This window comes from Phyllobates terribilis, unplaced genomic scaffold (assembly GCF_046119375.1).
Source record: "Phyllobates terribilis strain yellow unplaced genomic scaffold, ASM4611937v1 Scaffold_2__4_contigs__length_985480577, whole genome shotgun sequence".
Lineage (NCBI taxonomy): Eukaryota > Metazoa > Chordata > Amphibia > Anura > Dendrobatidae > Phyllobates > Phyllobates terribilis.
In genome coordinates this window covers 206,764,624-206,908,802 of record NW_027362762.1, presented here as the reverse complement: position 1 = coordinate 206,908,802, position 144,179 = coordinate 206,764,624, and the positions used below count along the sequence as shown (strand labels likewise).

Here is a 144,179-nt window from a genome sequence, read left to right as displayed (position 1 = left end):
GTAGGATTTGAGAAGCCGCTGAACCACGAGGTTAAGCACATGGTACATGTGTGAGCTCGCCTTGCCTCAGAGCCGCAACCAGGTTCCAGCCATTGTCACACACGACCATGCCTGGTTGTAGGTTCAGCGGTGTGAGCCACAGATCTGCCTGCTCTTTCAGAGCTGTCCACAACTCTTCAGCATTGTGCAGTTTGTCACCTAAGCATATTAGCTTCAGAACAGCCTGTTGCCGCTTGGACGAGGCAGTGCTTCTAGCTTGTGACTAATGTGGTCATTTCGGAGATGGAGGCTGAAGAGGAGGCTGAGGTGCAGGAGCTATAGACTGTGGAGGCAACCCTGATTAACCTAGGGCCCGCAATCCTTGGCGTCGGGAGGATATGTTCCATCCCAAGGTCCAACTGGGTCCCGACTTCCACTATGTTAACCCAGTGTGCCGTCAGCGAGATGTACCGTCCCTGCCCACAAGCACTTGTCCACGTGTCCGTGGTTAGGTGGACTTTCCCGGTAACTGCATTGTTGAGGACACGGCTAAAGTTTTGGGATACGTGCTTGTGTAATGTGGGGACGGCACACCAGGAGAAATAGTGGCGGCTGGGGACCAAGTACCGAGGAACGGCCGCCGCCATCAGGTTGCGGAATGCTTCCGTTTCCACGAGCCTAAAAGGCAACAATTTTAGCGCAAGCAGTCGTGAAATGTGGGAATTTAGTAGTGTGGCCTGTTGGGCATTGGCTGCGTATTTGCGCTTGCGTTCCAAGGACTGGGGTATGGACAACTGAATGCTGAGTTGGGACAAGGACATGCTTCCTGATGCTGCTATCTGAGAGTGTGCAATGACAGGTGCAAGGCAGGAGGCATCTTCGCATGCACCATGGACAGGGGATTGGCTTGCATGCACAACAGCGGAAGAAGCAGTGGTGCCACCCTCAGACACTGTTCCTGGACCCTGGGGTTCGGCCCACAAAGTCGAATGCTTTGCTGCCATGTGCCTGATCATGCTGGTGGTGGTCAGGCTGGTTGTTTTGCCACCCCTGCTGATGCTGGCCTGGCAGATGGTGCAAATGGCCTTTTTAGGGTTGTCTGCAAAGTCTTTAAAAACAACCAGACTCGGGAAGACCTAACAGTTGTACTGGCAACTTCCTTCGCGTTGGTGTTGCGGGGAACGGTTACCTGCCTTATTTCTGCGGCCACCACACTGCTTCTTCCTGCCTGATGTGGTGCTCTGCCTCCCTTCCCCTGTGTGCTGCTGTCCTCGCTCTGCATGTCCTCCTGCCAGGTTGGGTCAGTTACTATATCATCCACCACCTCATCTTCCACTTCCGCACTCTGGTCCTCCTCCTGACTTTCTGGCAATTGTGTCTAATCATCGTCCACCTCTTGTGACACTTTCCCACCGTCGCCTTCGTGTGACCGTGGCTGCTCAAATATTTGGGCATGCGATCTCCTCTTGCCCCGCTTCAAGTGGACCCGGTGAGAGGCTCGAATCTATAAATGGAAAAGTGGACAGCTCTTCGGAGTGTCCAAGTGTGGCATCAGTTGTCTCTGGGTACTCGGCATGGTGGGAGGTAGGAGGTTCAGGGTGAGGAATATGTGGTCCAGACTCACAGCTACTGAGACTTGACCATGTGGAAGACAATTTGGTAGTGGTGGTGGCTAAGTGACCGTAAGCATTATCTGCTATCCAACCAATAACCTTTTCACACTGCTCTGTGTTCAATAGTGGTGTTCTGCGAGAAGATGTGGGTGTTTGTTGTGGCACAATTTCAGCTTGCCCATGGCCTCGGCCTCTGCATGCACCATCATCACCATCACGTCCAGTTCCCCGTCCCTTGCCACGTGCCTTGCCCATTTTAAATGGAGGACAATATCTTCCACGCTCACTACAAATGACTGAATTTGGAGCGAACTTATATGTGATCCGTGTGACGGAGAAAGCACAGTTTTAAAAACCTGGCCTGTAGGTAAGTAGTTTGAACAGCAAACTGCTGTGAATTGCTTCACTGACACACTGACATTTTTTTTAATGGAGGTCAGAAATGGCAATATTTTCTGAAAACGTATATGTGATCCGTGTGACGGAGAAACCACAGTTGTAAATACCTGGCCTGTAGGTAACTATTTTGAACAGCAAACTGGTGTCAATTGCTTCACTGACACACTGAAACAAATTTTTAATGGAGGTCAGAAATGGCAGTATTTTCTGAAAACGTATATGTGATCCGTGTGACGGAGAAAACACAGTTTTAAATAGCTGGATTTTTTAATATGGAAAGGAACTGGCTGTATTCTGCGGTGCCAACAAGCAAATGGCGCAGAAAAACTGTGTTCTCTGGATTGCTTTTTAAGCAAATAATGAGGATTAAGATCCAAAAAAAAATTATTCCTGGCCCCTGACACCTGGGCCTATTTTTAGAAATATCTAACAGCAGCAGCAGACAGAACTGGAATGGAGCCTATTTTGCTATGTGCACTGCAGTCTGCTATATACACTGCCTGCCTGTCTATATACACTGCCTGCCTGATATCTCTGCACATAGATTAGTCCTCAGAAGGACTGTTTGTTGAGATGGATATGTGTCTCTAATATAGTTTGGTACACCTACACTAACTAGAAACAAGCAAATCTCTCCCTAGCTCAGCAGCAGCTCTCCCTACACTGTCTGATTCCGGAGTGACTGTGACGAGCATGGCGGCGCCAGGTCTGATATAGACCTGATGATGCTGTGCGGCCAGCCAATCACTGTAATGACACAACCAACATGGCTATGACATTACAGTGAGTGGCAGGCAATCCCTGCATGTTCATTGGCGCTCTAAAGAGCGGCAAACATGTAGAGAGGAGACCCGAACTCCCGCCGAGCAACCCCAGAAATACTCGGCGAGCGCCGAGCATCTCGAGCAGTGAGATGCTCGGGCGAGCACCGAGCAGTAGCGAGCATGCTCGCTCATCACTAGTCTGATGTTGTTTCACATAACAGATGCGTGGGCTGCCTCTATGTACGCCTGATTAAAGAGGCTGTCCAGGCTTGGGGTTCAAGTCTACAGTCACTCTAAGTGACTACAGACTTGCGGTTTCTCACAGCGCTCTCAGTGAGCATTGTCAGGACTCTCTGGCGCCAAGATTGAGGGATTTGCATACTTCCAGCCACATTCCAGTTAAACGTTTCCAGGCTTGTTCAATTCACTCTTGTTGAGTGTGGCTGCGCTCTTGCTGTCACGTGCCCACCTGCTCCCAGTACCAGAGAATCCTGACACTGTGCACACTGAACTCTGTGAGGATTCACAAGTCTGCAGTGAAATAGTGTGACTGCAGACTTGAGACCCAAGCCTTGACACCCCTTTAAACTAGTGGCATGTACATACAATTTCTAATGAAGGGGTAATAGTTTATGAACCCCAAAACACATTGTGTAGTATTTTAGCTTTAAAACCATGTTTTGTTTTTTGAAAAATATTGGCAACACAATATAAAATGTGACTTTTTATTTACTAGGGCACTCTCAACTTTAAACTTGTCTCCTGTGATCCCATTGGTGTGAGCATGGCCTCTCTAAGTTACAGTGGTGGCCAAAAGTATTGGCACCCCTGCAATTCTGTCAGATAATGCTCAGTTTCTTCCTGAAAATGATTGCAATCACAAATTCTTTGGTATTATCATCTTCATTTAATTTGCTTGCAAGAAAAAAAACACAAAAGAGAATGAAGCAAAAATCAAATCATTGATCATTTCACACAAAACTCCAAAAATGGGCCAGACAAAAGTATTGGCACCCTCAGCCTAATACTTGGCTGCACAACCTTTAGCCAAAATAACTGCGAACAACCGCTTCCGGTAACCATCAATGAGTGTCTTACAATGCTCTGCTGGAATTGTAGACCAAACTGCTCCAGGTCCCTGATATTTGAAGGGTGCCTTCTCCAAACTGCCATTTTGAGATCTCTCCACAGGTGTTCTATGGGATTCAGGTCTGGACTCATTGCTGGCCACCTTAGAAGTCTCCAGTGCTTTCTCTCAAACCATTTTATAGTGCTTTTGGAAGTGTGTTTTGGGTCATTGTCCTGCTGGAAGACCCATGACCTCTGAGGGAGACCCAGCTTTCTCACACTGGGCCCTAGATTAAGCTGCAAAATTTGTTGGTAGTCTTCAGACTTCATAATGCCATGCACACGGTCAAGCAGTCCAGTGCGAGAGGCAGCAAAGCAACCCCAAAACATCAGGGAACCTCCGCCATGTTTGACTGTAGGGACCGTGTTCTTTTCTTTGAATGCCTCTTTTTTTTTCCTGTACACTCTATGTTGATGCTTTTTCCCAAAAAGCTCAACTTTTGTCTCATCTGACCAGAGAACATTCTTCCAAAACGTTTTAGGCTTTCTCAGGTAAGTTTTGGCAAACTCCAGCCTGGCTTTTTTATGTCTCGGGGTATCCTACCATACAGTCCCTTTTCACTCAGACGCCGACGGATAGTACGGGTTGACACTGTTGTACCCTCGGACTGCAGGGCAGCTTGAACTTGTTTGGATGTTAGTCGAGGTTCTTTATCCACCATCTGCACAATCTTGCGTTGAAATCTCTCGTCAATTTTTCTTTTCCATCCACATCTAGGGAGGTTAGCCACAGTGCCATGGGCTTTAAACTTCTTGATGACACTGCGCACGGAAGACACAGGAACATTCAGGTCTTTGGAGATGGACTTGTAGCCTTGAGATTGCTCATGCTTCCTCACAATTTGGTTTCTCAAGTCCTCAGACAGTTCTTTGGTCTTCTTTCTTTTCTCCATGCTCAATGTGGTACACACAAGGACACAGGACAGAGGTTGAGTCAACTTTAATCCATGTTAACTGGCTGCAAGTGTGATTTAGTTATTGCCAACACCTGTTAGGTGCCACAGGTAAGTTACAGGTGCTGTTAATTACACGAATTAGAGAAGCATCACATGATTTTTCAAACAGTGCCAATACTTTTGTCTACCCCCTTTTTTAGGTTTGGTGTGGAATTGTATCCAATTTGGCTTTAGGACAATTCTTTTTTCATTGAAGACAAATTAAATGAAGATAATAATACCAAAGAATTTATGATTGCAATCATTTTCAGGAAGAACTGAGTATTATCTGACAGAATTGCAGTTGTGCCAATACTTTTGGCCACCACTGTATGTCAAAGAAGCGGAAGTCAGATAAGTTGTGGTTGTAGTTAGTTCCTAAAACTGAGATGGCTTGTTTCTAAATGAATTTATTGGATTATGATGGAATTCATGACAAAGCATAATTTGTACAAAATATACAAAATATTTATACTAAAAATAACAAATCCTGTGATTCACACTACTTTGTAATATCACACATCACACCATGCAAATCCTTGAAGAAAACCACTAACTGTTCATTTTCATATGTCGCACTCTGCACTTTTGCTTTACTGTCAACATCCTCCACAACATGCCCCTCATCATAAGTTTAAAGGAAATCTGTCACCACTTTGGAGTTATCAGACCTCTGCTATGGGCATACAGGGTGTTATGGATCTGGGTGGTAGAACCTCTGTGCTTCGGTGCAAGGAGGGACCAGAGGGGTGTGACTAAGTATCTACTCGGTCTGACCAAGGTCGCACGGCGGCTCAGTCTACTCTGAACCAGGGAGGGCCCGAGCAGAGGGCCCAGGTGCCACTCTGGGACCAACCTTGTATGAGAGCAGGTGACTACCACGGGTCAGATGGCAGTAACTGACCGGTACAGCGGAAGAGCACGGCAGGCAGGCTGACGGGTGGTCCGGGTAGACAAGCTGGCTGATTCGGCTGATAGCCAGACAGGTGCTCCGGGTAGGCAAGCTGGCGGGCACAACAGGTAACAGGCAGGTGCTTCCAGGTAAGCAGGCAAGCGGGCATGGCAGGTAACAGGCTGGTGCTTCCAGGTAAGCAGACGAGCAGAGCCCATAGACAGACTGGCGGACTGGACTGTAGGCAGACTGTCGGGCTGAAAAGTAGTCAGACTGGCGGAGTGGACTGAAGAACAGACTGGCGGACAGGACTGACTTGCAGAGGACCTGAGGGCTGAAGCAAAGTAAGTATAACAGAGCAACAACCTTGCACGGGCACTTCCATATTGGAGGAGGTGCCTTTTATAGAGAAAGACCTCCGGCCATTGGTCGGGGACTTTTTAGAACGGTGCGCGCGGCCCATTTAAGAGGGAGGGAGCGTGCGCCCTAAGCACAGTGCAGGGGAAGCTGCATGCACCAGCAGCAGCAGCAGAGAGGCCGGAAGACGCCGGAGCAGGACAGCAGCGGTAGGGGGGGAGGCGTCTCTGGCTGTATGGCCCATCGTAGAGGTCTGATTGCAGAGAAATCTGTTTATATAAACTCTGTTTTACACAGGCTTGGCGTCCAAGAAATCTCCCCCCTATCTGCTTATTATTCCCCCAAATCCCCACGTATATGCTTAATTATCATATTCCCCCCCTCCTCTGCACGTCACAGGACCCTGTGACGTGCATTGTGCTCCCTCTTGTGCTGGGCATGCGCAAAGTGCCGCTCCCATAGAGCGCGCTTTGCTTCATCCCGGCCCCGTCTGCCTGTGCGCTGCAGGGTTCTATGGCACAGGCGCCAGGAAGTGACAGTGACTCCCCGGTGCCTGCGCAACAGAACCCAGCGGCGCAGTGCACAGACAGACGGGGCCGGGATGAAGCGCAAAGCGCACTCTATGTGAGCGGTGCTTTGCGCATGCCCGGGAAGTCAGGAAGCACAGTGCACGTCATAGGGGAGGGGGGGGGAATATGACAATTAAGAATACAGGCCGGAATTTGGGGGAAAAATAAGCACATAGGCGGGGATTGCTTGGCGTCCCCTGGATGCCAAGCCTGTACAAAATAGAATTGATTAAAGCGCTTTTCTCTGCAATCAAACCTCTACTATGGGCCATACAGGTATGTATAGATTTACTTTTCTATACCCTGTATGCCCATAGTAGAGGCCTGATAACTCCAAAGTGGTGACAGATTCCCTTTAAGGCTTCACTTCAGTAACGGACAGAAATATTGCCGCCAAGTTGAAAACGAGTAAGAAATTCATGCACTAGCTCTCTTGGTGCCGTTCTGTACATCCTGTTTTGGTCCTATGGACATGTACCTGCCAATCACTGGCAACATCAGTGTCATGCTGGTCTTCACGGTGGCCCTATGATTAGCTGCAGCATATCCCACTGGAAAAAGAAGCCAGGAGACTGGCTGAGGCTGTGTTAGCAGAGAAACGGAGGGGAAATGGTAGTGAGTAGAAGTGAGCAAATTGATTCCCAAAACCTTGCTTCAGGGTGATGGAGAAACATATATGAAAAGTTTTAGGAGGAACTCAAGTCAGTTTTGATCAAATCAGGGAGTCGATAGATTGGAGACAAGAGAACACACAACCAATTCTGTCTGTGTCCCAGACTTGTCTGCCCTCAGATGCCTGGTTACAAGTTTTTATTACAAACCACAAAGATAAGGAAAGAGGGAGTGTCTTACATTACATTACTTAAAAAGGAAGATAAGTTGGGAAAAACAAAGTCGTAAATTATGTATTCTGCTGCAGTCCTTAGGATCTGGCTATATCTAGTTTACTATAAGTTCAGAAACAAAGGAAGGCTTTAATACATCTCTATATCAGAGACAACACCTTGTTATTTGTGAATAACACTTATAAAGCTAATATGAAAATACAAAATTATCAAAGATATATGAATTGTCCAAATAATAAAGCAAAGTATAAGTATTTACCATAACAAAGGCCACATGAGTATTGCGTGGTGGCTGAACGGGAGTCCTAAAAACTGCCTCCTACCTGCTCGCATCCCTGGCTCCAATTATGATTAATTAACCTGGTGTGATGCCATTTATGTGTCACTCCAGAACGATGATTTTGCGCCAGGCCAGCAAATCAAAAGAGAAGCCAGGAATGCCGGCAGGTAGGAGGTGATTTGCAGGGCTCCCATTTGGCATCCACGGACCACAGAATCTTGACGTGGGCGCGAAGCCAGCGTCCTATGAATCTATTTGCTCATCTCTGGTAGTGAGTGAACTTTTTTTAATAGGTATAGCATGCTTTGCTTATTTTACCAAAAATGTTTATGATAGACAGCGCATTTGGAAATTGTAATGGTCGGCATTGCTAACAACTTGTTCCCATTTATATGTTCCTGATGATAAATACAGAAACGTGTCTGTAACTTAAAGAGCTTGTCCACTACTTTCCCATTGATGACCTATTCTTAGCATAGGTCATCATTGTCTGATTGATAGGGGTTTGACACCTGTTATCGGTGTCGGCGGCAGCCACCGGCAGGAAGTACTCGCTTGCGGAGCTGCTCTATCTTCTGGAAGTGATCATTGCAGGGTACTACATATCCAAATCAATAGGAGGCAGATGTGTAGTACCCTACGACGGTAACTATCAGAAGTAGGGCGCATCCGCAAGCAAGTACTTCCGGCTGTAGGCCGCCGCCACCGATCAGACATTGATGACCTATCCTATGAATAGGTCATCAATGCTAAAGTAGTGGGAAACTCTTTAAAGGGAATCTGTTTATGCTGCGGAATTTACGCAGCGTAAACGCTTGGGAAACGCTTGGTAATCCGTCCCCCATGGTCCCCAATGACAAGCCGCAATGTCAATACCCATGCTGCGGATTTTTCCGCAGCATTTATGCTGCGCTCTAAAATCCGCAGCATGTCCATTAATTTTGCGGACACGCAGCGTAATTGCCGCCATTGACATGCATTGGACCGCGTGACATCCGCATCACTGCGAAGAGGAATCGCCGCACTACTGCTTTCTATAGGTGCACGAGTAGGGTCCAACACCAAGTCTATGAAAAATAACCTCGGCACTCAATTGTGAAAAATAGATGTGAAATTTATTACAGTCCAAACAAAAAACAGACGTTTCGGCCTCAATCTGCGGCCTTCATCAGTGTGGTCTAAAACCAAGAACAAGATAACAATCAAGTTACAAAGTACAAGTGTAGCGCCCCGAGGGTTCGGTTGCTACAGGGGTACTGCACCTCAACCAGAGGTGTGATATTTTACTGCCGGGTAAGGATGGAGTATGGACCGGGGCTCAGTAGCTGCATACACACACTCACCCCATTTCCGGGGGACAGCTCAACGGTGCTCCCATATAATTGCAGGCACAACTGACCATGTCCCTGGTTGGAGTGGGGAGGGGGGAGAGAACCCAGTGATGTAGGAGCAGAAGGGGACAGTTTCTGGAGCATAGGAAGGAGCTCATTGGGTGCTGGACACCTGAGCTCAGACACAGAGGCAGATAAAAGGTGGGAGCTATCTTTAGTCAGTGTTCAGAGGGTCAGTTGAGAGAAGTAGTTCAGCCAGAGAGGGCTGACAGGGAGCTGTGGCTCAGCCTGAGCTCAGCTCCACGAGGCAGGCCTGGGGAGAAGGCCGGAGCTAGAGCGGAGAAGAGAAGAAGGAGAAGGAAGGAAAGAGGAGAGACAGAGGAGTAGAAAGGCTCCAGAAACAAGAAGGCAGAAGGGACCCTAAGAGAGAGCAGAACGGACAGCAACCGTTGCAAACCCACGTTATATCGGGTGAAAGGACAGGCTATAGAAGGGTACCGGATTCCCAAGTTGGTGGAGGTAAATTATCCCTCAGCCAAGAACCGGAGGTCGTGATCATCTAATGGTGCGACCACCCGCCAAACCTGCTAGGAAAGCACCATATAGGATAGCGGGAAGTGGAGGCCAACGTTTGCCTGCAAAGGTCCGCGGTAGCTGGACAGAAGTTTGGTCACTGGTGGGGCACGAGAGGCCAGAGAAAGGACAGAAGGGAGTCCTGTGCCATACTCCTGAATTGCCTGGGGGTTGACCGAGCCCCTCACCTGGTGGACGCAGCACGGCTTGGGCAGTCATTGCTGACAGAAGTGACATGGATAACAACTGTGAGTAAAAACCCTGGACTGCATCATTGGACTCTGTGTGATTTCTGCTGCGCCTGCACCATCACCCCCAGCATCCACCTACACTGCCCTGAGGCTACACTCTTCCCGTGGGGAGTTATCCTATCCCTATGCTGCACACCAACACCAGCCTCAGCGGTCTGCCTTGCAGCGGCGGTCATCCCTGACCGCAATCCACGGGTGGCGTAGTCGGACATTTCATAGCTCAAAAAATTGACTGCCACAGCATTTGGTCTGACCACCCTGAGCCACGGGATCGGGTTGCCACTACTACCCCCATCACTGCACTGAAGCCCGGTTCCGGGTGCCCCACGGCCCAGGGGGCGAGTCACAAGTATAGGGATATAAGCAATTGAGCATATTAGAAAAAATGAAATAAAATAAAATAAAAATCAATGTCACATGTAGAATGCATTCAATACATATGGGAGAGGACTTCAGTAAAGGAAACCTACCAAGTTGTTTGGAGTCAGGTGTGAGGGGAGAGTGGGCAGATGCCTCTAGGAACATATGTCAATCCTGTGAAAGTACAGGGGACATTAGGTCAGGTGTCAAACCCCAAATATACTCAGGTACTGTCAGACAACCTAATTAGGGCATACCTGTTCATCTGTAAGGGAGGTCCTGATGTCCAAACGCGGTGTCCACCGTTGGTTTATGTGAGGTGACCCTGTGTAGTGGTCCATGACGCTATTTAAGTGCGCAAGGGGAGGGGGTGATTGGCTATTAGGCCAATACTAATATAGTCAGTGTGATTTTAGACCACACTGATGAAGGCCGCAGATTGAGGCCGAAACGTCTGTTTTTTGTTTGGACTGTAATAAATTTCACATCTATTTTTCACAATTGAATGCCGAGGTTATTTTTCATCCACATCACTGCATCTGCACAAGCGGATATCACACGGTTCAATGTGCGGATGGTACCCAGGTCTGGAGGAGAGGAGACTCTCATCCAGACCTGGGTACCATAGAAACTGTAAAAAAAAGAATTTAAAATAAAAAATAAAGATTACCTTCTGTTGTCCTCCCGGTGTTTTCTCCCCTCCGTCTGGTCTGCTCTATGGGTTGCGGTGTTGTGAAGTACCTGCCATGATGTCATTGAGTCATGTGACCTGTCACATGACTCAATGACGTCACCGCAGGTCCTTCCCACCACCGCGAGCAGTGCAAGAGACCGGACGCAGCAGAGAAAACACCGGGAGGACATCGGAAGGTAAGTATAATCTTTTTTTTTTTTTTTTTACCATTTTTATTCTCTTTTTTTTAACTAACTTGGTCACACTACTATAAATCCATGCCGGTTGCATGGATTTATATAGTGTGACCAAGTTGTCAAGCACTTTTCCAAGTGATGCTAAAATCGCTTGGAAAAGCGCTTGATAACCCGCATGCAGAAATGCATGCAAAAACGCTTGACAAAAGCTTCTACCTGGCGGGAAAAAAGCATGTAAAAACCGCATGTGTTTTTCCTGCCACGGAGAAGCGGAAAAATATGCAGCATTTCTGCATCGTGGGCACTGAGCCTTATACATGAGCTGAACACTTTTGCCTTGATGTTTTCAGAGATAAGTGGGGATCACAGGATTAGGATCCCCCTGATCAACAGTGCATTGGGGGGGGTACAACATATCAAACATTTTCATAGTTTAGTTATACTTTAAAAAAGCTAAATGATGCTGTTAAAATGTTTAAATTATTGGCTGCTTGTTACGCATAATTAGCCTCCCAACATTTATTGGATTGTGTGGGAAATAAGAATGAATGAATATCCTTTACACACTGTGCATATATTTTGATTTCAGATTTCATGGTGTGTCCTCTAAGTTGGCTAGCGTGACCCAAGAAACTGCTGACATATGGGATACACTGTGCGAGTGATATGTATGCAGCTAACTCTAAGCTTGTTTAGTTTGACAAACCATTGAAGCAAATGTGTTTAGGTTTGAGATTTTGATATCTACTGACAACAAACTTGCCTGCTGCATCCTAAGCAGTAAGTCTCCTTGCAGAACCAAAAAAAAAGGATTTTTACTTATTTTGCAGCTTGGAGCAAAGGGCTGAAAACAGTAAGGCTATATTCACATAGCGTTTTAGCCTACAGTCAGTGGCTTATGTCTGATGCCCTGGTATTCGGTTGTTTGTGCTGGCGGGTCCATTGACTGTAATGATGCAGATTGAGTCACTATATGCTCTGCTTGACATATTTTTCGTTCACATGTTAGTAACATGATTGATCTCTAGGTAACTATATTGTGTCCTATATTACCCATATGCAGGTCTGCGTACCGGTTACATAACGTTTGCGCTATGTATTTCCTATTCTGTGATTATATGTCTGTACTGTATACTGGTTTATATTGTGTCAATTTTGATCCGTGTTTTTTAGACCAATTCTGTTATACATTCTTGAATTGCTAATGAGAACATGTTGTTCTTGTTATTTTAGTGAATAATCTGAGGAAGGTCACATAGACCAAAACGTCAACATTTATACTATACGGTATTCTTCATTCGATAAAATAACACTTAATTGAGTGCTCGATTTCATAATATTTTGGACATTTTTATCGGTCATATATGCCTATTTGTGGTGTCGAGATGTGGTTGAACTCATCTTGGAACTCGCCTCAAAAAGGTGTATACTGCCAAAAATCATGTCCAACAGAGAACACAGTGCTTTATTAGTCAATGGCTCTGTATTTCATTTTCCAGGGTTTCAGATGCAAGGTCCACAAAGACTAAAACTCTATGTGAACATAGCCTTACTTGACAAAATTAACTCCTGGAGGGCCTCCCCAGTCCTGACCACAAGGGCTTTCATTTTTATTTTTTTGCATTTTTTAATTCCTGCAGTTCTTATTTTTTATACATATGTTTCATATTTTCAAGCATGGGACATGATGTAGACAGAAAATACAACATAAATAGGTACATATTTTATAAAATTATTAAAGAGCGAAGTTCAATGGACCACAAACATGTTTGAGTATGGATTATGGAGGATACTTCATATAAATATAGTAGTCTGTACTTTATCAAGTAAAAGCATCAAGCTTGGTGTATTGAACCATTTACCCCACAAGTCTTCAAATTTTTTAATGGTGGTACTGGTATATTTCTACTGAGCAATCAGCATTTGAAACAAATTATTCAATTGTTATAACAACTGTGAACACATCTGGTCAATCTCTTGAAAATATATAGCATTTGCCCAATTGCCAGTTTAGGGGGGGTCACCCAATAGTATATCTTTAAGGAAACCTACCACACATAGAAACAGGCTTAATGCATGAAATATACTATAAATCGAGTAAAAAGAAATCTAGCAGATTTCAGTGGTAAGTATTACATCTTTTATATAAGGATCCCTACTCCCTGTAAACGAAAAAAAAAAATAGCTTAAAACCCTCTTACCACACTACATGTTTGGCGAGGTGATGGTGCAGGCACAGGAGTGGCACCCATGATATCACCAGTGGATGTCATTTATTGCAGTGGCAAGGACCATTAAAAACTAAGGCATCTTCGTGGTTTTGAAACGTGGACGAGGCACGGCCACATGACGATGGGTACAGCAGCAATCAACAGACATGCACAAAGATTAGATAATATAATAGAAATATTTACTAACCAGCATAGGCGTAGATAGGGGTTCAGCTCAGGTGGGGGGGGGGGGGCCCTAACCAGGTAACCATGATTACAACTACGGTGGTGCCCCCTAATAGTGGGTAAAGGGGAACCTCATCAGATGAAAGTAAATCTATATACAAAGACCAGCACTGATATTACCGCCATATGGTGACCTTATAGTGGTAGATACCAGTCCTGCAGAACATAAAAGAGATTACAGTACAGTACAGTTACTGATAATGACTTACAGCTGACGTTCTTTCTTATGGAGTCGTTCACTTTTCCCATCTTTTCCATCTGGCCCAGACCGACATGACAACTTCTCCAGCTAGGACTCGTCTACAGAGATTACAACAAAAACACATTTGACTTCTCACATTTCCAACCTGACCCAACATCCTAATCCTACTGATACCCCAATTCTGAGCCGCTGCTGCTATATGTATTACTGCACCTACTGTGTGGTACAAAAAAAGGTCCTCTTACTGCCCCACATAATAATGCACCATTGTGACCCCACATAATAATGCCACCACTGTGCACCTTACATAGTAATAATGCCTCCTTTGTGCTCTTTAGGTGGTAAAATTGCCCTCTAGAAAATATTAATGCCCTGTGCTAGAGCCCTCCACATTTTGTCCCAAGAAAGTAATAATACCCCAAATGCAACTTTGATGGTCACAATACTCTGAGTGCCCCTATAACAATAATGCTTAAGTGCTCCCCTATAAACCATATGATGTCCCCACTGCTTCCCTATACACAGTATGATGAGCCCACAGCTCCCCTATACAACATATGATGTCCCCTTTGCTGACACCGTGCAGTGGGTGCACTGAGAGCCCCACTGCTGGGAGGAAATTAACTTTATTCCTCCCGGCAGCCTTGCTCTTTCAGTCATAAGGATGAAGCTGGCACGGTTTCAGTCACCGCTCAGTGTATAAAGAGCGGTGGCTGTAACTGCGTCCCGGCACTGACTGACAGCCGGCTCAGCAGCCTCTGAGCTACGCTACTGTTGCCCCCATAAACAATAATGCTTCTTAAGTACCCACTTAATATTAAATAATGTCTCCTGAATCCCCCCATGTACAGTAATAATGGCCCCAGCATCGCTGATGAGAGCAGGTGGTCATGTCACCACTAGACTCTTTCGGATTTTCTCAATTCTCTTCGATTGAGAGAAGCCAAACCTTTCTAGTCGGCACATGCAAATGGCAAACAGGATCGTATGACCGCCTGATAACACCAGTGATATTGGGGACTCATCACAGCAGGCGCACCCTGTCATGATTTGGCAGTTTGCAGCCATATAAGGTGACTGCAGACATTTATGACAAGCCTTTAATAACTTTATAATAATAAATCGCTTATTTTAAAATTATTAAAGCACCACTCCTAAACGTAAGTCCCCTGCTCCCAGTCATATACTTGCCCTCCGGCGTCCTCACCGTCTTTCGGCACCGGTCCGGTCCCGCAGCGCTATCTGGTGAGCGCAGCTTCTAAATGTCCGGAAGTCAGAAGCTACGTCACAAGAGCGCGATATGTAAGTCTCTGAGAGCCAGAACAAGACCAAAACAAGGCTCTCATAGACTTACACTGATTAGTGACCTCTAGCTCCATGAAATACTGGAACAGTGAAATAAAAAAAGAACACTGCAGTGATGTTTAAATACGATGAAGCTCATGGTTACTGTATAGGGGCTTGTCATACTAATGCTCATAAAAGACCCATCTCCCAAGTATAAAAAGCCCCTGTCATACCCATCTCTAGCCTCCCTAGACAGCAAATATTACATGTGCTGGATAGCAAAACATTATAAGGCTATGTGCCCACGATGCAGAAATGCTCAGGATTTTTTCCTGAGCGTTTCTGCATCTCTTGGCAGAAAAAAACGCATGCGGATTGTACATGCGTTTTTTTCTGCCAGGGACAAGCGGAAGTGAAGAGTTCTTCACATGCATTTACGCATGCGGGTTGACAAGCGCTTTCCAAGCGATTTTAGCATCACTTGGAAAGTGCTTGTCAACTTACACTATATAAATCCATGCAACCGGCATGGATTTATATAGTGTGACCATAAAGAATGTTAAAAAATAAAAAAATAAATCTATACTTCTGATGGCCCCCGCAGTCTTTATTCACTCCGTCCTGTGCCGTCACATGACTAAATGACGTCAGTGCAGGTCCTTCAGTCCACCGCGAGCTGCCGGCAAGCAGAGACAAGCACACCGGGGGCCATCAGAAGGCAAGTATAATATTTATTTTTTATTTTATTCTTTTTTTTACAGGTTCTATGGTATCCAGGTCCGGAGGAGAGTCTCCTGTCCTCCAGACCCGGGTACCATCCGCACATTGAAACGCATGGATTCCGCATGTACAGATGCAGTGATGCGGAATCCATGCGTTCCAATGCAAGTCAATGGCGGCGAAAACGCAGCGCTTCCGCAAAATAATTGGTAGTGCTGCGTTTTTTTTCCGCAATGATAATCCGCAGCGGAAATTTCCGCAGCATGTGCACAGCACATGCGGATTATCATTGGGGAACATGGCAGGCCTTCTACCTAGCGTTTTTTAAGCATTTCTGCAGCGGAATCGCCGCTGCAGAAACGCTTAAAAAACGCATCGTGGGCACACAGCCTAATAATCATCCCCTCCCGTGCCCTGTCCCCTCACCCCAGCTCCAACAATACCCCATCCTCTCACATTCACCCCACAGTTACTGTGACATGCCTAAATATAATCTTATAAATTCCATCACCACTTACCTATGAAATTTGAAGGCAGTGAGGCAGGACCAGGAAGTGTCTGAGTGAAATCCAAAGTGGGCACTAGGACCCAGAACTGAAGGGCTGCTGCTGAAGCTCCTTAGGTCAGAGATAGCTGACCTGCCCTGTACACTGCATGGGTTAACACTCTGCTACTGGCCACTGTGGTAGCCCATGTGCAGAGTCAGACAGGGAAGCAGGCATTTTGCAGCCTCTCTGTGACAGCTCAGAGTGCCAGTGCTCTGCCTCTTCACAGAAGTGTCCCTAGCTCCGGGTGGGCCCCTTCATGTGACGGGGTCTGGGGCGGCCGCCCCCTCTGCCCCCCTCCCCTCCCCAGTAGCTACACTACTGCTAACCAGGTTATAAAACAAAGGAAAGGATGGTAGGTAAACAGCAGGGGCGTACATAGGAATCATGGGACCCCATAGCAGAAGTTCTAATTGGGCCCCCCCTCCAAAAAAATTTAAATAATTGTCGGGGTCACACAAGAGCTGATCTCACAACTTTCTAGCCTTTACATAGTAATTTTCCTCCTGCTGAAGTCCTGGATTCCTCTTTCATTGCCCCCATAAAGTGTGATGCCAACAAAAGTGTCCCCCAAACACAGTATGATACCCCCATGGTGAATTCCACCACATGCACAGTATAATGACCCTACTGTACCCCACCTCAACTCCTAGGGCAAAGTATGGTGACCCCAATATAGTATGATCCCCCAACTGTGACCCCCTAGAGCGAGAGAGGATGGTAGGTAATAAGGGAGGGTGTTACACATAATAAAAGATGAAACTACACTGCTCAAAACAATAAAGGGAACACTTAAGCAACAGAATATAACTCCAAGTAAATCAAACTTCTGTGAAATCAAACTGTCCACTTAGGAAGCAACACTGATTGACAATCAATTTCACATGCTGTTGTGCAAATGGAATAGACAATAGATGGAAATTATTGGCAATAATCAAGACACCCTCAATAAAGGAGTGGTTCTGCAGTTGGGGACCACAGACCACATCTCAGTACCAATGCTTTCTGGCTGATGTTTTGATCACTTTTGAATGTTGGTTGTGCTTTCACACTCGTGGTAGCATGAGACGGATTCTACAACCCACAGAAGTTGCTCAGGTAGTGCAGCTCATCCAGGATGGCACATCAATGCGAGCTGTGGCAAGAAGGTTTGCTGTGTCTGTCAGCGTAGTGTCCAGAGGCTGGAGGCGCTACCAGGAGACAGGCCAGTACACCAGGAGACGTGGAGGGGGCCATAAGAGGGCAACAACCCAGCAGCAGGACCGCTACCTCCGCCTTTGTGCAAGGAGGAACAGGAGGAGCGCTGCCAGAGCCCTGCAAAATGCCCTCCAGCAGACCACAAATGTGCATGTGTCTGCACAAACGGTTAGAAACCGACTCCATGAGGGTGGTATGAGAGTCCGACGTCCACAGATGGGGGTTGTGCTCACAGCCCAACACCGTGCAGGACGCTTGGCATTTGCCACAGAACACCAGGATTGGCAAAGTCGCCATTGGCACCCTGTGCTCTTCACAGATGAAAGCAGGTTCACACTGAGCACATGTGACAGACGTGACAGAGTCTGGAGACGCCATGGAGAGTGATCTGCTGCCTGCAACATCCTTCAGCATTACTGGTTTGGCAGTGGGTCAGTAATGGTGTGGGGTGGCATTTCTTTGGAGGGCCGCACAGCCCTCCATGTGCTCGCCAGAGGTAGCCTGACTGCCATTAGGTACCGAGATGAGATCCTCAGACCCCTTGTGAGACCATATGCTGGTGTGGTTGGCCCTGGGTTCCTCCTAATGCAGGATAATGCCAGACCTCATGTGGCTGGAGTGTGTCAGCAGTTTCTGCAAGATGAAGGCATTGAAACTATGGACTGGCCCGCCCGTTCCCCAGACCTGAATTCGATTGAGCACATTTGGGACATCATGTCTCGCTCCATCCACCAACGTCACGTTGCACCACAGACTGTCCAGGAGGTGGCGGATGCTTTAGTCCAGGTCTGGGAGGAGATCCCACAGGAGACCATCTGCAACCTCATCAGGAGCATGCCCAGGCATTGTAGGGAGGTCATACAGGCACGTGGAGGCCACACACAATACTGAGCCTCATTTTGACTTGTTTTAAGGACATTACATCAAAGTTGGATCAGCCTGTAGTGTGTTTTTCACTTTCATTTTGGGGGTGACTCCAAATCCAGGCCTCCATTGGTTAATAAATTTGATTTCCATTGATGATTTTTGCACATTCAACTTTGTACAGAACAAAGTATTCAATTAGAATAGTTCATTCATTCAGATCTAGGAGGTGTTATTTGAGTGTTGCCTTTATTTTTTTGAGCAGTGTATATAACTAAGGACAGCGCTATACATAATAGGTGAGTACACTATATACAAAGGGACTGTGCTATATATAATAAGGCTACATTCCTGTATCTGTGTGCAGTGACGGTGTGCTGCCCTGTTTTACAGACACATTAAGCATGTCCTATTCTAATCCTTAAAATCGGATCAGAACAGGACATTCTCTGACCCTCTTAGATCTCATTCTCAGATCCGTGATTTTCACGGATGTGTGAATGGATCTATAAAACTCTACGAGTCCATGGACCATCCGATAAAAAAAATCTGATAGCACAAGGACATTTCACACAAATGTGAGAATACAGTCTAAGGGATTTTACATGTAACATTATCACTCCAAGTCACACAGTGCAGATACAGAATAATATTTACATCTAGGCACTTACCGCTCACGTCTCATATGATCAGAGTCGGTTTCTGCTGCTTCATCTCCATCTGGTCAGACCTTCATGTCGACATCTCCCAGCCACGACTCCTCTTGTCTAGAAAATAACAAGGTCACATACATTGTATACATACATGTGTCTCCCCCGCACTGCACCCTAAAATACAGATATGTACCTCCCCCCATTAACATACTTTTAGCCACTTAGTAATCAAAATATAAAGTGATAAGCAGCACTGTGCCCCTCATTAACTATAATCTTCATCAGCCAATAATATAAGTTATTCAGTCTCTGTGACTCTCCCCAATTAACTGTAAGGCTATATGCACACGGAAAATATACAAGCACCCCCATCATTGCTCTCTCCCAGCACCCGCATCATTGCTCTCTCCCAGCACCCGCATCATTGCTCTCTCCCAGCACCCCCTTCATTGCTCTCTCCCAGCACACCCGTTATTGCTCTCTCCCAGCACCTCCATCATTGCTGTCTCTCAGCACCCCCATCATTGATCTCTCCCAGCAACCCCGGTCATTGCTCTCCCAGCACCCCATCATTGCTCTCCCCAGCCCCACCATCCCCATCATTGCTCTCCCCAGCCCCATCATTGCTCTCCCCAGCCCCACCATCCCCATCATTGCTCTCCCCAGCTCTACCATCCCCATCATTGCTCTCCCCAGTTCCACCATCCCCATCATTGCTCTCCCCAGCCCCACCATCCCCATTATTGTTCTCCCCAGCCCCATCATTGCTCTCCCCAGCCCCATCATTGCTCTCCCCAGCCCCATCATTGCTCTCCCCAGCCCAATCAGCCCCATTATTGCTCTCCCCAGCCCCACCATTGCTCTCCCCAGCCCCACCATTGCTCTCCCCGGCCCCATCATTGCTCTCCCCAGCCCCACCATTGCTCTCCCCAGCCCCATCATTGCTCTCCCCAGCCCCATCATTGCTCTCCCCAGCCCCATCATTGCTCTCCCCAGCCCCATCATTGCTCTCACCAACCTCTCCTCCCAGCGTTTCAGTAAAAATAAAAAAAAACATCACGTACCTCTCTGCCCGTTCCCCCGCAGGCCGCAGCATCCTTGTTGTCTGCAACTTCCTCCCTCGCGCAGGCCCGCGCTGCTTGATGACGTCATCAAGCAGCGCGTGCCTGTGTGAGGGAGGAAGTTGCGGGCAGGAAGCAGAGGACCGATCTCTGCAGCTCCGCTGCCATTCTCTCCTGTCGGCAGCGGAACTGCAGGGATCGCTCACTGCCCAGCGCGAGCAGGGAGAAGCTGCACCGGTGGTGGTATGTCCGCCCCTGGACTGCTATGGGGTTCCCCTGGCTCATGGGCCCCATAGCAGTCGCGTGGCCTGCCGCCATTGGTGGTACGCCGCTGGTAAACAGTGTATAAATAACAAATACAATGACAGCAGTTCCTCTCAATAACAACAACTAAGAGTATACGCATGTAAACTTAACAGAATATGTGAGCAAAATACAATGCGATTAACCCTTTCTATGCATAAATCAATAAAATGACAGTGTTGTGCCTGTACTTTAGTAATCACCTATTAGGAACAGTCTTCGAAAGGTCTCTTACAAAAGAGGCCTTTTCTCATAACTAACTGGACCTCTAAATAAGGCTATTTATAGATAAATATGCTTATATATTCAGATGTGAGATGGTACCGGTGTAAAGGACATATTGATACTCATGCTAGAGCAACTCCATTTTGTCTGCTCGCTTTAAAATCATGTTATTATCACTCCTTGCATAACATACATTCTTTCTTTCTCATCCCATAGAACTTATCTCCCACTAACCTTTTCTCAAGAGAACATTTTGTCAGACACTCCGTTGTCTAACTTGTTTAGGCCAGGTTTGACCTTGTAAAATTTCCATAGTGCTTCAAACTAACAATGATAATATGACCATATATGTGTTTTCCGTAATAATTGTACTAACATCAGTTAGCCTATAGTATTGTAGTATGGCTGTAGAGTTGATTGGCTATTTGATATACTCAAAACAATATAAAATGCTAAGCAAAATAAACGGGATCAGAGATTCTTTGAATCCTCCCAATACAGAGCACGCATTGCCTCCGTTTGGTTTTCTGTGGATTGCGCAATCAACATAATAATTTGACACTCACTTGGTCAACCGTGAAGGGTTATTGCCCTCCCTTAACACCGGTACGTCCTGAGACTGAAGTAGAAGGATCCTTGCTGGGCTAAGTCCTGAATAATCAGAAAAGCCGTCTTGAATATTTTAGGGGATGCCGATGTCTCCAATGCAGGGCTTCTCCAAGTCCTTGGAGACAGAAACTCACGTGGCCTAGCTCAAGATGCTGTGTTCTTGGTGGTCCTCACCGAATCGGCTCATGTCAATCCAAACAACGCATCCCAGAGTTACCAACAACAGAACCAGAGTTGCACCGCTCTATCCAGACTTTCCCCAAGTCTCTTCTTTGCCTCACTCCAACCACCCACCAACTGCTAAAAAACCCATGCTCTTACTCAGGCCTTGCACCGCTGCCCTCTACTGACCAGATCACATATTACATCACAAATCTATAATAATACAGTAAACTATGATTAACCCTAACAGAGGCCTCCTTTAGTCACTCAGCACCCCTAAAATGTTATTTCTTGTACTGATAGGTTGCAATGGATGCCATGTCTTTTACTAGACCCATGGGTGTAGTGTGGCGCGGTGCAGTAGCCGCGGGTGAGGCACTTGTCTCCTTTTATGCCCCAGTGAAAGCGTGGGTCCTGGCTGGGTGTGTGGACTTGTGCTGTGAGGACCTTATGCCTGTGCAGGCCGCATGTAGCCAATGTTGTGGGTTAGCCTGGACCAGGTGTTTCACATTTTTCAATGAGAGAGACTTCCATTCCAAAACAAATTCTTTACTGAATAGAAACTTGGTAAAGCTTATATACAAGGGATAGTGGGTACAAAGTCTTTCCTTTACAGCATAAAGCATTTTCCACGTTAAGTATCCTTCCTCTGTAGTTTACTCCAGGGCTAGTAAGGTGTAACATCCCTGGCGGCGTGCTTGCATAGTGCACCACCTCCCACTATGCAAGACCGCAATCTTACCTGTCAGTCCATGCTGCACTCTTTGCTCCAGTACCTGCTCTGTCCATGTCTCTTGTCTGATTGCTTAGGGCGTCGTCGCGGCTTTCTGCTTGGTTGTTATAGCTACTGTGTGCACAGTCCTAATGTGTCCCCAGCCTATTGCTGTGAGTCACTGGATACTTAAACTCCCTCCACCCAGTGGGAGGTGCCTGAGCAACACTTTCTTACAGTCTGGGTTCTGTGCAACTGTTAGTTGCCAGGTCCTGTCCTGACTCTGTTTCTGCCACCCTGGGGGCCGAGTACTCAGGGCCACTACCTGTATCTCTGACTTCTAGTCTGTTTCCGCCACACTGGGGGCTGCGTTCCCAGGCTCGTTCCTGTATATTATTCCCGGTTCAGTTCCTGTCTGAACAGTGTCCTAGCCCATTACTTGTTTGTCTCTATGTCCGAATCTTCCCTTTTCCAGCAGTGTCTGAACCTGCACCCAAGTCCAACTCGTTGTCTCTGTACTTCTGTTTATGAGTTTTGTGTCCACTCGCTACTTCATTTTAAGTACCTTGTGTGTATCTGGTTCTGCTTGTCCCCTTTCCCTTCCACCGTATCTACCTCCTGTGTTCTAACCATCTTACTGTATTTTCCAGTCTGTTCCATGTGAACAAAGCCCTGTCCTGTCTGCCTTCACTTTCTGCTCCGTTCTGCTTGTTCACCGCTCCGGCGTGTCCGCTCTGCTCCGCTTGGTTACCGCACCGGCGGTTCTATTCTGCTTGGCTTGTTCACCGCTCCGGCGGTTTTGCTCTGCTCCGCTTATTTACCACGCCTGCGGTTTTGCTCCGCTCTGCTTGTTCTCCGCACCTGCGGTTTTGCTCCGCTCTGCTTGTCTACCGCATCTGCGGGTTTCGCTCTGCTCAGCTTGTCTACCGCATCTGCGGGTTTCGCTCTGCTCAGCTTGTCTACCGCATCTGCGGGTTTTGCTCTGCTCAGCTTGTCTACCGCATCTGCAGGTTTTGCTCTGCTCAGCTTGTCTACCGCATCGGCAGGTTTTGCTCTGCTCAGCTTGTCTACCGCATCTGCGGGTTTTGCTCTGCTCTGCTCGTCTACCGCACCTGCGGCCCCGTTCCTGTGTCCCAGTCTGTACAGGTCCCTATCCTGCCTTTCTACCTGCCAGTACCCGCCTCTCTGCATGTCAGTCGTACCTGCCTGTGCCCACCTGTCTGCATGCCAGCCGTGCCTGCCATTTCCACCTGTCTGCATACCAGCTGTGCCTGTCAATATCCACCTGTCTGCATACCAGCTGTGCCTGTCAATATCCACCTGTCTGCATACCAGCTGTGTTTGTCAGTACCCACCTGTCTACATGCCAGTCTAACCTGTCTGTTCCTGCATTCCCCGGTGTGAGTCAACATCTGTGACCGGGGTCTGACCTGGAGTAGCACCTGGTCCCTCTGCTCGGTTCCTCCTTGGTTCACGGAGTCGACTGAGCCGCCGTGCGACCTTGGTCGGATCGGTTTGATACTTAGTTACGCCCATCCAGGCACTCCTCGGTTCATGGTACAGTGGGATCACTAATCACGCTCACGCCAGTCAGTCCGGGCGCGAGCGTAACATAAGGCACACTGTTTTTCTCTACTCCGCCACAACCAAGCTTTAATGATACAGTCCTAATCAGCAAGTTTCCTTACTCGCTCAGCAGTTCCATATCCTATTTCTTCCACTACTGGCACCCTGGAACCTTTGCACATGGGCCCCCCACTAGTCAGTCGTACTCAGTCCTGCTTAGGTCAGTTGTCTTCTGCGTTACAAGCCCTGCGGTTCGTGACTCGGCGTCCTTCTCCGGCAGGCTACTCTGTCTCGTCAGTCACTTCTCTTCAAGAGCACACTGTCCCTCGTCCTTAGTCTCCTCTCGCTTAGGTTCACCTGTTCATGTAGCTCTGCTGACTTTACACGCCAGACCCTATCTAACCAACTAACAGGAACTCAGTGAATTTCCCTAACACTTAACCCTCCCACTGTGGGCTAGTCTCAACATTAACTCTATCCTAACTTACCCTATCGTCACTACCTATACTAGAGTCAACTGGAGTCAACTATCTGCATCTTACACTACCTATCCTACACTATGCATTATATTATCACATCCTATATTGTACATTAATAACATCACACGGGAACATATTACCTTTCACTTGGCACATGACATCACGATATAAATACAAAGACGCATGCAATTATTCACACTACACAATACACATGACGCGATTGGTGTCAGCACAGTCCGCCATCTTTAAACGGGCACAGGTAATCTTACAGAAATTATAATTATTATTATTTATATAGCACTTATATTCTGCAGTGCTTTACATTTCAGAGGGAAAATGTATGAAGAAATTCAGATATTACAGAGTAATCAACTCACTAAGAATTAAACAAGAGGAATTAGGGTGTAACATACCTGGCGGCGTCCTTGCATGGTGGTCCATCTCCCACTGTGCAAGAGGGCGCACTTGATCTCCTGTCCAGAATGTCTCTCTGGCTTCCCTCCATGCTGTCTGTTTGTGTCTGTTTCTGCTGCTTAAGGGCGGCGCCCGATCACTTCCTGCCTTTTGTACCTGCTGTGGGTCACACCCCTTGTGCGTCCTCAGCCTATTGCTGTCTGTCACTTGGTATATAGCTCAGCAGCTCCCTTCTATCCCTGCCTGAGCATAGTGTTTCCTTCAGTGTGTGCTTGCACTCTGAAGGTGCCAGGTCCCGTCTCTTGTCTCCTGCTTTTTGTATCAGTTCCCGTGTCTGAACTGAGTCCTGTATGTCTCCTGCTTTGCGGTATCAGCTCCCGTGTCTGAACTGAGTCCTGTATGTCTCCTGCTTTGCGGTATCAGCTCCCGTGTCTGAACTGACTCCTTTCTGTGTTCTCTTGTCTGTCCTGTCTGAACACGCTCCTAGCCTGTTCCTCTCGCCTTCTAGTGGCCGATTTCCTAGACCCGCTCCTGTGTCTGGTCTGTCCTGTCTGAACACGCTCCTTGCCTGTTCGTTCCGCCTCTCTGGGGGCCGTATTCCCAGACCCGCTCCTGTATCCCTCTGCAGTGTCGGTCTCCTCCGTACACTCAGTTCCAGTCTGAACTCTCTCCTGTCCTTTACCTGTTTTGCCTCTATGTCCGTTCCCTTCCTTTTTCTGCAGAGTCTGAACTCGTACCTAACTCCTGCTTGTTGTCTCCGCAAGTACTGTGTGAGTATCTGGCTCTGTCTTTCCCTTCCTGTCTGTTCCGTGTGAACAGAGCCCTGTCCTCCCTGCTCAGCCTTGTCTGCACTCTAGCTGTGCTTGCCTGTAACCCTCTGCCTGTATTGTTCCTGAGTCCCGGTGTGTACTGGGTCCTATCCCGCCTGTGTTCCTACCTGCTAGTGCCTCCCTGTCTGCACTCTAGCTGTGCTTGCCTTTACCCCCCTGCCTGCATACCCGCCTGCCTGCATACCAGTCGTGCCTGCCTATACCCTCCAGTCTGTGTGCCAGCCTACCAGCCTGTTCCTGTATTTCCCTGTGTGGGTCAACAGCCGTGTCCGGGGTCTGTCCTGGAGTAGCACCTGGTCCCTCTGCTCGGTTCCTCCTTGGTGCACTGGCGTCGTATGCCGTCGTGCGACCCTGGTCGGATCGGGTGAATACTTAGTCACGCCCCTCCAGGCATTCACTCTCCGGCACGGTCCAGTGGAATCACTACCAATCACACGCACACGCCGCTTAGCCCGGGCGTGTGCATAACAGCATGCTCAGGCCATGGTTCCCGTTGAGCCCCACGGCCTTCGCTCTTTGAGAAGTTTTTCCAGCGAATACATGCATTAAAATAAAATAAATAAATTTTTTTTTTCCCCCTTTAGCTGAGTTCCAGGCGAATTACGCACCCGTCCAGATGGATCTATCAGCCCTCGTTCCTGCGGATCCGCCACGTTACTATGGGGATCCAAGACAGTGTCGTGCATTTGTGGAGCAATGCATGCTACACTTTAAGGCCTACCCTCTCTATTTTCCTTCCGATTGGGCTAAAGTGGCCTTTATGATTGACTACCTAGCGGGTGATGCCTTGAAATGGGTCACCCCCCTATGGGAAGCATGGGATCCTGTCATCCTTGACCTGCAGGCCTTCCTGGTGGCCTTTCGTATGGTCTTCAAGGACCCTAACTCTGAAGCCCCTGCTGAAGCTTCACTTCCCAATATCCCGGAGCAGCCCCGACGGGTAATGTGTGTGGGTAGCGCAATAGTCCTCCAGCCCAATGAGACTACTGCCCACCCAGAATCCTCACAGGGTGACTACGCTTTCCGGAATACTTCTCTCAACCTCAAGAGGCAGTCCAGACGTGCTAGACTTAGAGGCAAGCCGTCACGCCAGGGTCTGTCCTCCCTGAGACCTCCTGACCCCAGCCTTGGAGTCCCTACTGAAGCTTCATCTCCCTGTATCCCGGAGAAACCCCAATGGGTAATGTGCGTGGGTAGTGCACCAGTTCTCCTGGCCGAAGAGACTTCTGCCCATCCAGACTCCACACAGGAGAACTTCCTGCACCCGGCATCAGATGCTTCTTTCTCTTTAACCGGTGTGCATGTCCAAGGATGCTAAAAAGCTGTGGTTACCTCAGAGTCTGTGCACCTCTACTACCTGGCGGAGGATCCCCTGTTGCCTCCTGAACCCTCCGGGATACCACTCGATGACAAATGGAGAGAGACTTCTCTACACCCGGTACTCAATACTTTGTCCGCTTCGTCCTGTGAGCCTGACAATGGGTACCCCAAAGTGGTAGTTACCTCCGAGTCTCTACACCCCTCCGACCAGGCGGAGGATCTCCAGTTGTCTCCTGAACCCTTCGGGGTGCTACCTGGTAGCGAAAGGACAGAGACTCTCCTATACTCTGTACCTGATATCTCGCTCGCTTCGTCCAGTGAGTCCAACTTAGTGTACTCCGAAGCAGAGGTTACTCCTGAGTCTCTACACCCCTCCGACCAGGCGGAGGACCTCCAGTTGTGTTCAGAATCCTTCGGGGTGCCACCTGGTGGTGAATGGACAGAGACTTTCCTATATCCTGGATCTGATACCTCGCTTGCTTCGTCCAGTGAGTCCGACCTAGTGTACTCTGAAGCAGTTGTTTTCTCTGAGCCTCTGCACTCTTCTGACCCGGCGGAGGACCTCCAGTTGTTTCCTGAATCCTCCGGGATACCACCAGATAACAAAGAGACAGTGACTTTTCCTCATTATGTACGTGATAACCCGTCTATTTCTTCCTGTGAGCTTGACAAGATGTACCTCGAAGCAGAGATTACCCTTAAGTCTCTGTCCCCCTCCAACCCAGTGAACGACTGGCCCTCGAATTCCCTGCGGAAGATTCTGGCAGGCCTGAAGAAGAGGGGGCGTAAGGGGGGAGGTACTGTAACATACCTGGCGGCGTCCTTGCATGGTGGTCCATCTCCCACTGTGCAAGAGGGCGCACTTGATCTCCTGTCCAGAATGTCTCTCTGGCTTCCCTCCATGCTGTCTGTTTGTGTCTGTTTCTGCTGCTTAAGGGCGGCGCCCGATCACTTCCTGCCTTTTGTACCTGCTGTGGGTCACACCCCTTGTGCGTCCTCAGCCTATTGCTGTCTGTCACTTGGTATATAGCTCAGCAGCTCCCTTCTATCCCTGCCTGAGCATAGTGTTTCCTTCAGTGTGTGCTTGCACTCTGAAGGTGCCAGGTCCCGTCTCTTGTCTCCTGCTTTTTGTATCAGTTCCCGTGTCTGAACTGAGTCCTGTATGTCTCCTGCTTTGCGGTATCAGCTCCCGTGTCTGAACTGAGTCCTGTATGTCTCCTGCTTTGCGGTATCAGCTCCCGTGTCTGAACTGACTCCTTTCTGTGTTCTCTTGTCTGTCCTGTCTGAACACGCTCCTAGCCTGTTCCTCTCGCCTTCTAGTGGCCGATTTCCTAGACCCGCTCCTGTGTCTGGTCTGTCCTGTCTGAACACGCTCCTTGCCTGTTCGTTCCGCCTCTCTGGGGGCCGTATTCCCAGACCCGCTCCTGTATCCCTCTGCAGTGTCAGTCTCCTCCGTACACTCAGTTCCAGTCTGAACTCTCTCCTGTCCTTTACCTGTTTTGCCTCTATGTCCGTTCCCTTCCTTTTTCTGCAGAGTCTGAACTCGTACCTAACTCCTGCTTGTTGTCTCCGCAAGTACTGTGTGAGTATCTGGCTCTGTCTTTCCCTTCCTGTCTGTTCCGTGTGAACAGAGCCCTGTCCTCCCTGCTCAGCCTTGTCTGCACTCTAGCTGTGCTTGCCTGTAACCCTCTGCCTGTATTGTTCCTGAGTCCCGGTGTGTACTGGGTCCTATCCCGCCTGTGTTCCTACCTGCTAGTGCCTCCCTGTCTGCACTCTAGCTGTGCTTGCCTTTACCCCCCTGCCTGCATACCGCCTGCCTGCATACCAGTCGTGCCTGCCTATACCCTCCAGTCTGTGTGCCAGCCTACCAGCCTGTTCCTGTATTTCCCTGTGTGGGTCAACAGCCGTGTCCGGGGTCTGTCCTGGAGTAGCACCTGGTCCCTCTGCTCGGTTCCTCCTTGGTGCACTGGCGTCGTATGCCGTCGTGCGACCCTGGTCGGATCGGGTGAATACTTAGTCACGCCCCTCCAGGCATTCACTCTCCGGCACGGTCCAGTGGAATCACTACCAATCACACGCACACGCCGCTTAGCCCGGGCGTGTGCATAACATAGGGTCTACAAGAAGATAATAGGTAAACAAGAGGTAAAATGTGAGTTTTGTTCAATTGTGCACCTATCTTTTATAACAAATGGGGTAGTATACAGTAATCAGTCAGTCATCCAGACAATGTCTGTGATATGAACTGCATCGGGTGTGAGAAGTGTGCGAGTTACTGCTCAATAAAGGGATGAGGTTCTGAGGAACAATGATGAAAGGGCAGGAATCAATTAATGAGATGTGATAGGCCTGCCTAAAATATGCCTTTTTAGGGATTCCCTGTGGTGCATTCAAAAGGGGGCTGTCGTAGATTTTCTGTGATCTCCGCCAGATCAGTTGGATGACAGCTGTGGATTAGTTCGTCCAAACTCACCCAAACAACTGTGATCAAATGTGTGTAGCCTAATTTGGTGCGATAGACTAAAGTCTTTAAAACACAAAAACATTGTGTGCCTTTATTATCAGATACACAATATTTCCGAAAAGCATTCCAATGATGCAAAGGGAAAATAAACAGGAGGTTTCAAAGACAAGGAGTTGTCCTAGTTGTCACAGGTTCATACAGCTTGACAGAGCTGAATACAGTAAACCCCACTGGATTAACATAAGCCTTGTAGCTTCCGTGAATACGCTATGGATACAGTCATACTAATGTACTGAGACACAAGGACAAATTTAGAAATATCGCACTGCATTGTCAGTAATCGTGCTCAAAAAGCCATCTGCAGGCAGTAGTAGTAGATGCGAAGGACCAGCTGCAGCAATGACAGACAGATATAGGGATTACTTAGGCATAAGTGAAGACTAGATGTTGGCAACTTTCCCGGCTTTAGGTGCTGCACACAATGTACAGTAATAACAGGGTCTTATTCAGTATTCATGTCATTTAACAGATTTAACTGCCAGCAAAATAACAGAGCCTTATTATATTGTATATGACACCTGCAAAAAATGGGTCAGAGCGACCTGGGTTGTGTCCCATGTAGGGGGAGTTTACATGTAGCAAACATGACACAGTCACAATGGAGTTGTACTTGAAATCGGATCCACTTTAAAACTGATTATCAACAACCATCGGGTAAATAATAACATCACTAACTTGCAGTAAAAACACATCAGCACAGTTCTCGCCCACATCATGATGATACTATGGCCACTGTGCTCCTACTCCACCTTAAACTAAAGGAGAACAAACTCATTAAATCAGAGGTGGGCAATTAAGTTTCCAGAGGGGCCATAGGAGAGACTTTGATTGTTGTGGAGGGCAGAACCCATAGGCTGAAATTAATTATGCTCAATATTAATATTAACATATTAATTATAATAATTATTTTATATTAATAATAATTGTATCACTTAATATTGAGCAGAATTAAGTATGCTGACATCCCCCTATATACTGTATGAGCTCACACACAGCCCCCACTATACACAGTATGATTTCATGCACAGTCCCCCAATATACAGCGTGAGAACTCCACAACCCCCCATATAGTGTGAGCCCCCACAGTCTCCCTACATACAGCATGAGCCCTCACATAGCCTCCCTATATTGACTATGAGACCCCACATAGCCCCTATATACAGTATGAGCCCCCATACAGGCCCCCTATATACAGCATGAGTATAAGCCCTCTTATATCCTCCCCATACACAGTGTGAACCCTTACATAGCCTGCCTATATACAGTATGAGCCCCACATAGCCTTCCTATATACAATATGAGCCCCACATAGCCTTCCTATATACAATATGAGCCCCACATAGCCTTCCTATATACGAGTCCCCACAGAACCTCCCTATATACAATATGAGCCTCCCTATATACAGTATGAGGTCCCACATAAACTCCTATATACTGTATGAGCCCCCACACAGCCCCCTATATGCAGCATCAATATGAACCCCCACATATCCCCTATATACAGTATTATATGAGCCCCCATATAGCCCTCCTATATACAGTATCAGTATTCAGCCCCTGTATAGCCCTCCAATATACAGTATCAGTATGAGCCCTCACATAGCCCCCCTTTATACAGACAGATCAGTTCCACACACATTAAAAAAAATACTCACCTCGCTCTCGTTGCCCCGGCGCTGTGCTCTGGTCTCTGCTGTGTGCACTGACGCTCCGCACAGCAGACACAACGTAGTGACATCATCGCATCTGCTGTCTCAGTCGTACATGCTGAATGATAGAAAAAGGAGCTGACTGCTCCCTCCTCCACCATTATATTCACTTGCTGCTATCTGCATCCTGAGGTTGTAGATAGTGGTGAAACCGGGATGCTGGGTGGGGAGGACGGCCTGTGGGTGACTGTTTTTAGCCCTTCGACTGTTTTGGTCCGATGGCCAGTGTGAAACAGCCAGGGGGTCGGATGTGGCATGTGGGCCACACTTTGCCCAGGTCTGCATTAGATCATTACGTTGATTTTGGTTGGAACGGATGACCACCTAATTTGTATGGGGGGGGGGGCTCCAAATTTTCCCCCATTAGATGATTTGAATTTAAATGCTCGGTTCTTTTGTTCCCAGGGAAAATAAGTCACCACTAAAGGTGTCTGTGAAAAAAGTAAACTTAGCCAAACCTGCTCCGATATCAGTGGGATTGGTTGACAGTCTACGTATGGGGACCTCCTAACACTTTCCCGACTGATGATTTTGGGGGAGATAACGGTCAGTCATTTTGAATTTTACACTCAAACCTTTTGTTATTCAGGGCATAAGCCAGACGAGCAGTCTGGCTGTGGCTTCTCCGCTTTCTTTGAAAACACATGAACGAGTGCTGTGCTGTCAAGCTATCGTGTGTGTATGGTCAGCTTTACTTGTCTTATCTGTATTTAGAACGGATCCATACCCAACCAAGCCAAGTGTTCATCTGTTTGTGCATAAACAGGGATCGGGAGAAATTTCAGTTGCCCTACAACAATCTAATATATTGCCATTTTTAGGATTTTCTATGAGGTTTTCTGTTCATACATTTCAAGCAGCAGATAAAAGTTTAAAGAGAACCTGTCATGTCCTGTGTAGTATCTAAACTGCCCCCATTGCGTTGTTAGTGATGCAATGTGCATCACTAACATGCCTTTTCCATTAAAATTGGCGCTAATATCAGGTGTAAAAAACACTTTATATGTTTATATCATACCTGCTCATTTAGTCACATGCGCTGTGACAATCGGCTCCGGCCGCACACAGTGAAGTTGGGAACTACACAGCTTCACTGCGCACGCGCGGGGAGCCGCTCGTCACAGTGCATGCGCGGCTCCCAAATCAACAAACGCGGCTGGCCAATAAACCAACCTCCTCTTGGGATGATCTCATAAAAGTAGAATTATGATTGTAGGATGCATACTGACCCCTGCAAGATGATTTGACATATGCCCTGCTGAGCCCAAAACAGCACCACTCTAATGGCTGTGAATTATTAGTGCAGAACAGACCACAGACCCCACCACAGTTTATTACAGTCCAAAGCAACTTAGCAATGGCATTGGTCTAGATCAGCTTTTAAATGACTCCAAATCAGGCCCGGATTGGCAATGTGCCAAAGCAGGCAGATGCCCAGTCGGCTGGCGGCTCAGTACTACAAAGTGGGCCGCCGGCCCTTTAAAATGTCTTACAGAAGGCCCTGTGTGTGCGCATTCTCTCATTAGCACGCGCTGACAAGGGCCGCCACGGCCCCTGTCAGTGTGTGCAAGTGAGAGAGCGCGCGCACACAGGGCCTTCATCCAAAAGTTTGAAAGGGCCACAGCAGCACACACAGGCTCTTCTGTCTGACGCTGGCCTGTACCAGTGTCAGAGCATCTCTTTATAGTTCCTGCTCCAATCACCAGCCCCAGCCAGGGATCCACTCCTCTGCACAACTGATGATGGACCCTCTTCAGCTCTTCATCCTCCCATCATCTCAGGGATCTGGGTGAGTCCCAATATGGAAACTTTTCTATGTATATACAGCACTCCGATTATTTGTAAAAAAAAAGCTGAGGACACTTTATTAGCCCATGTGGTAACGTTTCGGATCCATAACTCCATAACAGAACATTTCTCGGCTATGGAACTGAAATGTTGCCACATGGGCTAATGAAGAGTCCACTGCTTAAAGGGAATTTGTCACCCCCTAGGACGTTTTTTAGTTATTAATGCTGGCATACAGGTGATAGAATGGTTATAATAGTCCTACCTGTATGCCTCATATCTGTGGTCTTGTTGTGGAGAAATAATCTTTTATTTATTTATGGTAAGTATTGAGTGCATTTACTGAACATACATTTCAGTAGGCCAACATTTCGGATTTTAAAAACATTTTTCAGGCTGTTGTTATAAAGTATTCTAATTTACTGAGATAATGACTTTTGTGTTTTCACTGGCTGTAAGCCCCATCATCAATATTAACAGAAATAAACACTTGAAATACATCACTCTGTTTGTAATGACTCTATATAATATATGAGATTCACTTTTTGTATTGAAGAACTGAAATTAATTAACTTTTTGGATGATATTCTAATTTAGTGAGATGCACCTGTATACACTTCACAGTACCACTCCTCCCGTTCTGTTGTCGGAGAGGCGTCAATATTGGTTTAGTATTTTCAATATTACTATGGCCAAATAAGAATAAATATTGGAAAACCCGTTTAAATAGATTATCCTAAGTAATCCCCTCTACTCTGGATAGGGGATAACTGTCCAATCACTGGAGATCCGACTACTGGGACCCCCATGATCCTGAGAATCAGAGCTCTGTAGAGCACCATGTAAATGGAGCTGTGGCCGATCATACATACTGTGGTGCTATTCATCTCTGGCTCTTCAAATAACTCCTTTTAGGAGAGTGAGGGGCACAACAAAGTAAAGCAAAATTCCCTGATTGGGGGTAATGAGTGCTATAGTATGTTGGCTGGTGGGGTTTGTGTGGCAGGGCTGCTTTTTTGTCCCAGTCCCGCCCTGCTCCAAATGTTCCAAAGGCTGCTGACCTCCATATTAGTGGTAGTGACAAACATACCAGCTCAGTGTTGGCATCACAATGTCAGCTGGTGGTCAGTGGGTCACCCATCCATTGCCAGCCACCTATCCCCCTACCTTAGAACTGATCACAGTGTCCATAATATTAAAGGCATCCTTGTTCCTCTTCTTTTACCCAGGAATGGGCAGTCATCAGTTTGGGCAAACACAGTGCCATAATGACTGATCAGTAGTCTGACTAATTCAACAGTGACAGTAGAGCCCCTCACATTATGGAGCTACAGCCCACTCTTCTGGGACCTTGTAAGGTCTCCCAGCCAAACCTGTTTAAAGTATATGTGATACATTAAAACAGTGAGTACAAAATATAAAACCAGCTTGGACTGAAAGTAATATTACATGGAAGGAAAGAGGGAAGATGAGAACTGTGGCCAAATGAATGCAAATAACTCAGACACACAGTCTCGATATGAACGTGTCTCTTCATATTTACATATCACAGGCACAAAATAGTCACCTGCTTTATCCCAAGACGAGAAATGTCTACTGTGGTGAACACATGAGAAGATAAGCAGAAGCTGAGTAATGTCAGCTGTATAAATAAGGCTTGTAAATAAGCATCTAACCTTAGGGACTGTTCACATTGTGTTTGGTAGTGTGTTCATGTCACTGCTCTGGGCTTCAGTCTAAATCCCCAAATAAATGGGATTCATATGTGCCCCTAATGGAGCCATTGAGCAAAATAAGGCAGAGTCAAGTGTATGAAGCTTTCGGCTCCAGTTGCGCTCCTTTACAGAACAGTCTTGTGCCCATATAAACTAACAGGCACTACAGGAAAGTAGAAAAATAGAGGCCAAAGTTTTTCAGAGGCATGTCTCATTCCTGTTATTCAACGATTCAAACGAAAGCGCTGAATTTGTGAGGAGCAAAGTCTCATGGCCGGCTCCCACTACTACTGCTGAAGTTCTACACACAGGATTGCAGCTTGATGTATATGGGTTGGAATCCTATCAGAGTGATATGGATACAATAGTAGATGTCCAGGCATACAACAATGTTCAGGTCGGTGGTACATCTGCAAGAAAGCCCAGATCCAAGGATTCCCAACAGAACGTTGCCCAAATCATCACACTGCCTCTGCCAATTTGCCCTTCACATGATGTAAAAGAAAACAGGGTTCTTCACACTAGACCACCTTCTTCAATTTCTCCATGGTGACGTTCTGATGCTCACATGGCCACTATAGCTGCTTTTGGTGGTGGTCTAGAGTCAAAATGGGCACTCTGCCCCACGGGCTATGAAGAGGTGATGTACTGTGTTCTCACACCTTCCTATCATGGCCTGCATTATATTTTCAGCAATTTCATCTCTAGTAGCTTTCCTCTGGGATCAGAGCAGACAAGCTAGCCTTCGTCCGCTACAGACAACTATAAGTCTTGACCAGAGGGATAGCTAGAGGTTCGGTTCAGGGGAGGGGGGGGGGGCGAAATATTTTAGTGGGCCCCTAACAAGGTAACCGTGGGTACAACTACGGTGGCACCCCATGATTGTGGGTATAGAGGAACCTCAGCAAATGACCGTGCTGTTACTGAAAATAAATCTCTACATAAAGACCAACACTAATATTACCACCATATTGTGACCATATAGTGGTAGTTGCCAGACCTGCAGACCATAGAAGTAATTACAGCACAGTTATATATAGTAACCTACAGCTGACGTTCTCTCTGGTGCAGTAGTTCATTTTCCCGTCTTTTCCATCTGGCCCAGACCGACATGAAAACTTCTTCCAGTCACGACTCTTCTGCAGAGATTACAACAAAAAAAATTTCACTTATCACACATCCAGCCCAGTCCTCATCTATTCCCAACCTGCACAAACTCCTCATCCTGCTGATACCCCAATACTGAGCCGCTGCTGCCGTATGCAACCCTATTACTGCACCTGCTGTGTGGTACAATAACAGCATTCTTCTCACTGCTCCGGATAATAATGCGCCCCACTGTGCCCTTTACAAAGTAATAATGCCTCCTTTGTGCCCTCTAGTGGTAAAATTGCTCCCTTCAAAAGATTAATGCACTGTGCAAATGCCCTAGAAAAGTGTCCACATTTTGCCCCTTTGATGGTTACAATACTCTGAGTGCCCCTATAACAATAATGCTTCTTAAGTGCCCACTTAACATTTACAGTTAGGTCCATATATATTTGGACAGAGACAACATTTTTCTAATTTTGGTTCTAGACATTACCACTACAATTTTAAACAAAACAATTCAGATGCAATTGAAGTTCAGACTTTCAGCTTTCATTTGAGGGTATCCACATTAAAATTGGATGAAGGGTTTAGGAGTTTCAGCTCCTTTACATGTGACACCCTGTTTTTAAAGGGACCAAAAGTAATTGGACAGATTAAATAATTGTAAATAAAATGTTCATTTCTAGTACTTGGTTGAAAACCCTTTGTTGACAATGACTGCCTGAAGTCTTGAACTCATGGACATCACCAGACGCTGTGTTTCCTCCTTTTTGATGCTCTGCCAGGCCTTCACTGCGGTGGTTTTCAGTTGCTGTTTGTTTGTGGGCCTTTCTGTCTGAAGTTTAGTCTTTAACAAGTGAAATGCATGCTCAATTGGGTTGAGATCAGGTGATTGACTTGGCCATTCAAGAATATTCCACTTCTTTGCTTTAATAAACTCCTGGGTTGCTTTGGCTTTATGTTTTGGGTCATTGTCCATCTGTAGTATGAAACGACGACCAATCAGTTTGACTGCATTTGGCTGGATCTGAGCACACAGTATGGCTCTGAATACATCAGAATTCATTCGGCTGCTTCTGTCCTGTGTCACATCATCAATAAACACTAGTGACCCAGTGCCACTGGCAGCCATGCATGCCCAAGCCATCACACTGCCTCCGCCGTGTTTTACAAATGATGTGGTATGCTTTGGATCATGAGCTGTACCACGCCTTCGCCATACTTTTCTCTTTCCATCATTCTGGTAGAGGTTGATCTTGGTTTCATCTGTCCAAAGAATGTTCTTCCAGAACTGTGCTGGCTATTTTAGATGTTTTTTAGCAAAGTCCAGTCTAGCCTTTTTATTCTTGATGCTTATGAGTGGCTTGCACCGTGCAGTGAACCCTCTGTATTTACTTTCATGCAGTCTTCTCTTTATGGTAGATTTGGATATTGATACGCCTACCTCCTGGAGAGTGTTGTTCACTTAGTTGGCTGTTGTGAAGGGGTTTCTCTTCACCATGGAGATTATTTTGCAATCATCCACCACTGTTGTCTTCCCTGGGCGCCCAGATCTTTTTGCATTGATGAGTTCACCAGTGCTTTCTTTCTTTCTCAGGATGTACCAGACTGTAGATTTTGCCACTCCTAATATTGTAGCAATTTCTCAGATGGTTTTTTTCTGTTTTTGAAGCTTAAGGATGGCTTGTTTCACTTGCATGGAGAGCTCCTTTGACCGCATGTTTACTTCACAGCAAAACCTTCCAAATGCAAGCACCACACCTCAAATCAACTCCAGGCCTCTTATCTGCTTAATTGAGAATTACATAAAATAGCCTTGGAGTCAATTGTCCAATTACTTTTGGTCCCTTTAAAAACAGGGTGGCACATGTTAAGGAGCTGAAACTCCTAAACCCTTCATCCAATTTTAATGTGGATACCCTCAAATGAAAGCTGAAATTCTGAACTTCAACTGCATCTGAATTGTTTTGTTTAAAATTCATTGTGGTAATGTCTAGAACCAAAATTAGAAAAATGTTGTCTCTGTCCAAATATATATGGACCTAACTGTAATAATGTCCACTGGGTCCTCATATATACAGCTCCTCTATATACAGTATAGTGGACCCATAGCTCCCTTATACAGAGTATGATGTCCCCACAGCTCCCCTATATACAGTATGATGGGCCCATAGCTCCCCTATACACAATATAATACCCTACAGCTTCCTTATACACAGTATGGTGGGCCCACAGCTCCCATAAACACACAACCACCGTCAGAACATGAATGCAGCACCAGAACCACTATTGGTAAATTAATGCAGTGCCAGAACCACCGTCAGTAGATGGATATAGCACTAGAACCACACTTTTCCTCCTCGGCATACTGCCCACAAGATACTGTGCCTTCACATTAACATCCCTCATACACAATAACAGTCCATATAACCCTCGGCTCTATAAGGCACTTACCTTTACCACTTCGGCAGCAGGATAACGGTGGCAGCAGGGTGACAGCCACAGTAGGGAACCAGTGGCAGAAAGGTGACCGCCTCAGCCGGGTGACAACCTATGATTAGTTATGATTTGGTACATTTGTACACGATCAGAACAACGGTCAAATCCACTGTCATTACGTGAATCCAACTTCTTTATACTGTGCCCCCACTTCTCCATATTGTCCCCGAAGCTGTCACCTCTCCATACTGTCCTGCCACACTTCTATCTCTACATGCTGTGCCCCCACTTCTTCATGTTGTCCCCCACGCTCTCATCTGTCTATACGGTCCCCCCACGCACCCATCTCTAGATACTGTGCCTCCATATCTCCATATTGTCCCCAAAGCTCTCGTCTCTCCATACTGTCCTGCCATGCTCCCATCTTTACATGCTGTTCCCCCACTCCTCCGTACTGTGCCCTCATTTCTCCATATTGTCGCCCACGCTCTCACCTCTCCATACTGTCCCCCCAGGCTCTCATTTCTACATACTGTTCCCTTTTCTCTATACAATCCCCTGACACTCCCACTTTTCCATTTGGTCCCCACCAGCTCCAAATTCTCCATCCTGTTCCCCCATTTCTCCACATTGTCCCCTATGCTCCCACCTCTCCATACTGTCCCCCCACTTCTTGATATTGTACACCCACTTCTCCATACCTTCCACTCATGCTCCCATTTTCCCTTATGGTCCTCCCACCTTTCCATAATGTCCCCCACTTCTCCATATGGTACCCCAACTCCTCCATATTGTCCCACATTTTGCCATACAATCACCCCACAGTCCCCCTTCTCTAAATGATCCTCAGATGCTCCCAATTGTCCATCCTGTTCTCCTATATTGTCCCCTATGTTCCCACCTCTCCATACTGTCCGTCTACTTCTTCATATTGAACATCCATTTCTCCATATAGTCCCCCAACATTCCCATTTCTCCATACAGCCCCCCCATCTCTTCATAATGTCCTCCACTTCTCCCTCCTCTCCATACTGTCCCAACACTTCTCCATCTGGTGCACCCACCCCCACGCTGCTCCCTCTCAAAATATTCCACACTGCCCCATAATATTAAGGCAAGACGTGTTCTTTGTCGCTCTGTGGCTCAGTGATATGACAGCAGCAGAGTGATGAGGTCAGCTGTGTGCGACCTCATCACTCCACTGCACATCAGGGCAGGGAGACAATGAGCTCTGCCCTCCTCCCAGCGCTGCAGTGTTGCTGCTCAGATGTATTCATGTCTAAGAGACATGAATACATCTGAGCACAGGGAAAAGGGAGCGCTGTGCAGCCCTGGCTTTGCTTAAGCATATCGGCATAGCGTACCACCAGGTGGGCGCCCCGTGGTGGGCCCCCCTGAGCATGGGGCCCAGGGCGACCGCACCCTCTGCCCCCCTGGTAGCTGCACTACTGGCCATGACCCTTGGACCACTGTTGGTGACTACAAACCACTGCATATTGGATACACCCCACAAAACCTGCCGGTTTGGAACTTCTTTGACTCACCCATTTCATCTAGTCATTATAATTTGGGTGACAAATTACAGGGTGACAGATGTTCTTGGTGTCTGTAAGGTGTGGGGCGATAGCATACAAAATTTTTGCCCTGGGTTGAAGTTGTCTAAACATTAACAAACTCCTATCAAAATGTGATGCCTTTCTTGAAAACTATAATATTTCAGGTAGGGCACTAGATTCTGTGATGGGACGTTGATCCCGAAACTACTCTGATTGTAGTATGTGGAGTCGGGAAGGACTTTTTCCTCTAATATGGGGCAATTAGCATCTGCCTCATGGGGGTTTTGCCTTCCTCTGAATCTTCTGAGGCTATAGGTTAAATCTGATGGACTAATTCAACCTTAACACTATGAAATTATGATGCACACCAGTGGGTAACCCCGACAGCCAGTAACGATCAATACAAATAAAAACTCCTCCGCCTTTGAGAACAGAAAGGATTTTTAATAAGAAGTAAATTGCAAAATTGATCGTTTTTACACTTTCCAATTTTACCAAGTGAAAAACTTGATAATAACTCTTAATAATAAGAAGGCACAGAAGGCACATGAGGAACATACCACCACAATAATAATAAGAGGTGTGACAAAGTCACTGGCAGAATACTGGAGGGAAGATACATGTCTCTGAGACTTTTTGCTTCAGTGATGTAAAACATGTAGGTTTCTCCTGCACATTAGGTGCAGAGAGGGTTAATAGCCAGAGTTACAAGGGCATGCTTTACAGGTGGATAGCTAAGTGCTGGGAGGGAAGCTATCTACCCTATCTCCACTCCAGGGGTGGTTTAGGGGCTATAAAAAAAACAGCCTTTTGACTCAGGAGGTGGTCAGTATCTAGAGGCCAGCTCCAGAAAGAGGAGCGTGTGTTTGTTCCTGCTAACCCTGAACCGTGTGGTTTTTGCTAACCCGGAGTGACCGGGCCCTGGGCGGTACAAGTACTTTGCTGGACTCTTTTCTTATTTTGTTTGCCGTTAGGCCGGACGGGCTGTGTTTCTTTTCATGAACTTTACATTGGTTTATGCTGCTCAAATAAACCAACTGAAAATGTAATGAGACAATGTTCTGTTTATACCTCAATGCATAGCCGAGTGAGCTGATCTACCACAGAGGGCACATGCGGAACATACCACCACAATACTAACAGGAGGGCACATGAGGAAGATACCACCACAATAATAACAGGAGGGCACATGAGGAAGATACCACCACAATAATAACAGGAGGGCACATGAGGAAGATACCACCACAATAATAACAGGAGGGCACATGAGGAACATACCACCACAATACTAACAGGAGGGCACATGAGGAAGATACCACCACAATACTAACAGGAGGGCACATGAGGAAGATACCACCACAATAATAACAGGAGGGCACATGAGGAAGATACCACCACAATAATAACAGGAGGGCACATGAGGAACATACCACCACAATACTAACAGGAGGGCACATGAGGAAGACACCACCACAATAATAACAGGAGGGCACATGAGGAACATACCACAATACTAACAGGAGGGCACATGAGGAACATACCACCACAATACTAACAGGAGGGCACATGAGGAAGATACCACCACAATAATAACAGGAGGGGACATGAGGAAGATACCACCACAATAATAACAAGAGGGCACATGAGGAAGATACCACCACAATAATAACAGGAGGGCACATGAGGAAGATACCATGACAATAATAACAGGAGGGCACATGAGGAAGATACCATGACAATAATAACAGGAGGGCACATGAGGAACATACCGCCACAATAATAACAGGAGGGCACATGAGGAAGATACCATGACAATAATAACAGGAGGGCACAGGAGGAACATACCACCACAATAATAACAGGGCGGCACAAGACGGACGTAACACCGCAATAATAACAAGAGGGACGTACCACCACAATAACAACAGGAGGGCACAGGACAGACGTATTATTATTGTAGTACGTCCCCCCTGTTATTACTGTTATTATTATTATGGTATGTCTCAGGTGCCCTCCTGTTATTATTGTGGTGGTACCTCCCCCCTGTTATTATTGTGGTGGTACCTCCCCCCTGTTATTATGGTACCTCCACTGTTATTATCACTATTATGGTTGTACGTCCCCATGCCCATGTTATTATTACTGTGGTGGTACACCCCCCCCCCTGTTATTATTACTGTGGTGGTACACCCCCCCCTGTTATTATTACTGTGGTGGTACACCCCCCCTGTTATTATTACTGTGGTGGTACACCCCCCCTGTTATTATTACTGTGGTGGTACACCCCCCCCTGTTATTATTACTGTGGTGGTACACCCCCCCCCTGTTATTATTACTGTGGTGGTACACCCCCCCCCTGTTATTATTACTGTGGTGGTACACCCCCCCCCGTTATTATTACTGTGGTGGTACACCCCCCCCTGTTATTATTACTGTGGTGGTACACCCCCCCCTGTTATTGTTACTGTGGTGGTACACCCCCCCCTGTTATTATTACTGTGGTGGTACACCCCCCCCTGTTATTATTACTGTGGTGGTACACCCCCCCCCCTGTTATTATTACTGTGGTGGTACACCCCCCCCTGTTATTATTACTGTGGTGGTACACCCCCCCCTGTTATTATTACTGTGGTGGTACACCCCCCCCCTGTTATTATTACTGTGGTGGTACACCCCCCCCCTGTTATTATTACTGTGGTGGTACACCCCCCCCCCTGTTATTATTACTGTGGTGGTACACCCCCCCCCTGATATTACTGTGGTGGTACACCCCCCCCTGTTATTATTACTGTGGTGGTACACCCCCCCCCCCCCTGTTATTATTACTGTGGTGGTACACCCCCCCCTGTTATTATTACTGTGGTGGTACACCCCCCCCTGTTATTATTACTGTGGTGGTACACCCCCCCTGTTATTATTACTGTGGTGGTACACCCCCCCCTGTTATTATTACTGTGGTGGTACACCCCCCCCTGTTATTATTACTGTGGTGGTACACCCCCCCCCTGTTATTATTACTGTGGTGGTACACCCCCCCGTTATTATTACTGTGGTGGTACACCCCCCTGTTATTATTACTGTGGTGGTACACCCCCCCCCCTGTTATTATTACTGTGGTGGTACACCCCCCCCCCCCCTGTTATTATTACTGTGGTGGTACATCCCCCCTGTTATTATTACTGTGGTGGTACATCCGCCCTGTTATTATTACTGTGGTGGTACATCCCCCTGTTATTATTACTGTGGTGGTACACCCCCTCTGTTATTACTGTGGTGGTACCTTCCCCGTTATTATTGCTGTGGTGGTACATCCCCTTGCTATTATTGCTGTGGTGGTACATCCCCTTGCTATTATTGCTGTGGTGGTACATCCCCTTGCTATTATTGCTGTGGTGGTACATCCCCTCTGCACCCTCTTATTGTTATTATGGTGGTATGTCCCCGTTATGGTACATTCCCTGTACCCTCCTGTTATTATTATGGTGTTGGTATATCCCCCATACCCTACTGTTATTATTGTGGTACTACTACATCCCCCTCCGTTATTATTACTGTGGTGGTACATCCCCCTCCGTTATTATTACTGTGGTGGTACATCCCTCTCCGTTATTATTACTGTGGTGGTACATCCACCCTGTTATTATTACTGTGGTAGTACACCCCCCCTGTTATTATTACTGTGGTAGTACACCCCCCCTGTTATTATTACTGTGGTAGTACACCCCCCCCGCCCTGTTATTATTACTGTGGTGGTACACCCCCCCCCCTGTTATTACTGTGGTGGTACACCCCCCCCCTGTTATTATTACTGTGGTGGTACACACCCCCTGTTATTATTACTGTGGTGGTACACACCCCCTGTTATTATTACTGTGGTGGTACATCCACCCTGTTATTATTACTGTGGTGGTACATCCACCCTGTTATTATTACTGTGGTGGTACATCCGCCCTGTTATTATTACTGTGGTGGTACACCCCCTCTGTTATTACGGTGGTGGTACCTTCCCCGTTATTATTGCTGTGGTGGTACATCCCCTTGCTATTATTGCTGTGGTGGTACATCCCCTTGCTATTATTGCTGTGGTGGTACATCCCCTTGCTATTATTGCTGTGGTGGTACATCCCCTTGCTATTATTGCTGTGGTGGTACATCCGCTCTGCACCCTCTTATTGTTATTATGGTGGTATGTCCCCGTTATGGTTCATACCCTGTACCCTCCTGTTATTATTATGGTGTTGGTACATCCCCCATACCCTACTGTTATTATTGTGGTACTACTACATCCCCCCCCTGTTATTATTATTACTGTGGTGGTACATCCCCCCTGTTATTATTATTACTGTGGTGGTACATCCCCCCCTGTTATTATTATTACTGTGGTGGTACATCCCCCTGTTATTATTATTACTGTGGTGGTACATCCCCCCTGTTATTATTATTACTGTGGTGGTACATCCCCCCTGTTATTATTATTACTGTGGTGGTACATCCCCCCTGTTATTATTATTACTGTGGTGGTACATCCCCCCTGTTATTATTATTACTGTGGTGGTACATCCCCCCTGTTATTATTACTGTGGTGGTACATCCCCCCTGTTATTATTACTGTGGTGGTACACCCCCTCTGTTATTATTACTGTGGTGGTACACCCCCTCTGTTATTATTACTGTGGTGGTACACCCCCTCTGTTATTACTGTGGTGGCACACCCCCTCTGTTATTATTACTGTGGTGGTACACCCCCTCTGTTATTACTGTGGTGGTACATCCCCCCTGTTATTATTACTGTGGTGGTACACCCCCTCTGTTATTATTACTGTGGTGGTACACCCCCTCTGTTATTACTGTGGTGGTACCTCCCCCGTTATTATTGCTGTGGTGGTACATCCCCTTCTATTATTGCTGTGGTGGTACCATCCCCTCTGCACCCTCTTATTGTTATTATGGTGGTATGTCCCAGTTATGGTACATTCCCTGTACCCTCCTGTTATTATTATGGTGTTGGTACATCCCCCATACCCTACTGTTATTATTGTGGTACTACTACATCCCCCTGTTATTATTACTGTGGTGGTACATCCCCCCTGTTATTATTATTACTGTGGTGGTACATCCCCCCTGTTATTATTATTACTGTGGTGGTACATCCCCCCTGTTATTACTGTGATGGTACATCCCCCCTGTTATTATTACTGTGGTGGTACACCCCCTCTGTTATTACTGTGGTGGTACCTCCCCCGTTATTATTGCTGTGATGGTACATCCCCTTGCTATTATTGCTGTGGTGGTAATCTGCACCCTCTTATTGTTATTATGGTGGTATGTCCCCGTTATGGTACATTCCCTGTACCCCAACTGTTATTATTATGGTGTTGGGATATCCCCCATACCCTACTGTTATTATTGTGGTACTACAAGATCCCCCGTTATTATTACTGTGGTGGTACCTCCCCCTGTAATGGCATGTCCCTCGTACCCTCCTCTCATGATTATAGTGGTACGTTCCCCCCCTCCTGTTATTATTACTGTGGTGGTACACCCCCCCCTGTTATTATTACTGTGGTGGTACACCCCCCCTCCTGTTATTATTACTGTGGTGGTACACCCCCCCCCCTGTTATTATTACTGTGGTGGTACACCCCCCCCCTGTTATTATTACTGTGGTGGTACACCCCCCCCTGTTATTATTACTGTGGTGGTACACCCCCCCCCCTGTTATTATTACTGTGGTGGTACACCCCCCCCGTTATTATTACTGTGGTGGTACACCCCCCCCCCCTGTTATTATTACTGTGGTGGTACACCCCCCCCGATTATTACTGTGGTGGTACACCCCCCCTATTATTACTGTGGTGGTACACCCCCCCTATTATTACTGTGGTGGTACACCCCCCCCCCTGTTATTATTACTGTGGTGGTACACCCCCCCCCTGTTATTATTACTGTGGTGGTACACCCCCCCCCCTGTTATTATTACTGTGGTGGTGTGACGCACCCCCAGGGCCGTGGGGTACTCGGCAGCCGGGCCTCCGATAGCCGGGGGATTTCACGGTGACTGGCCCGGTCCGTGGCCCAGGGCGGTCGCTCAAAAAGGGGGATATTATATATATGGGGATTTGGGAAAGTTCGTGACGCCACCTGTGGTACCTGGTGAAGATCACCAGCGCTGCAACAGTCCTCTGAGGCAGATGTTAGGGCAGCTTGAGATGGGACGGCTCCCCACAGGTGAAGTAGGCCTCAGGGCAGTGTAGTAGTAGAGAGTGGGTCCCGCTGGGCGTTGTAGTGCAGGGGGAACGATAGTGCCAATGAAGAATGGACAAAGGCAGTGCAGTCATCCAAGATTGTACTAACAGTTCTTTAGACACTTCACAGGTGCACTATACAGGTAAAGGCCTCCCGTGTCGCGCTGCATTCACCGGGCAGAGGTTCAATCCTTCCTCAGGCAACTTGGGAATATCTGGCAGAACCCCACTTTCTCGTGTTCCTATTTGACCGTCTTTACTCTGGTCCTTCTCCCTCCTGCTCTGCGCTGCCCACCCTCAATCCCGTTCGGGTGCTCTGAAGTCCTTCCTGTACGTCAGATCCGGGACCTACTTGACCCTCCTGGGGGATTAGAATGCCGCAGCGATCCCTCTGTCTTCTAACAGATGCGGGGCGTATGGGTGCCGTCCTGCACGCACCGTACCCCCTGGGATCCTTTCTGTACAACGGAGCCTACTCCCTGCTCCCCTCCGGGGCCTTCTGACCTGGCCCTAACTGTGGAGCAGATCTCCCAATGAGACTCTGCTCCTGAATTGTTCTTCTGAACAGCTCCCTAGAACTGACACAACTCCTCCACCACTGAACTGCCACCCTAAGATGGCTTCCCTATTTTATACTCCTACTAAAGTGCTCCCTCGAACTACTTCCTCCACCCACACCCACTACTGGTTCCCCCTACGTTTGGGTTCCCCCCACTCCAGCCAGGGTCAGGGCTCAGCAGGAACATACATTGCGTCTTGCCCTTCCAGCCGGCCTGGAGCAGTGTAGTGTTGGATGCAGGTGTTTGGGGGTCCCGTGCAGCACTCCCTCCTTACCTGAGAGAAGGGAGACACCACACCTCTGGGTGAGGTGCAGTACCTCTGTGGCGACCGAACCCTCAGGGGCGCCACAGGTACATCCCCCCTGTTATTATTACTGTGGTGGTACACCCCCTCTGCTATTACTGTGGTGGTACCTCCCCTGTTATTATTGCTGTGGTGGTACCATCCCCTCTGCACCCTCTTATTGTTATTATTATTATTATTATTATTATTATTATAGCGCCATTTATTCCATGGCGCTTTACATGTGAAAAAGGGGGTATAATACAAGAACAATTTCAATAATCTTGAACACAATGTGACAGCGACTGGTACAGGCGGAGCGAGGACCCTGCCCGCGAGGGCTCACAATCTACGAGGGATGGGTGAGGATACAGTAGGTGAGGGTAGAGCTGGTCGTGCAGCGGTATGGTGGAGCGGTGGTTACTGCAGGTTGTAGGCTTGTCGGAAGAGGTGGGTCTTCAGGTTCCTTTTGAAGGTTTCCACGGTAGGCGAGAGTCTGATACGTTGGGGTAGAGAGTTCCAGAGTAGGGCGGAAGCACGGGAGAAATCTTGTATACGGTTGTGGGAGGAGGAGATAAGAGGGGAGTAGAGCAGGAGATCTTGTGAGGATCGGAGGTTGCGTGCAGGTATGTAACGGGAGACTAGGTCGGAGATATATGGAGGAGACAGGTTGTGAATGGCTTTGTATGTCATGGTTAGGGTTTTGAACTGGAGTCTCTGAGCAATGGGGAGCCAGTGAAGAGATTGACAGAGAGGAGAGGCCGGGGAATAGCGGGGGGACAGGTTGATTAGTCGAGCAGCAGAGTTTATGATAGATTGGAGGGGTGCGAGAGTGTTAGAGGGGAGGCCACAGAGCAGGAGGTTGCAGTAGTCGAGGCTGGAGATGATGAGGGCGTGCACTAGTGTTTTTGCAGATTCGTGGTTTAGGAATGTGCAGATCCGGGAGATATTTTTGAGTTGGAGTCGGCAGGAAGTGGAAAGGGCTTGGATATGTGGTTTGAAGGAGAGTTCCGAGTCCAGGGTTACCCCGAGGCAGCGAGCTTGAGGGACTGGGGAGAGTGGACAGCCATTGACTATGATGGATAGGTCAGTTGGGAGGGTTGAATGAGATGGCGGAAAGATAATGAATTCTGTTTTGTCCATGTTAAGTTTTAGAAATCTAGCAGAGAAGAAGGATGAAATAGCAGACAGACATTGTGGGATTTTGGTTAATACGGAGGTGATATCGGGTCCAGAGAGGTAGATCTGTGTGTCATCAGCATAGAGGTGATACTGAAAGCCATGAGACTCTATGAGCTGTCCCAGGCCTAAGGTGTAGATGGAGAAGAGCAGGGGTCCTAGAACTGAACCTTGGGGGACACCGGTGGTATGTCCCCGTTATGGTACGTTCCCTGTACCCTCCTGTTATTATTATGGTGTTGGTACATCCCCCATACCCTACTGTTATTATTGTGCTGCTACTACTTCCCCCGTTATTATTATTGTGGTGGTTCCTTCCCCCTGTAATGGCACGTCCCCCGTACCCTCCTCTCATGATTATAGTGGTACATCCCCCGTCCCCTCCTGGTATTATTATGGTGGTACATCCCCCCTGTTATTACTGTGGTGGTTCCTTCCCCCTGTAATGGTACGTCCCCGTCCCCTCCTGGTATTATTATGGTGGTACATCCCCCTGCTATTACTGTGGTGGCTCCTTCCCCCTATACTGGTACGTCCCCTCCTGGTATTATGATGGTGGTACGCCCCGCCTCCTCCTCCTCCTCCTCCTCCTCCTCCTCCTCCTCCTCCTCCTCCTCCTCCTCCTCCTCCTCCTCCTCCTCCTCCTCCTCCTCCTCCTCCTCCTCCTCCTCCTCCCTTCCATCTCTCGCTGTCTTGTGTACACAACAAAGAGCGGCCGCCTCTCCTCAGTCCAGGAACTCCCGCAGCCGCCACTGTGGCCCTCCGACATCATGGTGAAATTAGCCTTTAATTCGTCGTTGGCGCAAAAGGACGGAAAGAAGGAAGATGAAAACAGCGAGGTGCTGATCATCCCGGAGAGCAAGGTGAGAGCAGCAGGAGGCACAGGATCGGTCCCGGCAGCCGCGTCGTGCAGTGTCATGGCGGTGATCGCTGTGCGGACAGGTAATGGTGTCTGCGGCTGCCGTTGTGGAGGCGCCGATCCTCCGCCCGCCGCTGGCGATCAGTGATTGTGCGCAGTCATTGTGCGCTGCGGTCACCTGCGCGGCTCTGACTGCTGCTGGCGCCACGTATGTGTCCCGGGGAGAGGCTGCGCCACCTGCAGGCTCAGGTTACCGCGGTCACCGGCAGCCGGGGAGGGAGAAGGATGTAAGATGGAGGCGGCTGCCTGTGATTATCTGCCGGCGGCACCGGGATCAGCTTTGTAAGATAGCGGACAGGAGCCGCATGTGTCTGCACTGTGTGCGGCGGTACCGGCCGTGCTGCTCACCTCAGTATGTGACCTGTCACAACATGGCTGCCGGCATAGCACCAGGCTCAGCTGTACAGGAGTCACAATGGTCTGTGTCATTACTGGCCTCAATAGGGGCAGGTTTCCTCTCAGTGCTACATACATGGCGGCAGCGGGACCCAGTGACCGGGCAAGTGTCGGGGCCCACAGGGGTCCGTCCAGTGGTGACCACGCAGCCCATGTAGGGCAAGTGTCGGGGCCCACAGGGGTCCGTCCAGTGGTGACCCCGCAGCCCATGTAGGGCAAGTGTCGGGGCCCACAGGGGTCCGTCCAGTGGTGACCCCGCAGCCCATGTAGGGCAAGTGTCGGGGCCCACAGGGGTCCGTCCAGTGGTGACCCCGCAGCCCATGTAGGGCAAGTGTCGGGGCCCACAGGGGTCCGTCCAGTGGTGACCCCGCAGCCCATGTAGGGCAAGTGTCGGGGCCCACAGGGGTCCGTCCAGTGGTGACCCCGCAGCCCATGTAGGGCAAGTGTCGGGGCCCACAGGGGTCCGTCCAGTGGTGACCCCGCAGCCCATGTAGGGCAAGTGTCGGGGCCCACAGGGGTCTGTCCAGTGGTGACCCCGCAGCCCAGCCAGCGAACTAACCCCTATGTGACCGCGGCATCTAAGCGGTTGGGAATGGAAGGGTCCCAATGCCGATCCTCCTCATCACAACTCCAATTCTGGGGTGCTGATGGTGTAGGCAAGGCAGCCAGGGCCTACAGCGGACCCCGTGCCAGAGGACCCCCATGTCTGCTATGTTTGTTCACCTATCAGGAATATTACAATGATGTGTATCGTACAAGCGAGCGCAGGTTCACGTCCCCTAGATGGAGAAGAGGGACTAATAAAAGCCAAATATATGTACATATTTATTTCAGTTCACCCCCTCCCCCACCTAATGCCGATGCATAAATAAAATGTAAAAACACGAACATGTTTGCTATTGCAGCTTTCGTGACTGTCCGAAAAATAAAAATATATTTATCTCATTCGGTGAACACAAAGAAGGAAAAAAATTATCTTTTATTTTGTTACTTAGTTTTCCCAAAAATGTAACAAAAGAATGAAAGTTGTGCGGATCGAAAGATGGGAATAATAAAACCTACACAGAGCAAGGCCCGATACAAGGCATTCAACCTGAAAAATAAGGGTCAAATGGAAAGCTGACAGGGTCCACATCACGCTGCAGCCGGCCCTGCGTGGAGGATGGCGTATGATAAGGGCAGGACTCTCCAGTCGTGCCTCGTGCTGCCGATTTCTATGCGTACTTCTACACTTTTTTTTCGTGTGTGTGAAAGTGAACAGGTATAAAACTAGGTGAGACATTTATTATGCGTTTCTTATATAGCGCCATTAATTCCACAGTGCTTTACAGACATTATCATCACTGTCCCCATTGGGGCTCACACTCTAAATTCCCTATCAGTATGTCTTTGGAGTGTGGGAGGAAACCCACGCAAACATGGGGAGAACATACAAACTCCTTGCAGATGTTGTCCTTGGTGGGATTTAAACTGCGGATCCCAGCAGCAAAGCAACAGTGCTAACCACTGAGCCACCCTGCTGCACAGAATGGCCTGAAAGGTTAATAAACCTACTATATTGTCACAGATTGGATGTCGATTTGATGTCAGGGCAAGATTTTTCCATGTGGCTTTTTTTTTGTGGAGTTGGCTAGTTTAGATCTAGCTTTTTTATTCTCCTCCTCCCCCCTATACTGTAAATGTGACTCTTCTACATTGGCCGTGCACCACGTCTCTGTCACACCTGCTGGATCATCGGGTTCACCTCTTTCTAAAATGCCCAAATTAACAGATAAGAGCATATCTACCCATGTTGGCGTAATGTCAGCTACTTCGTCGGTATGGAAACTTACTGCTCAGCAGTACGCCAGATCTGAGTAGACTATCTGCAGGTCACTTTATTTAGAAATGATCTGGTCTTGGACTGTATTCACACCAGCATATAAAACAATTATCCAATTTTCATCCAGAAAAAACGCCTCATTTTTCATCTGTACTGTCACCTGTATTGCATCCGTATTTACACTTCAGCAGCGAATACAATTTCTAGTTTCCTATATTAAAAATTTAATTTTATCCATGAAAATCAGATTTTGTACCGATGATCCATATGGGCTCAGGTTTTTGTTAGTTTTCACACAGACATCGCAAGATAAAAAACAATCATCTGAGCAGCCCGTTATGAATAACACTGGTCCTAGTGCTGTCCGTATGATAGGTTTCTTTTCACAGACCGCAGACGGACCAAAAATTCTGTTGTGTGAACGTAGTATAACTGCTGAAAAATCACTTCAAAGTGCGGCCCACTGCCTGTCAGGTGAAATGGTGACACCGCCACAGATTACAGCATGTGGGGTTGGGCCTCTGACAGTAAAGAAAACTGAAACAGACAAACTGCATACAGGCATAACAAAAAGGAAGACGTTCAGGTCAGACAAGCCTTTAGAAAATTGGAGGTGTAATGCATAATGGGAAGTGAGGGGGGGAAAGGAAGTTCCAGTACATACAGTGGCTTGCAAAAATATACACACACACACACACACACACACACACACACACACACACACACACACACACACACACACACACACACACACACACACACACACACACACACACACACACACACCACCCCCTTGGCATTTTTTTGTAAGATGACCTCACAACCTGGATTTTTTTTTTTTTTTTTTTCGAGGGTTTGCATCACTTCATTTAGAGAACATGCCTACAAATGTGAACATTTTGGTTTTCTTTTTATTGTGACGCAAACAACAAAAGACAAAATAACTGAAAACTTCAGTGTGCATAACTATTCACCCCCCTAAAGTCAGTACTTTGTAGAGCCTCCTTCTGTGGAAATTACAGCTGCAAGTCGATTTGGATAAGTCTCTATGAGCTTTCCACATATTGTCATTAGGATTTTTGCCCATTCCTCAAGGCAAAACTGCTCCAGCTCCATCAAGTTAGATGGTTTCCTCTGGTGAACAGCAATCTTCAAGTCTGACCACAGATTCTCAATTGGATTAAGGTCTGGGCTTTGATTAAGCCACTCCAAAACATCTACACATTTCCCCTTAAACCACTCGAGTGTTGCTTAATCAGTATGCTTTGGGTCATTGTCTTGTTGGACGGTGAACCTCCGTCCCATTCTCAAATCACTGACAGACTGAAACCGGTTTTGTTCAAGAACATTTCGCACCATCCATCTCCCCCACCCTCGACCATTTTCCCTGCCCCTGTTGCCAAAAAAACTCCCCACAGTGAAACATGGTGTAGGCAGCATCATGCTGTATGGATGGTGTTCTTGGGGTGATAGTTACATAGTTTATAAGGCCGAAAAAAGACAAGCGTCCATCCAGTTCAGCCTATTTCTTGTGCACTGCAGCTATTCCGCAGCGTTGATCCAGGGGAAGGCAAAAAAAAAACCATGCGGTATAGGCCAATTTACATCATTGAGGAAAATTCACTTCCCGACACCAATCTGGCAGTCAGATTAAATCCCTGGATTAATTAACTAAGCATAAGATCTAATTTTATTGTTCTCAAGAAAGGCAGAAAGGCGTCCAGGCCTCTCTTGAACTCATTAAGTGAGTTGGACATCACCACTTCCTCTCCCAGAGAGTTCCAGAGTCTCACGGCTCTGACTGTAAAGAATCCCCTTCTATGCTGGTGCAGGAACCTCCTTTCCTCCAGACGCATAGTGTGCCCCCTCGTCTTTGTCACCATCCTTGGTATAAACAGGTCATGGGAGAGATCTCTGTACTGCCCCCTGATGTATTTATACATGTTTATGAGGTCTCCCCTAAGCCTTCTCTTTTCCAACGTAAATAGGCCTAATTTTGACAACCTCTCTGGGTATTCTAGTCCCTTCATTCCCTTTATTACCTTAGTCGCCCTCCCTTGTACCCTCTCTAGCTCCAATATGTCTTTCCTGAGCACCGGAGCCCAGAACTGTGCACAATATTCTAAGTGCGGCCTTACCAGCGCTTTATACAGATGAAGAACAATGTTCTCATCATATGCCCCTATTCCTCTTCTGATGCATGCCATGACTCTATTTGCCTTCGCAGTTGCTGCCAGACACTGGGCACTCCAATTTAATTTGCTATTAACCAAGACGCCCAGGTCCTTCTCCATGTCAGATTTCCCCAACGGTTTCTCATTTAATATGTATGGGTGACTGCTGTTTTTCTTTCCCATGTGCATGACCTTTCACTTATCGGCATTGAACCCCATTTGCCACTTTTTGGCCCAACTCCCCAATTATCTAAATCCTCCTGTAGCTGTGCCCTATCCTCATCTGTATTAACTACTTTACAAAGTTTAGTATCATCTGCAAATATTGCTATTTTACTATGCAACGCTTCCACTAGATCATTAATAAATATATTAAATAATATAGGGCCCAAGACAGACCCTTGAGGCACCCCGCTAGTAACCCTGACACACCCTGAGCTTACTCCATTGATAACCACCCTCTGCTTTCTATCACTCAGCCAGCTATTTACCCACTTGCACACATTATCCCCCAGACCAAGCATTCTCATTTTATATACCAACCTTTTGTGTGGCACGGTATCAAACGCTTTGGAGAAGTCAAGGTATACAACATCCACTGACTCTCCCTGGTCCAGCTGTGAGCTCACCTCCTCGTAGAAGGCAATCAGGTTTGTTTGGCAGGAGCGATCCCTCATGAATCCATGTTGATATGGAGTTAGACAGTTATTATCATTAAGATATTCTACAATAGCATCTCTAAGAAATCCTTCAAACAATTTACCCACAACAGACGTTAAGCTGACTGGTCTATAGTTCCCAGGGTCACTTTTAAACCCCTTTTTTGAATGTTGGTACCACATTTGCTTTGCGCCAGTCTAGTGGGACAGTCCCTGTCCATAAAGAGTGCTTGAATATAAGATACAGCGGTCTGTCTATCACATTACTTAATTCTTTTAGTACCCGGGGGTGTATGCCATCTGGGCCTGGTGACTTGTCTATTTTGATATTATTTAGGCGTTTCTGAACTTCCTCCTGGGTTAGGTGGGTGATATTTAGCGGAGGGTTTACTTTATCACTCTGCATTTCCTCCGATAAATTGTTTTCTTTTGTGAAAACAGTGGAGAAGAAGCTACTGAGTAGGTTTGCTTTACCCTCATCGCCCTCTATGATTTTACCCAGGTTATTTTTCAATGGGCCAACTCCATCAGTTTTAATCCTTTTACTGTTTATATAGTTAAAGAACAGTTTGGGATTCGTTTTACTTTCCTTGGCAATTAGTCTCTCTGTCTCCTCTTTTGCTATTCTTATTTGTTTCTTACAGATTTTGTTTTCTTCCCTATAAGATATTAGCGCTTCCTCGCTGCCTTCTTGTTTAAGTTTACTGAAAGCCCTTTTTTTGTTTTTCATTGCCCTCTTGACTTCCTTATTTAGCCACATTGGCTTCCTCCTATTCCTAGCCCTTTTATTCCCATAAGGTATGTACCTTCTACAGTGACTATGTAGGACTGTTTTGAAAATTTCCCATTTTCTATCCGTGCTCCTAGTATCTTTAGTAATATCCCAGTCTATAAGGTGAAGGGCATCTCTTAGCTGATCAAACTTTGCCCTCCTGAAGTTCAGTGTTTTTGTGACTCCCTTGCTGGGCACCCTACTGAAGCACATGTGGAATTGTATAATGTTGTGGTCACTATTTCCCAGGTGCCCCCCGACCTGCACCCCAGTTATTCTGTCTGGCCTGTTAGTTAATATTAAGTCTAAAAGGGCCGTCCCTCTAGTTGGTTCCTGCACAAGTTGTGACAAATAATTGTCTTTGATAATTGACAGAAACCTGTTTCCTTTCTGAGATCTACAGCTTTCGGTTTCCCAGTCTATATCGGGGTAGTTGAAGTCCCCCATAATAAGCACCTCGTTATTTTTTGCTACTTCGTCTATTTGTCTCATTAATAGACTTTCCGTGGCTTCTGCTATATTTGGTGGTTTATAACAGACTCCTATGATAATTTTATTATTGTTTTTTGCCCCATGTATCTCCACCCATAAGGACTCGACCTCCTCATTTCCCTCCCATACATCCTCCCGTATTGTAGGCTTTAGAAACGTCTTTACATATAGACAGACTCCACCACCTTTCCGACTTCTTCGATCCCTTCTAAACAGACTGTAACCCTGTAAGTTAACTGCCCAGTCATAGCTTTCATCTAACCATGTCTCGGTTATTCCCACTATGTCATAGTTACCTGTAGATATTTCTGCTTCCAGTTCATCCATCTTGTTTGTCAGGCACCTGGCATTTGCTAGCACGCAGTTTACACGATTTTGTTTTGTTCCTATCTTCTCCCTGTTGATTGTATTAGAAATTTTCTTACCTCCCTTCCAAGTATCTTGTCTTGGACCTTCTTTGTCGCACTTCATATCTTTCATTAGTATGTTCTCTGGTTGCATGTTCGTGTCCGGCGTTTTTCTTCCCATCCCCTCTTCTTCTAGTTTAACGCCCTCCTGATGAGCTGTGTTGGTTTGGCGCCAGACATAGCGTTTACCTTTGGTGGCCAGAAAGTGCAATTTTGGTCTCATCGGACCACAGCAACTTCCTCCATACATTTGAAGAGGCTCCCACACGTTTTTTGGCAAGCTCAAGACGAGCCTTACAATTTTTTTGTAAGTAAAGGCATTTTTCTGCCCACTCTTCCATTAAGGCCACCTCTATGGAGTGTATGGTTTATTGTGGTCTTTTGGACAGATGATACTCCAGTCTCTGCTTGGGAACTTTGCAGCTCCTTCAGGGTTACCTTTTAGTCTCTGTGCTGCCTCTCTGACTAATTCCCTCCTTGCTCGGGCTGAGAGTTGTTTTATTTTGTTTTTTTTTTGGGGGGGGGGCCCTTGCTTGGATATCACAGATTGTGTGATAGATATAGATATATTTTTAGAACTTCGACTTTTACTTCTCAACAACGTTGTCCCTGACTTGTTTGGAGATCTCCTTGGTCTTTATGGTGTTTGGTTAGAGGTGCCTCTTGCTTAATGGTGTTGCAGCCTCTGTGGCCTTTCAGATATTAGATCTGTCTAGGGGTCTCCACTCCCTCCTTTCCCTAGTGTTTAGGCTTCCTCCCACTCTTCCCTTCGTTCATTGCACTTAGTCTTTCCCTCACCTTGCGTGACACCATGTGACACTTATATTGCACACAGGTGGTCTTCCTTTCACTAAGCATGTGACTTATGAAGGTAATTGCTTTGACCAGAAATTTTTAGGGGCTTCATAGCAATAGGGGTGATTGAATACCAGGTCAGTTGAGTTGGTAATCCAAACCTCAATTTCCCTGACTTCCGACTCCTCAGCCCGGCCTCACTACTGAGCGGGTACATAAAGTGCAGCACAGATTCATCTCAAATAAAAGCCGAGATCCTTAGATCAGAAACTGAACATTTATAGGACATTTCATAACTTTCCCAAATTCTTCTGAAAACTTTTACAGTACATCCTGCATTGTCCTACTGTACCCAATTTATTATGTATTTCAGGAGTCGGTTCATTTTATTCCAACCCCATCAAAATGGACACCAGACTCCACAGCCCTGGTGAATACATATGCACATGCCAATTTTTAGTTATTTGATCCTATAAATTTGTCTATATTTTTCTCACTTCACCAACTTAGACTATTTAGTGCTGATGCATCAAATCGGGTTACAAAAATATTTAAACACTGGTTGTAATGTAACAAAATAGGTAAAAAGTCAGAAGGGATGAATACTTTCGCAAACCACTGTAGAATGCTCCTGAATATGAGATTCCCACACACAACTAGTGAATGTTATGGTGCAGAGCATGAGAATTGGGACAGTTCTAAAAGCAGTTTGCGGATGTGGTGGCCTGTTGGTGTTTTTACAGTATTTTTGTGTTTTTGCAACAGGTCAGCTGTAAGGGATCGCACCGCTTCTGGTTGTAGTTTTCTGTACTCTGGGGGATTATGTTCACATTACCATGAAATCTACAGTCGGTCTTATTACATCAGTGTTCTCAGTGGTGACCATTATCCTTATGAGATTTCATAATAAAAAAACGAGTTTTACAAGTGGCCGTTTAAGAATTAGTCATGAGTGAGTTTGCACTTGCCGTGTTACTGATCAGGTCGGCATACATATGTCATGTGTCACCACTGCTGGCTCAGTGAGTAGAGACGCATGGAAGCATTTCATCTCTCGTTTACTTCCCTCACTGCCCTGTGTTGGCACTGGATGTCAGATTCCCTGGCTTACCTGCTCTGTTGGCACGTTAATTATGTTATTGTTGGATCCAGTGCCGTCCTGGTGACGTGTGAGTGAGCAGGTCGCTGTGAATTTCGGATTGTCTACATTGGAGCAGGCTGAGGTTGTGGCATTGTGGTACAATTTGTCTGAACTCCACCGTAGGAAGGATGAGGCATTTCATAGTATCCAGTTAACTAATTGGGTTTTCTCAGTAATGCGGAGTCGCCCAGGACTAGATGAGTTCTTGCTAAGCGATATGCTTGCTGAACAATAGATGAGGAGCTCCAGATACTAACAAGTTCTCAATAGGAAAAAACACCGCAATTGTGAAAAAGCCCCCTAAATCACCAAGAAGGGTCATTGTACGGTGCCATGTGTTTCTAGTACAGAAGGACATGCTGCACTGTCTATGCTGCATTGGTCCCGTCCTCCCCAGGGGCCTGCTCATGTGATCACTCTGCTGTCACCCGCTGATATGGCTGGAAATGACTTTTACTTAGACTCTCTCTTTGGGCGTTCGCTGCTTGTTAGATAAGTGACCTAAGCATAAACTGATTACCAGACCGATGACAATCAGCTCCACGCGGTGGACGAGTCCAGTGCTGGCTATTAAATACCTTTGCAGCACACCACAGGGGAAATGAAGCATTAGGCTGAGTTCACACATGTAAATTCCTAGTGTAGTGCTAGCTCACATTAGGACTGTGGTAAATTGGGGCGGGATCTGCTTGTGTTTGTGTGACATCACACCTTTCCTCCTCTTCTGGATAAGGTTGACGTTTAGGATCACAGTGCGGTGACATTTTGTTGGTGACTGCAATGTGATACTGGGATATGTACAGTGTCACAGAGGACAGCCGGCAGCGCTGATTCTGTTGGTTGATGCTGTTTGCTGTATCATAAGCTGGGCTTAGATATGTGGAGTGTATCACGTGCTCCGATTAATCTTAGCATGTATTACACTGCACTGAGCCCTGTATCTAGATATAGTATAGTGCGCCCCCACATAGACCTCTGCGTAGTATAGTGCAGCCCCCACCTAGACCTCTGCGTAGTATAGTGCAGCCCCCACCTAGACCTCTGCGTAGTATAGTGCAGCCCCCACCTAGACCTCTGCGTAGTATAGTGCCTCCTGGGCGTGCCCAGATCACAGCAGGAGGCAGCCACAGTGTAGGAGATGCGGTCAGACACCGACCGCAGTCTCCTATACCAGGGCTCGACAAACCCAGGCGCCTGGTCGCCAGTGGCGCCTAGAAAATGTTGTCTGGCGCCTAGAAAATGTTGCCTGGTGCTTGAGGAGTTGAGAAGAAAAAAAAATACACTCAATCCAATCCCACCTCCTGCACGGAGTCATCCAATCGGAGGAAGCAGGGACAGTATCGCTCAGGCCGCCTTCTCCACTTTGCTCCGCCCCCCTTATGCTCCGGGACTGGACAGGGAAAGTTGGGTTACGGGGGAAGGATCGCTGTGGCCGGGGGCCCGTTCTCATCTCCCGCTACCTGTGTAAGTACATACAAAGGCCGTGCTCCCCGGGGAGACGCCGTGTGTGAGGGGGTCTATATGTACAGTTTGTCAACAAAAAAACGGAACAGGCATATTTTTAAAAAAATTAGTTTCTTTGATTTTTCTGAGAAAAAAACTGAGAATATAAAAAATTTATAAATGTAATGACATCTATTTATTTTTTTTAAAAAAGCAATTTTTAAAGCATTCGTAAAAATTAAAAAAAAAAAAATGTCAAGAAAAAAACGGAACAACAATTTATCTTTACTTTTCCCTCCAAAAAACATTTAAGGTGAGTATGTTGTTTCATTGATTTAGAAAAGTGTTGTTCCTACAAAAAAGGATTTGAAACTTCTTATGGTTAGAAAATAAAATATATGGATAATAAGGCAGATTGATTTTTAATCTTCTCTAGAAGTGCTGAGAGACCCTATCCTGCTGGACCACCACTGAATGGAGTTTCCTACATTGCTAAATCTTTTTGTAAGTAGGGTATAGCAGTATATACACAGTATATGCTGTAATTATATGGCAGTATATTCACAGTGTATCCCATTATTATATGGGTACTATATGGCGGACTGCGGAGTGCTGCTGGAAGAACAAAGTCGGGTGCCGCCGGGAGAACGAAGCCGGAGTACTGCCTCGTCCACTCGGACAAAGAAGGGTAAAGAGATCATGTGTAAGTTATAATTGGCATAGCAGAGCAAAGTGCACATTTTTTTTTTTTTTTTCTTTTCTGGGTTCAGGAAAAAAATGAAGCGCAGAGCAACAGAGAGAATACCAGAAAATGAAAAGCAACTGAAAATGACACAGTTCTTTACAAAGACCTCTCTTGAAAGCGCAGTGCAACAGGTAGAAAGTGCCGGGCAACAGGTAACTGAAGAAACAAGAGTTGACCCACCAGCAGAGGAGTCCCCATCAACAAGCCGTTGTCAAACTGCTGGACCCAGGAGATTTAGGCAAGAGTGGTGTAAAGAACTCGCATGGCTTAAATTTGACCATACAACTGGTATAGCTATATGCGAGATTTGTGCTTCCTTCCCTGGCATTGCTGACCAAGCATCTAGGATCGTAAAAGGATTTTCAGGACCCTTTAAACTTGAAACCTTCAAAAAGCAGCAAAGTCTCTCCAGCATCTAAATTGTGTGGAGGCTAAACATGCAGCGTTGGCTCCAGAAGCTACTCCATTGGCTGCTTGTATAAGGAAAATGGATGAAGACATTTTTAAACATATGACCATTCTATTTAATGTGGCCTATTATACTGCCAAAAACAACAGACCTTTCACAGATTTTGAAGGGTTGCTAGAGTTGACGGAGAAATTAGGGAGTGCTGTGCGACAGGAATATGCAAACGATAAAAGATGCAAAGAATTAATTTCCCATATTGCAGAAATAATCAGGAAAAACCTAATCAGTGAGCTCAAAGAGGCAAAATATGTCAGCTTGATGCTAGATGGCTCAACTGACAAAGCAGGGGTTGAACAACTGATTCTGTATGTCAGGTACATCAAGGACAACAGGGTCAAAGAAGTATTTCTTTCTGTTTCGCCTCTTGAAATGGCTACTGCAGATGGATATTTAGAAGCGCTCACAGAAGAACTTAGAACACTTGGTCTTGTAGGCTGGCTTTCTTCAAGTCACTTGATTGCCATTGGTACAGATGGTGCTGCCAGCATGATTGGGACCGAAAATGGCTTGGTGCAGAAAATACGCCAAAACATCAGTCATTTAATTGGCATTCACTGTGTTGCACACCGATTGAACTTAAGTGTATTAAGTTCAGTAAAACAAGCTAAATTAATTGATGATTTTGACTCTATTTTAAAGAAACTCTACAAATTTTATCAATACTCACCTAAGAGAATGCGACAGCTGAAGCAAGTAGCAGAAAACCTGCAGCTTACAATTCTGAAATTCCAATACTTGCATAATGTCAGATGGGTAGCAAGCAAAGTCGGTGCTCTGTCTGCACTTGTCAAAGACTGGAAATGCGTGACAATCCACCTAGAAAGTGTGGCTGCGGAAAAAGACAGTGCCTCTGCAGCTGCCCATGGTTTACTGAGAAAGCTCACAGATTTTAAATTTGTTCACATGCTCCATTTTCTACTGGACTATCTGGAAATTCTTAAAAACTTGTCACTTATATTTCAAAGGGAAGAGCTTTTTTTAAGCACAATTGAGTTGCATGTGAAAAGCACAATTTCAACAATCAATTCACTTAGAGATGCACCAAAACAACATGAGGCCAGATTTGTCTCAGGAACATCTCTTCAAGGACTGTTTCAAAATGTACAGCTACATGGACTGAGCAACACTGTAGCTGCATCAATTCAGCAGGAAAAAGCTAATTTAATTAATCATGCAGTTAAATACTTGACAGTGCGATTTCTAAGTGATATAAATATTGAAAGATCCACCGCAGTGTTTGACACCTTTGCCTGGCCAGCAGGAACAACATTGCAAGACTACGGTGTGGTTGAGATTACTGCATTGGCTCATCATTTTTGTAAACAGCTATCTCCACCTGAAAGTGATGACCAATGCATTCACTCACTCCTCAATGAGTGGTATGAGTTTAAGGTCCTTGGAAAAGGAAAGAAACTGTGTGAGCTTCTGGATTTGGCACTCTCCAACACCGAGAGATTTCCAGTTCTGGGAAACCTGTTGTCGATTGTGGCGGTGCTCCCTGTCTCAACCTCATGTTGTGAAAGAGGATTTAGTTTGATGAACATGGTCAAAAATAAATTCAGATCAAGGATGCAAGAAGAAAGTTTAAGTGACTTGTTTATGATCACCATGAATGGGCCATCTGTGAAGGCGTTTGATCCTGCCAAGGCTGTGGACCACTGGTACTTCAGCTCTAAAATCACAAGGCATGTTCATGGCCACAAAAAGCAAAGTGAAAAACACTAGAATGTTGCCTAAAATCTAAAATATCAAAATATAATATTTATTATCTTTAAAAGTAAAATGTTGTTTGTAATGTTTTTTTTTTTGTTAAATTAAAAACCAAGTTTGCTTAAAAAAAATTCTGGCTCCTTAATTTTTTGGCTGGCTCCTAGATTCTGAACAACTTTGTCGACCCCTGTCCTATACCCAGGAGCTGCCGTAGTTGAGATAAGTGTCGTACACACCAGCAAATGAAAGTTGCAGCCCCGAGTGACTGAATAAAAAACAATTAAGCCAGTCATTTTAATTTTGTATTTAAAAATAATTGATTATATAATCTAATTATTTAATGCAAAAATAAAAATCCCCTTCCCTTTAACTGCATTGTGCGTTTTTTACAAGCCTATAGTGAAAACTCGTACTGAAAACCGCACAGTTCAACAACGTCTTAGAACACGCAGTGGCCAGGAGTTCTCAATAAATCGCATCCACTTTGCTTTGTCTGTTAAACATTGATTTATTGCACAAAGAAACCCCGCAGTATTCATGCTATGTGAGAACACGGGCTGACATGGTACATTTTGAAAGGCATAGACTTTTCCTGTAATGCATGGGCATAATAGGAGAACAGGAGCTGTGCCGTGCAGACGATGCATTCACTCAATTCCTCAGAGGTTTTATTTTTGCTTTTCTCTAAATTGGACTACGCCTTAAGAAGAAACAATTTTTGCTCATGTCTGCTTGTTTTTAGGTCAAGCAATTATTCTTTTAAGATATCTGTCCATTTGATGCTGGAAGATAAAGAAGGTTCCTGGCAGTACTTACTTCTTTTCTCCTTTCCACAGAACAGTTGGCTTCAGAGTAATTTGGCACACCCCAGCAGAATGTTAGTATTTTGGCTTCCTCTTCACTTTATCCCACGACTTCTATGCTTTCACTTTAGTTTTTATAGATTACTGGTTCTGTAGATCAGGAATTGAATGCATTCATAAGTAAATCATTAACATAAGGATTCTTTAGTTCATTAGATTGGTATTAAAGAGGGACTTGTATAGGAATCCTAAACTTTTATGGCATAAACATTCCCAGTTCTTGGGTATGTTGAGTCTTCTGGCACTCAAAACTTATTTATGCACAGTGGCTTGCGAAAGTATTCACCCCCTTGGCATTTTATTGTTTTACTACCGCACAACCTGCAATTTCACTTTTTTTTTTTTTTTTTTTTTTTTTAGGGTTTGCATCAGTTCATGTAAAGAACATGCCCAAGCTGTGAACCTTTTTTTTGGTTTTCTTTTTATTATGAAGCAAACAACAAATAGGACAACATAACTGAAATTTCAGTGTGCATAACTTCGCCCAACTAAAGTCAGTACTTTGTAGCAACCCTTCTGCGGCAATGACAGGTGCAAGTTGCTTTGGATAAGTCTTTGAGATTTCGACTTCTTGAAACTGGGATTTTTTGCTCATTCCTCAAGGAAAAACTGCACCAGCTCCTTCAAGTTACCGTATTTTGCGGACTACTAAGATGCACCCCAAATCTTGGGGGGAAAATTGGATTATTATTTTTTTTTTTTTTAAGTAAAATGGTGCATCTTATAGTCTGATTTTACAGCAGTTTACCAATGGAGTGGGGGGAGGGGAATGGCGACTGTGGTGGAGGCAGTGTCGCTGCGGCAGGAGTGGGGCAATGCTGCGGGCCCCGTGTTGGGAGGAGTAGGTGTCCCGGCGGTGCGAGGCTGCGGCCCTTGGCTTTCATAAAATGTCGGCGGTTAGCGGAGTCCCCTTCCCTTTGATTTCTCTGCAGAGGGCTTCTGCTAAATATCTCGTGAGATCTCAATTTGCGCACATGCCGTCGCCTCAGGCAGCCATTTTCTCAAAGCCCACTGCAGGGCAATCAATGGGAAGGGGACTCTGCTCACTGCTCACATTTTATGAAGGCCCAAGGCCCGCAGCCTCGCACTGCTAGGACACCCTCCTCCTCCCAGCACGGGGCCTCACATCACCTCACTACTTCTGCTGCCGGTCTCTTGCAGCAGCAACCCTGCCTCTAACCCCGCTTCACCTCCTCCGGTAAATTACATTTGGATTATAAGACACACCCCCATTTTCCTCCCAAGTGTGTGTGTGTGTGTGTGTGTGTGGGGGGGGGGGGGGGGGGGGAGCGTCTTCTATTACGAAAAATACGGTAAATGGTGTCTTCTGGTAAACAGCAATCTTCAAGTCTGACCACAGGTTTTCCATTTGATTAAGGTCTGGGTTTTGACTAGCCCCCCCCCCCCCCCTCCAAAACTTTTCCACGTTTCCTCTTAAACCACTTGTGTGTTGCTTTATTGGTATGCTTTGTGGCATTGTCTTGTTGGAAGGTGAACCTCCGTCCCGGTTTCAAATCACTGACAGACTGAAACAGGTTTTGCTCAAGATTATTCCTGTATTTTGCACCATCCATCTTCCCCTCGACTCGGATCATTTTTCCCTGTCCCTGCTGCCAAAAAGTTTCACTGTGGGGATGGTGTTCTTGAGGTAATGAGCTGTGTTGGTTTGGCGCTAGATATAGCATTTACCTTGGTGGCCAAAAACGTCAATTTTGGTCTCCTGACCACAGCACCTTCCTTCTTATATTTGGGGAGTCTCCCACATGTCTTTTGGCAAACTCAAAACGAGCTTTAGGCGGTGTGCCCACTATGCGTTTTTTAAGCGTTTACGCAGCGGCAATTCTGTTGCAGAACCGCTTAAAAAACGCTTGGTAGAAGGTCTGCCGTGTGCCCCAATGATAACCCGCAGCGGAAATTTCCGCAGCATGTGCACAGCACATGCGGATTATCATTGCAGAAAAAAACCTCAGCACTAGCAATTATTTTGCGGAAGCGCTGCGTTTTCGCCGCCATTGACTTGCATTGGAACGCATGGATTCCGCATCACTGGATCTGTAGATGCGGATTCCATGCGTTTCAATGTGCGGATGGTACCCGGGTGTGGAGGACAGGAGACTCTTCTCCTGTAAAAAAAAGAATAAAATAAAAAATAAATATTATACTTCCCTTCTGATGGCCCCCGGTCTCCTTATCTTCGCTTGCCAGCAGATTGCAGTGGACTGAAGGACCTGCGCTGACGTCATTTAGTCATGTGACGGCAGGTCCTTCAGCCAGGACAGAGCGAAGCAAGACTCCGGGGGCCATCGGAAGGTAAGTATAGATTTTTACTTTTTTTTTTTACCATTCTTTCGGTCACACTACATAAATCCATCGCGTTTGCATGGATTTATATAGTGTGACCAAGATGTCAAGCACTTTCCAAGTGATACTAAAATCGCTTGGAAAGCGCTTGTCAACCCGCATGCGGAAATGCAAGTGAAGAACGCTTCACATCCGCATGTCCCTGGCAGGAAAAACGCATGTACAATCCGCATGCTTTTTTTTTTCTGCCAGGGAGATGCAGAAACGCTCAGGAAAAAATCCTGAGCATTTCTGCATCGTCTGCACCTAGCCTTACAATTTTTGTGTGTAGGTGAAGGCTTTTTTTTCTTCCCACTCTTCCATAAAGACTAACTATGGAGTGTACGGCTTATTGTGGTCATATGGACAGATACTCCAGTCTCTGCTTGGGAACTCTGCAAATCCTTGAGGGTTACCTTTTGGTCTCTGCTTCCTCTCTGATTAATGCCCTCCTTGCCTGGGCTGAGAGGTCTTTTTTTTGGGCAGCCCTTTCTTGGATCATCAGAGATTGGGATATTTTTTTTATGACCCAACCCTGACTTGTACTTCTCAACAACTTTGTCTCTGACTTGTTTGGAGATGTGTGTTGCAGCCTCTGGCCTATCAGAAAAGTGTGTATATACTGACAGACCATGTGACACTTAGATTGTACACAGGTGTGAATATTTTTGCAAGCCACTGTATATGTGACTGCAGACTATTGAATTGTGACAGTGGGTGATGTGCAAGTGGGCTATCATATTGCCCATGTATGTGATTTTGTGTATTTACAGTTACATGCTGAGTAAATACGTGAGGCTTCTCTCCTTAGAAGTGAATTGAGAAAAGCTGTACACCTCTAGTCGGCATGTTACCGCAAGTATGCAAATCAGATATAGAGCCTCATATGACCACCCACTCGCATCGGCATATGGCATAGTGATTGCAGACTTTTGTCCCACTATTGGACAGTCCCTTTAATTATACTGCATGGTGAACACTGGGGAAAAAAATAATAAAATCAATTCCAGATTTTGTTGTCTTCGATTCATCCTTGGCAGAAAAATATGGAATAGAAGTTGATGAAAAAGTTATGTACCCCTAATTGGAAACTATAGTTTGTAAAGCAAAATAAGCCCTAAAACCCTGTAACGATCAAGCAATGTAATTTATGGCGCTTTAAAGGGAATTTGTCAGAGCCCCCATGCCCTCCAACCCAGCAGCATTCACCTATGTATAACAGAATACCCTGCCTGTCCAGCCCTGTATAACGTAATTCAGTTAAATATGCTTTTAAAAAGCATTCTTAATGTCCCAGTTTCATATGCGACTATGAGGACTTTGACTAGTTGATGGGGCATTAGTATCCCCAGACTAGTAATCTCTCTTCCCATGTTATCACGCCCCCTCATCGCCCCTCATCGCCCCTCATGCACATCTCGCACACGCGAGCCACCCATTCCGGCAGCACCACTGCATCTCTGAAGCCGGGTGTATGCTTCCCAGCTTCAGTGGTGTGCACTGCACATGACCGGAAGCCATTTTCTGAACTTCCGGTCATGTGTATAGGAAGTCTCTTTCCCTGCAAAAATCATTCCCCTCTTCAACTCCTGATCCAGCTGCTCCTTTCCTGCCTCCCCATGCATTAGTTGTGGAACATTGGCTGATTCGAACAAACTTGTGGCAAGGAGACCAATCTTTCTTGTGAACTATGTGTACAGTGCCGGCAAAAAATTTTTTTGAGTTCAACGAAACCACAAAATTTTAACATTCAAGTGTTTTATTGTGGATATTTCGTTACACAGGGCTGTGGAGTTGGTATAAAATGAGCAAGGACTCCTAAAATATATAATAAATTGGGCACAGTAGTTCAATGCAGGATGTGCTGTAAATGTTTTCATAAGGCTATGTGCCCACGATGCAGAAAATTTCTGCAGCATTTCTGCATCTCCCTGGCAGAAAAAACGCATGCAGATTGTGCATGCGTTTTTCCTGCAGAATACATGCGGATTCACATGCGTTAACGCATGTGTTTCCGCATGCGGACTGACAAGCACTTTCCAGGCGATAGCATCACTTGGAAAGTGCTTGACAACTAGGTCACACTGTATAAATCCATGCAAACGGCATGGATTTATACAGTGACCGTAAAAATAAAAAAATAAAGCTATACTTACCCCCGATCCCCCACCGCGTGTGCTGTCGCGCTCGTCCTGGCTTCTTCCTGGTTGCCGGGCTCTCGCGAGACAGCCTGAGGTCACATGACCGCAACGTCATCTCAGGTCCTGGAAGGAGAAGCGCTGCAGGGGCCGCCGGACAGGTGAATATAAACTTTATTTTTTACTCTATTCTTTTTTTTACCGGTACAATGGTACCCAGGTCTGGATGAGAGTCTTCTCTCCTCCAGAACTGGGTACCATCCGCACATAAAGACTCATATAATCCGCGTGTACAAATGTACAGACACGGATTCTATGCGTCTCAATGCAAGTCAATGGCGGCGCTTCCGCAAAATTAATGAACATGCTGCAGATTTATGAGTGCTGCGGAAAAATCCGCAGCATGTGCATTGACATTGCGGAATGCCATTGGGTACCATGGGGTGCGGATTACCATGCGTTTTTGATGCGTTTCCGCTTCCGCAGCGGAAACGCATGAAAAACGCATCGTGTGCACGCAGCCTAAGAATTTGGTAAAGTTGTACAACTCCAGTGAGTTTTTCCATAGACTTGTGTTTGATACAGAAAATCCGTAAGTTAAAGAAAAACTCAAAAGCGTTTTTAGTGCATGTCTGCTGTGGAAAACTAAAAACTTGTGTAATCCATATATTACAAATGCAGTTAAGTATTAAAGACAAAACGGCTTTATTTAAAACCTGACATACTAAAAGAGACAAAATGGCGATAAAAAGGCAAGTAACCTAATTTACAATATGGGGCAGAAATGCTGCAACATCAAGAGCTCATCATGGGAACTTGGCTTAAAATGACATACCGCATTCATCACCAGCTCATGAACCAACATGAAAGCATAAAGGTGGTTTTAATTTTTATTTCATAAAGCAATAGTACACGTGAAAATAAGATATATTGCAGATTTCTCTGATAAGAAACTTTGTATCTTACTGCTCCTGGACTCCTCTTTGATTCTCAATTTATGGGTAAAATCTGTTTTCAGTGAAGAGTGGCCAAAATCTCATGATGCATAACCCCATCCATCCTCCCTTCAATACGATGAAGTCGTCCTGTTACCTTTGCAGAAAAGCACCCCCAAAGTATGTTTCCCCCACCATGCTTGACTGTTGAGTCCGTGTTCTTGGGGTTGTACTGATTTTTCTTCCTCCAAACACGGTGAGTGAAGTTGATACCAATAAAGTTCTTTTAGTCTCATCTGATCACATGACCTTCTCCCATGCCTCCTCTGGATCATCCAGATGATCATTGGCGAACTTCAAATGGGCCTGGACATGTGCTGACCTGAACAAGGAGACCTTGCGTGCCCTGCAGGATTTTAATCCATGACTGCTTAGTGCGTTACTCTTGGTAATGTTTGAGACTGTGGACCCAGGTCTCTTCAAGTCATTGACCAGGTCCTCTCCTATAGTTCTGGGCCGATTCCTGACCTTTTTCAGAATCATCCTTACCCCACGAGGTGAGATCTTGCATGGAGCCCCAGACTGAGAAAGATTGGCAGTCATCTTGTGTTTCTTCCATTTTCTAATAATTGCGCCAACCGTTATTGCCTTCTCACCAAGCTGCTTGCTATTGTCCTGTAGCCCATCCCAGCCTTGTGCAGGTCTACAACTTTGTCTCTGGTGTTCTTAGACAGCTCTTTGGTCTTGGCCATGGTGGAGAGGTTGGAGTATGACTGTGTGTGGACAGGTGTCTTTTATACAGGTAATGAGTGCAGAGTAGGAGGGCTTCTTAAAGAATAACTAACAGGTATGTGAGAGCCAGAATTCTTGCTGGTTGGTAGGTGATCAAATACTTATTTCATGTAATAAAATGCAATTTAATTACTTGAAAATCATACAATGTGATTTTCTGTTTTTTCTTTTTAGATTCTGTCTCACAGTTGAAATGTACCTACGATAAAAACTACAGACCTCTCCATTCTTTGTAGGTGGGACTGAGCAAAATCGGCAGCGTATCAAATACTTATAGATGACAGTTGCTACTTTCAAAATTCTATGGTGTGAAGAGTTGGCTACAGGCGTTGTGCTGCAAGTTCGCCAACTGTCGCCTCTCAATAATGGGAAAGTCTGTCTTCACTGAATACAGATTTTACCTGAGAATTGAGACTCTTGATAATGAATAATTAGTCCTGGTGGAGAAAGAAGCAGATTTCTCCAATCAGATACATTACATGTTCATGTATAGTATAAATTTAGTAATAGTATTTTATATAGTATTTATAAAATAAAAATGTTAGTGATGACTACTCTTTAACCCCTTTATGACGTGTTCCTTAATAGTACAACACATGTCATAACCCCCTGCTTTGTGCGGGCTTCGGCGCTGAGCCCACACCTTTCTGGACACATGGAATCCACCTGCGGCTGTTAGCTAGTTAAATGCCGTTGTCAACTCGCGCTTCCAGGAAGCACGTCATTGGCCCCGTCCATCGGCGACCCCATCACCTGATCGCAGGTCACCAATGGATTGGCATGACAACCTGGGGTCTGTAGGAGACCCCTGTGGTTGTCACTACCAGATTGCTATGAGCGCCGCCCAGCAGTCGGCTCTCATAGCAAGTGAGCAAATCTGCTACACACAGGCGATCTGATCATTGCCTGTGTGGCACAGAGACAAGCAGATAACTGCAGCTTCTAGGCCTCAATGGAGATTATTGAAGCATGCAAAAAGTTTAAAAAAAGAAAAGAAAATTTTTAAAAATATAAAAAATATGTAAGTTTAAATGCCGCCCCCCCCCCCCCCCCCAACTTTCACTCCATTCAAAAAAAAGCGTGCACACACATTTGGTATTGCCGCATTCCGAATCGCCCGATCTTTCAACATAAAAAATAATTAATCCAATTGGTAAACGGCGTAATGAGAAAAAAAATGTAAATGCCAGAATTACGTTTTTTTGGGTTTTTTTTTGGTAGCCACAACACTTCAATAAAATGCAGTATCAGGCGATCAAAACATCGGATCTACTCCAAAATGGTATCAATAATAATGTTAGCTCAGCGCACAAAAAGTAAGTCCTCAGTCGGCCCCAGATCCCAAAAAATGGAGGCGCTACGGGTCTCAGAAAATGGCGCCTTTTTTATTTTTTTTTTATTTTAAAGCAAACTTTGGATTTTTTTCACAGCTCAAATATAAAAGAACCTATACATGTTTGGTATCTACAAACTCGTAATGACCTGGAGAATAATAATGGCAGGTCAGTTTTAGCATTCAGTAAACGTGGTTTAAAAAAAAAAACAAAAAAAAACAAAAAAAAAACTGGAATTTCACTTTTTTTTTTTTTGCAATTTCACTGCATTTGGATTTGTTTTCCCGTTTTCCAGTACACAATATGGTAAAACGAATGATGTCGTTCAAAAGTACAACTTGTCCCACAAAAAAAAAACCCTCACAATGGCCATGTTGACCGAAAAATGTATGGCTCTGGGAAGAAAGGGAGCAAAAAAAAAAAGGCAAATGGTCTGGTCATTAAAGGGTTAAGACCTAATTGTCTAAAGCCCTCAAATGACAACCAGAACAAAGTAGCAATGATTCTTGGAAAGCACCATGCCCACTCTTCTCCTGATTGATTTTCTATTTATTTTTTTATTTGACAGGCACACAGACAGCTCATTATAATAAAGATCTGGCTAAGCTGACCGCTACCAAAAGGGCAGCACGGTGGCTCAGTGGTTAGCACTGCAGCCTTGCATCGCTGGAGTCCTGGGTTCAAATCCCAAGGACAACATCTGTAAGGAGTTTGTGCGTTCTCCCCGTGTTTGTGTGGGTTTCCTCCCACACTAAAGACATACTAATAGGGAATGTAGATTGTGAGCCCCAATAGGGACAGTGCCGACAATATCTGTAAATTATATAAAGCACTACGAAATATGTTCGCGCTATATAAATAAAAAAGAAAGAAGAAGAAGAAAAAGGGCATAGTACTTTCATAGTGTAGATAACGTTTTAAGACAGACACAAATTTTGTTTTTACAGTTTGCTGCTTCAGGGTTTTTAGCTCCTTTAGTCCTTTGTTTCTAAGGTTAATGAAGTACAGTTATACATATTTACAGAGTTGTCCCTTATTTTTCTTGTCTTCTGGGCCGAATCCAGACTGACATCCCATTCTTGTTTAATCAGTTTCACAATTTCTGTGTTTTTGTCCACAACCTTATTTGAGGATTTGACCACAGTTTTTTAATGGGATTGAGTTCTGTGGAGTTTCCTGGCCATGCACGAAAATGTCAGTTTTGCTTGCCAAACAATGGTCTCCATCATGCTGGAAAAAGCATTGTTCATCACCATATTTCTCCTCTATGGTTGGGAGAAGTTGCTCTTTGATGATTAGATCCCATTCTTTATTCATGGCAGTGACCTTAGGCAAAATTGTGAGTGATCCCACTGCCTTGGATGAAAAGAAACACCGCGCATGGATGGTCTCGGGATGCTTTACTGTTGGCATAACACAGGACTCATGGTAGTGCTCACCTTTTCTTCTCCGGACAATCCCTCTTCCTGTTGTCCCAAACAATCTGAAAGGAGCTTCATTAGAGAGAAAAACTTTGCAGGAACTATAGGTATTGGATTGCAGAGGACTGGGGTAAAATTATTTTCTCTGAAGCCCACTTCAGGCTTTTTGGGACATCTGAAGGAATGGGTTTGGCTTTTCATTTGAAGGGATATATAAAATATATCGTTGCCCCAGAAGTTTTTGCTTCTGTATTGTGACTCGGGTTTCACTCTGAGGAAAGCTTAATCTTATACATTTTGTAGAAAATAAAATACATACTCCCAATTCATGTGTATTGATAGGAGTTGAGGAGCTTCTAGGGTATAATTAGGCACCACGTGGCGTTGCCCACAATGCACTGAACAGCCGTAGGCAATCTTTGTGCCTCTGTACGGAACTGTGTTTTACAGATGTTTTTTAGAAATTGGTGCTTTTAGGAAATGCTAGTTCTGTAACTTAGTGTTAGATGTTGAACCTGGCAGAGAAGACAGCTACTGGATGACCTCATGGCGGGCTGGTTTTGCTCTGGTCGTTTTAGATATCTTTTATCTCCTTTCCTATCTTCTGCATTTAAAGGGAATCTCTCAGTAGGATCAACCCTCAAAGATATCTATATGGGCATGAAGGTCATAGAAAGCTGAATAAAATGATACCTTGATATTTGCTATCTGATCTCTTAATCTAGAGATATTCATGTTTTTTTTTTCTTAATATGTAAATGTGCTTTTTAAGAACTACCATATTTTTTGGACTAGAAGACGCACCTAGGTTTTAGAGGAGGAAAAAAAAAAAAAATTAAGCAAAGAATGTGGTCATGATGCACTTTTAAGGTGGAGGGGGTCTTCTGCTGACACTGGTATAGGGGTAATGTCCCCCAATTCTGACAATATCCCCCATCCTGGTATATATGCCCCCTCCCTTCCTTTTATACGTGGTCCCCATCTCCATCCTGGTATGCATGGCACCCCTCCATCCTGGTATGCATGGCACCCCTCATCCCTGTCCTGGTATGCATGGCACCCCTCATCCCCATCATGCTGCACATAAAAAAATAAATAAATAAACACTCCTACTCGCCTCTCTTCTCTCCTGCGTCCTGTCTGCCTGCACTGATCTCTCCATGTGAGCTGCGCATGATGTCACTGCCATGCGCAGCTCACAAGGAGAGATCAGCTGCCGGAAGTCACTGCTCCCCACTCTGGGACAGTGTGCGCGGGGAGCAGTGACTTTACTCTCCTTCATAGCTGACACACAGCGGAGCCACGCTGCGGCTCCTGCTGCTGCCGGCTATCTCATGTGCCCGCTCATTAAAGGGTATGAATATTCACCCCATGCCCATGGGCATGGAGAGAGGTTGAATATTCATACCCTTTAACAGCGGGCACAGGCGATTCTGGCAGGAGCTGCAGTGCGGCTACACTGTGTGCCGCTATTAAGGAGCATGAATATTCAGTGCTCCCCACGCCCCATGGGTGTGGGGAGCAGTGAATATTCATTTTCTTTAGCAGCGGGGACAGTGTAGGCTGCTGCGGGCGGCTTCTGCCTCCTGTGCCCTGCTCCTCCACCGCTACCGCCCCACCCCCTCCATCATTCGGACTATAAGACGCACCCCCCATTTTCCTCCAAAATTTTAGAGGAATATAGTGTGTCTTATAGTCCGAAAAGTACGGTTCGTGGTGGATGCCGATCTACCTGCGCGTGTGACTCTAGAGCTGATCTTAAATGAAAGGGGTAGTTACCAGTGTGGGACGTGGATCAGAAGAAACAGACTGTCTCAGTCATTACATGTCTCACACTGGTAACTTCACTTTCATTTAAAATGAGCTCTGGAGGCGGATTCTCAGGGAGATCTATGTGGGACCCATAGAGCTTAGCAGCTCATTTACATAGACAAATGTTGATTTCTCTGGAATAAGACATCAGATCACAGATATCAATGTATCATTTTATTCAGCTTCCTATGACCAACAGGCCCATATAGACAGCTCAGGAGGGTTGATCTGACTTGCAGATCACCTTTACTTGTTTATTTTTTTTTTATTTTTTTTTTTTTTTAATCTAAGCTTACCACGCAACATTTGTAATAAAAATGTCAGCTCCATTGTCCGGTGATTCAAGCTTGAAGGGCATCTTCTCTGTTTCTGAAATGCTGACCGTGCACCTTCTGTAACCTTCACGAGCAATATTACCTCACTTTACTTATTTCTACTAAAATGTCTAGGGGATTTTTGGTTTGTTGGATATTCTATTATGACTGGGTGTTTGGTTAGGGGCTTTTGTTTTTCTTTTTCGCTACCCAAAGAATTTTGTCTTGCAAAACATAATTATTTTTATTTTATTACCATTTTTCTTCAGGTGGTATTTCTCAAGTTATGGAAAGAAGAGGCCAGTCTAATAGTGCCAATTCTGAGAAAAAAATAATCAGCTTGTTCTAAAATTAACTCCTTGCACCCGCAGACAATTTTCGGATTTGTTTACATTTTTTCCCTCTCCTTTTGGCTTTTCATCATTTTTATATTTTTCCGTTGCTGGAGCAGTATAAGTACTCACCTATTGTGCCCTGAGCTTACTGATTTATTGATACAGAATTATATTGCATTTTTTTTCCATGGTGTTTTCCTTATTGGTCAAATTTTACATTTTGATGGTCTGCACTTTTATGGACATAGCGATACAAAATGTTTTTATTAATCTCTTAATCCTTTTTTTTTTTTTTTTTTTTTTTCCCCCTTAACGTTTTTTTGCTTTAGGTTTTTAGTCCCCTAAAGGGGCTTAAACCTGCAATTGTCTGATTGCTTATACCAGGGTCTTAAACTCTGTAGTGTGTATGGGCCACACATAGAAATTTTTTTAATTTGGTGGGCCGCATTCTTTGCAGGCCAAAGTGATGTTTTTAGTGATACCATTTTATTTATTCTATACACCTTTTGATCCTTATTTATTTGAATGGCATTCTTATGGGTTATGGTACAGTTTTTATAGTTTGGGTCATTGTGGTTGTAGTGATAACAAACGTGCATATTTTGGTTATCGTGTGTGTGTGTGTGTGTGTGTGTGTGTGTGTGTGTGTGTATATATGTATAATATATATAGCCATATAGAGGAATAAAAATTATAATATCATATAATATTATATATATAGATAGATAGATAGATAGATATATCTATATATTATTATATGATATTATAATTTTTTTCCCTCTATATGGCTATGTTCCCACGATGCAGAAGTGCCAGGGACAAGCGGAAGTGAAGCGTTCTTCACATGCATTTCCGCATGCGGGTTGACAAGCGCTTTCCAAGCGATTTTAGCATCACTTGGAAAGTGCTTGTCAACTTGGTCACACTATATAAATCCATGCAAACGGCATGGATTTATATACTGTGATCGAAAAGAATGGTAAAAAATAAATATATACTTACCTTCCGATGGCCCCCTGTGTCTTGATTCCCTCCGTTCTCCCTTGCCGGCAGCGGTACACTGCAGGACCTGCCGACTTCAGCGTTGCATGACTGACGTCAGCGCAGGTCCTTCAGTCCATGACTAGCTGCCAGCAAGTGAAGACGCTGAGGAAACGCTTAAAAAACGCATCGTGGGCACACAGCTATAGGCTGCAGCATTTTTACCGCTGCGGAAATGCTTAAAAAACGCATGGTAGAAGGCTTGCCATGTTCCCCAATGATAGGAGGTAGCAGCAAGCTTAGTAAGCTAGCAGTCCATCGGGGTACAAGGCCAGGAGACCCGAGGGTCCCAGCATAGCCTCTCAGTTTCCATGGGGCCAGATGACCGGCTGGTCCCAATCTGGCTTCTCTAAATGTCTCCATGGGTTCCAGGTGAACGGAGGGTCATTTCTAGCAACTCCAAACAACATATCCATGGGGCCAGGCGACTTCATCGTCTCAACCTGGTCTCCCCAAATGTATCCATTGGCTCCCTGATGGTCAATGGAGCTGTAGCTTTCCAGTCAGGGCCATAGATCCTTAGACTGGAATCATGTAGAATCCAAATCTGGGTTTCTTTGGTTAAAGCCATGCTTTCAAGCTAATGGTGTGAAGAAAGACTTTACAGGGAGAGTCAAGGATCAGACTTTCTAATTTCTGTTCCAAGTCTCCCCTGCTGCAGAAGCACATGTCCTTTTTAAGTGTACATCCACAGGTTGGGGGGGAGGGGGTCAGCTTCATGTCTCATTGTTTGAGCATTTAATGAATTTGCTTAGATTGTCCTCCTGGCTTGTGAGTCAATAAGCCACAGGGTCCACAAAGGTTAATCAACATAATTAGCAAACATTCATTGTTCCACAGACCAATAGAAGGCAACACAAAGATAATGGTGTATATCTCTTGGATTAACAAATCTAAACCTCTGACTGATGAAGATTTTAAACTGTAGTGTCACACAGCCTTTTTGCAAAAATACTCACAGGACCCTTGTATGCTGTAGAAGTGATAATGTAATTACTGATGGGTCACTATTACGGCTTAATCACCTTTTATTTTGAATATTTCCATTATCTCCAGCAGAAACTAAAAATATTGACCAAATGTATACAAAACATGCTAAGAACACAGAAAACTGCTAATGGAAAGCTGCCTGGTGCTGCCCAGATCATGTGCGCTGTGGTTTTGTTTCATTTATAAAGCACTCTTTACTTTTATCACTAGGTCCATGCGACCGGTTTCATGACACTCCATAGTTTAATGACTTCCGTGGTTGGGTTGTTCCACCCTGTGTGTGTCATGTGCTATTTTTGATTACTGTGGCTTTTGCTCTGCATATAGTCCAACCCTTTAATGGAGCTTAATTCAATACCTTAGATTAGTTATTAATTTCTGTATATGCTAGGGCCATAAAACAATCATCAGAAAGCTGCTTTAACGTTACCCGTCTTTAACACAAAACTCTTAATATTAAAATGAAACCATAGTGTAATTGATTTTCTACGAGTGTGATATTAAAGAAGTTATCCAGTACTTTTTATTAACCCACCCCCACCCCCCATTGTATCCCCCCGGGGACCCTAAGGATTTTTGTAAATACCTTACGTTGCTGTTTCTGCCTGTGAGCGACGCTATCCTTGGCCGCTCACAGGCATCACGTGACCCCGCGCTGACGTCACGACAAGTGAGGCTTGACTCGGCGCTGGGGTCCCTGCGGTGGCTGCTGGGTTGTGGGCTGGGTTACCTCCCCCCCCCCCCCTGCATCACACCCAGCATCCACTGTGCGCTTTCCCAATGAATGGGGAGAGGCAGAGCATGCGGTGGATGGGCAGCCTGGCATCCACCTGGAACGCGGAAGAGGGACCCTCAGCTGCTGACACCACTTGTCGTGACGTCCGCTTATGTCCGAGCTGGCTGCAGCCGGGGTTCACGTGAGCGGCCAGTGATAGCGTCGCTCACAGGCAGTATCTGCAACTTAAGGTAATTACAAAAATCCTTAGGGGCCCCGGGGGGATACGGTGGGGGTGGGGGGTGTAATATAAAGTACTGGACAACCCGTTTCATGAGGATAGGCGATCAATGGGGGACTGACACCCGTCACCCCTACTAACCAGCTTCTTACTGATTCGGCATTGTCAGGATGCCAAAGCAAAAGATTTAAAAATTCTCTTCCAGGCTCTACGGATAATTTATTTGCGGATTTTAAATCTGCAGCATATCAATTATTTGCACTGACTTCACTGGATTTCAACCTCTGCAAAGTATGAAATCCACAAGGACTCTTAATGTAACGCACATGGATTTGTAACAGAATCCGCTCAGATTTTTCCATCACATGTGAACATATAGTTACAGTGCAGAGCTGCATTTATAATTCTGCTAGTTGACAGTGGGTGGAATCTGCCAACAAGCCAGACATTGAACAATACCTCAAGTGTGCAGTTGAGCTCCTGTAATGTAATGCGTTCTACTGTACTGCATATTGGATATCCAAAAAGGCATAACTGCTCAAAAAAATAAAGGGAACATTCAAATAACACATCCTAGAGCTGAATGAATGAAATATTCTCATTGAATACTTTGTTCTGTACAAAGTTGAATGTGCTGACAACAAAATCACACAAAAATCATCAGTGGAAATCAAATTTATTAACCAATGGAGGCCTGGATTTGGAGTCTCCCCCAAAATTAAAGTGGAAAACCACACTACAGGCTGATCCAACTTTGATGTAATGTCCTTAAAACAAGTCAAAATGAGGCTCAGTATTGTGTGTGGCCTCCATGTGCCTGTATGACATCCCTACAACGCCTGGGCATGCTCCTGATGAGGTTGCGGATGGTCTCCTGTGGGATCTCCTCCCAGACCTGGACTAAAGCATCCGCCAACTCCTGAACAGTCTGTGGTGCAACCTGACGTTGGTGGATTGAGCGAGACATGATGTTCTAGATGTGCTCAATTGGATTCAGGTGTAGGGAACGGGCGGGCCAGTCCATAGCTTCAATGCCTTCATCTTGCAGGAACTGCTGACACACTCCAGCCACATGAGGTCTGGCATTGTCCTGCATTAGGAGGAACCCATGGCCAACCGCACCAGCATGTGGTCTCACAAGGGGTCTGAGGATCTCATCTCGGTACCTACTGGCAGTCAGGCTACCTCTAGTGAGCACACGGAGGGCTGTGCAGCCCTCCAAATAAATGCCATCCCACACCATTACTGACCCACTGCTAAACCAGTCATGCTGAAGGATGTTGCAGACAGCAAATCGCTCTCCACAGCGTCTCCAGACTGTCACATGTGCTCAGTGTGAACCTGCTTTCATCTGTGAAGAGCACAGGGCGCCAGTAGCAACTTTGCCAATCCTGGTGTTCTGTGGCAAATGCCAAGCGTCCTGCACGGTGTTGGGCTGTGAGCACAACCCCCTTCTGTGGATGTCGGGCCCTCATACCACTCTCATGGAGTCAGTTTCTAGCCATTTGTGCAGACACATGCACATTTGTGGCCTGCTGGAGGTCATTTTGCAGGGCTCTGGCAGTGCTCCTTCTGTTCTTCCTTGCACAAAGGCGGAGGTAGCTGTCCTGCTGGGTTGTTGCCCTCCTACGGCCCCCTCCACGTCTCCTGGTGTACTGGCCTGTCTCCTGGTAGCTCCTCCAGCCTCTGGACACTACGCTGATAGACACAGCAAACCTTCTTGCCACAGCTCGCACTGATGTGCCATATTTCATTCATTCAGATCTAGGATGTGTTATTTGAGTGTTCCCTTTATTTATTTTTTGCAAATTTGGCAAGTATATACACTGCTCAAAAAAAATAATCTAAATCTTTGCTTATAAAGTACATTCTCTGATGCATTAAAACAAGAAGGAAACAGGAGGCCCTTTAATGGAGCGGGTTTGGCCGTCTTGCGACCCCATGCAATGTATTTGGAAGCTTCTGATTGTTAATAGAAGTATAGAAGGTCTAGATGCATGTTAGTTTTCCCATTATCGGCTTAGTTCTAGGTCATGGCAGTGTTCATGTTGCTACTGCTGCGCTTTACAAACACTCCTCATTGGAGTAGTGGGATTCAGAAGGATTAATCTGATCTTTTTATAGTACTGTATTATCAGCTGTGTAGTAAGGGGTAATCCTGTCTTTGCTAATAACGAAACTGCTGAACATTTTTGCTAATAGGGGGGGGGGGGACACCAGGAACCAGTGTGAAAATTAAGATTACGAATTTTGTTTTTTAACCCCTTAACAACATTTGCCGTACTAATACGCGTCTGTGCCCTGGGACTTAAGAGCCAGACCCGTATTAGTACGTCATGGCGATCACGCGCGCACACAGGCTGTGCGGGCGCGATTGCCGCCTGGTGTCAGCTGATTGTCACAGCTGACACCCGGTACTATGTGCAGGGAGCGGTCCTGCACCGCTCCCAGCACATTAACCCTCGCGATGCTGCGATCGAAGTCGATCGCGGCATTGCGGGGGCAAGGGGAGGTGATCGCCGATACTCGCCTCCTCTTCCAGCGCACTCTGCAAAGGCTTCCCGGGTGTTGCCATGACGACCCGATGTCGTCATGACAACATCCGGGTCACCAGACAGCAGGAAGATTGCTTGGACATGCGCAGTGCATCTCCAAGCAATCTTCACACTGTGCATTTCTGACAGCTTGCATGGCATAGGGATTGTGCTGCATTCCTGTGCCATGCAGGCGATCAGAGAAAAAAAAGTGAAAGTCCCAGAGTGGGACAAAGTAATAAAGTGTATAAACTGTGTGAAAGTGGAAAAAAAAAAAAAAATTGCAAAAATATTAAAAAAAAATAAAAAAAAATAATCCACCAAAAATAAAAATATAATGTACCCATCAATAAATATTATTATAAACAAAAAACAATAAAAGTACACATTTGGTATCGCCGCGTCCGGAACAACCTGACCTATAAAACTGTCCCACTAGTTAACCCCTTCAGTGAACACGGTAAAAAAAAAAAAAAAAAAAAAAAGCAAAAAACAATGCTTTATCACCATACCGCCAAACAAAAAGTGGAATAACACGCGATCAAAAAGACGCATATAAATAAAAATGATACCGCTGAAAACGTCATCTCGTCCCGCAAAAACAAGCCGCCATACAGCTCAATCAGTCGAAAAATAAAAAAGTTATAGCTCTCAGAATAAAGCGATGCTAAAAAATATTTTTTTCTATAAAATAGCTTTTATTGTGTATAAGCGCCAAAACATAGAAAAATGATACAAATGTGGTACCGCTGTAAACGTACTGACCCGAAGAATAAAGATACCTCATCAATTTTACCACACGCGGAACAGAATTTAAAAAAAAAACAATTCTTGAATTGTTGGTTTTTGTTTACTCTGCCTCCCAAAAATCGGAATAGAAAGCGATCAAAAAATGTCACGTGCCTGAAAATGGCACCAATAACAACGTCAAGTCATCCCGCAAAAAACGAGCCGTCACATGACTGTCTGCCAAAATCTGGAAAAATTATAGCTCTCAAAATATGGCGATGCAAAAACTAGATTTTACAAAAAATGCGTCTTTTAGTGTGTGACAGCTGTCAGTCATAAAAACCCCATATGATTCTGGCATTGCTGTAACCACACCGACCCGAAGAATAAAGTCGTCTAATCACTTATACCGCACAAGGAACAGCGTCAAAAATAAACTCTTGGGTTAGGATTGGGCTAGGGTTAGGGCTGGGTTTGGGGCTGTGCTGGGGCTAGGGCTGGGGTTGGGATTTTTTTCAAAAGTAAGAAAAAAAGATGACGATATGGTGACTAGTGTTGAGAGCAAGTGCTCGCTACTTGAGTTTGCATCGGGTGCTCTGGTATGCATTGAGTATCGTGGGTATTTGAGTGACATGCTCGAGTCTCTGCCCCATATGCTTCGCGGCCAAAAAGCTTTACGGGGATTGCCTGCCATGCACGAGCGATCCCCGCATGTTTTTTTTCTGGGTGTCTAATAACCGTGAAACATGCGGAGCAGAGACTCGAGCATGTCACTCGAGCACACGCTGTACATGGTGCATACCTGAGTACCCGATGCAAACTCAAGTAGCGAGCACTTGCGCTCAAGAATAATGACAACTTATTCAATATGATGACCTAATGTAAACCAATTCTGTGCCGTACCTCTGGGTTCAAAATGTTCACTATACACCTTAATAAAATCCTTGAGGGGTATAGTTTCCAAAATGGGGACACTTGTGGGGGAGCTCCAATGTTTGGGCACACAGGGACTCTCCAAATGCAACATGATATCCGCTAACAAATTGAATGGAAAATCGGCTCAAATTGTTAGCGGACACCATGTTGCGTTTGGAGAGCCCCTCTGTGCCCAAACTTTGGAGCTCCCCCACAAGTGACCCCATTTTGGAAACTAGACCCCCCCCCAAGGCACCTTTCTAGATGCATAGTGAGCACTTGGAACCCCCAGGTGCTTCACAAATTGATTCGTAAAAATGAAAAAGTGAAAAAAAAAACACTTTTTCATTTTTACGAATCAATTTGTGAAGCACCTGGGGTTCCAAGTGCTCACTATGCATCTAGAAAGGTGCCTTGGGGGGTCTAGTTTCCAAAATGGGGTCACTTGTGGGGGAGCTCCAATGTTTGGGCACACAGGGGCTCTCCAAACACAACATGGCGTCCGCTAATTATTCAAGCAAATTTTACAATCAAAAAGTCAAATGGCGCTCCTTCCCTTCCGAGCCCTGCCGTGCGCCCAAACAGTGTTTTTTCCCCAAATATTGGGTATCTGCGTGCCCAGGGGAAATTGCACAACAAATTTTGGGGTCCATTTTTTCTTGTTACCCCTGTGAAAATAAAAAAAATTGGGTCTAAAGTAACATTTTTGTGAAAAAAGTTAAATGTTAATTTTTTTCTTCCACATTCCAAAAATTCCTGTGAAGCACCTGAAGGGTTAATAAAGTTCTTGAATGTGGTTTTGAGCACCTTGAGGGGTGCAGTTTTTAGAATGGTGTCACTTTTGGGTATTTTCTGTCATAAAGACCTCTCCAAGTGACTTCAAATGTGATGTGGTCCCTAAAAAAATGGTTTTGTAAATTTTGTTGGAAAAATGAGAAATCGCTGGTCAACTTTTAACCCTTATAGCTCTCTAACAAAAAAAAAAAATGTTGGTTCCAAAATTGTGCTGATGTAAAGTAGACATGTGGGAAATGTTATTTATTAACTCATTTATGTGACATATCTCTCTGATTTCAGGGCTTAAAAATTCAAATTTTGAAAATTGCTAAATTTTCAAAATTTTCACCAAATTTCCGTTTTTTTCACAAATAAACGCAAGTGATATCGAAGAAATTTTTCCACAATCATGAAGTACAATATGTCACGAAAAAACAGTCTCAGAATCAGGGGGATCCGTTGAAGCGTTCCAGAGTAATTACCTCATAAAGTGACACTGGTCAGAATTGGAAAAATTGGCCCGGTCATTAATGTGCAAACCACCCGCGGGGCTTAAGGGGTTAATAAAGGTCTTGTATGAAAAAAAAAAATACACATTAGCAAAAATGTTACAGAAATACATGTAACCCATAACCTGTTTTAAACTCTAGGTCAGGGGTCCTCAAACTTTTTAAACAGGGGGCCAGTTCACGGTCCCTCAGACCATTGGAGGGCCGGAATATAGTTTTTAAAAAAAAAACTATGACCAAATTCCTATGCACACTGCACATATTTTATTTTGTAGTAAAAAAAACAATACAGGAACAAATACAATATTTAAAATGAAGAACAAGTAAAGTTAAATCAACCGTTATTTCAATAGGTATGTAACTGTATCCAATAGGCAGCATAGGTCCTTAATAGGCAGGTAAATGTCCCCAATAGGCAGCATAGGTCCCCAATAGGCAGGTAAATGTCCCCAATAGGCAGGCTGTTTCCCCCTTATAATGCCATATGCAGGATGTCAAACCCGCCCCCCCCCCCCCCCCATATAATGCCCCATGCAGAATGTCGCCCCCCCCCCCCATATAATGCCCCATGCAGGATGTCACCCCCCCCCCATATAATGCCCCATGCAGGATGTCACCCCCCCATATAATGCCCCATGCAGGATGTCACCCCCCCAACCCCCCCCCCCCCCATATAATGACCTATACCTCCATACATTAAAAAAATCCAATACTCACCTCACTTCTCACTTGCTGCTGCTGCTCTACTCTTGTCTGGACTCCAGCGTCGCGGCGGCGTCGTCCCGCTCTGCTCTGCCTGTGACAGCACTCAGGAGGGCGCGGTGTAAAGACGTCACCGCGCCCTCTGACCTGAGACGTCACAGGAAGCGCAGAGCAGGAAGACAGCGGATCTGCGGAGGCACGGGGAGAGGTAAGTATCCGCCTGCCGGGGCCCTGTGCAAGCGGGGAGAAGGGCGGGCGCTGACACCGCTCTCCTCTCCTCTCCTCCGCCCATAGCCCGGCGGGCCGGATAAAAGTCCTCCGCGGGCCGTAGTTTGAGGACCCCTGCTCTAGGTTGTCTTCTAATGATGGCTTCCCTTTACTGACTGGTTTCCACCGTAACTAGAACGTTTGAATGGACATGTGAACTTGGCTCAAGGACGAATTCAAACGTTCTTTTATGGACCGCGATGCATGGGCTGACCACAGCTTTTCTAACCCAAGTTTGACAGCCTCCTAGGAATCTGTCGTGTATCACTGTCCATGCACAGACATCTGTATCCGGCCTAAGATGTCCTCTTTTAAAACTAGCAGTATAAGGGCTAAAGCAAAGAACTGAAGTCTGGATTACGGTGTATTTCATAAGCTCTTATAAATATAATGTGTTTTGGTTTTTTTTACATTGCAGGAGGTAGAAGAAGTTGTACCACTTGGACAGAGACGGGCCTGGTGCTGGTGCATGTGCTTCGGACTGGCCTTTATGCTGGCGGGCATCGTGCTGGGTGGAGCTTACCTCTACAGATATTTTGTGTCACAGGTAATTTTTTTTTCTTTTTGCAAAATACCTTGCTTGTGGCAATGAATGAGAGCAAACTACAGAGCAATTATGTATGGGAAAAGTGAACCTCTTGGTCTTCCATCCACAAGGCCCAATGTTAAACTTTGATTTATGTCCTTTATTCTTTAGCAGTAGTACAAGCCTTTCATAGGTATACACGTTGGATGAAAAATAGACTTCAGTAGGATAGGTTCATGATCTAATGCGAAAGTGGACAGTCATCCATCAAGAGAAAAAAATAATTTGTCGATTACGGGTCCCCTTTTTATGTCGTTGATTATCTGCTGACGGGTCTTTGGTAGATGCTTTTTTTTTTCTGTTGCAAAAACATACAGACTCAAATGTTTGATGCACGTATGTTTACGGGGGTAGAGTTGGTAGTCTCCTAATGAGGGAAGCATACTTGCCAATAAATTTGAACATTGGTTAGTTGTAATATTTTAATATATTCTTGTACTGTTTGCACTGGTGTCTGTGTTGTAAAATAACTTAGAATATGTCCCCTTTCACACAGCACCTAACAGCAGCAGCACAGCATCTGAGCGAGCTTGAAGAAGTATGTGCAGACGTAACTAGCCTGGTCTAAAGGTGCCTCTGTATATTAAAGTATCCTAAACTTCTTGACGACTCGCCACTAACTATATGATCAAGATGGACACTATTGATTTGCTAAACTACCCAGCATATGTTTGAAGCAAGGTTTCAGTGACAAGAATGTGTGTGCTTCAAGTGCTAGTAAAAATCCAGAACTTTTTTATGGCATTTTCAAAACAAGACTTTAACAGTTTAGCTCAAAATGCAGTTCATATATTTCAGTGTTCGGTACGCAACTGTGGAGGAGACTCCCTCCACAGATGGTTGAAGTTTTTTTTTATTAAACTGACATCTGTGTCTGACAGCAGCATCCAGAGCTGAGCTCTGATCACTGCTGTTAACCATTTCCATGCTAGTGTAAATCTCTGGTAGTGGTGTTTAAATGGAGCTGTTGCGACTCGGCTCCCATCAATTGCTCTGCACGCATACACGGACTCCTATTGGCTACTCACAACATGATCAGGGGTACTGATGGATTATCATGGCAGCCATGGGCGTGTTGAAAAACCCCATTTCTGCCATCTTTGTGTATATTGGAACAACACAAAAAAAGGCAAATTGGACATAATTCTACACACAACCCCAAAAATGAGCCAGACAAAATTGTTGACACCCTCAACTGCATTATTTGGTTTCAAACACTTTGGAATAAATAACTGCAATTAATCACTTCCTATAACCATCAACAAGCTTCTTACACTTCTCAACTGGTATTTTGGACCCCCTCTTTTGCAAACTGCTCCAGGTCTCTCATATTTGAAGGGTGTCTTCTCTCAACAGCAATTTTAAGATCTCTCCACAGGTGTTCTATGGGATTCAGGTCTGGACTCATTGCTGGCCACTTCAGAACTCTTCAGCGCTTTGTTTCCAGCCATTTCTGTGTGCTTCTTGAAGTATTTTTGGGGTCATTGTCCTGCTGGAATATCCATACATTGCGACCCAAAATCCTTTGGTAATGTTCAGATTTCATGATGCTGTTACAGTCAAGGCACCCTGTGTCAGAGGCAACAAAACAACCCCAAAACATCTTTGTACCTTCACCATATATTATTATTGTTAATAATATTATTATTCCATGGCGCTTTACATGTGAAAAAGGGGTATACATACAAAAACAATTACAATGATCTTTAACAAAACGTGACGGCGACTGATGCAGGATGAGCAAGGACCCTGCCCGTGAGGGCTCACAGTCTACAAGGGATGGGTGGGGGTAGAGCTAGTCGTGGAGCGGTGGTTACTACAGGTTGTAGGCTTGTCTTAAGAGGTGGGTCTTCAGGTTCCTTTTCAAGGTTTCCATGGTAGGCGAGAGTCTGATATGTTGGGGTAGAGAGTTCCAGAGTAGGGGGGTGCACTGGAGAAATCTTGTATGCGATTGTGATAAGAGGGGAGTAGAGCAGGAGATCTTGTGAGGATCGGAGGTTGAGTGCAGGTATGTACTGGGAGACTAGGTCACAGATGTATGGAGGAGACAGGTTGTGGATGGCTTTGTATGCCATGGTTAGGGTTTTGAACTGGAGTCTCTGGGCAATGGGGAGCCAGTGAAGGGATTGACAGAGGGGAGAGGCCAGGGAATAGCGGGGGGACAGGTGGATTAGGGAAATATTTTTGAGTTGGAGTCGGCAGGAAGTGGAAAGGGCTTTGGTATGTGGTTTGAAGGAGAGATCAGAGGCCAGGGTTACCCCAAGGCAGCGAGCTTGCGAGACTGGGGAGAGAACAGCTATTGACGTTGATAGGTCAGATGGGGGGGGTGAATGGGAAGGTGGAAAGATGATGAATTCTCTTTTATCCATGATAAGCTTTAGAAATCTGGCAGAGAAGGATGAGATAGCTGACACATTGTGGGATTTTGGTTAGTAGGGAGGAGATATCTGGTCCAGAGAGGTAGATCTGTGTATCATCATTATAGAGGTGATAATGAAAGCCGTGAGACTCTGAGCTGTCCCAGGCCAAAGGTGTAGATGGAGAAGATTAGAAGTCCTAGAACCGAACCTTGGGGGACACCGACCGTTTTTGATTAACAGTAGGATGATGTGCTTTACCAAAAAGCTCTATCTTGGTCTCATCTGTCCACTCGACTCTTTCCCAGAGGAATTTTGGCTTGCTCATGTATATTTTGGCAAACTGCTTTTTTTAATGTGAAAAGTGTGTGTGTGTGTGTGCATCTCACTAAATTAGAATATCATCAAAAAGTTAATTTATTTCACTTCTTCAATACAAAAAGTGACACTCATATATTATATAGAGTCATTACAAACAGAGTGATCTATTTCAAGTGTTTATTTCTGTTAATGTTGATGATTATGGCTTACAGCCAATGAAAACACAAAAGTCATTATCTTAGTAAATTAGAAAACTTTATAACACCTCAGCAGTGCCACAGGCTGATCGCCTCCATGCCACGCCGCATTGATGCAGTAATTGATGCAAAAAGAGCCGCGACCAAGTATTGAGTGCATTTACTGAACATACATTTCGGATTTTAAAAACATTTTTCAAGCTGTTGTTATAAAGTAGTATAATTTACTGAGATAATGACTTTTGTGTTTTCATTGGCTGAAAGACCTAATCATCATCAGAAATAAGCACTTGAAATAGATCACTCTGTTTTGTAATAACTCTATATAATGCACGTGCATCTCACTAAATTAGAATATCATCAAAAAGTTCATCTATTTCAGTTTTTCAATACAAAAAGTGAAACTTTGTGTGTATGTGTCGTTACAGTGCTCTAACACAGAAAAATAAAAATGTTACAGGTCTTGTAAAATGGCAACACAAAAAAGGTAATTTCTCGGTCGCTTCATTATGGGACACGTCATCTATAATATAATCCTGGTAGCGTACCTCGGTCCGAAGCCTTTATAAACTGCGCACAGAGGAACGCATCCACATCCTAAACGAGGATGAGGACTGTGGCCCAGGAGATCACAGTATGCGTAAGCACTGAACGCATACTGCGATCTAAAGCACAACAACTTGCCTATCCGGGATTGCCGTGGGGTCTGTTCGGGCCGGAGGCCAGGAGATGAATCCATCGTTGAAACTGTGCATGCCCATAGCGCAGTTTTATTGAAGACACACTTGCAGTGTGTCTTCAACAAAATGACGCCGGAAAGCGCGGACTGCGCAGGCGCTGATTCCAGCGCTACAATCCCGCAGCAGCATATGATAGAATGGGGGCGCAGGATGGCAGCAGCACATGACAAGGATGGGGGGGGGGGGTGCAGGATAGCAGCAGCACATGACAGGGATGGGGGCGCAGGATGGCAGCAGCACATGACAGGGATGGGGGGGGGCTCAGGGTGGGAGCAGCACATGACAGGGATGGGGGGTGCAGGGTGGGAGCAGCACATACCAGGATGGAGAGCATATACCAATATAAATGCAAGTGTGTCTTCAATAAAACTGCGCTATGGGCATGCACCGTTTCAACGTCTTCTAGATGTTGGTCGAGAGATGGGGCTATCCAGAGGTACAGCTCTTCGCCGGACACCAGAACGCGAAAGTACCTCAATATTTCTCACTGGATCCAAACGGCCCTTGCTTGGGCGTGGATGCATTCGCTTACAAATGGGAATTCAAACTAGCATATGCCTTTCCCCTCCACTGCCTATCCTTTCAAAAACCTTACAGAAGAGAAGGACCGAAGGGACCAGAGTAATTCTAGTGGCCCCTCGCTGGCCAAAAAGAAGTTGGTTCGGAACGTTAACCAGTCTGAGTGTGGAGAGCCCTCTAATCCTTCCTCCCATCAAAAATCTCCTCCTCCAGGGACCGATTTACCATCCGGATCCCGAGAGACTACGCCTAACTCCCTGGCTTCTGAATTCTGGATATTAAAAACAAGAGGCCTCTCAGAGAAAGTCATCAAAACTCCAGAAATGCAGGAAACCTGGAGCGAACACCATTTACCATAAGATCTGGAAAACCTTCTTAAGGTGGTGTGCACCCACTCGCCCAGACCCTCATAGGGCTGCTGTGGCTCAGATTCTAGATTTTTTTTTTTTTCTCAGACCTAGTACTCTTAAGGTGCAGGTAGCGGCGTTAAGTTCATACTTTGATCAAAGACTAGCGGAACATCAGTGGGTGAGAAGATTTGACAGCAGCCACCAGCATCCACCCTAGAGTAACAGACTTGGTTCCCCCCCTGGGACCTAAACATTGTTCTAAAAGGGTTAACCCTTCCACCCTTTGAGCCCTTATCAGCCATAAGACTGGACAGGCTGACCTGGAAAACGGCTTTCCTGGTGGCAATAACTACAGCCAGAAGAGTGTGTGAACTACAGGCCTTTTCGGTCGACGAACCCTACCTGAGAATCCTGGAAGATTGTCCAATTTTCCAACTTGACCCTTCATTTCTACCTAAGGTGGTCTCAAATTTCCACAGATCTCAGGAGATAATCCTTCCATCTTTTTGTGACAACCCAAAAGACAAAAAAGAAATGGAATTCTACACTGGATGTTCGGAGAATAGTACTGCACTATCTTCAGGAAACAGAAGAAGGAAGGAAAGCCAAGAACCTATTTGTCTATTACACAAGGTCCAAACAGAGGAAAGAAGGCAGCAGGGTGGATTTGATTTAAATCGAACTGATTTAAATCATGATTTAAATCACTAGTCAGTAAGGCTTGATTTAAATCAGTGATTTAAATCAAAGTTTCTACCTAAACTAGTTCTTGCTACTTTACTTTAACATGCAAGTAGATGAAGATTTTTAGAATCACTTTTTATATTACTTTTTTCTCCCCAGTTTAATGGGTTAATCATTCATATTTGGACACCACTGTTCTGTTTTACTTAGGAAGGAGAAAAATAATCCTGACCTTAATAACAATTTTAAATAGATTTATTCAACTGAAACAATAACAACATTACAGCATAAGTTATTTGCTTAAACAAACATCCATGTTTGTTAACTAATTTGGCTAAACAAAATATATATATGTTTTAAGAAACTTAGACTGTCAGCCCAGCCGACACATGAAAAACTTAAATACTACTGTCCCTGCTGTCCTCTGTAGCTCACTCGTCGTCATCTTCATCATCATCTTCTTCTTTGTTCCTATTCATAATCTGGAAAAGAAAAACAAGCTTTCCTGCTTTATTGGGTCCCAACCGATTTCTCAATTTAGAATGAATGAGTCCAAAGGAAGAGAATATTCTTTCAACGCCTGCAGAAGAAGCTACTGCTGTTAAAAGTGAAATCATTACTTGAACAGTCTCTAAATCCAAGCGCTTAAGTGACTTCCACCAGTTTACTGGTGTGACCTTCCTTAAAATATCTTCAGCAAACATATATTTCTTGAATGGTTCCCCCTTAGCTCTGAAGTTTATTATAGTTGGCATTACAGATGGATGATTGCTGGATACCCATGTCATAGCTAACTCCTCTTCCTCAGCACTTAGGTTTTGACCCTGATATTGGATATTGACAATATTTGCCAAAAAATGAGCTGGAGTCAGTGCTTGTCCCATTCGTTTGTTTACTGCTTGTAATTTAATTCTGTTCATGTGTAGTTCTGTTTTTAAGTGTTCACTCAGTTCCTTCCAAATTTCAACAGCATCCACAATAAAACAGCTATTTTTCTGTATTTTGTTTAAAGCTTGAGAGATGGGTTTCAGGAAGCTCAGCATATGTTCAACATTTCTCTTAAGCCCAATGTTGAGGATTTTGGCCGTGACAGTGCCATCTATTTTATCTCGATTTTCTTCACAAAGTGTCATCAGAATAGGCCAGTTTTTGATATACTGCTCAAAACAGTCCACCACAGAGTTCCATCTAACATCTTGTGGGAGCGTTAGCTTGGTTCCACCCATCCTTTTCAGAGCTGCTGCAGCAAAATGATTATTACGGAAGTATTTAGCAATTTCAACAACATTAGCCTTTATTTCTGGAACACTTAAGTCTTTGGCTAAGAGGTGCAGCAAATGAGCACTGCAACCATATGTTAGCATCTTTGTATTCCCTCCCTGCTCTTCTAAATTTCTTCTCATCTTGGATACGTTTGCAGCATTGTCAGTGACCAAACTGCGTACTAGACATTTGAATTTTTGTTCACATGTTGTTCTAGCTTTTACTGCCACTTCTTGTAAGTATTCTGCTGTGTGTGCATTTCCTGACGTATCAGTTGTTTGTGTAAGGAAGACTTTACCTTCTTCTGTTGTTATACAAGCACATACAATAGGATCATTGTGGACATTACTCCACCCATCAATACTTAGGTTAACAATTTTACCCTCCAGAGCTGTTGCACATTGCTCCATTTCTCTGTCATACATTTGATCCAGCAGTTTCCCTGCAACATCAGCTCTGCTGGGTGGACTGTATCCTGGTCTCAGTGACTGAACCATATTAATGAAATGTGGGTTCTCAGTCAGACGGAAAGAAGAGTTCGTTGCATAAATAAACTGGGCAATTTTTTCATCAATCAACTCTTTTTCTAATCTGCTAGTTCTTATCACAAACCTATCTATGGTGGTTCCAGGAGGCAAAGGTTTTTTCTTCCTTTTGGGTGATGGTGATATGTGGCTGTGGGTGTCTGATGATGATGCTGCTGCTAATGAAGCACTATCCTGGATGGATAACTCTGAAACTGTAGAACAGGATGATGGTGATCTTGGAGGTGGATAGTTTCCAGAATCCATGAATTCCCCTAAACAAAAAAAGTCAATGCTGTTATTTTATTGTTTATACAATTTCTGCTTATTGTACACAACACATCACTGCCCCAAAAGGAATATTTGTTTTTCTTCATAACTGTACCAAATGACAGTAACATGCAGTAGTAATAAGACATATAATTTTTCTCACACAAGACAGTTCAGTCTTTAGAAATAGGATTCAATAAAAATGTTTACCAACAGATCCTGCCTGTTCAGAAGTGTTTCTTTGGTCATCTTCATCACCGCACTTCTCATGATGTTGCCTCATTCGCGCCACCAGGCCTTGCATCTATTTGTTGCATCGTTTGCATTTTGCACGCATGCCTGCCTTACCGATAGGCGAAGGAGCTTCATTAAAATATTCCCAAACTGGGTCTCTTTTACGGCCTGCTACCATTATAAGGAAAGAATGTAATAAACCTCAGATCGTACACACAAACAGATCCAGACTTGTCTGTCTGTGGCTATGCTGCAGTATTGTGCTCAAAGTTTCACTTTCATTTTCTTGTCTGCTTGCCCTTCCTCCTCCTCACACTTAGATTCACATTCTTCTTGTGTTGTGCAGATCTATTCCACTCCAAACAATCAGAAACATATTGTCTAACTTCTTGGACTTGGCACTGAAGGGGTTGATTCTGTATTCATAGGTTTGTAGAACAATAGGATTAAGGTCTTTTTCTCAACTCTGTTCATGTTGTAACATTTTTGCCGTGAAGAAGAGGCTGGGACCTCTGCGGAGTCCAATTCAGTTTTGAGAACTGCGTAAGTAAAGCGAGCGTCTGTGATAATATAGGAGAGAAACTGCCCACTAATCCTACAGAAACCTCTGGAAGAGCATGGCATTGTGAATGTTACACATATACAGCCTTTATTCTACTGAGTTAAACAACTCCGCTTTATCTCATGATGGAAGAACCTTTGGATGGTAAAATATTTTCCTCAAAAAGCAGTTTATTGAAAAAAATCCGATTTAAATAAAAAAAAATCCTATTTTTTTTTTTTTTTTTTTTTTTTTTTTTTTTTAAATTGATTTTTATCCACCCTGGAAGGCAGCAAAATCCACAATAGCCAACTGGATTAAGAGGGCGATTACGGAGGCTTACCAGATCCAGGATCTACCTCCTCCAGCAAAGCTCAAGGCCCATTCTACAAGGGCGATATCTGTTTCCTGGGCTGAAAAAGCCAACGCATCCATCGAACAGATTTGCAGAGCTGCTACATGGTCCTCAATACTTTTTCCAAACACCACAGACTAGACCTAATGTCTGTTGGAGATTTAGCCTTCGGATGGAAGGTCCTTCAGGCTATTGTCCCTCCCTAGTATATCTTTGGTATACCTCCTGTGTGCTGTCGTGGGGGGTTATTAGAGAAAACCGAATTAGACTTCTAAAAACCCACCACGACAGCACGGGTAATTCCCTCCCCTTCACTTATTGTTTCTACGACAGCTTGATCAGTAGAAATAAAAATTAACTTGAAGCATCTATACTTGTGTGGTCCTTTGTAATAACACTGGAGGGAGGATGTGGGAGGGGCTATTTAAACCTCTTCGTATTTCCTGTCCCTATTAGGGTGGGAAAACATCCTCCTGTGTGCTGTCATGGTGGGTTATTAGAAACCGAATTACCGGTAAGTCTAATTCTATTTTATTTTTTATATCCCCTTAACGACCTATGACTTATCTATACTTCAAAGGCTGCCTCGCCCCCTTTGATGCGGGCTCCGGCACTGAGTCTGCACCTTTTCTGGCACATGACATCTGATTAGCTGTGATGTACCCCTAACAGCCGCTGGTGGAATCGTGATCCACCCGTGGTTGGTGACTAACTAAACGCCGCTGTCAATCTCGGACAGCGGCTTTTAAATTGCGCCTACCGGAAACTCGTCACAAGACCCGCCCATCTGCGCCCACGTCACATGATCGCGGGGCGCCGATGGGTTGGCATGACAACCTGGGGTCTGCAGGAGACCCCTGCGGTTGTCATTGGCTATAGAAAATATTGAAGCATGTGAAAATATCTTTTTACATTTTATAAAAGTTTAAATCACCCCCCTTTTTGCCCCATTCCAAAAAAATACACATTTGGTATCGCCGCCTTCATCAGCGCCCGATCTTTCAAAATATAAAAAGAATTAATCTGATTGGTAAATGGCATAATGAGAAAAAAAAATCAAAACTCCAGAATTAGGTTTTTTTTTGGTCACCGCAACATTGCAATAACGGGCGATCAAAACTTCGTTATCTATCCCAAAATGATATCAATAAAAACGTCACCTCGGCACGCAAAAAATGAGCCCTCATCCAGCCCCATTTCGCGAAAAGTGGAGACTCTGCGGGTCTCCGAAAATGGCGCCACTTTTTTTTTTTTTTTTTTTTTTTTTTTTTTTAATTTACTCTGGAATTTTTTTTTTTTTTTTTTTAGCACTTTAAATAAAAAGTAACTTATACATGTTTTGGTATGTGCATACTTGTAATGACCTGGAGAATCATAATGGCCGGTCAGTTTTGGTGTTTAGTGAATATGTTAAAAAAAAAAACTTAGAATCATAGAATGGTAGAGTTGGAAGGGACCTCCTGGGTCATCTGGTCCAACCCCCTGCTCAAAGCAGGATTCACTAGATCATCTCAGACAGATGTCTGTCCAGCCTCTGTTTGAAGACGTCCATTGAAGGGGAACTCACCACCTCTCGTGGCAGCCTGTTCCACTCATTAATCACCCTAACTGTCAAAAAGTTTTTTCTAATATCTAATCTGTGTCTCCTCCCATTTAGTTTCATCCCATTGCTTCTAGTCTTTCCTTGTGCAAATGAGAATAAAGATGATCCTTCTACAATGTGACAGCCCTTGACATATTTGTAGACAGCTATTAAGTCTCCTCTCAGTCTTCTTTTTTGCAAGCTAAACATTCCCAAATCCTGCAACCGTTCCTCATAGGACATGGTTTGCAGACCAGTCACCATTCTGGTCGCTCTTCTCTGAACTTGCTCCAGTTTGTCTGTCTTTTTTAAAATGTGGTGCCCAAAACTGTACACAGTATTCCAGATGAGGTCTGACCAAAGAGGAGTAAAGACCGATAATGACTTCACGTGATCTAGACTGTATGCTTCTGTTAATACATCCCAGAATTGTATTTGCCTTTTTTGCTGCTGCATCACACTGTTGACTCATGTTCAGTCTATGATCTATTAGTATACCTAAGTCTTTTTCACATGTACTGTTGCTTAGCTCTATTCCTCCCATTCTGTATATGCTTTTTTCATTTTTATTGCCCAGATGTAGTACTTTGCATTTTTCCCTGTTAAAAACCATTCTGTTGGTTGCTGCCCACTGCTCCAGTTTATTTAGGTCTTTTTGAATCCTCTCTCTCTCTTCTCTAGTATTAGCTATCCCTCCTAGCTTTGTGTCATCAGCAAATTTAATCAGTTTACCCTCAATTCCTTCATCTAAATCATTGATAAAGATGTTGAACAATACAGGTCCCAGGACGGAGCCCTGTGGTACCCCACTTGAGACATTCATCCAGCTGGATGTGAAGCCATTTACAACCACCCTTTGAGTCCGATCACTAAGCCAGTTATGAATCCACCTAACAGTTGCCTGGTCCATTGCATACTTGGTCATTTTTTCAATAAGGATGGTGTGAGATACTTTGTCAAATGCTTTGCTGAAGTCAAGATATACTATATCTACAGCATTTCCCTGATCCACCCAGTCAGTGATTCTGTCATAGAAGGAAATTAAGTTAGTCTGACATGACTTGTTAGTTACAAACCCATGCTGACTCTGGTTAATCACTTCTTTCTTATCCATGTACTTACATACATGTTGTTTAATAATTTGTTCAAAGATCTTTCCTGGTATAGAAGTCAGACTCACCGGCCTATAGTTCCCTGGGTCCACCTTCTTCCCCTTTTTGAAGATAGGAACAACATTTGCTCTTCTCCAGTCTTCTGGGACTTCTCCTGTTCTCCAAGAATTTTCAAAGATTATGGAGAGTGGTTCTAAAATTTCTTCTACGATCTCCTTCAGTACTCTGGGGTGTAATTCATCTGGACCTGGAGACTTGAACTCATTTATGTTAGCTAAATATTCCCTCACAATCTTTCTGTTTACAGATAACTTGGATTCCTCTATTCCTTTAAAAGGACAGTGAAGATCAGTTGATGTTACATTTTCTTTCTGAGAGAAAACAGATGCAAAATAGGAATTAAAAAGTTCGGCCTTCTCAACATCCTCTCTTACCATTTCTCCATTTTCATCCTGTAAAAATCCTATAGCATCTTTGACTTTTCTTTTACTTTTGACATACCCCCAAAATCCTTTTTTATTGCTTTTGACATCTCTTGCAAGCCTTAATTCATTGTCAGCTTTAGCTAACCTGATACGTGCCCTGCAGGATCTGCAGACTGCATTATAATCTTCTTTAGATATGCCTCCCTCTTTCCATTTAATAAACATTTCTTTCTTTCTTTTTAGCATGTGTTTAAGTTCTGTGTTCATCCATCCTGGTTTCCTTAAATGCTTCCCATTCTTCCTACTTTTCGGGATTGTTAACGATTGTGCTTTGAGAATCTCATTTTTAAAAATTTCCCATCCTTCCTGGACATTTTTGTCCTTAAGGACATCCAGCCATTGGATCCCTCCTATTCTCTTTCTGAGTCTCTTAAAATCTGCCTTTCTAAAATCTAACCTTGAAGTTTGAGTCTTCACATGTCTTCACTTGTGGAATTGCATTTTTTTTTTTTTTTGCAATTTCACTGCACTTTGGAATTTTTTTCCTATTTTTCAGTGCACACTATGGTAAAACCAATGATGTCATTCAAAAGTACAACTCCTCCCACAAAAAACAAGCCCTCACATGGCCGTGTTGACAGAAAAATGAAAAGTTATAGCTCTGGGAAGAAGAGCAAATAAACTAAAACTGAAAAACCCAAGTTTGTGAAAGGGTTAAAGATTGTACCGAGAGGGATTTTACTGGGAGTACCAAAAATCTTCATTTTTACAATGCAATGAACTCCAAAAAAAAAAAAAACCCCAATACAATAAACCATGGTGGCATAGCAGCTTTTTCACAATTTCATTCCACTTGTAATATTTTTCGTGTGTTTTTTTTTTTTTTTTTTTTTTTTTTTCTTCTTCAGTGCATTGTATGGAAAAATGTGTGTGTGTGTGTAAAAAGAACTGATCAGCACATCCTAAATGTGAACAGGTGCAAGCTGCAGAAACTGAATAAGATCTATAAAAAGAAAGCATGGCAGCACTCCATTATGGCCAAAATACATAAAGACAATAAAAACATTTGATTTAAACTGTGTTATTACTCAATGAACTTTACTGAATGGAGGTTCCTAGCGCACAAATTGGCCAATTCACGTGTGCCCATCAACCGCTGCAAGGTGACCTCCCCCTGATGGGTACTACTCTGCCTACATGCCTCTCTTGGGCTACAAGCCTATAACTCTGGACAGAACATGTCACTTCTGGGCTGAAACACCTACAATTTAAATGGGCTGGTAGAATAGAATATACATCACCTGCTGGTTAAATGGGGGGAGTGCAAGGTCAAACAGGAGGCAGTTACAACCTCCTATAGTAATATGTAAAAAGAAGAATTTTTTTATTTTTGGATATAAATAGATAGATATATAATCTATCTATCTATCTATCTATCTCTATCCAAAAATAAAAATTAAAGGGAATCTGTCACTTAACAGACCTCTAATATGGGCATGTGGGTTATAGAGATATAAATCTATACTTGCCTGTATGGCCCATATTACAGGTCTGATTATAGAGAAATCTTTTTATGCAATCCGTTTTTCTAGGCTTGGCATCCGGGGACACCAAGAAATGCCCGCCTATATGCTTTAATTTAAGTATTGCCCACCTCCACTGCACATTACAGGCCTCTCCTCTTTTTAAGTGGGAGGGGAGAACTTGCACAATTGGTGGCTGACTAAATACTTTTCTCCTCACTGTGTGTATATATGATAAACCCCTTTAAGGACCTAGTCACGTTGTACGTTAATGACAGAGCCTTTTTTTTAAATGGGACAAGTGCACTGTCTGAGGTGATAACCCTGGAACCCTTCAACGCATTCCAGTGATTCCGAGATTGTTTTTTTCGTGACATGTTGTACTTAATGTTACTGGTAAATTTTGATAGATATGATTTGTGCTTAATTATGAAAAGATCCTAATGTGAACTGGTGCCAGCTGCTGTAACTATAAAATATATCAAAAGAATGCAGCAGCATTCTTGGCCATATGGAGTGCTGCTGCATTCTTTTGATATATTTTATAGTTACAGCAGCTGGCACCAGTTCACATTAGGAGGTGCTGGTCAGATTTCTCTGGTTTGTATTACTATAAGGGGGGTGTAACTGCCTCTTGCCTGATTCTGCACTCCTCCCATTAACCAGCAGCTGTTTTATAAACAGCTCTGCTTGCCCTTTAAATGTAGGTGTTTTTAGCCCAGTAGAAGACATGTTTGTCCGTTTAGTTGTATGCTTGTAACCCAAAAGTGGCATGTAAGGCAGAGTAGTTACCCATCAAGGGGATGTTACCTTGCCGTGGTTGATGGGCACACATGAATTGGCCAATTTATGCGCTAAAAACCTTCGTTTTTTTGTAAGTACTTGTTGCTGAGCAAAACAGTTTAGATCTAATATTTTCATTGTTAAGACGTATCTTGGCCATATGGAGTGCTGCTACATTCTTTTGATATATTTTATAGTTACAGCAGCTGGCACCAGTTCACATCAGGAGGTGCTGGTCAGGTTTCTCTGGTTTGTGTAGATAGATCTATAGATATATATATAGTGCTTTGTAAATTTTGTTGAAAAAATAGAAAATTGCTCAAACTTTTAACCCTTCTAGCTTCCTAACAAAGAAAAACAATTGATTAAAAAGTGCTAATGTAAAGTGTACATATGGGAAATGTTATTTATTAACCATTTTGTGTGGTTTAACTACCTGATTTAAGAGCATGAAAATTCATAGTTTGAAAATTGCAACATTTTTAATTTGTTAAATTTTCGATCTTTTCATAATTAAACACAAATCATATCTACCAAAATTTACCAGTAACATGAAGTACAACATGTCACGAAAAAACAATCTCTGAATCACTGGAATGCGTTGAAGCGTTCCAGGGTTGTCACCTCAGACAGTGCACTTGTCCCATTTTAAAAAGGAGGCTCTGTCATTAACGTACAAAGTGACTAGGTCCTTAAGCGGTTTCTCATATACACTGATTTCCTTTAAGCTATCATTAATTTGTGTGACTTTGCATCTCTATAATCCACAGCCACTCCATCTGCTAAGTTCTTACAGACACTAATCTTAGGATCCTGATTTTGAGAGCAAGTGACGGGCGGGTGTTGGAAGCCACAGTGATATGTACGGTTTTATTAGTAGCAGGCCCAGGAGTTGACCATGACAGAGAAGGGAAAGTTGGTGAATGTAATTTCTTTCAATCCTTTTTTTTTTTCCCACTCCCATAATTTTTCCAGAGAACACACTATAATCTCAGTGGTGGTTCCATTGAAAGAAACCTTTTTTTAATTACTTTGTTTAAAATAGTCTGTATGTAGCCCTTGTTTTACATTCACCCCGGTTTAAATACAGTTCACTTAGCGCACATCATACTGATTTATGCCTATAGACCATGTGCAAGATTGTGTTTATTACAGTCTTGGGCCACGGCCCCACTATCAGTATTCGGTCAGTATTTTTTCTCAGGAGTGGAAGCCAAAACCAGGTGAGGAACAATCCGAAAAGGTATAATAGAAACAAGTCACAGATTCTGCATTTATCACCCACTCCTGAGAAAAAATACTGACCGAATACTGAAAGGGGGGCTGTGGCCTAAAACCAAACCTCTATGTGAAATGGAAATTACTGACAAGGTAACTCCATTTCTTTGCCCTTCTGTCTGTTAACTATAGAAGAGGGGTAATGTGGAAAGAAGTAACACATGACTGCAAAATCCGACTACACAGTCTGTTTGTAGTCTGTAACCATGGAGATGTACAGGGTATGTGTGCGCAAAAAGTAGGGTTTTTTTTTTTTTTTTTGTAATTTTTGACAAGTTTCTGGTAGATCTGCAGCAGATACAATAGTGATCAAAACTGCAGCAAGCAGCCCAGTGATTCATTGCTGGAATGAGGGTCTCTTCCCTTGCATCATGCTGCTCTCAGTTGGGGGTAGGAAAGACCCTGTGACAGATTCCTTGTAAGTATCCCATACACATTAGATAAGCCATCCGAACCTGCTGATTTTCGGAGGGATTGGCCGATCATCTAATGTGTGTGACTCTCCAGTCAGATGATATCGGGGAGAGAAGGATGCAGACTGAATTTCAGTGGACAGTCATTGTGTCTGGTGGGTATATAAGCCGCTGTCGGGTGATCTTCTGGCCCATGTAGAGAACACAGAAGTGCTCAGTCCGAGCCCTCCTGTGTATGGAGGAGTCTGGGGGGAGATTGTCAGACGACTGTTATCTAATGTGTGTGCCCACTTAGGGGATTGTTCATAAATTGCATCTTTGCTCCACTTTGTCCATTTTGGATTTGCTGATGGAAAGTCTGCATCATTTCTGAAATATCAGTGTGAAAAATGAACCTGCGCCCCAGAATGAGAAATCCACTGCTTGTTAATTCTGCAGATTGTCACTTCGCTGTGCACATTTTAATTACAGAAGTTGTCCTTTACTGTTGGGTAATAAACCTTAAGCATATGCAAAGTATTTGTACAGCACCAAGAGAGAAGCATTTTCTGCTTTCTGGGAAAATGTTTGTGTGCTTCCTAGAAATGCTCATTGGTCTGGCAGGCGATAATTCCTGGTAGTTTCTCCTTTACCTGATTTATTCTGGGTTTTCCATTGTTCAGCCATTTCCTTTTACACATATTTCAGCTGTGCGGTCTCAGGCATAAAATGCAGAGGAAACTAGAACAGGGATGTGGTGCTTTTATGTTTTGGCCTTTATCTTTTTATTAAAAACAACACTATATACGGTAAACTCTGGATGGACAAACATTAGCCAAGGCTAGGAGCCAAGCCTAAGAACCAGCCATGACACGTTCTCGGGGCGACTGCTGCTCCTTGACTTTGCTTTCTGTACAGTAAATAATAACAAGCCATTTTTAAACAGATTTCCAGGCAATTTTCATAGAATTCTCTGTAGAAAAAAAAAATCTACTACTTCTTAAATTCGCTCAGAAACCATCCCCAAATAAAAACAAGTATCATTAACAACCTGTCTGACTGGAGTGATTTTGAAAGAGGTTGTTTAAAGGGAACCTGTTATGTGGAAAAATACTCTATTAACCTGCACATATGGGGTTAATAGCGTTCTGCCCGGCACCAGCACTTAATTTCCTCCCAGTAGCAGGGATCTAACTTTACTCCTTCTGGCAGCGTTGGAATTTCAGTCACAGGAATAGTGCCGTCGCTGGATCAGTCACCAGCAGCTGAAACTGTGCCCCTGGCACTGACTGACAGCAGCTTGGCATCCGAGCTGGCTGTCAGTCAGTGCGGGGTGTGGCTACACCGCTGCACTCTGTACACAGAGCGGGGACTGAACCTGGCCCGGCAACACCCCTATAACTGAAATCCCAACACTGGCGGGATGAGGAGGGAAATAAAGTTAATTTCCTCCTGAAAGTGGGAGTCTGTGTTGGCAGGTGTTCAGAACGCCATTAACCTGCAGATTATTCCCATATCACATTGCTGGTTCCCTTGAAAGAGGTTTTCTACTTTATTAATATTAAGATATGGAAGATTCCCCCTTCCCCTCCCCTTTTTATAAGGGTTATAATTAACTTTCATAACTGAGTGGAAATTCCTTTTTAGGCTGCTCAATGCATTCCTATATACAGCAAAATGGCGATTTTATTTTTAGATTTGTATTTATTTTAAGTGAGAAATAAGTCCATGAGCAATATGGAATACCCAAACAACGGTTCCTGGCTCTTTTCATAACTTGTATAGGTTACAATTCAGAGAACCATCACACCGACACGATTCATTTTAATGGGAAACATATCTACTGTAGGCGACTTTGAATTGACAAATATTAGTTGTCTTCCTTCGTGCCAAAGTTCCTCCAAAATTTGGGGGGATTTTTGGCACACTGCATACGGTGAGACCAGAACTGTTGTCAGACCTGGCACAAAGTGTATAAAATGCATTCGATCGGGAGAGACATGTTTGATAAATATTAGATTTAAGGTCCCATCAAAGAAAGGTACGCTTTGTCATGGCTGGTGGGCTCACATGAATTGGCCAATTTGTGCCCCGAGTACCTACATTTTATAAGTACACTGCTCAAAAAAATAAAGGGAACACTTAAACAGAATATAATTCCAAGTAAATCAAACTTCTGTGAAATCAAACTGTCCACTTAGGAAGCAACACTGATTGACAATCAATTTCACATGCTGTGCAAATGGAATAGACAATAGATGGAAATTACTGGCAATAATCAAGACACCCTCAATAAAGGAGTGGTTCTGCAGGTGGGGACCACAGACCACATCTCAGTACCAATGCTTTCTGGCTGATGTTTTGGTCACTTTTGAATGTTGGTTGTGCTTTCACTCTCGTGGTAGCATGAGACGGACTCTACAACCCACAGAAGTTGCTCAGGTAGTGCACCTCATCCAGGATGGCACATCAATGCGAGCTGTCGCAAGAAGGTTTGCTGTGTCAGGCGTAGTGTTCAGAGGCTGGAGGCGCTACCAGGAGACAGGCCAGTACACCAGGAGACGTGAAGGGGGCCTTAGGAGGACAACAACCCAGCAGCTGGACCGCTACCTCCGCCTTTGTGCAAGGAGGAACAGGAGGAGCACTGCCAGAGCCCTGCAAAATGACCTCCAGCAGGTCACAAATGTGCATGTGTCTGCACAAACGGTTAGAAACCGACTCCATGAGGGTGGTATGAGGGCCTGACGTCCACAGATGGGGGTTGTGCTCACAGCCCAACACCATGCAGGACGCTTGGCATTTGCCACAGAACACCAGGATTGGCAAAGTTGCCACGGGCGCCCTGTGCTCGTCACAGATGAAAGCAGGTTCACACTGAGCTCATGTGACAGAGTCTGGAGACGCCGTGGAGAGCGATCTGCTGCCTGCAACATCCTTCAGCATGACCGGTTTGGCAGTGGGTCAGTAATGGTGTGGGGTGGCATTTCTTTGGAGGGCCGCACAGCCCTCCATGTGTTCGCCAGAGATAGCCTGGCTGCCATTAGGTACTGAGATGAGATCCTCAGACCCCTTGTGAGACCATATGCTGGTGCGGTTGGCCCTGGCTTCCTCCTAATGCAGGACAATGCCTGACCTCATGTGGCTGGAGTGTGTCAGCAGTTCCTGCAAGATGAAGGCGTTGAAGCTATGGACTGGCCCGCCTGTTCCCCAGACCTGAATCCGATTGAGCACATCTGGGACATCATGTCTCGCTCCATCCACCAACGTCACGTTGCACCACAGACTGTCCAGGAGTTGGCGGATGTTTTAGTCCAGGTCTGGGAGGAGATCCCACAGGAGACCATCCACAACCTCATCAGGAGCATGCCCAGGCATTGTACGGAGATCATACAGGCACATGGAGGCCACACACAATACTGAGCCTCATTTTGACTTGTTTTAAGGACATTACATCAAAGTTGGATCAGCCTGTAGTGTGGTTTTCCACTTTAATTTTGGGGGTGACTCCAAATCCAGGCCTCCATTGGTTAATGAATTTGATTTCCATTGATGATTTTTGTATGATTTTGTTGTCAGCACATTCAACTTTGTACAGAACAAAGTATTCAATGAGAATATTTCATTCATTCAGCTCTAGGATGTGTTATTTGAGTGATCCCTTTATTTTTTTGAGCAGTGTATATTCTATATAGCAGTAATGCAGTCTATATTTTGTATATTCAATGTTTGCATATGTCTCACCTCTTACATAGGCTGCTGTATTCTATTTGTATAAAATGCATAATAAATATGGTGGGAGAATTCAGGCACAATTTTAGCTTAGTTTTAGAACTGTGTGTCTTGAAGATTAGCTTAACCAGATTTGTATGCCTTTAGTAATACATTCTTTTTCCTATTTCTTTTGCAGCGTGGCGTCTACTTTTGTGGAATAAGGTACACCGAGGATGACTTGTCACTCGCTGAGCCCTACGCAGAACCTCACGTCCGTTACCACTCATTTAAGGAGAGAATTCAGATCTTGGAAGAAGAAGACGTTGAGTTGATCAATGTTCCCGTCCCTGAATTTGCTGACAGTGATCCTGCTGACATTGTTCATGACTTCCACAGGGTACGCTATATTTGTTAAGCGTTTGATACTCTTATAGATTGAACGTCGATTATACTTTTGCGGTTGATAGATTTGCTGATTTTATGTAAATGAAGCTTAAGTTCTGTATGAATTATAAATTATTTATTTTTAGAGCAGCATTGATTCCATTGTGCTGTACATGAGAAGGGGATACATACAACTGTATAATATATTTGGTGATGCAAACCCCATGTATAACTACCTTTTGATTTTAAGGCTAATTTATGCTGAAATATAATTGTGAGTGAAGTATATTTAGAATGCTCCTTTCTAGTGTTGAGCGAGTATGTTCTGTTAACCCTTTCGGCGAGTATGCTCGGGCCGAGCACCGAGTAGTTACAGCTGCTCGTTGATATGTTTGAATCACTCCCGTGTGCATGATTTGCGACTGTTTGACAGCTTTAGTACATGGGAGGAATGTCCATTTCTTACACATTCCTCACATGTAATAAAGCTGTCAAACAGTTGCAAATCATGCACACGGGAGTGATTCAAACTTATCACCGAGCAGCTGTAACTACTCGGAGCTCGGCTCGAGCATACTCGCCGAAGAACATATTCTCTCATCACTACTCCTTTCATGATAATCTTTCAGTGTAAACAGGCTGTTGACCAACGAGCAAAGCGCTTGTTCATGGGGACAAATTATTAAAGGAAACCGGTCATGTAAATAAAAAAAAAAAAAAACACTGCTATTAACCTGCTGCTATGGGGTTAATCTGCAGGGTAAAGGAGCCCTGCAGCTGGGAGGTAATTAACTTTATTCCTCCCTTTCAGGCTCCGGCTTTCAGTCATAGGGGTGCAGCTAGCATGACTTCAGCCACCGCTCAGTGTTTATTGAGCAGGCTGTAACTGCACCCCGGCACTGACTGACAGCCGATTGTACTACTGAGCCGCCGCTCAGTATGCCGTTAGCGATAACTGAAGCCGTTTCTCTTTGACGAAAATATGTTAATGGTTTGGCCAACGGTTATCTTGGCTGTCTTTTCCGTACACTGGATTGTCCTTTCAGCCGAGCACTCTTGTTTTCTTTATGAAAAAGCCACCAACAGACATACATGTGCTTCTCACAAAATTAAAATATCATGAAAAAGTTAATTTATTTCAGTTCTTCATTATAAAAGGTAAAACTCATATGTTAGATCAGTTTGTAATGACTCTATATATTTCAAGTGTTTATTTCTGTTAATGTTGATGATTATGGCTTACACTGCTCTCCCTTTTTTCACAATGACCTTTGCACACGCTCATTAGATGCTTCGGTACAAAAGATAGGATCTATTGCTGCTAATGTGTATGTGAATTTTGTGAAAGAACAAGAAGTTAGTTTAGAATAGCCCCCGTGGACAGTGTGAAAACTGCAACATTTCTAATTGTTTATCTTTTAATACAGATTGTGATACGTAAAAAAAAAAAAAAAAAAATGTCCAGCCATTTAAAAAAACAAAACAAACTTCTTGACCACACAAATCTGATCTAAACAGCAGGTTGTTTTCTGATGATGAATTCCCTCTAAGGCTATTGTAGCCATACAGCCCCATACACTGACAGCTTCTATGCAGTATTTTTTGTGTGTTTTGATGACCTGTCTGACATGGGGTAATGAGCTATACAATCCCCATCTGCAGCAGACTAGGTTATAGAGATTGTAGCAAGCCGTTCAGCTGTTAGTTTCTTACAGTTTCCATCTTAACCTCTTTTGTCTCCTCAGAAACTCACAGCATACCTTGACCTGAGCCTGAACAAATGCTATGTTATCCCTCTGAACACATCAGTAGTTATGCCGCCTAAGAATTTCTTGGAGCTCCTTATCAACATTAAGGTACTTTTATACATACTAATGATTCAAATGAAAATACAAAATCTGCAATTTATGGCTGTGTGCACACTGCTCCATGTATATACATCTAACGTATCCATAGGGCTAAAGTCTCTCGACAGAGGCCTAAAGAACGCGCTTTTGGCCCCTAAGGAGATGTACTTCAACATACCTTCTTATACTACATAGTAAAGCATAGCAGACTGATCTTTCCTACAGTGGCAACCACAAAAAAAATATCTATTTTATTACGTCGAGCCTTCCGTCAGTCTTTCTAATGTGCCCTGATAAAAGCCTTGACCTCAGTGTACAGAGCCCAGATACCCTGTGTTGTCTGTATTTCCCTGAATGTTTCTTCCACCAACAAGGAAACTTGTAAGAAATCTCTAAACAGATGGCTACATTTATTTAGACTATAAACCTATAGATGTAGAGTGTTGGGGAGCAACGAAGGATCATCATCTAAAGCCAAATGATCGGATTGTGCATAAACTAAGCAAGTGGCTGCTTGTCATGGAAAAGAATGATTTAGATCACAAGGAAAACCTATAAGAATGCGTAGTCTACTTGTTATATAAAGGTTTCACTTTTCCATATGCGTTCGCTCTGAGATACTCGGCTTGTTAGTGTTTCACTGCTGTAGGTGTTTTGTCAGTAAACCTGCAAGTAGAGCGGATTCAGTTTACACTGCAGGAGTTTGTCTACATTGCTGCACAGATTATATCTGAATAAACTGTACGATTACAGCATATGGTAATTGTTCCAACCAGTATAGTTCCTTTTTTGTACCAGGGATAAGAATGCTGTAAGACAGGGGTGGGTAATTAATTTTCCTGAGTGGCCATATGAGGGATCGGGACAGTTGTGGAGGCCAAACAAATATGTTTAAATTAATTCTGCTCAATATTAACTTATGTTATATTAATTTTATTGCTCATTATTGAGCAGATCAAAACCATATCATTTACTTGTTGGTTGTTCTTCCCCAAACTTCCCCCAAAAAAACAGTATGATGTCCTCACAGCTCCCCCACACAGTATACTGGATCCGATGGCCCCATACACAGTATGACACCCACCCAGTATGATCTCCCTTCAGCTCCCTATATACAGAGTGATTATCCTAACAGTATGATACCCCGCCCACAATCCCAACACATTATGATGGCCACCACTGCCGCCTACACTGTATGATGGCCCCCATGCTTTATAATTCCCTACAGCTCACAAACACAAAATGATGACCCCCATAACACAGTATGACCTCCCACAGCCCCCAACACAAATTGATCCCCATAGTATAATTTATCAAAGTCAACACATTAGGAGGTCTACCCCACACTACGCCCCCCCACTGCCCCAACAACGATTGTTGACATCACAGTTTGATTGCTCACAACCACCCCAACAGTAAGATTCCCCACTGTACATATACACATAATGGACCGACCAAGTGAATGGGAAAACAAAAAGCACTACTCTCCTCACCTCTGTTCCCCCGGCGTGCTGTTCTGGTCTTTGCTCTGCACACTGACGTTCCACAGCAGACGCGATCTAATGATTTCATCGCGCCTGCTGTGCTGAGGCACTGTCGCACAGGCTGAATGAATGAATGGTGGTGGATGGGGCAGACAGCTCTCTCCTACACCATTACATTCATCAGTATCTGCATGCCAAGGATTCAGATATTGGTGAAGCCAAAGGGCCGGATGTGGCTTGTGGGCCACAGTTTGCCCAGGTCTGCTCTAAGGTTTAATCATTAATGATTAATATTCTATGGCCCAATAAATGAAATGCACAGGTCCACATTCAGCATTCTCTACGTGCTTATCTAACTCCAAAAAATGTGCCAAAATTTAGAGCAGAGTTCAGCAACCTTCAGCACACCAGCTGTTGTGAAACTACCACTCCCAGCATTCCTTGACAACCACAGGGACGTGTTGGAAGCTGCTGTTTCACAACACCTGGAGTGCCGCAGGTTGCTGATCCCTGAATCAGAGCTACTTGTGCCGTGCACGTCCATTTGTAAAATTGGAGTAAAATGTGGATGTCACATGCGGCTTCACCAGGATTTGGACAAATTGAAATCAAATTAAAGTTTTTTTTTTAAAAAGTTGCAAAATTTCTGCTCAATTTCACTTCAGAAAAAAATCAAGAAATCTATGAAGATGTATTTTGAAATGCAGCAAACTTATTAACGCTTGTGCAACATTTTGATATTTGAAGACCTATTGGCATCGTTGCTTCCAGGAAGACAAATGTGCATGTGTCATGAGTAAAGACCTCCTTCCCTTTCCACACACATATTGGACTAATGTCGGCCGAATCTGTGGATAACTACTGGTTCAGCTGCCATCTAATGTGTATGGCAGCCTAAGACAATGTATTGTCGAGGAAATATCGATCTGCTATGTCCGATTTCAGACTGCCGATCAGATTGTTCTTCCGGAGATGAGCTGCCTGTAGAGATGTGTGGTGGCTGCTTTCACAGAGAACACAAGCGCTCGTCCATATGATTGGAGAGTCGGCCAAGATGGCTGTTAGATGAACGCTGGTTCAGCTGATGGCAATCTAAGGGTGCTTTCACACTGTGGTCTGTGTCTGTCTGGGCATACATCCAAAATCCCCCATAAAACTGGGTCCGTGCATATTTGCCAAAGGGGCCCTAGACTATAATGATGTAGACAGAGCGAACGTGTGCGCTGTTGTGCATTATTTTTGAGAGTGTCAGCCTATTTGAGGCAGACCTCTGAGTAAAGATATCCAGTAATGAGTGTAGATTGTCTCATTCTGGTTAGATAATGACTTGTATGTTCTATGTTTTAATCTTTTTCCTCTTCTCTGTACAGGCTGGAACATACCTTCCTCAGTCTTATTTAATTCATGAGCAGATGGTAGTCACTGATCGCATTGAAAATGTGGACCAACTGGGTGTCTTTATCCGTCGCCTTTGTCAGGACAAGGAGACCTACAAACTCCAACGCAGAAATATTATTCGAGGTACTGACAGTTTTGCAAACCTTTGCTACATGTCTAATCAAAGTATACATAAGTTAAATGGGTCACACTATTGGACAACCCCTTATTAGATGCTGAAGTACCCGAATTAATAAACAACAAAAAAAAAACCACATACCTGCCAGATCAGCACCATTTCAGCAATGTCCGCTATTTGGCCGCATGGAAACACCGCATTGACATCACTCCGATGGTCCGGGAGGTGAAATGTTTTTGTTTTTTTTACTTTTGCACTTTAGCATTTAATTAATAGTTGTCCAGTAGAGAACAACAGTTTTTAATTATTAAAAAATGATACAAGATACCATATTCAACATATTTAGTACACCTACGACCAGTATTGATTCTGCGAAGAACGGTAATCTTCTGTGAAGGACTAAGTCAATGCAACCACAATTATCTGAAGGTCGGAATGTGGCCAAGAGCCAACTAAGGCCTCATTCACACGTTAGTATGTTTCATCAGTGTATGCGAAAACCAGGAGTGCAACAATAATTGAAGGATTGACACCAGTTCTCTGCTTTGGAGACTCCTGGTTTTGACATACAAATACTGATGTGTGAATGAAGTCTTAAGCCACATTCACACGTTTAGTATTTGGTCAGTATTTTACATCAGTATTTGCAAGCCAAAATCAGGAGTGGAACAATCAGAAGAAAAGTATAATAGAAACATGTCACCACTTCTGCATTTTTTTTTTTAACCCACCATACTGAACATGTGAACGTGCCCTTAAGTGGGCTACTAAAATGTTCTGTGACTGACCTGAAGCTACACCTTTTCATAGTTTGTTACATGGATTCTCTAGGATCCTTATAACAGGGCCATTAATTCTACTTTCCTGGCTGTTCTGTCGCCTACAGGACACCACAGGAAAGAACTACTGATTCATGGTAGTGAGCGGCACAGGAGAGCCCACCCCCGCATACACGTTATTTATTGGATTTTAAGCATTGTTTGATCAATTTTTCCTACTAGAAAAATAGAAGAGAGTACATGACCCAAAATAGAGCCGAGAGCTAAGAATACACAGAGCATGGGAGGAGCAGGAAGTCAGTGATGTGATGCTTCAGTCAATGCCTGCAGGAAGTGATGTCAGAGGAGGCGGAGTTATGTCACTTGCTGCTGTACCGCCAATCACTTGCAGCCATTTTTACTTTCTCGTGATATTGTGTGCAATAAAGGGTAAATTACTCTGAGTACATAAATTACTTAACTCTAAACATGTCTTTATTTCCAACAGGGAAGCAAAAACGAGAGGCCGAGAATTGCTTAAAGATTGTTCACTTTGAGAACACGTTTGCGATGGAGACAACAATTTTCTACCTTTAAAAGGAGTCTTGTGAAGCCCTTGTCAACCATTTCTCACAGTATAGCCCTGCCCTTTTTGTTGTGTGTGTAGTCTTTCTTTTAAGGAAGGGTTTTGTTCTTAGTGGCCAGACTGCTGCACAGCAGATTCACTCTCATCTCATCTGTTTTCTAATCTACATCATTTCTTTCTTTTTCTTTCCATATTCCATCCTCTTAAGTGTGGTATTTTTAGATTTACGTCTATAGGATAAGACAATTCATTCCTGCTGATTTTAGTGGATTGATTTTTACGCTTTTTCCATGGAAATGTCACAGCATTTATCCTCCGCACTACGCCACCACTTTAAGGCTGCACATATACTATATGCATTCATTTGCATCTTAAAGCCTGTTTGCTACTGCATGTTCATACACCTAAAATACCTGATTTATTCATGCTAAAACGTGTAAAAGAAGAGCTCAGGATTAAATATAGAAAGTCATGCTTAGTAAAATATGAATAAGGATTTTTTTTTTATTTTATTATTAATTTGTTAAAACCCTATGGCATAAAAACAGTTGTGGATTATGGCTCCTAGCTGATAAGTTTATCACTCTCGGGTTTTCCAAAGTGAGAGTCATGGGGGGGCTTACCTCTGTCCTGTATGTACATTTTGACCTTTTAGATTAAAGTACAGTCATTAGCACTGTGATTTGTGTGTGGAGCTTGAAGAGCTTTCTACAGAATTATTTTATCAGCTATGCAGAAAATTTTCAGAGCCCAAATCAGATAGTAACAAGGCACTTTAAGAGGGATTGCAGCCAGCATAGTCTTAATGAATTCTCTGTTGTGTACATAGATTGGAAAGAACCCGTCCCCAATGGCAATCCTATTATTTGACAGGCTACTTGGCATTGACATCTCTTTTCCCCGCTAAGCTGTGTATTTGTGAGAGTCCATATCCATTTTTAACAAGCTGTCTATGGTGCAGGGCAAATACTACAGAAGCCCTGTGAAGTGTATCTTTTTCCATATAGTTGTCTTTTTAAGCTTTTGGTGTGCAGAAATATATATGTTAGAGGGATTGTGGTGATCATTCTGCTTATCATTAACAAGTGAAGTAGTTATTCAGCAAATGTCCTTTATAATAAGAGAACTGGAAGTATATTCAATATAGTGGGATGAAGAATGATACGGAGTCTGAGACTGCATTGTATGTAAATATTTAGGACCGTAAAGTACGTCGGGAGCATCTGTGTAGATACAAATATTCATATGTGCGTAACGGGAGTATGTTAGTCTTGGCATTTACCAAAAAAAGAGAAAAAATACACAATGGAAAAGCATTGTCGTCCTGGTAAGTAATGTGACCTCCAGCTCTAGTTCTTTGGGAACATATCTACAGCTGTGCATTTCCACCTACTAAAAATTCAATTTTGTGTTATTTTTTTCTTTGTTTTTAAGCTTTCTTAAATCTGTTTTTAACTCTAGTTAATGGTTTGGTATATGCCCGCTTACTATAAAACAGGAGTGTCAATAAAGGAATTAGGTGGTAATGTGTTACTAATTTGTATATAATCGTACTTGTAAAAGAATAAAACTTACACCACCTGTTTAATTGCTGCCTGCGGACTCTTCTTTCTCTTTTCTAGGGGGTACGGATGGAGCACTTTAGAGTGTATTCACGTGGATTGAGAATGCAATGGATTCTCTGCTGCGGATTTATGGGCGTTATATCTGCCGTATATATGAGGTTTCTCCATTTCAATAAGGCTTTTCACACGTCCGTGTTTAAATATGTTTTATGATTTTAGAAAATCACGACAGGGCACCTTATTAAGCACGTTTAGTACTTTCCAATATTAGAAAAATAAAGACCAATGTGTGGAATGTTGACCATTAATGTTGAATTTTGCACAATCTGTGACTTTACCCATATTAATAATTGGGGTTTCAACATAGATGTATTTGTTCAGTGTCTCTTATGCAGAAAGGCATACATACAGTGAGGGGAAATAAGTATTTGATCCCTTGCTGTTTTTGTAAGTTTGGCCACTGACAAAGACATGAGCAGTCTATAATTTTAAGGGTAGGTTAATTTTAACATTGAGAGATAGAATATCCCAAAGATAATCACATTGTATAAATTAGATAAATTTATTTGCATTTTGCAGTGAGAAATAAGTGTTTGATCGCTCTGGCAAACACTTAATACTTGGTGGCAAAACCCTTGTTGGCAAGCACAGCAGTCAGACGTTGTTTGTAGTTGATGAGGTTTGCGCACATGTCAGGAGAACAAGAAGGCAAACTTCGAATCAAAGTCCAAATTAATGGTAAAATTACAACATTTTATTAATAAAGTTAAATAGAAAATGTGAATCACAGATTCAGAAACGGAACAGTAATAAAACAATGGAGGTGTACCAATGGGGAGCAAGTAACAAATAAGATCTAATACAAAATCAAGCTGCCAGGTAAGGAAACTGCTCTATACAGATGCAGTAAAGCATTTTAGTAAAGTACAGGTGCTTGAGAGGTAGGTCAGGGAAAAATGTTATATATAGGATCAATCATGCCGCCTTCCAAATAGAAATTCTAATATAAATAGCTTGTGCACAGGACAGAAGATTGTTCTGGCTGCTGATCATACACTGACACCTTCAGTGCAGACGTATGTGCTAACACAAGTGAAAGGAATTCCAAACAGCAGCATAGCAAATATAACACAAGTCCTTTTGAAGTACTTGCGGCCACAGTGGATGAGAACACGCTCCTCAATTGCGCTCGCCCCGACGCGCGTTTCGGCACAGCTGCCTTTGTCAGGTGGTGGCGTGACTGAGGGTTGGAAGGATTTAAAAGGCCCCATGAACCAATAAAAAAGGTGTGTAGGCTTCCTACCAATGAATATGAAGAGGGCGTGGCATGACACAAGCCAGGAGGAATTTTGGTCCACTCTTTGCAGATCATCTCTAAATCATTAAGATTTTGAGGCTGTCGCTTGGCAACTCTGGAGTTTCAACTCCCTCCATAAGTTTTCTATGGGATTAAGGTCTGGAGACTGGCTAGGCCACTCCATGACCTTACTGTGCTTCTTTTTGAGCCACTCCTTTGTTGGCTTGGCTGTATGCTTTGGGTCATTGTCTTGCTGGAAGACCCAGCCATGACCCATCTTCAATGCTCTTACTGAGGGAAGGAGGTTGTTGGCCAAAATCTCGCGATACATGACCCCATACATCTTCCCTTCAGTATGGGGCAGTCTTCTTGTCCCCTTTGCAGAAAAGCACCCCCAAAGTATGTTTCCACCACCATGCTTCACGTTTGGGATGATGTTCTTAGGGTTGTACTTGTCCTTTTTCCTCCAAACACGGCGAGTTGAGTTAATGCCAAAGAGCTCAATTTTTGTCTCAACTAACCACAGCCCCTTTTCCCAATAACTCACAATCATCCAGGTGTTCATTGGCAAACTTCAGACGGACATGCACATGTGTCTTCTTGAGCAGGGGGGCCTTGCGGGCACTGCAGTATTTTAAACCGTAATGTTACCAATGGTTTTCTTGGTGACTGTGGTCCCAGCTGCCTTGAGATCATTAACAAGTTCCCCCAGTGTAGTTTTAGACTGGTCTCTCTCACCTTCCTCATGATCAAGGATACCCCATGAGGTGAGATTTTGCATGGTGCCCCAGATCGATGTCGCTTGACATTCATTTTGTATTTCTTCCATTTTGTTACTGTTGCACCAACAATTGTCTCCTTCTCACCCAGCGTCTTACTTATGGTTTTGTAGCCCATTCCAGCTTTGTGCAGGTCTATGATCTTGTCCCTGACATCCTTAGAAAGCTCTTTGATCTTGCCCATGTTATAAAGGTTAGTCTGACTGATTAATTGAATCTGTGGACAGGAGTCTTTTATACAGGTGACTATGTAAGACAGCTGTCTTTAATGCAGGTAACAAGTTGATTAGGAGCGTCTAACTGGTCTGTAGGAGCCAGAACTCATAATGGTTTGTAGGGGATCAAATACTTTTCTCACTGCAAAATGCGAAAAAAATTATCTAATTTATACAGTGTGATTTTCTTGATTGTTTTGGATATTCTATCTCTCAATGTTAAACTTAACCTACCCTTAAAATTATAGATTGTTCATGTCTGTCAGTGGGCAAACTTACAAAAACAGCAAGGGATCAAATACTTATTTCCTCCACTGTTTAATATGGTGAACTCAGGTTCTGCTAGGCATTTGGGATCAGAAGTATATTGCTGCATTACACATACAGCCTTAGTGCTGATGGACCACCTGCACGCCTCAGCACTCGGTGGTCTTCTGTTTTGCGTATCGGTGAGTGTGCAGTCAATCGGCAGCGGAGCTGGTGATTCAGGATGCTGCTGCGCAGTGTCCTTAGCTCCCTGCAGGATGGTACCGGCTGTAGTCCTGCCCCTTGATTCTGGGGTGCATCTTTTAGGCTTCTCTGCTATCTGATTTCACCACACAGGATGATGTGTTACATAGGACTTTAGGTAAAATCTGCATTTTCTGTACTCTGGCTAAACATGTCTTGTGCCCCTGGTCTTTTCTGACCCTAGCAACATCCCCAATTCTACTCCGGGCCAAAATGTTAACTGCACATCCTCATCTTGTCATTTTCAAGTTTTTGCAAATATGCTAAACAATGAATATAGTAAATGGGTTAAAACTGATTTAAACATGGTGCAAACATTTACGACAAGCAAATGGCACAAAACTTGGGGTGCAAATGTAATGATAAATCTCCTCCATTGTTCACCTTTAAAGGGGTTGTTCTTTTTTTTTGTTCACGTTTTTATCTCTCGCTGCCTTGTAATCAGCAGACCAGGCAACTTTGCAAGTGTCATTCATTACTGTTCTGGTCCGGTTTCCCCGCAATGACCTGTGGTCACGTTATTCCTTTTGCTCCTCCTGTGCAATTATTTTCTGAAGGAGCATTGTGCATCCAAAGCACTGCCCTGTTAATGGGACGTTGGGATATGATGTCAATCATGCCAAAGGGGAGGAACATGAATGTCCACGTATATAGCCTGGAGGAAGATCCCGGGGAATAGAAGAGAGCAGGACCTGAATAGTTGGACCATCTCTGCAGACCTGAATAGTTGGACCATCTCCGCACTGGACAGAGGATCGCTGCGGAGGAGGTGTTTTCAGCATGAACCTAAAGCTTAGGACACCCCCTCCCCTCCCACCTCCGCTACAATAGGAACTATACAAAGAGGCGGTCACAGGACTACTGGCAATAGCGAGGAATTGCGGCACCGAGGCTACAAAAGGCCACTGAAGCTCAGCAGCAACTTTAAAGGCAATGCAAGGTAAAAGGTTACAAGCCCTTTAGTATGTTACCGTCATTTTGTATTTACATTATTTCTTCTATATTTTGACATTCACTATTTAGAGCATAAAAATGGAACTAGCCGCACTAAGTTCTCCATTGTAATATCTAAATACCCCGTTAATATTTTGTATAGGCACAAAACCTAGTTTTCTGGTTTGTGTATTTCTATCACTTTCCGGCTTCTTTTTATGTTGAATTGTCCTCTTTTAAGCTGTTTCTATATGCAGGATGTATAATATACCTACTGAGAGATCTAGAATTACAGAACACTGCAGATTAGTTTTATTTGGCAGAAATAGGACTGCAACCTCCTAGATAATAACAGAGAAGGCATGACGAGCAATTACATAGCACTGAAACAAGGGGAGGAAACCCCTCACAAAAGATGTAAGACCTCACCAGAGCCGTGATTCTCCATGTATACATGTTGCCATGTGAACATGGTCTAAGAATAGCAGTGGCTTAAAAGCACTAATCTCTAATAGATATTCTTAGAATGCTGTGTGTTTTGTATTGTGCTATAGATTGCAAAGCCAAGAAGTAAGAATTCATTCTACTGCTTTCCGGATCATGGCGTGCAACACAGGGCCGCTGTTGGGGAAAGTGTCGTTCCACACGCCAAGATATTGCACCACCACACTAACAGATCAGGTGCATTTATACTGCCGATTTCAGGTTGTTAAATGAGCGTCAATTTACTTTATACATGTCAATCATCGCTTGTTTACTGGACTGTTTATACAGCCTGGCAAAGGATGATGGGGACCGATCGATTGCTCTGTCCCCATATACATTTATTAGCAGTAGATCCCTTCTTTACGCCGGACGATGAACAGCTGATGGCAAAACACTCATCTGTTGGGAGTTTTAGATTATCATACACTGTGTATAGCACACAGTATACACTATATATACAATCTTTCTATACAGTCTATGCTATATACACAATCTATGCCCTATACATAATCCATCTATACTATACACAGACAGCCTTTACTATATTCACTAAACAGTATAGAGCACACATCAGTCTTCTCTTCTGTTCCTCCATACTCCATAGAGTATGACTATGATGTTACTAGTGGTCTTTCTACCCTTAGGTTCCTGAGATTAATTTTCGTAATAATTATATTTATATTGGACCCAGGATTTTTTTTTTTTTAGGCCTTTTCTTGCTTTTATGTATTGGTTTTCCTCATTTATTTCCTGTATTATGCCTCCCATAAGCTCATAAAATCCCTTGTTGGAGGGCATTTCACCATTCTAAATACTTTTTTTTTTTTTCTCGTTTTCCCCTTTAAGGACTTATGCAGACTGTATTTTCGGTCCGAATACCATCTGACAAAACATTACATTGCACTCGGACCAATGTTATTCTATGGGGCTTTTTTTCCCTTGCAGCATGCATGATTTGCATCCGATATTCAGATCACACTAGGCCATGCAAGTCAGTAAGTCCGTAGGAAACGTTGGACCACACTCGCATGACATCTGCATGCAATATGATTTTCATGAACTAACAGAATGGAGAAGATGGAGACTTTTTAATTCCATCTCCACATCTGAGAAAATCTGTTCACACCCTGATCAGAGTATGATTAGCATAATCAGCCCGATTCTGTCATATGAGAGCATACGGTGGTGTGACCCTAGCCTAACTGGCTCGTTTATTAGCCCGAGTTGCAGGGGAAATTGAGCCTCCAGGCTGCATAACTGTATACACAACTCTTGTTTAGCTCTCTGTATACTGCAATTGGGAAGGCAGAGCTGGTAATAAACCATCACTGTCCCTGTGTCTTGACAGTCTGCTCCCCGCTGCCACAGATGCAGGATGTTATGGATCTGCTTTACTATGTCGTTTTTAGAACTTCGCTGCAGAGTAGAACATGAACCGCCCAGATGTTTATAGTCTATGGGCGGTCTGGAAGTGCTTAAGGTTTTCTTCAATTTTAAATTTTTGGTTAACATGTTTTCAAATGTGGTGGTGGCGGCTTAAAAAAAACTTGAAAAAATGCTTGCAAGACTCTTCTTATCCATTTGTATTGAAAGTTGACTTGTCGATCACATGTTCGGTCTTCTGAATGCTTGTAATTTAGCGTCAGGTTTTCGAAAATGCCAGTTGGTTAAAAGAAGCGACCTACCCATTCCTCAGACGTTTCCGCAATGAAGCAGATCCATACTTTACTGTAGAGGTCAATGGAAGGCTACAAAAAAAGCCATAAAGATGCCTGGGCATCATCTTGATCATTTTAAGTGTTTGTGGCGTTTCCACCTTATAAACACCAGTATTTTATTATTAATTACAAATGGGTTCTAGAAAAAGACAGTTACAAACTCCCATCAAACTGTCAGTGGGCTTACTGATGGATGCTCAGTTAACTCTTTCTGCAGGTAGCGCAACACAAGTGTACCAACCCTTTTAATGGATTTAAAAAAAAAAAACAACAAAACATATGAGAATCTCACTCAAAAGTTGCTGGGGAAAAAAAAAAAACAAAACTAGAAAACACCACAAAGAATAAGAATTTCTGAAGCAGTTGCACACCATCATCTGGAAAGCCGTATAATGAATTCTTACTCGTTTTTGACCACCTCAAAAAAAACTGTGTGTATGTATATATATATATATGTCACATAAAGGCTAATGTGTAAGCTCCCCTAATTCACTGCTCATTGGCAACAGGACACTAGCAGGATTCCAAATCATAATGGGGGCAAGTTTATAAGCCTGTCAAGGACACAGCCTTTTTCTAATTCTTTCTCGGCTTTGCCTAAAAAAACAAATAAAAAACCTGAATGTGGAATCCCATCTTAAAATTATAACGCATTAAAGAGAAGACATTATTATTATTATTCATTTTCTCCGATTTAATCTCGATTGCATATTTGACACATGGAAAATGTGCCAAGTATCAGATGAACATCCCCTTAGAAATGCAAGGGTGAGTCTGGATAAAATGACAAAATCCTGTTAATTAGGTGATTAGGCAGCTAGCGGCTTCCGGTTACCGCACACCTTGCAGCTGTTGTCTTCTACTAGGTTACAATGGCCACTTTAAAATGAGCTTTATATGACTCATAGGCCTCATTCATCAACACTAGTGGTTTGTACTTCAGTCTTGGTGAATTATATGTTGGCATAAGATCCATTAAATTCAATAAGAGGCATCTGCAATCTGGGAGTGTAGTACTCTTCTATTGAAATTTTCGACACTTTTTTTTGGTGTATATTATGCAGCAGAACAGCTTAACATGCCCCCAGAAAATCCTGTGAGACACCTTGTAAAAACCATAAAAATTAGCACCAGCTAAAAAGGCCCATAAATCTGGAACTGTATGGTGGATTAAAAAAAAAACATGCTCATGGGTTACTATAGCAGATGGGGATCTACTGATGGCCCCTGTTGCCATCTTGTTACTCTGCAGCTCAGCTATACTGAGGTATTGCAGTATTTAGTATAAGCAATCAGACAATCGCAGGTTCAAGTCCCCTCAAGAGTCTAAAAAATAAAAAATTTTGAAATATATAAAACTTTAAATCACTATTATTCCCCCTCCCCACATTAAAATAAACAATCAACATATTTGGTATTACCACATTAAAAGAAAAAAAGTGTCTGATCTATCAAAATGTAAAATGAATTAACCCGTCTGGTAAAGAAAAAGAAAATTAAAAAATCACATGTCCTTTTTTTGGTCACCACTTCTCCCTAAAGAAATGCAATACAAACTGATCGAAACTATGTAAATGGACCAAAACTGTATCCATAAAATCGTTAGCTTGTCACACAAAAAACTCAATCGGCGGAAAAACAAAAATGTTACGGGTCTTGGAAAATGACACTTTTTTTTTCATCCACTTAAATGAAAAAAATATCTGTACAAGTTTGGTATCACTGTAATTTTAGCGACCTGGAGAATTATGATTTTACCGCAGAAAATACCCAGTAAAAGCAAAACCCCCAAAACCTTGGCAGAATTGCATTTTTTTTCTCAATTTCAACAGATTTTATTTTTTTTCAGTAAATTGAATGGTACAATGAATGGCGTCATTCAAAACTACAACCCGTCCTATAAAGAATAAGCCCTCACACAGCTATGTGGATGGAAAAATAAAAATTTGATGGCTCTTGGATGAAGGGGATGAAAAAATCGAAAGCGCAAAAAAGAAAATTGGCTGCAGAGTGAAGAGGTTAATGGTAATCTGTCAGTACAATCAACTCTCCTACACTGTCTATATGGGCATGTAGGGGACGTATGATCTTAGATCTTAGCAGCTCATTTACATATTAAGAAAAACGTGGATTTTTCTGGAATAAGACATCAGATAGCAGATATCAAAGCATCATTTTATTCAGCTTCCTACGAACTGCATGTCCATATAGACGGCTTAGAAGGGTGAATCCTACTGGCAGATTCTCTTTAACCCCTTACTGACACTGTACGTAATACGTCCCTGAGCCCTGGGTGTTATGGACCAGGTACATATTATTACGCCTGGCGGTAGCTCTCAGAATAAAACGATTCTATTTAAATAGTTTTTATGTAAAAGTGCCAAAACTTAAAGATTAATGTAGTATCGCTGTAAACGGCATAACAAAAAAGAATTCCTGAATTGTTTTTTTTTTGTTTTGCCTCCCAAAAATCAGAACAAAAAAGCGATCAAGAAATGTCATGTGCCCAAAAATGGTCCCAAAAACAACAACTTGTCCTGCAAAAAAAACAAACCCTTACATGACTGTCGGCCTAAATATGGAAAAATTATAGTTCTCAAAATATGGCGATGCAAAAACTAGTCTTTGCAAAAAAAAAATTTTTAGTGCGACAGCTGTCAAACATAAAAACCCGCTATAAATCTGGTATCGCTGTAATCGTACCGACCCAAAGAATAAAGTTATGTAATCACTTATAGCGCATGAGGAACGGCGTAAAAAAATAAACCAATTCTTCACCTGCTACTGATTTGTTCATTCTGTCCCCCAAAGATTGCAGTAAAGCTCGACTCACATTTATCCTGCCCTCTGCGCTGAGCGCTTACACCTGGGTTTCCGTGTAAATCCCTGAAATACGTGATTCAGATGTAACCCCCGGCAGAAGATTCCCTGTAATGAGGTCGATGGAGGCACCGTGGACGCAGTCTGGCCACAGTTTTGTGAACTTCTGAAAAAGACACTGCTAAATAGAGGCCAGACGGAGTCCAGAGTAAGGCCGGTTTCACACATCCTGATATTTCCGGTACCAGAAAAAACAGTACTGGAGATAGCCGTGTCCGTGTGCACCAGTGTGGCAACAGTGTGCTGCATCAGGAGCACACATACCGACGCCTGGTAATCATCGGTACAGTTAGCGCTGTTCTCAAGAACTGGGTGCTGGATGCTGCCCTCATGTTGAGAGTAGTAGTCTGCTCCTGCTGTGTAAAAAATAAGAATAAAAGAAAAAAATCCTTATACTCACCTGCCTGAAGATGTCCCCGCTGTAACCCATTTGACTGTTCACGCCAAGGAGCCAGCGAGAATGACTCGCTGTAGTGAGTGTGCCCTGGAGCTGCGCTGGAGCGAGTCGTTCTCCCCGGCTCCTCTGCGTGAGCATTCAGGTGGATTACAGCGGGGGACACTTGGGACAGGTGAGTATATGGATTTTTTTAATTTTATTCTTATTTTTATTCCAGGACACAGCGGGAGCAGAATACTACTCTCATCATTGTCTCTTGCTCGTGCTGATCGCAGCGCAAGCAGAGGACAATTACGAGGGCTGCATTCAGCACCCGGCACTTGGGAACAGCTCTAATTGCACACTGATTCCCAGGCGCCGGTATGTGTCACACTGATGACACACAGATGCCATCCGTGTGTCATCAGTGTGGGAGGTTTTGCGGCCTGTGCAGTGCGAAAAAAATGGACATGTCAACGTGTTTTGCCCACGGACACAAGGCCCGTGGAAGCACACTGACATGTGCACAGACCCATTCATTTGAATGGGTCTGCGTGTGGAAACGGTCACATTAACGTGTGAAAGAGGCCTAACTCTGCTGCTTCATAATAGTGAATGGATCCCTCGGGGGTTAATATGAATTACGTAGGAGCTGTGTATAGGGAGTCTGCATGCTATTCTAGGAAAATCTGCGCTCCAGGAGGCAAATAGCACTTCGTCCCTCCCAAGTCTCACCGTGTGGCTAAGCAGTACTGTACAGCCATATATGGGGTATTTCTACATTCAGCAAAAATTGACAAATTTTGGTGCCATTTTTACCCATTTCCCAGTATCTGGGGCTAAAACAAAACTTTGGTGGTAAAAATGTAAATTGTTCTTTCTTCACCGCCAAATGGTATAAAATTCTGTGAGCCACATGTGGTGTCAACATGCTCACTGCATCCCTAGATGAATTCATTGAGAGGTGTAGTTAGTAAAATGGGGCCTTTTATGGGGGAGGTGGGGGATATGTTGTTCTGGCACCTTTAGGGTCTCTGCCAATGTGACATGGCACAATCAAACCAGCCCAGCAAAATATGAACTACCATATGGCGCTTCCTTTCTGAGCTTTGCACTGGTGCCTCAAAAGTAGTTTTTTTTTACCACATTTAGGGTATCTGTGTACTCAGAAGAAATCGCACAACATATTTTGGGGTAAAAATTCTCCTGTTACCTTGTGAGAAAAAAAAAATAGGGCTAAAAGATCATTTTTGTGGAATAGTGTTTTTTTTTTTTAAATTTTCACGGCAGTACATTATAAACTTTTGTGAAACACTTGGGGGCTCAAGGTGCTCACCACACATGTAGATAAGTTCCTTAAGGGGTCTAATTTCCAAAATGGGGTCACTTGTGGGTGGTTTTCACTGTTTAGGCACATCAGGGGCTCTCCAAATGCGACATGGTGACAGGTAATTATTCAAGCAAATTTTACATTCAAAAAGTCAAATGGCGCTCCTTCCCCTCCGAGCCCTGACGTGCTCCAAAACAGTGGTTTTCCTCCACATATGGGGTATTGGCATGCTCAGGAGAAATTGCACAACACGTTTTGGGGTCCATTCTTTCCTGTTACCTTTGCAAAAATAAAAAAAATTGGGTCTAAAGTAACATTTTTGTGAAAGTTAAATGTTCATTGTTTTCAGCAGCAGAAGGGAAGGAAGGGAGACACAGATCCATTACTAGTGGGTAGGCGGAGCCCCATAGGATAGTTCACCTCAGATTTATAAAAAGTGACAACCGGCCCCTCCAGCTTAGGCTCCTCCTACTCCCATGATTCTCCAGTCTAAAATTTGAGGTCGCAGAGGATAGTCGCTGCCTTTGCAGCTCCTCAGAAGATTTTTTATTTTTTATCCACGGAGGCCTGGACCCCCCGTGGTCTCAGGGGGTCTCGGCGCTGCTGGGACCCCCACCCCTCCCCTGGCGGATCTGCGTACCCCTTAAGGAGGTCCCCGCAGAACCCTGCCGGCCCCGGGGGATACAGGGCACTTCCTGGCGGAGACGCACACCGCGCCTGTGGGGTCCCTGCGCGCTCCGCCGTGGGGGAAGCTAAGGGCCACCGCGCCACACATCCCTGGGGGTCCCTGTGGCGCTCAGCTGGGTAAGTGCTCATCATGTGTGAGTGCTCCAGCGGCTGCTGCGGCAGCCGCTGTTACGTTTTTTTCAATGCAGTGACTGCTGTTTTTTTTGTCCGCAGGTGGAATCCCTGCAATGAGGCGAGCGGAGAACTGAGAAGCCGCGCGCTTTTTTGAACAGCGGCGGGGGGGCGTGGCCTCGCGTCTCCTCGGATGCCTGTCTTTCGCGGGCAGGAAGTGCTCTAAGTGCGCGCTGGAGCGGTTCCTGCCCCTCCTCTTCCAGCTTCTTCTCGCGCGGTGGCCATCACCCTGCGGCGTCCTCCTGCTCCTGGCTCGCCTCTCTCCCTCCTTCTGGACCGGTCCGCGTCTTCCAGACCGGGAAGAGCAGTCACCGCGGCCAGCTGGGTGAGTCGCTTCTGTCTTTAAGGCAGAAGGTTCCTCTCTCGCCTCCGCAGCGCGAGGCACCTCTCTGCAGCCCAGTAAGGTGGTCAGACTGTGTTGTACCTGCCGCGGTTACCTCTCATGAGGTATTTCTGAGACTCGCTCACCTCTTCTCTCCTAAAAGCAGAGGTTGTTCCGTAGTCGGCAGCATTAACCCCGGTCGGGCAGCTGGGGTAGCTTTCTCTTCTAAGAGGAGGTTTAACCCTTCAGCGCTTGGTTTCTTTTATGAAGAACAGGCTGTGGTACGGGATCACACTGTCTTAGTTACTGACCACACTTTTAAGGGGTTATTCGGCCTTACAGATACTGCGTGAGGGCATGTCGGATCAGGGTCCAGAAGGCGAGGACCGCCTCCCAGGTCCGCTTCAGGATCAGTCACGCGTATCTGCCACGCAGTCCTCGACGGCGTCCAGTTCAACGCTGGTCGGGGGTCTCAGTGATGTTAAAGTGGAGGCGCTCACTCGCTCCATTGATAGCCTGTCTGGCCTTCTAGGTCATTGGGTATCAGCTAAGTCCTTACAGACTTCTCGTGGCAAGAAGCGCCACAGGCCAGTACTGTCCCCTCCGCGCAGCGAGACGGAGGCCTCAGATCCGACAAGCTCTGCTGGGGAGATCTCCGATTCTGACTAAGAGGATCGGCAGGGTCGCTCTGCTTCGCTTGTGGGCCGCGTGGATGCCTTTATTGGGGCTATGAGAGAGGCGTTACAGTTGCCTGATGAGGTATCGAGCCGCCCTGGTAAGTCGGCCCGGCTGTTTCAGGAGTCGCGTCGGACTCGGTCAACACTGCCATCGCTCGATGAGCTTAACGAGGTGGTGGAGAAAGAACGCCTGTGTCCGGATAAGCGCTTTCAGGGGACTCTGCTTTTTGATGCACTGTATCCCTGTTCCACGGAGACGATCGCTAATTGGGTTCCCTCTCCTGAGGTAGACTTACCTTTATCTCAGCTGAGCAAATCTTCGTTGCTTCCTGTTAAAGGGAAGGCGAGTCTGCAGGATCCGCTAGACAGAAGGACAGAGTTAGCGGCGAAATCCATCTACGAGGCCGCGGGTCAGGGGTTCCAAGCGTCTTTAGGAGCCATGTGTGCTGGTGAGGCTTCTCTGCGGTGGTTGGATCAGCTATGGACGGCGTGGCAAGATGGGACCCCGCTATCTGAGGTAGAAGGGCTCATCCAGTTGTTGGAAGAGGCGGCCCGTTATGGCAGAGACGCAGTTCTGGATTCTACTTCGGTTCTGTCCAGAGCGCAATCCTCGGCCGTCAGTCAGAAGAGCACTGTGGCTTAAGCAGTGGACTGGAGACGCAGTATCCAAGCAAGGTTTGCTGAGTCTGGCGTACAAGGGTGGTCAGCTTTTTGGTTCTGACCTCACGGAGCTGATTGCTAAGGCCAAAGCAAAGGATACGGCTTTGCCGCAGCGGAGAGCAGCGGCGCCTACGTCTGGCAAGTCAAGTGCCGGTGGTGGTCGTCGGTCCTTTCGACCCAGGGGACGGTTCGGTCAGCCCTCTTGGGGATCGGGTCGTCCCTCGTCTTCCGGAAAGAAGACCTTTCAGAAAACCCGTACTCCCTGGAAACAGAGTTTCCGTCAAGACAAACGGGAAACTGACAAGAAGCCCGCTAAGGCGGACTGACGCCAGGTTCTTACCCGAGGGCTCTCGAGTGGGGGGTCGTCTGCTACAATTCGTGTCGACTCGGGCATCCCACGTATCGGACGCCTGGGTGACGCGGGTTATGTCGGCAGGCTATTTCATAGAGTTTCATTCTCGACCCCCGGACAGGTTTCGCCAGTCTCGCATCCCGTCCGAGTCCAAGCTGGCAGCTGCTCTGCTGCGGGAGGTCGATTCTCTTCTGCAGAATGGTGTAGTGGTTACGGTTCTGCCGGAGGACCGGGGAAGGGGGTTTTACTCCAACCTCTTTGTGGTCCCCAAAAAGGAGGACAAGTTTCGCCCCATTCTGGACCTCAAAGAATTGAATCTTCACGTCCGGACCCGGAAATTCCGCATGGAATCTCTTCGCTCTGTTGTGGCGGCCCTGTCACAGTACGATTTTTTTGGTGTCAATCGACATCCGCGACGCCTATTTGCATGTCCCCATCGGAAGGGCCCACCAGCGCTTCCTGCGTTTTGCCATAGGTCAGGCCCATTACCAGTTTGTGGCCCTACCATTCGGGTTGGCCTCGGCGCCCAGAGTTTTTACGAAGATTCTGGCGCCACTTATGGCGATCCTTCGAAGGCAAGGGGTTACGATTCTCCCCTACCTGGACGACCTGTTGATAGTGTCGTCCACAACGGAGGAGGCGGTGACAGCTCGCGATCTCTCCCTTCAGCACCTGGAGGACTTAGAGTGGCTGGTCAATTGGAAGAAGTCATCACTGGAGCCGTCAGTCAATCCTGTTCCTGGGAATGCACTTCGACACGGTACGGGCAGTGGTGTCCCTGCCTCTGGACAAACAAGCGAGCCTTCGTCACCATGTTCAAGCTATGAGGTCGTCGTCGACAATGTCCCTTCGAAGGTGTATGCGCCTTCTGGGTTTGATGGTGGCGACAATGGAGGCAGTACCTTTTGCTCAATTTCATTCCAGGGGTCTCCAAGATCTCATTCTGACCCGTTGGGATCGATCGCCGACCTCGCTGGATCGCAGTGTCATTATCTCCCGCAGGGTGCAAGAGTCTCTCGGATGGTGGTTACGTCCGGAGGTGTTATCCCTGGTAAAATCATTCCTCCTTCCGCGGTGGTTGGTCATAACCACCGATGCCAGCCTGACGGGCTGGGGGGGGAGTTTGGAACGATCTCTGGATTCAGGGGGTCTGGTCGTCAGAAAAGTCCTCTCTGCCGATCAACATCCTGGAGTTGAGGGCGATTTTTCTCTGCCTCCGTCATTGGACGGTCCCTTTGAGCGGTCTGCCAGTCCGAGTTAAGACGGACAATGCGACAGCGGTCGCGTATATCAGCCATCAGGGCGGGACGAGGAGTTCCAGACTCATGATGGAGGTCTCTCGGATCATGGTATGGGCTGAGTCCAGGGTTCCAGCCATCTCCGCGATTCACATCCCAGGAGTGCGGAATTTCACAGCGGACTTTCTCAGTCGCGAGCAAGTGGATCCCGGAGAATGGAGTCTTCATCCGGAAGTGTTTGCACTGCTGTGCTCCCGTAGGGGGACTCCCCAAGTGGATTTGATGGCATCCAGGCTGAACGCCAGGATTCCGACGTTCATGTCCAGGTACAAGGACCCGGAGGCCGTGGCGGTAGATGCTCTAGTAGCCCCGTGGGACAAGTTCGAGCTGATCTACGTGTTTCCGCCGGTATCCTTACTGCCTCTAGTGATTCGGCGGATCCAACTTGAGCGAATTTCGGCAATTTTGGTGGCGCTGGATTGGCCAAGGAGGGCGTGGTTTTCAACGCTGGTGTCTCTTCTGGCAGCGCCTCCGTTTCCACTACCTCTTCGTCCGGACCTGTTAACCCAAGGTCCCATTCGTCATCCGGACCTGAAGTCTCTTCGTTTGACGGCGTGGCTCTTGAGACTGAAATCTTGACCCGTCGAGGGTTTTCAGCAGAGGTCATTTCCACTTTGCGAGCGGCTAGAGGTCCTGCTACGACTAGGGTTTATCACAAAACTTGGGAGGCCTTCTTTTCGTGGTGTTCTGAATCGTCAAGAAACCTGAGGATTTTTTCCATTCCCAACTTATTGGCTTTCCTGCAATATGGGTTGGACAAGAGTCTGGCAGTTAGTACCTTGCGGGGTCAGGTATCTGCTCTATCCTTGCTTTTTCGGAAGGCTATTGCCTCGCGCAGGGATGTGCGTTCCTTTTTTCGCGGGGTAACTTGTCAGTTTCCGCCTCGGAAGACGTTTGTGGCTCCTTGGCGGCTCAATATAGTCTTGGAGGCTCTTCAGCATGGGCCTTTTGAGCCTATGGATTCTGTTACGCTTTATTTGCTTTCTTGGAAGGTGGCCTTCCTGGTAGCGGTCACCTCCTTGAGAAGGGTTTCTGAGTTGGCGGCACTTTCTTGCTCGCCCCCTTTTCTGGAATTCCATCCGGATCGCGTGGTGCTTCGCACCCATTGTGACTTTCTGCCTAAAGTGTTCTCACGTTTCCATGTCAATCAGGACATCGTGTTGCCTTCCCTCTGTCCAGAACCGAGGAATTCAAAGGAGCGGGCCTTGCACTCGTTGGATTTAGTACGGGCGTTAAAGTTCTATCTTGCGATCACGCAAGGGTTTCGGAAGTCGGACTCTCTTTTTGTGATTCCTGCTGGTCGTCGGCGTGGTCAGCGGGCTTCCAAAGACCCTATAGCTCGGTGGATACGGTCGGCTATCCTAGAGGCGTACCGGCTCAAGGGCGAGCCTTGTCCGATTAAGGTTCGAGCTCACTCCACGAGAGCTGTGGGTTCGTCGTGGGCTTTTCGTCAAGGGGCCTCGGCAGCTCAGCTCTGCCGGGCGGCTACCTGGCGCTCCGTTCACACCTTTACAAAGTTTTATAAGGTGGACGTCAGTGCTTCCGCTGATGCGGCCTTGGGATGCAGGGTCCTGCAGGCGGCGGTGGTATTTTATATCTTTAACTTGTGTTTAGCGCTGGTTGCGCGTTTATCTAAGTTGTTGAGGAGTTGGCCATTCTGCCACTGTTTTTCCCACCCTTGAGTTCTGGACTGCTTTGGGACGTCCCACTAGTAATGGATCGGTGTCTCCCTTTCTTCCCTTCTGCTGCTGAAAGACGGATTTTGGTAAGACCTTACCTGAAAAATCCTTTTCAGCGAAGGAAGGAAGGGAGACACAGCACCCTCCCATGGCAGAAGTGTTTTATTGCTTTTCAGATGCGGCGCGACCCCTCTCTGATGGCGGTTATCTGGGCTGGGGTCGGTGCTCTAGGGCTCTGTTCCAGCATTGCCAGCTCATCGCAGTGGTCAGGTCCAGTGAATAGTGCCTGGGACTGTGTGTTTTTTTTGTTATATGCATAACCTGTTCTCTCTTTTTTCTGAGTTTTCAGAAGGGGTTGTGTTGCTCCGCTGGTGTTATCTGCTCTTCCTTAGCTTGTGTACGGACTGGAGAATCATGGGAGTAGGAGGAGCCTAAGTTGGAGGGGCCGGTCGTCACTTTTTATAAATCTGAGGTGAACTATCCTATGGGGCTCCGCCTATCCACTAGTAATGCATCTGTGTCTCCCTTCCTTCCTTAGCTGAAAAGGATTTTACAGGTAAGGTCTTACCAAAATAAGTCTTTCTCCCACATTCCAAAAATTCCTGTGAAGCACCTGAAGGGTTAATAAACTTCTTGAATGTGGTTTTGAGCACCTTGAGGGGTGCAGTTTTTAGAATGGTGTCACTTTGGGGTATTTTCTGTCATAAAGGCCCCTCAAAGTCACTTCAAATGTGATGTGGTCCCTAAAAAAAAAAAATGTTTTTTTAAATTTTCTTGGAAAATTTAGAAATCGCTGGTCAACTTTTAACCCATAAAACTTCCTAACGAAAAAAAAATGTTGGTTCCAAAATTGTGCTGATGTAAAGTAGACATGTGGGAAATTTTATTTATTAACTTTTGTATGACCTATCTGATTTAAAAGCATGAAAATTAAAAGTTTGAAAATTGCAAAATTTTCTTCAAATTTCCGATTTTTACAGAAATAAACACCAGTAATATCAAATTTTACAAAGAAAGAACAGCGGGTTCCATGTGGCATATATAAAAAGTTAAATCTTTATTCCAACTTAGTAAAAACAATATAGGATGTCCATGAATTTAAAAAAAAAAAAAAGTCCATTCCTCTGACGCGTTTCTGGCTAAAAGCCCTTAGTCATAGAATGTTACCACACACCACGGGAATGCTATATACACTGCTCAAAATAATAAAGGGAACACTTAAACAGAATATAACTCCAAGTGAATCAAACTTCTGTGAAATCAAACTGTCCACTTAGGAAGCAACACTGATTGACAATCAATTTCACATGCTGTTGTGCAAATGGAATAGACAATAGATGGAAATTATTTAAATTATCAAGACACCCTCAATAAAGGAGTGTTTCTGCAGTTGGGGACCACAGACCACATTTCAGTACCAATGCTTTCTGGCTTATGTTTTGGTCACTTTTGAATGTTGGTTGTGCTTTCACTCTCGTGGTAGCATGAGACGGACTCTACAACCCACAGAAGTTGCTCAGGTAGTGCAGCTCATCCAGGATGGCACATCAATGCGAGCTGTGGCAAGAAGGTTTGCTGTGTCTGTCAGTGTAGTGTCCAGAGGCTGGAGGCGCTACCAGGAGACAGGCCAGTACACCAGGAGACGTGGAGGGGGCCATAGGAGGGCAACAACCCGGCTGCAGGACCGCTACCTCCGCCTTTGAACAAGGAGGAACAGGAGGAGCACTGCCAGAGCCCTGCAAAATGACCTCCAGCAGGCTACAAAAGTGCATGTGTCTGCACAAACTGTTAGAAACTGACTCCATGAGGGTGGTATGAAGTCCGGACGTCCACAGATGGGGGTTGTGCTCACAGCCCAACACCATGCAGGACCCTTGGCATTTGCCACAGAACACCAGGATTGGCAAAGTCGCCACTGGCGCCCTGTGCTCTTCACAGATGAAAGCAGGTTCACACTGAGCACATGTGATAGACGTGACAGAGTCTGGAGATGCCGTGGAGAGCGATCTACTGCCTGCAACATACTTCAGCATGACCGGTTTGGCAATGGGTCAGTAATGGTGTGGGTTGGCATTTCTTTGGAGGGCCGCACAACTCTCCATGTGCTCGCCAGAGGTAGCCTGGCTGCCATTAGGTACTGAGATGAGATCCTCAGACCCCTTGTGAGACCATATGCTGGTGCGGTTGGCCCTGGGTTCCTCCTAATGCAGGACAATGCCAGACCTCATGTGGCTGGAGTGTGTCAGCAGTTCCTGCAAGATGAAGGCATTGAAGCTATGGACTGGCCCGCCCGTTCCCCAGACCTGAATCCGATTGAACACGTCTGGGACATCATGTCTCGCTCCATCCACATCGTCAGGTTGCATCACAAACTGTGCAGGAGTTGGTGTATGCTTTAGTCCAGGTCTGGGAGGAGATCCTACAGGAGACCATCCGCAACCTCATCAGGAGCATGCCCAGGCATTGTAGGGAGGTCATACAGGCACGTGGAGGCCACACACAATACTGAGCCTCATTTTGACTTGTTTTAAGGACATTACATCAAAGTTGGATCAGCCTGTAGTGTGGTGTTCCACTTTAATTTTGGGGGTGACTCCAAATCCAGGCCTCCATTGGTTAATAAATTTGATTTCCATTGGTGATTTTTGTGTGATTTTGTTGTTAGCACATTCAACTTTGTACAGAACAAAGTATTCAGTGAGAATATTTCATTCATTCAGATCTAGGATGTGTTATTTGAGTGATCCCTTTATTTTTTGAGCAGTATATAGAGAGAGAGGGAGTTTTACTTAGACAGACCTCATAACCTGACTAGCTTATGATTAACACATGAGTAGCATAGGGTGAAAAACGCCCACCAAACCAAAAGACGAGCACCGAACTTCCACATAAAATGCATTGTTTAATATCTATATCAGTATATTATACATACATGAGAGAAAATAAAGTAAATAATTGATTGTATATGCAGGATACAAGCAGAAAAAAAATCCCTTAATTATTCTGTGCATTCAAAAATGTAAATGTATCTGCAACTGGGAACACGCATATATAGGGTTCAAAATGAATCTGTAGACACAATTTCAATCTGCTTACATAATATAAACAATGTGAATATATACAAAGAGAGGAAAAAAAAAACTTAGAAAACTTTTAATTTATTTATTTTTTCTTCTTTTCCTTCTGCCTAATATATAAGCATATATAAGTAGCTTTGTGGTAGTTTAAACCCCAGGGTTGTTTGCTGTCCAGTTGTATGATCCAAAACGCTTCTTGTATGAACAATTTATTTTTACAATTTCCTCCTCTAATTCGAGGGGAAAATTTCTTCAAACCATAGAAGGAAAAACTTTTAAGACTGCCATTGTGTACATCTAAAAAGTGCTTGGTTGCACCAGAATAAGTTCTATTTCTATTGTTGATATTCTGAATATGTTCTGCTGCTTTTTTTTTGTACCCCAGAAGAAGGCTGTGACAAGCCAAAACGTGCGTTGGGTCTTGTGGTGGTGCTTAACGCTATATCAGGTAGTGTCCATGGTTTTGTTTTATGTGGCACAATAGATCATATTGCAATTTCAGCAAATAGGTTTGTTGGTTGTCTGTTTTTTTTGTTTTTTTTTTCATGTTTCAGCCATTCCATAGAGATAGACGCCACTGACATTACTGCGTTTTGTTCAATACCATGTAAAAAAAATAAATTATTTATGAGTAATAGTGCCATCTAGTGGTTACCCATTTTTTATGGATTATGATTTTAAATGTCTTTCACTATGAATTGAATAAAATCTATGTAATGTCTAAACACACTTGTCTTCTACTTTATTAGTATATCTATTGTCGTGTTCTGAAGTACACATCCTTCTTATCAGATATCTGTTATCATGTGTACAGAACTAACGTGGATATCCATGCTTTTGTTTGGGCATAATCTATATTGTACTATCTAGTTCTTAATATGGCGTGTATGTGGACATCTGTACTAAACAACATATGTATCACAATTAATAAATGCATTGATGTTAATTCATTAATTTTGTCTAATTTTCTCGCATATTTGCACATATTACCTTTTGGTGCTTCCACATTTGAAAAAAACTTTGGTGGCTAACCATGTGGATTCTGTCCTGGAATTATTATTACTGTGGAAAAGGCTAGGAGACAGAATGTTGCCTAATGAATGTCCTTTTTTGGCAATCGTGTCAGTTTCATTATGGAAACGTGTTTTGCTCTGATAAATTCCCCGTATGGAATGGATTTTACAGTGTGCATAGGGTTGCAGCTGCCTGCTCTCAATATGGTATTCCCACTAACTGGTTTCCAAAGCATAGTGCTGACAATACATTTGTTGATGGGATGTCCTTGTAGTGTGAGATTCAAAAAATTAATTTTAGTAGTAGAACATGCGGAGGTAAACCGTATCCAAACAAATGTGGATACGGCCGCTATGTCACCCCTCCAAATTAGGAGTATGTCATCCACATAGCGATCGTACCACATTATGTCCTGAAAAAAAGGATTGGATTCTGAAGAAAACAAAAATTCCTCCCACCAAGCAACATACAATATAGCAAGAGAGGGTAAGAAATGGGAACCCACCGGGGCTCCATTGATTTGGGAAAAAAAACTGAAGATCAAACATAAAAAAAATTATGCTTCAAGAGATATCTACTTTATCACGATCTTATGGTTGTCTGAACATGACAGTCTGTTGGGCCTGTCCATCCAAAGTCATCAAGGCTATCTCGTAAGGTAGGTGTCATAGGGTGCTTACGTAATACATATAAGTCGTTCAACCCTGTGCCACATAATTAAATTCTCACATGTAAATTTTGGTATATTGCTCAGCATAGTTCTAAGGGGAAGGCTGCCCCCTGTGGACTCGGTTATCAATTGATCCGCCATTTCTGCTCTTGAATGTTGTATCCTGTCGACTACGCCAAGTGTTAACAGGGATGCAGATGCAACAGCGCATACAATGAGGAGACTGCTATTTATTTAGCTAACACAAACAATGGCATTACAGTAAATTATGGCATATATATATATATATATATATATATATATATATATATATATATATATATATATATATATATATATATAATAATATAATACAATATATTTATATATATTTATTCAGTACAGACCAAAAGTTTGGACACACCTTCTCATTTAAACATTTTTCTGTATTTTCATGACTGAAAATTGTACATTCACACTGAAGGCATCTAAACTATGAAATTATGTGGAATTATATACTTAACAAAAAAGTGTGAAACAACCGAAAATATGTCTTATATACTAGGTTCTTCAAAGTAGCCACCTTTTGCTTTGATGACTTCTTTGCACACTCTTGGCCTTCTCTTGATGAGCTTCAAGAGGTAGTCACCGGAAATGGTCTTCCAATAATCTTGAAGGAGTTCCCAGAGATGCTTAGCACTTGTTGGCCCTTTTGCCTTCACTCTGCGGTCCAGCTCACCCCAAACCATCTCGATTGGGTTCAGGTCTGGTGACTGTGGAGACCAGGTCATCTGGCGTAGCACCCCATCACTCTCCTTCTTGGTCAAATAGCCCTTACACAGCCTGGAGGTGTGTTTGGGGTCATTGTCCTGTTGAAAAATAAATGATGGTCCAACTAAACGCAAACCGGATGGAATAGCATGCCGCTGCAAGATGCTGTGGTAGCCATGCTAGTTCAGTATGGGTTCAATTTTGAATAAATCCCCAACAGTGTCACCAGCAAAGCACCCCCACACCATCACACCTCCTCCTCCATGCTTCACGGTGGGAACCAGGCATGTAGAGTCCATCCGTTCACCTTTTCTGCGTCGCACAAAAACACAGTGGTTGGAACCAAAGATCTCAAATTTGACCTCACCAGACCAAAGCACAGATTTCCACTGCTCTAATGTCCATTCCTTGTGTTCTTTAGCCCAAACAAGTCTCTTCTGCTTGTTGCCTGTCCTTAGCAGTGGTTTCCTAGCAGCTATTTTACCATGAAGGCCTGCTGCACAAAGTCTCCTCTTAACAGTTATTGAAGAGATGTGTCTGCTGCTAGAACTCTGTGTGGCATTGACCTGGTCTCTAATCTGAGCTGCTGTTAACCTGCGATTTCTGAGGCTGGTGACTCGGATAAACTTATCCTCAGAAGCAGAGGTGACTCTTGGTCTTCCTTTCCTGGGGTGTTCCTCATGTGAGCCAGTTTCTTTGTAGCGCTTGATGGTTTTTGCAACTGCACTTGGGGACACTTTCAAAGTTTGCCCAATTTTTCGGACTGACTGACCTTCATTTCTTAAAGTAATGATGGCCACTCGTTTTTCTTTACTTAGCTGCTTTTTTCTTGCCATAATACAAATTCTAACAGTCTATTCAGTAGGACTATCAGCTGTGTATCCACCTGACTTCTGCACAACACAACTGATGGTCCCAACCCCATTTATAAGGCAAGAAATCTCGCTTAGTAAACCTGACAGGGCACACCTGTGAAGTGAAAACCATTTCTGGTGACTACCTCTTGAAGCTCATCAAGAGAATGCCAAGAGTGTGCAAAGCAGTCATCAAAGCAAAAGGTGGCTACTTTGAAGAACCTAGAATATAAGACATATTTTCAGTAGTTTCACACTTTTTTGTTAAGTATATAATTCCACATGTGTTAATTCATAGTTTTGATGCCTTCAGTGTGAATGTACAATTTTCAAAGTCATGAAAATACGGAAAAATGTTTAAATGAGAAGGTGTGTCCAAACTTTTGGTCTGTACTAATATATATGAGAGAGAGAGACAAAATCACTGGCAAAGTACTAGAGAGGAGATATGTAGCACTTAGATTGATAGTTGCAGTGATTATGCATAGGAAAAATGTTCCAGCACACGAGTGGGTTAGGCAACCATCTTGGTGCTGAGGTGATTGAACACCTGTAGACAAGAAGGAACTCTGAGGATAAAATACACAGCCTTTCAGAGCATTTGGGGTGGGCTGGAGGTGAAAGCTCTGAGCTGTTTGTGGCACACAAGCTGGATGTATGGAGATTGCAGGTCTCCTGGTGTGAATTCCTTTGTTAAAGGACATGGAAGCTGGACTCTAAGCCAGCATTATTGTATGGACTTGTTATTTTATGTTTTACCTTCTGCCGGACAAAGGCTGTATTTACGTTTTCTGGTGATGTGGTTTATGAGGACTGCAATAAATCAGCTGCACTTTAACCCCTTTACAACCCAAGGTGGTTTGCACGTTAATGACCAGGCCAATTTTTAAAATTCTGACCACTGTCACTTTGAGGTAATTACTCTGGAACGCTTCAACAGATCCCCGTGATTCTGAGATTTTTTTTTCGTGACATATTGTACTTCATGATTGTGGTAAAATTTCTTCGATATCACTTGCGTTTATTTGTGAAAAAGATGGAAATTTGTCGAAAATTTAGAAAATTTTGCAATTTTTAAAATTTGAATTTTTCTGCCCTTAAATCAGAGAGATATGTCACACAAAATAGTTAATAAATAACATTTCCCACATGTCTACTTTACATCAGCACAATTTTGGAACCAAATTTTTTTTTTTATTGGGGAGCTATAACGGTTAAAAGTTGACCAGCGATTTCTCATTTTTCCAACAAAATTTACAAAACCATTTTTTTAGGGACCACATCATATTTAAAGTCACTTTTAGGGGTCTTTATGACAGAAAATACCAAAAAGTGACACCATTCTAAAAACTGCACCCCTCGAGGTGCTCAAAACCACATTCAATAACTTTATTAACCCTTCAGGTGCTTCACAGGAATTTTTGGAATGTGGAAGAAAAAAATGAACATTTAACTTTTTTCACAAAAGTTACTCTAGACCCAATTTTTTTTATTTTTGCAGGGGTAACAGGAAAAAATGGACCCCAAAATTTGTTGTGCAATTTCTCCTGAGTAAGCAGATACCCCATTTGTGGGGGAAAACCACTGTTTGGGCGCATGGCAGGGTTCGGAAGGGAAGTAGCGCCATTTGACTTTTTGAATGTAAAATTTGCTTGAATAATTAGCGGATGCCATGTTGCATTTGGGGAGCCCCTGATGTGCCTAAACAGTGGAAACCCCCCTCAAGTGACACCATTTTGGAAACTAGACCCCTCAGGGAACTTATCTAGATGTGTGGTGAGCACCTTGAACCTCCAAGTCCTTTACAGAAGTTTATAACATGGAGCCGTGAAAATAAAAAAATCAAACTTTTTCCACAAAAATGATGTTTTAGCCCCAATTTTTTTATTTTCACAAGGGTAAGAGAAGAAAATGGACCCCAAAAACTTTTGTGCAATTTCTCCTAAGAACGCCAATACCCCATATGTGGGGAAAATACAGTGTTTGGGCGCATGGCAAACTTCAGAAGGGAAGGAGCACTGTGTGACTTTTTGAACGCAAAATCGGTTGGAATCGAGAAAGGACGCCATGTCGTGTTTGGAGAGCCCCTGATGTGCCTAAATAGTTGAAACCCCCCTCAAGTGACCCCATTTTGGAAACTACACCCCTCAAGGATTTTATCAAGGGGTATAGTGAACATTTTGAACCCAGAGGTACGACACAGAATTTGATGACATGAGGTCATCATATTGAATAAGTTGTCATTAGTCTTGAGCGCAAGTACTCACTACTTGAGTTTGCATCAGACACTCAGGTATGCACCATGTATCACGGGTGCTCAAGTGAAATGCTAGAGTCCCCGCCCGCATGTTTCACGGTTTTTAGACACCCCAAAAAAAACATGCGGGGATCACTCGTGCATGGCAGGCAATCCCCGCGAGTTTTTTTTGGCCTCGAAGCATATGGGGCAGAGACTCGAGCACACGCGATACTCAATGCATACCCGAGCACCCGATCCAAACTCAAGTAGCGAGCACTTGCGTTCAACACTAGTTGCCATATCGTCTTTTTTTTTTTTTTTACTTTTGAAAAAAAAAAAAACAACCCTAACATTAGCACAATCCTAACCCCAACCCCAGCCCTAGCGTTTATTTTTTACGCCGTTCCTAGTGCGGTATAAGTGATTAGACGACCTTATTCTTCGGGTCGGTGCGACTACAGAGATACCAGAATGATATCGGGTTTTTATGACTGACAGCTGTCACACACTAAAGACACATATTTTGTAAAATCTAGTTTTTGCATCGCCATATTTTGAGAGCTATAATTTTTCCAGATTTTGGCAGACAGTCATGTGACGGCTTGTTTTTTGCGGGATGACTTGACGTTGTTATTGGTGCCATTTTCAGGCACGTGACATTTTTTGATCGCTTTCTATTCCAGCTTTTGGGAGGCAGAATAAACAAAAAACAATTCAGGAATAGGTTTTTTTTTTTTTTTTTTATATTCTACTCCGCGTGTGGTAAAATTGATAAGGCAGCGTTATTCTTCGGGTCAGTACGTTTACAGCAGTACCACATTTATATCGTTTTTCTATGTTTTGGCGCTTTTACACAATAAAAACTCTTTTATAGAAAAAAATATTTTTTTGTATCTCTTTATTCTGAGAGCTATAACTTTTTGATTTTTCGGATGATGGAGCTGTATGGCAGCTTGTTTTTTGCGGGACAAGATGACGTTTTCAGCGGTACCATTTTTATTTATATTCGTCTTTTTGATCGATTGTTATTCCATTTTTTGTTTGGCGGTATGATTATGAAGCATTGTTTTTTGCTTTATTTTTTTATTTTATTTTACAGTGTTCACTGAAGGGGTTAACTAGTGGGACAGTTTTATAGGTCAGGTCGTTACGGAAGCGGCGATCCAAAATATGTGTACTTTTATTGTTTTTTTCATAATAATTATTGATGGGTACATTATATTTTTGTTTTTGGTGGAATATTATTTTTTTTTTTTTTAATATTTTTACAATTTTTTTTTTTATTTTATTTTTTCACTTTCGGAGAGTTTTTTTACTTTTCTACTTTGTCCCACTCTGGGACTTTCACTTTTTTTATTCTGATCGCCTGCATAGCACAGGAATGGAGCACCATCCCTGTGCCATGCAGGCTGTCAGCGCTGCAGAGTGAGAAGATTGTTTGGTCATGCACTGCGCATGACCAAAAAATCTTCCTGCTGTCTGGTGACCCGGATGTTGTCATGACAACATCGGGTAGTCATGGCAACACCCGGGAAGCCGCGACAGACAGCGCTGGAGGCCGGAAGAGGAGGTGAGTATCCCGATCACCTCCCCTTAGCCACCGCAAAGCTGCGATCAACTTTGATCGCAGCATTGAGGGGGTTAATGTTCCGGCAGTGGTGCAGGACCGCTCCCTGCACATAGTACCGGGTGTCAGCTGTGAAAATCAGCTGACACCCGGCGGCGATCACGCCCGCACAGCCTGTGTGCGCGCGCGATCGCGATGACGTACTAATACGGGTCAGGCTCTTAAGTCCCAGGGCACAGACGCGTATTAGTACGTCATGGGCTTTAAAGGGGTTAAATAGAAACGGTTCCTGTGTCTGCCTCTTTAAGAAGCCGAGTGAGTCGATCTACGCTATATATGTGTGTGTGTGTGTGTGTGTGTGTGTGTGTATATGTATGTATATATGTGTGTGTATATATATAATTTTTTTTTTTTCTGAATAGTGCCTTAGTATTCATACCCACGTGAACCTTGTCAATTTTTTTTCATGCTATGTAACACAGGTACTTTAGATGCAGTGACGCAGTGACACAGAAACACAGAGCAGCCAGTACAGGGTTAAATAACAAGGGGGATTTACTGTAACAGGGTCAATCTCCACGCAGGGAGTAACAGGGAATATATGGGGACAACAAGGGGAGTAGCAGGTAATATGCTATAACTGACAATCCACAGATTGGATAGATGTAGCAGAGTCGACACTGTTGTAATCGGCAGTTTTTTCACTTAGCTGACTCTTGCTCCTCACAAGGGAGTTGCCGGCTGATGCCGGTGTTGCTTTCTTCCGGCTTCCCCACCTAAACAATGCTCTGTCTTCTGGCGGTAGCGGGCGGTCTCTGGTTTGACCCGCTGAGCCCCTAGTCCATAACACTGCACCTCACTTGCTCGGCTCCAGGGATCCTGCGTCTCTTCTCCCTCTAGTCGGGCTTGACTCCCACTGTCCACTGCCGCTTTTCCCGCTCAAACTCCTTTTCCACCCTCTTCCTAGACATGAGCTCAGCTCCCCGGTCACCTGACTGCTCAGCTCTCGCTCTCAACCCACCCCCAGCTGCCCGGTCACCTGACTCCTTTCTCGCAGTCTGTCTTCCCGCTGCAAGAAGAGGCACGGCCCCGGCAGTTCCGGATCCTTTGTTTTGAAAGTACTTACACCCCGGTCTTCCCCCTTACAGCTACACCCACAAACTTTAAATGTACAGGTGCATTTCACTAAATTAGAATATCATCAGAAAGTTAATTTATTTCAGTTCTTCAATACAAAAAGTGAAACTTATATAGTGTCATTACAAACAGAGTGATCTATTTCAAGTGTTTTATTTCAGTCAGTGTTGATGATTATGGCTTACAGCCAATTAAAACACTAAAGTCATTATCTCAGTAAATTAGAATACAGCTTGAAAAATGTTTTTAAAATCCAAAATGTTGGCCTACTGAAATGTATGTTCAGTAAATGCACTCAATACTTGGTCGGGGCTCCTTTTGCATCAATTACTGCATCAATGCAGCGTGGCATGGAGGCGATCAGCCTGTGGCACTGCTGAGGCATTATGGAAGCCCAGGTTGCTTTGATAGCAGCCTTCAGCTCGTCTGCATTGTTGGGTCTGGTGGCTCTTATCTTCCTCTTCACAATACCCCATAGATACTCTATGGGGTTAAGGCCAGGCGAGTTTGCTGGCCAATCAAGCAAGGTGATACTGTAGTTTTTAAACCATGTATTGGTACTTTTGGCAGTGTGAACAGGTGCCAAGTCCTGCCGGAGAATGAAATTTCCATCTCCAAAAAGCTTGTCGGCAGAGGGAAGCATGAAGTGCTCTATAACTTCCTTGTAGACTTCTGTGCCGACTTTGGTCTTGATAAAACACAGTGAACCCACACCAGCAGATGACATGGCTCCCCAAACCATCATTGATTGTGGAAACTTCACACTAGACCTCAAGCAGCTTGGATTGTGTGCCTCTCCACTCTTCCTCCATACTCTGGGACCTTGATTTCCAAATTAAAATTGGACCTCTGGGACCTTGTGGAGTGTGTCAGTGACTGCCTTCTGGACATCTATCAAGTCCGGAGTCCTCCCCATGATTGTGGAGCCTACTAAAACAGACTAATGGATCTTTTTAAAAGCTTAGGGAGCCTTTGCAGGCGTTTCAGGTTAATTATTTTAAGTTACTGAGGTAATGACTTTTGTGTTTTCATTGGCTGTAGGCCATAATCATCAACATTAACAGAAATAAACACTTGAAATAGATCACTCTGTAATGCTCTATATAGAAGTTTCACTTTTTGTATTTATTTATTTCAGTTCTTCAACTTTTTGATGATATTCTAATTTAGTGAGATGCACCTGTATCTGAAAATTGTGATCTGCATTGTATTCACCCCTATTTAGCCTGATGCTCCAAAATAAAATCCTGAGTAACCAATTTCTTACACTGGACCTCTTGTTCTTTGTTCCATTGCCATTCCCCACTCCACTCCCCTCCTACTTGATCCATGTCCATGTATTTACCTTTGCATATCCTTTTTTTAATAATTTTTGTATATATTTGTATATATATTGTGATACTGTATAATATGTATCTATTCAAAATTTCACGCACGAGATGTCCTTGACAAAGACAGGTCTCGGTCAAAACATTTGACCACATCTGTTTTTGACTCCTTGTTAGATCAAATAAATTATCACTGCAGCAAGACCTACAGTCTCATTTTCTTTTGTGGGGCTGAGGTTCCCATTTCAATTTCTTCCATAAGTCACATAATTAGTAAATAGAGGCCACCTACGTGTAATTTCTTCTAATTAAAACTACAACTGTTCTGTGAAGGCCTTAGAGGTTTGTGTGAGAACAATAGACTAGAGATCAAACAGCATCATGAAAACCAAGGAGCACATCAGACAGGTCAGAGATAAAGTTGTGGAGAAGAGTAAAACAGAGCTTTCCAGTACGAATTACATACTTACGAATATTAGTGTTCATAGCATAGGGAAGTCCTGCATCCAAGCCCACCCAGAAACTCCCCAAACCGATCATCCCTGCTTCTTTATGACCCAACACAATCTTGAAGTTGCAATTTGCATATTGGGGATTGTTGCAAGCTATAGTGTTGACTTATGTTGAAAACGGGAAAGATTTGGCGTAAACTAGAAACGCCCAAAAAGGTGGTAAGTCAATATATTATTATTTATTATTATAGCGCCATTTATTCCATGGCGCTTTACATGTGAAATATTAAAAATGAAAAGATTTTATTAGTGTATCTGAAAACATTAAGTAAGATATAGGGAGTGAGCACAAATCATAACACAAGTAAAGAACCAGAGAGGAGTGATCCACAGGAAAGTACTTGTATGGGAAAAACAATAAATTATGTTCTTCAGATACTATTACACAGTACTATTACATAGTACTTCAGATACTATTACAGTGTGTGAATAAATAAAATCTATCTTAATTACAATACTAAATTCACAATGTGATTAGAAAAGACACCTATAGATGAAAATACATTAAACCTGCTGTCAGCAGTTAGAAAGCGGTAGGTCAAGTATACACAGGATTGGTTATGCCAAATTATCAAACGTCAAAAATAAGAATCAAAATAACAAATGCATAAATATTCTAGCTAGTAAATGCAGAGAAAAACTGCAATTGCTGATTCAGAAATGGCAAGTTATGTGTATGCAAAAATGTTTATACAGCCACCACCATAATCTAGAGAACATCAAAGTGGTAAGTGCAGTAGTGGCATGTGTAAAGTGCTGCAAGTATAAGACTGTCAGCCAGAATATTAGTTTGGATTAATAGAGCTAGTCTTAACAAAGACATGGGGTCAAGTTCAAAATATTGTCATGAGAGATGGAGGTTTGTCATATGAAGGTATCCATATGAATCACATTTAAGCACACAGAGCAATTGAATCACTCACCCATAGGAAAATAGATGAAGTGGAACACTCCCTCTCATACCCTGACGCGCGTTTTCTTCTGGCTTTTATGAGGGAATATCTAGCGCAGTAAAGGGGCTCCTTTTATAGTGTCCAAATGAATGCGTGTGCCGTTCTGTGTGGCGCATGCGGAGAAAGACACTCCTTCAACATTACAACATCACCAGTTGATTTATTGTTGTCGCCTGGATCTGAAATTATTTAGGGGTCATATATGAGGTCACAATTAATATGGAGGTCTGGATTATTCTAGGGTCTGGGTTTTGATTTATTTTTAAGGGTTAGGTCTGAGCTCTGAATTTATTTGTGTTGCTGTGGATGGCTGTAGATGAGGGGTCAAAGATGTCTGGGTGGCAAACTCTGCAGACAGGAGAAATTATCATAGCGGTTTTGGAAGATAAGGTAAGAAAACATCTACAGTCATCACATGTGAGTCAGTGGATTTATAGAGGAGCTGTCATCTTCCCCGATAAGTTTATTAAATACTTGTGTTTATCGTAAGACCCCAAAAGCATATTATGGCATGTTTGACTAAGACTGTTGCACGGCCCAAACGTCAACGTCTCCACTGCCTTGTGACATTTTAACATGAAGATTTAATAAAGTAAGTTTTTACTTTTCTAGCCACGTTACAACACCTACTAATGAATACTAGCTCTGTATTTGTTCATTCACTTCATTGTAACACCTGCCTACCAATCCATGGATCTATTGTAACACATGTCTCTTGCCATATATTCTGAACCCAATAATCTATAGATGAGACTTTTCATTTATATTAGCTGGCTGGTCACCCCTGCAAATTAATAGCCAAGTATAATAAAGGGACCTTGGCTATAGCCCTATATAGGCAGGCTCCCACTATATTTTGGGAGTCTTATTAGATCACTTTTGTGAGATTAATCATCAATATTTTTTATTGTATACAATGGTGATCTAAAATATATGTTCAAATATTGATCATGTAGCGCTAGTGTAGTCTTTTATTAATATCAGTACATTTTAACTTAATAAAGGTGATATTTTATTTTACAGTGCATTGTGAAAGTATTTGGCCCCCTTCAACTTTTCTACCTTTTGCCACATTTCTGGCTTCAAACATAAAGATATAAAATTCTAATTTTTTGGGGAAGAATCAACAAGTGGGACACAATCGTGAAGTGGAACGAAATTTATTGGATATTTTAAACTTTTTTAACAAATTAAAAACTGAAAAGTGGGGCGTGCAATATTATTTGGCCCCCTTGAGTTAATACTTTGTAGCGCCACCTTTTGCTGCGATTACAGCTGCAAGTCGCTTGGGGTATGTCTCTATCAGTTTTGCACATCGAGAGGCTGAAATTCTTACCCATTCTTCCTTGCAAAACAGCTCGAGCTCATTGAGGTTGGATGGAGGGTGTTTGTGAACAGCAGTTTTCAGCTCTTTCCACAGATTCTCGATTGGATTCAGGTCTGGACTTTGACTTGGCCATTCTAACACCTGGATACGTTTATTTTTGAACCATTCCATTGTAGATTTTGCTTTGTTTAGGATCATTGTCTTGTTGCAAGATAAATCTCCGTCCCAGTCTCAGGTCTTTTGCAGACTTCAACAGGTTTTCTTCCAGAATGGTCCTGTATTTGGCTCCATCCATCTTCCCATCAATTTTAACCATCTTCCCTGTCCCTGCTGAAGAAAAGCACGCCCAAACCATGATGCTGCCACCACCATGTTTGACAGTGGGGATGGTGTTTTGAGGGTGATAAGCTGTGTTGCTTTTACGCCAAACATATAGTTTTTGCATTGTGGCCAAAAAGTTCGATTTTGGTTTCATCTGACCAGAGCACCTTATTCCACATGTTTGGTGTGTCTCCCAGGTGGCTTGTGGCAAACTTCAAACGAGACTTTTCATGGATATCTTTGAGAAATGGCTTTCTTCTTGCCACTCTTCCATAAAGGCCAGATTTGTGCAGTGTACGACTGATTGTTGTCCTATGGACAGACTCTCCCACCTCAGCTGTAGATCTCTGCAGTTCATCCAGAGTGATCATGGGCCTTTTGGCTGCATCTCTAATCAGTCTTCTCCTTGTTTGAGATGAAAGTTTAGAGGGACGGCCGGGTCTTGGTAGATTTGCAGTGGTCTGACACTCCTTCCATTTCAATATGATCGCTTGCACAGTGCTCCTTGAGATGTTTAAAACTTGGGAAATCTTTTTGTATCCAAATCCGGCTTTAAACTTCGCCACAACAGTATCTCGGACCTACCTGGTGTGTTCCTTGGTCTTCATGATGCTCTCTGCACTTGAAACAGAACCCTGAGACTATCACAGAGCAGGTGCAGTTATACGGAGACTTGATTACACA

The 144,179-nt window shown here is 44.3% G+C and overlaps 3 protein-coding genes across 3 annotated transcripts; 2 read left to right on the top strand and 1 right to left on the bottom strand.

Moving 5' to 3' along the window:
- The first annotated feature begins 48,485 nt into the window (after window positions 1–48,485).
- On the top strand, window positions 48,486–111,399 carry ITM2B (integral membrane protein 2B). The gene is made up of 6 exons (XM_073663832.1): window positions 48,486–48,704; window positions 83,908–84,036; window positions 103,433–103,633; window positions 105,366–105,476; window positions 108,322–108,472; window positions 109,734–111,399. Exons 1-6 carry the CDS (start codon window positions 48,612–48,614, stop codon window positions 109,820–109,822), a joined length of 774 nt encoding a protein of 257 aa, XP_073519933.1. The 5' UTR covers window positions 48,486–48,611; the 3' UTR covers window positions 109,823–111,399.
- Window positions 58,814–61,800, top strand: LOC141242180 (zinc finger protein 862-like). The gene is made up of 2 exons (XM_073668839.1): window positions 58,814–59,365; window positions 59,429–61,800. Exon 2 carries the CDS (start codon window positions 60,094–60,096, stop codon window positions 61,798–61,800), a length of 1,707 nt encoding a protein of 568 aa, XP_073524940.1. The 5' UTR covers window positions 58,814–59,365; window positions 59,429–60,093.
- Window positions 89,622–92,279, bottom strand: LOC141251199 (uncharacterized). The gene is made up of 2 exons (XM_073670271.1): window positions 91,511–92,279; window positions 89,622–91,305 (listed from the first exon to the last, which is right to left on the bottom strand). The coding sequence occupies exons 1-2, from the start codon at window positions 91,602–91,604 to the stop codon at window positions 89,675–89,677; spliced, it is 1,725 nt and encodes a 574-aa protein (XP_073526372.1). The 5' UTR covers window positions 91,605–92,279; the 3' UTR covers window positions 89,622–89,674.
- Window positions 111,400–144,179: the final 32,780 nt, after the last annotated feature.

Excerpts from the sequence above, each read along its gene's own strand:
- LOC141242180 (XM_073668839.1), top strand. The coding sequence starts at position 60,094 with ATGGATGAAGACATTTTTAAACATATGACCATTCTATTTAATGTGGCC.
- ITM2B (XM_073663832.1), top strand. The coding sequence starts at position 48,612 with ATGGTGAAATTAGCCTTTAATTCGTCGTTGGCGCAAAAGGACGGAAAG. Across the intron at positions 48,705-83,907 it reads TGATCATCCCGGAGAGCAAG|GAGGTAGAAGAAGTTGTACC; the intron begins GTGAGAGCAGCA and ends TTTACATTGCAG. Across the intron at positions 108,473-109,733 it reads ACGCAGAAATATTATTCGAG|GGAAGCAAAAACGAGAGGCC; the intron begins GTACTGACAGTT and ends TATTTCCAACAG.
- LOC141251199 (XM_073670271.1), bottom strand. The coding sequence starts at position 91,604 with ATGCAAGGCCTGGTGGCGCGAATGAGGCAACATCATGAGAAGTGCGGT. Across the intron at positions 91,306-91,510 it reads TGAACAGGCAGGATCTGTTG|GGGAATTCATGGATTCTGGA; the intron begins GTAAACATTTTT and ends TTTTTTGTTTAG.